This window comes from Eublepharis macularius, chromosome 5 (assembly GCF_028583425.1).
Source record: "Eublepharis macularius isolate TG4126 chromosome 5, MPM_Emac_v1.0, whole genome shotgun sequence".
Taxonomy (NCBI): domain Eukaryota; kingdom Metazoa; phylum Chordata; class Lepidosauria; order Squamata; family Eublepharidae; genus Eublepharis; species Eublepharis macularius.
In genome coordinates this window covers 163,200,225-163,344,403 of record NC_072794.1, presented here as the reverse complement: position 1 = coordinate 163,344,403, position 144,179 = coordinate 163,200,225, and the positions used below count along the sequence as shown (strand labels likewise).

At 41.6% G+C, this 144,179-nt stretch overlaps 3 protein-coding genes across 6 annotated transcripts; 2 read left to right on the top strand and 1 right to left on the bottom strand.

The window, feature by feature from the left end:
- The first annotated feature begins 23,605 nt into the window (after positions 1-23,605).
- Positions 23,606-98,905, top strand: DIDO1 (death inducer-obliterator 1). Of its 4 annotated transcripts, none has more exons than XM_054979360.1 (18): positions 23,606-23,820; positions 39,416-39,598; positions 40,720-40,924; positions 42,017-42,097; positions 43,792-44,671; positions 47,848-48,166; positions 52,868-53,074; positions 54,465-54,690; positions 71,337-71,820; positions 74,628-74,787; positions 75,281-75,397; positions 75,731-75,838; positions 77,115-77,250; positions 78,251-78,800; positions 79,219-79,372; positions 82,760-82,849; positions 84,143-84,338; positions 93,458-98,905. In XM_054979360.1, the coding sequence occupies exons 2-18, from the start codon at positions 39,431-39,433 to the stop codon at positions 96,790-96,792; spliced, it is 7,416 nt and encodes a 2,471-aa protein (XP_054835335.1). In that variant the 5' UTR covers positions 23,606-23,820; positions 39,416-39,430; the 3' UTR covers positions 96,793-98,905. The 4 variants fall into 4 exon arrangements, with proteins under 4 accessions (XP_054835335.1, XP_054835334.1, XP_054835337.1 ...); XM_054979359.1 differs by having other exon boundaries at positions 43,789-44,671; XM_054979362.1 differs by lacking the exon at positions 39,416-39,598 and having other exon boundaries at positions 43,789-44,671.
- A 6,717-nt stretch (positions 98,906-105,622) lies between these two features.
- On the top strand, positions 105,623-121,200 carry TCFL5 (transcription factor like 5). Its single transcript, XM_054981862.1, has 6 exons — positions 105,623-106,353; positions 109,581-109,773; positions 112,937-113,093; positions 115,836-116,079; positions 116,790-116,931; positions 121,078-121,200. The coding sequence occupies exons 1-6, from the start codon at positions 105,623-105,625 to the stop codon at positions 121,198-121,200; spliced, it is 1,590 nt and encodes a 529-aa protein (XP_054837837.1).
- Positions 121,201-122,891: 1,691 nt separating this feature from the next.
- Positions 122,892-141,995, bottom strand: COL9A3 (collagen type IX alpha 3 chain). The gene is made up of 8 exons (XM_054981059.1): positions 141,968-141,995; positions 138,064-138,108; positions 135,925-135,957; positions 132,267-132,413; positions 131,236-131,290; positions 129,810-129,992; positions 126,808-126,885; positions 122,892-124,092 (listed from the first exon to the last, which is right to left on the bottom strand). Exons 4-8 carry the CDS (start codon positions 132,393-132,395, stop codon positions 123,914-123,916), a joined length of 624 nt encoding a protein of 207 aa, XP_054837034.1. The 5' UTR covers positions 132,396-132,413; positions 135,925-135,957; positions 138,064-138,108; positions 141,968-141,995; the 3' UTR covers positions 122,892-123,913.
- Positions 141,996-144,179: the final 2,184 nt, after the last annotated feature.

Sequence of the window (144,179 nt, the reverse complement as noted above, 5' to 3'; positions counted from 1 at the left end):
CATAGAGTTGGAAGGGGCCATACAGACCATCTAGTCCAACCCCCTGCCCAGTGCAGGATCAGCCTAAAGCATCTCTGACAAGTATTCATCCAGCCTCTTCTTGAAAACTGCCAGTGAAGGGGAGCTCACCACCTCCCTAGGCAGCTGGTTCCACTTTTGAACTACTCTGACCGTGAAAAAGTTTTTCCTAATATCCAGCCGGTACCTTTGTGCATGTAGTTTTAGCCCATTGCTTCGCGTCCTACCCTCTGCTGCCAACTGGAACACCTCTTTGCCCTCCTCCAAATGACAGCCTTTCAAATATTTAAAGAGAGCAATCATGTCCCCCCTCAACCTCCTCTTCTCCAGGCCCCGGATCATCCCCGTCGCTCTCCTCTGCACCCTCTCAATTTTGTCCACATCCTTTTTGAAGTGAGGCCTCCAGAACTGCACACAGTACTCCAGGTGTGGCCTGACCAAGGCAGTATAGAGAGGGGCTATGACCTCCTGCGATTTCGATGCTATGGCCCTTTTGATACAACTCAAAGCCCACTGTTCTACTGCTACCCACCCAAAAACATACTGATCTTGATGGACCAACAGTGGACAGTCTTCTTAGGTTCCCTGGAGACTTGACCAGAGGCAGGAGAACAGCAGCCCAATCCTAGTTCATTCTTACTCAGGTGTAATCTCCACATTGCACTTGGCAGAGAGTTGAATGTGATATATTCATTGCTAAGTTCAGGGCTAGAGAGACCTGAGATTGAATTCTGTTCATGAAGGTCATTTGGACCAATCAGGCTCTTTAAGCCTAACCTACCACATAGGATGTAAGGATAAAATGGAGATGAAGAGGACCTTGTAATGCCATGCCACGCCACCTTGAGCTCCTTGGATGCAGAGAAAGATGACAATGTCATAGATCCAGGGATGGCAATCTCCAACACACATCTTGAATAGTAGCACACACCAGCCCAAGTTGCTGAGCTCACAAAGCCAGTTCTGCGTCCAGGCAACTGGGGTGAGCCTCTAAAGGCGATTCTAGCACCCAAAGCCAAACAACATGCCCTTTCAGATCAGTGTCAGCCCTGTATGTATCTGGCCAAGTGTTTGTTTATTTATTTACATTATTTATAATCCACCTTTCTCAGTGAGACTCAAGGCAGATTACACAGTGTGTGTCAGTACAGTCAACATCAAAGACATTTCAATAATTACAGTGTCAAAGAGTATATACATGCAAATTTGCAAAGATTAAAAAACCAGCAGGAATCCAATATCAAGGCAAATGTTGGGTGCTCTTGCAGCAACCTTTAGGATCTCAGGCAGAGGTTTTTCACATCACTGACAATCTGATCCTTTTTTTTGAATTCAAGATACCAGGGTTTGATCCTGGGACCTTCTCCATACAAAGACAAGGCTCTTTATCATTGCCCCCTCCCCCCAGAGCAAGCTTATTCCCTATTAAATACAAACAAGATTGCAGCCTTGCAGACAGGTCTTACACATGTTGATGTCCAATCAACAGTGTCCATTACATTTCAAACTTTCACGAACTTGCCTTGGTTTGTGAACCAGTTCGTTCGGTTTGTGAAAACGTCACTTCTGGGTCAGCAGAAGGACTGCGGAGAGCCCACCCCCCACACTCCCCACCCCCCCATTGCCTAGAAAACTGATTGATCAGTGCCAGGCTATCTGCAGTGACAAACTTAAATATGAACCAAATGAACCGGGCTAAAATTCACCACGGTTCGTGAGAAATGAGCTCCAACGAACCACCGGATCGTGAACCACGAACCGGCCCGGTTCGTAACAAACTTCAGTTCGTATTTCAGTTCATGCCTGCCTCTTAATAGGTAATCATTCATAGCCCTGAGTCGAGGCCCATAGAGAAATACCTGGGAATTGAACTGTCATCAGCAGGTAGCCTCCTTACAGACTGCATAATATTGTTCCCCCAGCATCTCCCCCTTCTCTCTGTCCATTTGTTTAGTACACAGAAATGGGACTATGCTTTATAGGGAATAGGGTAGGCTGTATCTAGAAATCTTTACTTCCTCCCTTGGGGTGATGTCTCTGGCAATAGAGTGGTAGAGAGATGGAGGAATTAATGCTGTATTGGACCTCAACTTTGAGAGCATGGGGCCAAACTCTATATTATGTTGGCTATCTCTAATAAGATTCCTCTTATAATTTAGCTGTAGAAATAGGGGTGGGAATGAGATATAGATCAAAACTGTGATGCCAGGGAAAGCAGAGCTTTAACTCTTCCCTCCTGTACCATTTTCCTAACTAAGAATCCCACCCCATTCAGACAGCTTTAAGTTCTGCTAGTAGGGTTACTGTTAATGAATTTTTAGGCCAATTTCATGAAATCTTGCTCTGAGCATACATTCAAGCTACCAGTACACAATATATGTAAACAAGTAAGATAGACCTTTTTCCAATGTCAAGATCCTGCCTCTGGGTGAGACAGGTGTCTGAGCAAAATATAAACATGTTTCTTGTTTTGGTTATTCTAATTAGATAAGTAAGGTTTCAACTTTGTATGCATTGCACCCCCAAGAGAATATCAGATATATGGCTCCAACTTCTCAAATGTTTGTATAATTCATTTGTCATTTAAGCTTGTCACGTCATGTTTTCTGGGAAAATGCATCATTCTGCATCATTTTGACAAGGTGTATGTGTCATTATGTCAGAGCCTTATTCTAACCTTTGATCTTTTATTCTGTAAGCAAATAACATTTATCCTGTAAACAACCATTATTAAGAATATATAAGATTCTCTGATCTGACAGCTCTTTACACATTTCTACCAATGTGTCATGGGCTTATCAATATAATGCAATAAACCCATCTTTCTTTGAAGATCCTGCTTGATGATTTGTGTTAAGTCATTGGCTGAAGGGAGAACAAATTAAAATGCAGAGTACTATAAATTAAATCCTCTTTCAGTTACCAACATGAAGGTAGGGCCTAGAGTTCTTGCAGAATTACAGCTGACCTCTAGACTACAGAGATCCATTCCCTTGGAGAAAATGGCAGCTTCCGAGGGTGGACTTCACAGAATACCATAGATTCTAGGTGAAATCCCTCCCTAGATTCCTGCCTCCAAAGGAACCACTTACAAATCTCCAAGAATTTCCCAGACCAGAGTTGGCAATCCTACCTGCTATGCTAAAAGAAAAAGACAGATAATTCTATTGTGTCTCTTCCTAACAGGGCTCAAAGCATCCAGTGAGGGTCATTTTCCATTTGAGACACGAGTGGAGAAGAATAATCTCTCCTTTATTCAGCGTCATAACTCTTATCCATGATATAGATTGTATGGATTCGTTTTGCAAATGTATTGCCCATTGAGGGATCTGCTTGCTGAACACATTGTCAAGGAGCTTGGATGAATCCACAGTGCCATGTTTGTGTTCTCATAGTTTGGAAATTGTTACTGCAGTTTAAAAATGTTGTCTGCAGCTAATAGCTAACATCTTCTGAACTTTTGTTGCGTATGAAAAAATCCTTTGAGTGCCCGTGTCATATATGCCTCCTGGATATCTGCCAGGAATGTATATGGGCTCTGCCTCAGGTCTCTGGGAGTATGGGAAGTCTCAGAGAGTATGGGAAGTTCTTTATTGCTGCAATGCCAGTAGGTTATCTCGTAAATGTTTACTTTCTCTTTCACACTCCACTGAGCCAGTGTCCTTGACTCCCAGCTGAAACTGGCTCGAAATGTATCCTTCTTGAGAACCAAAGATAAGTTCATCTTTCTCACTGTCTACTCTAAAACAATGTCTCACTCTACCCCCACCCCCACCCATGGGAAGATTCCCTATAACTAACATTGCTAGCCCCACATGCAGTCACTTCTGCCAATTTCCATTGTCTGAGCACCTTGAACTGAATGGATCTCTAATAAAGTTACTTCAACTGGAACACCTGTGTGCTAACTGTGGAGAACTTGGGGGTCTAACTGCCAGGGACTGACAGTACATGTCAGTATTACGCATTACGTTTTTTATTTCTTTAAAAAAGCGTGTGCTGCTTTTCCGAGCGCTCAAAGCGTCTCACAACTTTAAAATTGAAAATTCCAGCAATCATACAGAATAAAACTCAACAATTCTTTTAAAAATCCATCAGTTCAACCAACTGAAATCATCCAGACACAACTTGAAATAAAAGTCTGGCAACCATTTCAAAAAACAGGCAAAGAAGAGCGCTTCCTTATGTCTACTAAGAGGTCGTTTCAAAGCCTTGAGGCCATAGCAGTAAAGGCCCCGCTCATAGCTGAATCACAGAAGTATGGAGCAGAGCCCATTATACTTAGTGATACACATATATTTTAGTGAACTCTGTATGAACTTTAATGTAATTTTTTTCTAGCGTGTTGTATCTTTCACTTATGACATTCAATTAAAAATAGTGGACAGTAGCAGATAAATAAATGTTCTCTAGCTGTTAGAATGGACCAGTGATCTGCTCAACTTTCCCTGTCATCTTTAATGATTTATATATCTTGTCTTGCAACTGAACCTAGTGTCCCTTCTTGGCTAGGTAGAATATCACATGATTAAAAATAGGAATAATTAATTAAATCTCAAACCAATAATAGTTTTATCTAGGGTTGCCAGTTACAGGTTGTATAATTTCTGGAGATTTGGGGAGGGGGGATTTGTAGAGAGTGGGGTTTGGGAATGGACCTCAGCTGGGTATAATGCCACAGAGTCCATCTTACAAAGCAGCCATTTTCTCCAGGGTAATCTCCAGGGCTTTTTTTCAGCTGGAACGCGGTGGAACAGAGTTCCGGCACCTCTTGAAAATGGTCACATGGCTGGTGGCCCCACCCCCTGATCTCCAGACAGAGGGGAGTTTAGATTGCCCTCCACACCGCTCCAGCAGCTTGGAGGGCAATCTAAGCTCCCCTCTGTCTGGAGATCAGGGGGTGGGGCCACCAGCCATGTGACCATTTTCACCAAGGGCAATTTAAACTTTTTAAAAACTCCCCCCTTGTTCCACTGACCCAAAGTGATGACATTGTGCGGTCCTGGGAGCGTACGCGTACTTTGTACGTGTGCATGTGGTACCAGGGGCACCACCTCCCACCAAGAGTTGTCCCCTGTGCTGGCAACCCACTGAGTTCCATCACCATTTTTCCCAGAAAAAAAGCCCTGGTAATCTCTATTGCCTGGGGATCAGTTGAAATTCCAGGAGATCTCTAGCTTCCAGAAAAAATATTTATTATAGATTATTTGTGTATTTCCTCCAGAGGGGAGTTACCCCTTTGGTTAGGAACTGTATTAGCTCCTGGGGAGCCCTTTTGTTGGCTGGTATGGCCACCTGGAAGCTGGCAACCCTGGTCTTATCTATGCTACCACATGTAAGAAAGCATAGATTTCTGCATAAACTATCATATAAAAGTGCTAACCAAGATAACAAATCAGGAGTTTGCTGGTAGAAATCTCATGAAGATCTAGGTGAGAAATTCATTCTTGCAATGTGTGTTTATTGAAACTTCCATGCATTTCATAGCAAACCTGATTGATTTAAACTTAGATTTAATTAAGAAATGTTAGGAGACTTTCAGTGCAATCCTGAACAGATTTACTGCAGTCTAATCCCACTGAAATCAAGGGGCTTAGACTGGAGTAACTCTGTTTAGGATTACACTGTTAATTCTTGTTGCCTTCATCTGTTCCATCTTTATAGATTTTATCTTAACAATCATTTAGATTTTGATATCTTGCTTTATTAAAAGGACGAGAAATTATTTTAATAAGAATAAACATTAAACTCTAAAGAGGAATCTTTGTGTCTTGGTGGGTAGAATGCAGCAAGAAGAACCGTATAAATTGTTTTACACTGACAAACAGATTCTCTTAAAGGAGGGATAGCTGTTTTCACTTCAAGGACTGAAGCTGCTCAGAGTTGAAAGATAAAATCTTTACATTGAACAATGAGAGACCTTAATGAGACGCTGTATCAAGGACTCTCATCCCCCATCCCTGACGGCTTTCTTAGCCACTCAGGAGTCCCCTAGGAGCCTCTATGAGCTCTGGATGTTTGTTTTGAAGCACCCCAGCTTCCTGGGTTCTTTTGAGTGTGTGTACCTCCTTAACAAGAAACACTGGACCTAGGCAGGTAAAATATATTATTGCAGTTTGTTAAAGAAAGAACATAGGAGCGTGTGCAAGGCAGAAACCGCTCTTGAAAAGCGTTTAGGCAAGGCGGAAAACAAACAACAGCGTGCTGATCTAAATATGTTCTCGCTAGCTAAAATACTATTTGCTAACTGACTAAGCATTCTCTGAGTTGGTTCCAAAGCTAGTTGATCTTACCAAAGTCCATCCATGCCAGCTTACTCGAGGCGTCCTGGAGGCATGGAGCTGAAAAGCCCCCTCACACACATAGCAGGTGGTTGGCAGTGGTTACAAGGTAGCAAGGTCTGCTATGATAAACTGCCTAGCGACAGAGAGGCTTCGTGAAATCTAGGGGGCATCAGCCCGCTCGAAGAACCAAGCAGGGCTCGACTTCTTAACTGGATGTCGCAGCCCTGTGAAAGTTTAGGGAGTACTGCAAGAGTTGAGATCAGTACGGAGCACTGGCCTTCCCAAGGTCGCTCTCTCATGAGACGAAAGCTGTCCAGGTGCAGCTAATTAACAGAGCCTGTGCCTTTCTCAGCAAACAGGCCTAGCGAAAGCCACACAAGTTGTGAATCCTGAGCCAAAGTTTTAGTCTGTATTAGGTAGTACAAGGCCTGCTTAGTCTGTATTAGGTGGTACAAGGATAAACTTTCCGTTACAGTTGTTAATGTTCAAACCTCTCAAAGAGGGCGATACGGTTTGGTTTGCTAGCCACAATTGTCTAAGCTGCATGCTTTCATTCTCCCTTGCTTTGAGTGACACCAGAATAGCGGAACTGAAACCAGTTTAGGTCCTCTAATTTCACCAACATACGTACCTTAATCTTATATACAGGGCTTTTTTTCTGGGAAAAGATGTGGTGGAACTGTGCCGTGGCACGGAGGGCAATCTAAACTGCCCTCTGTCTGGAGATCAGGGGGCGGGGCCACTGGCCATGTGACCATTTTCAAGAGGTGCCGGAACTCCGTTCTACTGCGTTCCTGCTGAAAAAAAGCCCTGCTTATATATGTACCTCCACCAACTATGTTGGAATCATCAGCTGAATTCCAAATTCCCTAACTGAAATACATTGCCAACTCCTATCCTTACAAAACAAATGTATTGTTATGCTTGGGGAAGATTAATTACCGCCACATAGGATGGGTGCTTGATAATCCAGTGCTGCTAAGCCTGTACTTTACTCTTCAAACGACTCCACCCTAAAAGGCGGAGTATGTTGGGAGACTCTTTACGTAAGTGGAAATGCCAGGACACTCCAGCCCTTACAAGCTTGGCCTGGCTTCAGTTGTATGGAAAGCCACATCTTAAAGAAAAAAGCAGAAGCAACATTAAAATGGAGAAGTAACTGATACCTTCTGTTTTAACTATAAACAGATACAAGATGCAAAAGTTACAAAAGTCGCTCCTAATCTGCAGAAACGTGCTCTTCAGAGAATATACAACAGGATGTTGAGTAGAGATGCGTAAGATAGTTGCCAGGGAGTGTTGAATTTCCAGGAGAACAAACGCTACTGCTCAGCAGTACTTTCAAAGTCGTAGTTCAGAACGGAAGCAAAGAACAATGGGAATAATAATAATAACAACAATAACATTTGATTTATTTACTGCCCTTCAGGATGACTTAACACCCACTCAGAGTGGTCTACAAAGTATGTTATTATTATCTCCACAACAACAAACACCCTGTGGGGTGGGTGGGGCTGAGAGAGCTCTGAGAGAGCAGTGACTGGCCCGACGTCACCCCGCTGGCTTCAAGCTTCAAGTGGACGAGTGAGGAATCAAACCGGTTCTCCAGATTAGAGTCCCACTACACCAAACTGGCTCCAGAGGCTCCATGATGCTAGCGATCAGTGATCTGAGATCAGTTCAAATAGCTGCAAAGTAGAAATACCCTTAGAGGCAGTCTAGGGTAGTGGTTAGAATGTTGGACTAGCATCTGAGAAACCCAGGTTCAAATCTCCACTCTGCCATGGAAGCTTGCTGGGTGACCTTCAGCCAGTCACACCCGCTCAGCCTAACCTACCTCACAGGGCTGTTGTGGAGGAGAGGAGAATGATGCAAATCACTTTGTATCCCCATTTGGAAGAAAGGCACAGTATAAATGAAGTATAATAAAGAAAACAAAGTAAAGAAAACATCCTTCAGAAGTACATTTTTGGATGTGGTGTTAAATGCTCCCTTCTCCTGAATTCAAATATCCTAAATTTCTCAGCCTCTATCTCTCTTTTACAACCATAGAAATAATAATGCAAGTTGGTCCAAGAATCACTGAGAGCTAAACTACAAGAGATGAATTATAGGAGGATGCTCAAGTGACAGGGGTCGCAATGTTAGCCGGGAAGCCAAGTTTTAAAAGAGATCGGAAGGCTTTGTCAATTTCCCCTCTCTTCAGAGCCAGCAAAGATCACTCCTCAGACGGTTTGTTTATTTCCTCTTCGCCTCCCAAAGGCTCTGTCAGTTTCACCTCCCCTTCTAGGAGGCAAAGAGGAAATAAAAAACCCTTTGAGGAGTGATCTTTGCAGCTCTGTAGAGAGGGGAAATTGACAGAGCCTTCCAATCTGTCTTTGAAAACTCGGCTTCCTGGTCAACATTCAGGGCTGGATCTAAGGGAGGCAGGGGGGGTCATCTGCCCCCAGCAGCAACAAAGAGGGGGCACTGGGTGCAGCTTCCGGCTGGGAGCACGGGCCACGGAGCTGGTGGTGGCAGTGCAAGTGGCTGAGCAGGAGGGCTGGGAGGCTGCCCACGTACTGCCCCAGCCGCCTGCTGCGCTGATGGCTGTGCCTGGCCCGCAGCTGTTGCTCCCGGCCGGGAGTGTGCGCTTGTGGCAGCAGCGTGGGGCAACTGAGCGGGAGCACTGGGAGGCCACTCGTGTGCCACTCTGGCTGCCTGCTGCGCTGGTGGGGCAGCCGGCTCGCAGCTGCTGACCAGGGAGCACATGGAATTAGGGGTGCACACCTGGGGGCGGCGTTCCCTGCATGATGATGTCACGCACAGTGTCATCATCATGCAGTCCAGGTGCGCGCACACACAAGTAATCTTTATGGGGTCAGTTTATTTCAAGAATGGAAATTTTTTTAAACAACCTGGATCTGTTTCTTAAAAACTACAAATTGAGCAGACCTACAAGGGAAAAAGAAAGTAACATGCTCCTTGGAGGAAGGGCAGGATAAATACGGATGTGGCTTCCAACCTCTCAGATCTCCCAGAATCACAGCTCATCTCCACACTACAGAGATCAATTGACCTGGGGGAAACAGATGCTTTGGTAGGCAGCCTCTGTGGCATTATGCCCCCACTGAAGATTCTATAATAAAATCATTCGATTTATATACCACCCTTCAGGACAACTTAACACCCACTCAAAGCGGTTTACAAAGTATGTTGTTATTATCCCCACAACAAACACCCTGTAAGGTGGGTGGGGCTGAGAGAGCTCTGAGAGAGCTGTGACTGACCCAAGGTCACCCAGCTGGCTTCAAATGGAAGAGAGGGGAATCAAACTCAGTTCTCCAGATTAGAGTCCTGTGTTCTTAACCACTACACCAAACTGGCTCTCCCCCTTCCCCAAACCCTGTCCTCCCTAGGTTTCACTCTCAAAATCTCCAGGAATTTCCCAACCCAGAGTTGGTGACCCGAAATACGAACCAATATAAAAACCAGCACACAAGATGAGACAATGCTAGTTCCTGAGGTGCATCAAACCAAATCCTGAAGACAGTGTCGGGTCTGTTACCCACAGCTCTTCCATATTGCTTACCTGATGTGTTTTTCCAGTACTGTTTATGTTCACAGGAGCAGCCTGGTTCCCGAGACAGCCTTATCTAGGATGGCTCACCACAGAGAGACCTTGAGAGCCAAGCTACAAGTGACGCCTGACACAGGTTGGACACTTGTCAGCTTCCCTCAAGTTTTGATGGGAAATGTAGGCGTCCTGGTTTTACAGCTTGGCTCTCCGTTACAGTTGCAAGACCAGGATGCCTACATTTCCCATCAAAACTTGAGGGAAGCTGACAAGTGTCCAACCTGTGTCAGGCGTCACTTGTAGCTTGGCTCTGAGACAACTCCTTTCGCTTTCCCACCTTCTGTACTAGTTGGGTAGACACTGAGGGTGGGGGCTAGATGAAATGGGTGATATACTGTAGCAAGCACTGAACACGTCATTCTCAACAAGAGATCTGTGTACAGCCAAAGCTTCTCTTAGCCTTTGGAGTACCTATGGACACTTGTACGTTCTGAATATATATTCTCTCAATAAATAACCTTTGACTCAAGAGACCTTGGATTTCTTGCTGCAAGGGGTGGGAGATGAAATCAGAGTATCCTGCTTTCCATAGACAGACAGACAGACAGAAATCTCTTTGCAAATCTAGTAGCCCAAACCAAACATCCTGTCCCTTTCAAATCTCATTGTGCCTTCCACCTGTAGGAGGCAAACAAGTATCCAAATGTTTTCCTACTACTGATAATCCAGATTGCAAAAGAGAATGTGATATACTAATTGCTCATTAATTAGCAACCAAACCTAAAGAGAGGGCTTGGGTAATGCAGGATGAAGACGTTCTTAGCAATAATGTGGCTGTCCACTTGTTCAGTTTTGTTTAATGTGTAACATCCGTTAATGTATTCCTGTTTTGCGGTGTAAAGATGTAAAGGTAACAACGGTTCTAAATCCATAGGAAACACTTTTTGTCAAACCAACTTACTTTGATGTAGGAGTTTCAGAAAGTTCAAAGGATAAGGTACTACCTGATGTTCTTATTTAGAAGAGTTTTGGCTCAGGAGTATAAAGGAGGCAAATTGCTACGTGAAAATGTAGACATTGTAAATGTATTGAGCAGCCATTTACTTAATTCTTTGGTGGTCAGCAGGGCTTTTTTTCTGGGAAAAGAGTTGGTGGAAGTCAGTGGTGGAACTCAGGACCGCACAATGATGTCACTTTAGGTCAGCTGGAACAAGGGGGGAGTTTTTTAAAGTTTATCGCCCTCTTGAAAATGGTCACATGGCCAGTGGCCCCGCCCCTTGATCTCCAGACAGAGGGGAGTTTAGATTGCCCTCCGCACTTGGCGCGGAGGGCAATCTAAACTCCCCTCTGTCCGGAGATCAGGGGGCGGGGCCACCAGCCATGTGACCATTTTCAAGAGGTGCCGGAACTCCGTTCCACCGCGTTCCTGCTGAAAAAAAGCCCTGGTGGTCAGTATTGTTTGAGAGCAGAACTACAAGTGACGAAAGGCACAGGTTGGACACTTGTCAGCTTCCCTCAAGTTTTGATGGGAAATGTAGGCGGCTTGGCGGAATGTTGGACAAGTGACAGTTGAAAAGTCCATTGGACGGCAGTCAGAGTGCCAAGCTGCGAGACCAGGATGCCTACATTTCCCATCAAAACTTGAGGGAAGCTGACAAGTGTCCAACCCGTGCCTTTTGTCACTTGTAGTTCCGCTCTCAGTTTGAAGATTGACACCTGAGTGAGAGTTCTTTGTAAAATTAAACACCAGCATATTACATATCTTATTGAACCATGAACAGATCCTTGGTCTAGCAAGGCCCTCTTGAGAGTCTCAGATAGAGATTATCTCACATCAACTGCTGGGTTGCTTGCTCTGTGGGGAGGGACCTCAGCTGGGTATAATGCCATAAAGTCCACCCTCCAAAGCAGGCATTTTCTCCAGGGGATCTGATCTCTGTGGTCTGGAGATCAGTTGTAATTCCTGGAGATCTCCAGGCCCACAGAAGTTGGCAACATTACCTGTGAACATAAAACAGAAGAGGAGAATGGAGTAAACTGATTTGTATTCCCCCTTAGGGAGAGGTATACGCATATGTGTATGTATTTGTATAGATGTATGTGCCTGGATAGCCCAGGGGAGCTTGATCTCATCAAATCTCAGAAGCTAAGCAGAGCAGGCCTTGATTAGTAATTGGATGGGAGACCTCCAACAAAGACCAGGGTTGCAGAAGCAACTTCTGTTTGTCTTTTGCCTAGTAAGAACCAAGCAACAAGTGATGCCTGACACAGGTTGGACACTTGTCAGCTTCCCTCAAGTTTTGATGGGAAATGTAGGCATCCTGGTCTCGCAGCTTCGCTCTCTGACTGCTGTCCAATGGACTTTTCAACTGTCACTTGTCCAACATTCCGCCAAGCTGCCTACATTTCCCATCAAATCTTGAGGGAAGCTGACAAGTGTCCAACCTGTGTCAGGTGTCACTTGTAGTTTGGTTCTAAAACTCGACAGGGATCACCATAAGTCAGCTATGACTTGAGGGCACTCTCCACTACCATATGTATATGCATATATATATGCATATTTATGCATATTTTATTATGCATATATGCATAAATCACTAGAGATGCTGGGGTCTTTCTATCTAGGACTTTCTGCATGCCAAACAGATGGTCTGTCTCTGAACCACAGCCCCGTCTTTACAGTGTGTCAACGGCCTGAGGTTTTGCAACTAACTTGTATTGAATGGTGCAGCTGATCTGTCTCCCCAGCTGGCAAAATACTATCTGAACCAGACAGCCCAGATTCACTGATATGTATTGCATTCGGAAATCATGAACATAAAATTGTTGTAGAATAAGATGTTATAACTTGTTTGCATGTGTTCATGTCATTGCCATCTACCTGTGAAAATCTGAAAAAAAACCTTATTTTATAAATGCGAGGAATGTGCTTGGTTTTAGTTCTTCAGCGGGACATGGCATGCTGTGCAGAAATGACCTGCTCATGAGGTTTGGGATCCACCGTGCTATGAACACATGTAAAGTGTGTGGGCCGGGTCATCCTGAGATATTCTTGCCTCCCTTACATGGCTGCAGTGCAGTCATTGTACTCTTGCGATTCCCTGTGGCTCTGTAACGGATGCTGAGGTATGCCAAAATGGATTGTGAGGTCTGGTGTGTGTGCTGGTGTGTGATCTCGGAAGGAGGCCTCTCAGCATCCTCTGTGGTGCTATGGATCTTGGCCTGGATCCAGACTACATCTGCAGTTTCCACCAATTCTCCCTTCCCACTGCAGACCTCCCTCCTGCCATTCCTTAGGGTTCCCTATCCTCCCCCACCCCCCAAAGCAGCTCTTCGTGGAGATCAGCATGAAAGGAAGAAGGCAGGAAAGTTTCATTTTGCCATTGGAAACCGTAGTCTGAGAGTCTCTCTACATGAGATGCCTCAGCACGTGTTCGTCAAGTGTAGGGAGGCTCAACGTTAGCAGGGAAGCCTAGTTTAAAAAGACAGAGCCAGAGGAGATCACTCTTCAAAGGGGTTGTCAATGTCATCTTTGCCTCCCCTAAGGCTCTGTCAGTTTCACCTCTCCAGTCTAAAACTGTGTGGGATCACAACCAGAGGGCAGCAAGGAATGGAAAAGGGCTGAAGCTGCCTTTGAGAGTCAGGCTGAAGCTTCTCTTCTGGCCTTTCACAGCCCCTTCATACAGCTCCATTGTATAGCAACGCCTTTCCCCTGCCACCAGCTCTATTTTTTAAAACTACCCTTCCCAGCTAATATTGCATCTCCTGACGTGTTCTTCATATGACAGATGCCTCGTAAAGAGACTCTGAATCCAGATTGTCATTTGGGGCTCACGGATTGGATTGTATACAGCGATTGGTTGGGGTAACAACACATCTTGGGCCAGCACAGTAGTAGCATTGAATTAAGAACACAGTTGATTGATCCGCTAGTTCAGGCTATAGATATGCCTGTAGAAAAGAAGCTCCAATTTTTGCTTGGTGGTTTTGATCCAGCTATTACAGCCCCAGTAGTGAAATTTATTTTGTCAGTTTGAAAATGAGAGACAGGAGGAAAATCTAAAGAACTATTAAATAAACAAATGATGGAAAATAAAATATTCAAAGGGGGGGGGGAATTCTGCTTTGCCATTCAGTGAGGTTAGCTCACAGCCTATAGGCTAAGAGCTGTGCCGTCAGAGAGAGAGAGAGAGATTGAATTATAAGCACTTCTAAGGCAATTTTATATTTTCTAGTGTATTTTTAATAAGAACAGCAAATGTGTTTTTAAATAAGGACAGTGTTCTCTAGAATTAGTGAATGTAATAAACAGCTTGTGAAGATCCTTCAGATATACATATGAGGAGAGGGATTAGTGTGAGAGTAGGGGTGGTTATAAGATATATATGAGAAATATCAGAGAACACACAGAGCTTGGGGCTTCTGTGCCTTTGCTTGTGGCTTAGGAAAGTGTCTTTTTAACTTGTCCTGTGGCTGCAGGGGTGAGAACTGGCATCTGCTGAAATTCCCTCCTCTGTGCAACTCATTTTGCACGGTCACTTACGCAGGGGATGGCGCAGCCTTCCAGGTGATCTCATGACAATGCACCTAATGTGATTAATGTTTGACTTGTACGGCAAATTGCAGGACAAGAGTGGTTGTTCATAGAAACGTTCCAAGTAACTGGTGGGCGGGCGGGTAGAGGTATTTTTAGTTCGAGTTATTTGTAACCCACAAAGCTGTAATTATTCAGGCATCGTGAAGTCAAATTGTTCTAAAGCCAGTTTAAGTTTGGAGCAGGGAGAATACTTTCAGTGCACTTTCCTACAAGCGATGTCAAAAATGAGTCTCTGCTTACCTCAAGAGCAGAGGATTTAGGAGAAGTTACTTTAAATGTATTTCATCTAACGGCAGATATTTCATAATAAATTGCTTGGCATAAAATTCAGGTTAGAACATTAACTTTTCTCATCTAGAGACCCATAGCTCTGAGGATTTTCAGAATTTGTGACAAATAATGCTACCGAGGAACTGCTCAATTTTAAAGTTGACAAAGAGGAAATTGAAGTTGTTTGAGATTTTCTATTCCTTGGGTCAATCATCAACCAACAGGGAGACTGCAATGAAGAAATCAGAAGATTGAGACTTGGAAGAGTAGCTGTGAGGGAGCTAGATAAAATCCTTAAAGATTAAGATGTCTCTCTGGGAACCAAGATCAAGATAATCCAAACTATGGTATTCCCCATTGACATATATGGATATGAAAGTTGGACGGTAAAGAAAGGTGACAGGAAAAAAATTGATTCATTTGAAATGTGGTGCTGGAGGAGAGTTTTGTGGATACCATAGACAGCCAAAAAGACAAATAAGTGGGTACTAGATCAAATCAAGCCTGAATTCTCCCTAGAAGCTAAAATGACAAGACTAAAGCTATTGTACTTTGATCACATCATGAGAAGACAAGATTCTCTGGAAAAGTCAATAATGCTAGGAAAAGTGGAAGGCAGCAGGAAAAGAGGAAGACCTAAAACGAGGTGGCTTGACTCAATAAAAGAAGCCACATCCCCCAGTTTGCAGGATCTGAGTAGGTCTGTTAGAGATAGAACGTTTTGGAGGTCTTTCATTCATAGGGTCGCCATAGGTCGGAGGTGACTTGATGGCACATAACACACAACACACAATGCTGCATCCCAGAGAAGGACATCTGAGAAGCAATATATAAAATCACAGAGAAGTTAATTTTGTCATTGACGCATATTCATACAATTTATTCATCCAATCAGTCATGTCTGCGCAAGATTTTGCCTAATGTTTTCTTGCATGCACTATTCTCACTGATGTCACCATATATTTAAAAAGTTTGCTATGCTCTTTTATTATGTTGCTTGGTAAAATCTTTAATAACATACAGACCAAACCAAGAATTTCAGGGAAAATGGGAAGGTTTTTAAAAAATATATGTAGCTGTAAACTAAGGAGAATTAAATATAAGTAATATTAAAATAGATCAATCACTAAGCTAAATAGATATGTTCCATGCTAACATGCTAAACATAATAAGATTGAATATAATGCTGAATATAAAATAGAAAATGTAAAGTATCTTAAGGATGTATGGGGGCAGAGAAGGAAACATTATGTAATTTCATGATTCTGAATTTTTTTGCTTGTGTTTTACTCATTGTTTAAAAATAAAAATATTTTTAAAAATTAAAACCACAGAGAAAATAAAAGTAGACCATCTAATGTTCAGTGTTGTGTGCATTCCACAATAAAAGATTTCCTCCCACTTTCAAAAGACGATCCTTTTGATTTTGCTTGCTGTTGTATTGCCAATGAAAACAGCAAGTGAACTTTGCAATGCCCTTCATGTTGCAAATTGTGGCTCAGGGATAGAGAACATCTGTGTTGCACACAGAAAGTCCCAAGTCCAATAACTGGCATTGCTAGTTAAAGACCCTGGAGATCCATTGCCAGACCGAGTAGGCTTTACTGAGCTTGATAGACTAACAGTGCAATCCTAAGCAGAGTTACTCCAGTCTAAGCCCATTGGTTTCAATGGGCTTAGACTGGAGTAACTCTGTTAAGGATTGCATTCTAAGGGTCTGGCTCAATAGCCCATTCTCAAGTTACGGTGATTGCGAGTAGACTTTATTTTTCTTTATACCTGGGTGATTCTCATGTTACCCTCAATCTCTGTACATCTGAACATTTATCCAGGTACTGTTGATGGTGTCATTTGCAAAGTAAATTTGAAAATTGAATACACATTGGCTCTTTCTTACAGATGTCCACGCATGCTTGCAGAATGTACATGTAAGCACTGTAATGTGAATAGGCCTAGTATAAGGCAACTTAATGTGTGTGTGTACAAACCTTACTTAGAATTACTTGCAAACAGAGATACAGGTTCAGTTATTTTAAATTTGTGGGATTTTTTTATGTATTGTATTTAGGAACTCTCCTTACTGGCAAAAATTGTACACAAGCAGAGCTGTCCTAAGCAGAGTTACTCCAGTCTAAGCCTCTTGAAATAAATGAGCTTAGACTGGAGTAACTCTGCTTGGGATTGCACTGTAGCCACCTCAAACAGGGTTCTGTTGAAGCAGCATACACATTTTCTTTAAAAAACAAAATAAGATGCAGTTAAGACTCCTGTGTAAAGTGGGGTGTTTCTATTATAAAGGGGGAGAGTTATTTGTTATGTGACCTTCTTTGTGGAATAAGTTCATTTTGGACTGGTCTTTCTTTAATGTTTTTAAATATATGAAAAAGCAAGTGTTTCCTTTTGTGCTGGACTACTGCAGTTGGGACAGGGGAGGATCCTTACTCCCTTGGAAATGGGGAAGCTTCAGCGTTAAATTGCTGCATTCAGATTTTTCAAGATATTCCACTTTGTCCTATTCAGACTAACAGTGCGAGCTTAAGCAGGATTACACTCTTCTAAGTCCATAGAGAACGCTCAAGTTTAGGGAGATGGCAACGCTAGCTAGGAAGTGTAGTTTAAAAAGGCGGAGCAGGAGGCTCTGTCAATTTCACCTCTACAGAGCTGGCAAAGATAGCTCCTCAGAGGGTTTGTTAGTTTCCTCTTGGCCTCCCCCAAGGCTTTGTCAATTTCACCTCCCCTTAGGGAGGTGAAGAGGAAATTAACAAACCCTCTGAGGAGGATCTTTGCCAGCTCTGTAGAGAGGTGAAATTGACAGAGCCTTGGGCACTGGCTTTTAAAACTACGCTTCCCATCTAACATTGCATCTCTCTACACTTGAGCATTCCCGTGTAAGCTGCCTCATGTAGAGAGAGTGGAACTGTTAATTAGGACTCGCTTCTTTCTCACTATAGGTATGAAATCTGCATAACATATCTAAAAAGATAGTATTATCGTCAGTGGCGGCTGTTATGAATAGGTCGCTTGGTTCTTGCCATTGTTGGCTCTGTGTAGAAATGTCACAGACCTGCTGCTGCCATTCTTGCCTTTCATGGTCTTTTGGCCTTACTGATACAGGTCTTTGTTCTCTGTATCCGTATCTCATGCACAAAATGCCTTCGAACAAAGCTACATGTCATGCAAGCGTGAAGAAATGTCTCTGGTCCATGAAAGCTGCTGCACAAGGCATCGGCAAGTTTTGAAAGATGTTGCTTGTTTTTCTGCAGCAGATTAATATGACAACTGTTGACAATAACTATTCCCCTATCTCTCCCCCACCCGTTGCCCACAGATCAAATATAACACACAAAGTAGGAGTGGAAGAACTACTCAGTATTCACACCTGACTGACTTTCCCAGGACGTTGAATGGTGCCAGTGTTTCCCGCAGGAACCTTGCAAAAGCCAGTTTGGTGCAGCGGTTCTCTATGACTCTGGAGAGCCGGGTTTGATTCCCCCCTCCTCCATTTGAAGCCAGCTGGGTGACCTTGGGTCAGTCACAGCTCTCTCAGAGCTCTCTCAGCCCCACCCACCTCACAGGGTGATTGTTGTGGGGATAATAATAACATATTTTGTAAACCACTCTGAGTGGGCGTTAAGTTGTCCTGAAGGGCGGTATATAAATCAAATGTTATTATTATTATTAAAAATTGAAATGTACAAGAAGGGGACCCTCAAGGACTTGTGGGGGGCATCTCACCCCCCCACACTATTTCCTCTTTTCCTTCCCTGGCAGCCCCCATAATTCCCCTGTTTCCCTGCTTCCTTCTCTCCTTCATACCCTCCAGCCAATCTACCTTTATCGGTTCCCCTTTTCAGCTTTCCCGCCTTTCCTCCCCCTGAAAACCTCCCTTTTGGGCTTCTGCACTGACCTCATTCTGCAGCTGCTCACCTTCCCTGATTGCCTCTGCCCTGCTTTTCAGTTTCCCAAACCTTCTTTCCTGTAATGATCATAGCCAGTGTAGTTTGGAGGACAGCATAGACAGAAAGATGCAGATTTCTACACTTCCTTACCTATACCTAGCCCCATTCCTCATTGCATCACCTGCAGACATTTGGGCATTTCCCCCCTTATCACTGTAGTATCTTTACCACCATAGGAATCTTCCTACAACTAATTTTATTGATTAATTATTCCTACAACTGACATAACTGATTTTAAAAGGGAGGGAGGGAGAGCCTGCTGGAGATGAGAAGGGGAGGAAATGGCAGGTACAAACGGAGAAAATCTTCATGCAGTGTCTCCATTGCTGCTATGGAATTCCTTTGCATTTGTGGCAGCAATGAGAGCAAAATGGGGAATCACCCTCCTGTGTAAGGAACTGGACACTGAAGAGCTGCTGCCAGTCAGAGCACACAATCCCAATCTTTATGGACCAATGGTCTGATTCAATGTAAAGCAACTTCATAAGGTGAAAAGAGGAAAAAGTGCAGGATTATTTGTCTGCTTCCTCCAGATGTGCTTGCTTGCATTGCCTTAGCATTATACTTTCATCAGGTAAATGAAAATGTATGTATGGCATGTACGACTTTACTGTAAGAAATTGCTACTAATGGAATTTTGTCTATGTATTCTTTGATAAAGATATGAATTGGAACGGGATCAATAACGATCTAGACGACCCGTCAGAACAGAACCAGAACCAGGGGTCATTTCGTAGAAAAAGAGCTGGAGGAACTCATTAGCATAGCATAACTCATTAGCATATGCCACGCCCCTTGACATCACCAGAAGTGTGTCATTAGCATTCAGGGCTGAAATTGGGCCCAAAATGGCAAAAAGGAGCCGAAAATGGCTGAAAAGGGGCCCAAAGTGGTCAGGATCGGGCCACTGATGAGCAGGAGAGTGATCCACCACCCGTTAGAGGCCCGATCCAGGCCGTTTTGGCCCCAATCCTGGCTGAAACAGGCCCAAAATGGCTGAGAGTCAGGTGGGCGGGGCTACCTGACATGTGACCTCTTTGGGGAACTGCCGGAACTGTGTTCCTGTGCGTTCCCCCTCAAAATGAGCCCTTACCAGAACTAAGAAGATTATTTTTCATTTAGGACTTTTCACAGTCACTCGAAATTGCCTCTACTTAAGAGAACATTTGAACTCTCTCACACTGTGTGGATATTGACCCTTGTTTGTTGGATGTTATGTATACTGTTGTGTGCTTCCCTTATTGGTGCTAATTGTTGCACTTGCACTTTAACATGAATGTGCAATATTGAATATATTAATGTTTACAATAGCACTTTGACAGAACCAAACGTATGTGAAGGAAAATAATGAAATAACCAATCAAATATATGACACTACTAAGCTGTAGTGTATTTAAATACAGCGTAAGTGGTAAGTCAAAAACACAATCAAAACATGATCAAAGCATACATTCACTCAAAATAAGCCATTCCAAAACACTGAGTTCAGACATATAGTTAAAGTCCACCAAATCAATGAATTCTGATGGAGACAAGTCCAAAGGTAAAACAGCAAGGTAAGTGAAGATCTCATTTAACATGGTCAAGCCAAAATTAATCCTTCTGTTTCCTTGAACAGATGTGAGGAGTATTGCACAAAGCAAAACATCCCGAAGATGTGTCTTTATCGCACAACACAAGGCCGGCAGTATTGCCTGTTGTTTCATCGAGAAACCTCTTCAGGGGCGAGAACACATCTCAGCTATGCTAACACAATGAATAATCACAAGAAAATGCAATCTGTTGTCAATAAATGTACAAACTAGTCAATTACAAAATCTCCTTCAGTAGCACTTTATGTATACTTGAGTACAGTGTCCTTTAAATATAGCATCTATATGAATGACTGCTCCAACTGTGTTCTGAGAGTCATATAATTTTGCTAGTCTACATTGTCTCTGTAATAAATGTACAAATATTCACTTATTGCATTGATAAGGTTTACTTTGTACTAAAATGTTGGTTAGTGAGTTTGAGTGGGTATCTTTGTTTGCTTGTTAGCACTTTACCTGGCAGATTGCTTTGCGGACTGCAGGAATTTAATTTGCAGTTCAATCCAGCCAAGACCAGGGGAAAGAAACCCATGTGAACAAGCCCAAACACCAGCTATCTGTATGTGTTTGTGAGCATGGAATGCCATGCCGCTCTTGCACAAAATGTGTGTGATCGGTGGCCAAGGTTTGTAATCTCTCCAACCGCCATGACGGATGTCAGCATTCAATTAAAAAGCTTATTCTGTACTTTCAGGTACGTAGGAGGAAGCTTTGAAATGTGGCTGCAGTGTTCTCAAACGGGATCAGAAGAGAGACTGCTAATTGCTGAAATTAACTCCTACGTAACCTTTATTTTGCTCTCCTGCTTCTTAAATATGTAACCCAAGTGTGGGCACTGCAGTAAAAAGTTGTTTAATAAGTCCCTTTGCTTGCAGTTTTCTGATTCCTATGGGGTAATCGTGTTAGTCTACTGCAGAAAAAAACGCTTGAAGAAAAAGCTCTTGAAGAAGAGGACATTAAAGGCCAACACATTCATTGTATCGTAAGCTTTTATGTGCTTGAGCCAGCAAAGGTGCCATTTTATGATTCTCTGATGGGAATGTAGGTCCATTCACAGTTTTTAGAGGGAAGCCATGGGTAGGAAAAAAATACCTGGAGGAATGTATGTATGTTGTGGTGACCTCAAGTCATAGTTGACTTATGGCAACCCCTGGTGGGGTTTTCGTGGCAAGAGATGAACAGAGGTGGTTTATCAGTGCTTGCCTCTGCAACCCTAGTCTTCATTAGAGGTCTCCCATCCAATTACTAACCAGGGCTGACCCTGCTTAGCTTCTAAGATCTGACGAGATGAGACTCGCAATAGAATATTGTTGGGGTATGTGTAAAGTATGTGAAGAGACAGTAGCATTTGTGAAGAGTTTGTGCTGTGGGGGCTGAAATATAATTTAGTTTTCTTTCCTTTGGAATAATTAGAAGGTGATACACCAATGAATTGTTTTAAAAAGAGGATCTCAAGCCAGCAGATGGGAATCAGGGAAGTGAGAAATATATTATAATAAACATCATTTTAACTTGGTTAGCCAGTTTGGATTTTTTTCATCATTTGTTGGAAACAAGGCTCTTTTGTGAAATGATGGCACTTGCCAGTACTGAGTTCTGGCATTTTTATTTCAGGGCTCCGCCAAGTCCTGAGGGGCAAAATTGGGGAAAATCAGAGCTATATGAGTACTGGCACTTCTTTTTAAAAAATAAAACAAAGAAAGCAGTTTTATATCTTAAGGTTGTGAAATTCCAGGTGGGGCCAGGTGTTCTGGAATTACAGTTGATTTCCGGACTATAGACTTCAGTTTCTCTGGAGGAAATGGAAGCTTTACAGGTGGACTCTATGGCGTCACAGCCCCAGGAGCTCCCTCCCTCCCCAAACTCTGCCCCCAAACTTCCAGAGCTCTCTAAAGACCTCTGACCATTGAAAGCTCATACCCTGGAAATCAAGTTGGTCTTTAAGGGGCTCCTGAACTGAAATCTTGCTCTTGATTTTTCTAATTTCAAGTGGGTAGCCATGTTGGTCTAGAAGAAGAGCAGGATTTGGGTCCAGTAGCACCTTAGAGACTGAGAAGATTTTCATGGTCCTGTTTCAAGAGTCAAAGCTCCCTTCTTCAGATACAAAGAGTAGAGATCCTTGAGCCTTTATATCCCAGTGTGGAAGTGGGAGAGGTGAAGCAAAGAAGGAGTCAACCCATGAAGGTACAATGCAGCCCGATTACAGATGCTAGCTTCTGCTGTAATCTTTTGCTCATCTCTCCCACCGCTTCATTGGATATAAAGATAGCTTCAGGTGGGTAGCTGTGTTGGTCTGTAGTAGCAGGATTCGGGCCCAGTAGCACCTAAAAGACCAAGCAGGTTTCCAGGTTTATAAGGTGCTACTGGACCTGAATCCTGCTCTTTAATTTTTGTAGGGATACGTCTTACTTTGCATATATATACATGCCTAAACTTGATAATCAACAGGTTTTTTGGACCGCCTTTGGTCCACTAAGGCCAAGGTGTAGTTTGAGGTTGAGATCTCTTTGCATGCACTATTTATATGCGGTGTTCATTTTTTTGTTTGGGGGGTTATTTTGGGGAGAGGGAGGGAGGGAGGCTTGTCTGCAAGAATCTCAGTTTGTGTGTTGTGTGTGTGTGTTATGTGCCATCAAGTCATCTCCGACCTACAGCGACCCTATGAATGAAAGGCCTCCAAAACATCTTATCATTAACAGACTTGCTCAGATCCTGCCAACTGGAGGACGTGGCTTCTTTTATTGAGTCCAGCCACCTCGTTTTAGGTCTTCCTCTTTTCCTGCTGCCTTCCACTTTTCCTAGCATTATTGATTTCTCTTTTCCTACTGCCTTCTCCTTTTCCCAGCATTATCTGGTCTTCTCATGATGTGATCAAAGAACAATAGCTTGAGTTTTGTCTTTTTAGCTTCTTGGGGAAATTCAGGCTTCGTTTGATCTCTTGTCTTTTTGGCTGTCCATGGTATCTGCAAAACTCCTCCAGCACCACATTTCAAATTAATCCGTTTTCTTCCTGTCAGCTTTCTTCGCAGTCTTCAAGTCTGAAGGAGGGCGCTTCCTCCTCCCGGCCAGAGAGGGCGCAGTTGGGCAGAGGCCCGCTCCCTTCTCTTCGTTTCTTCTCCCTCTCTCTGAGGCGCCACTTTGCATAGCAACACCGCCTCTCTCTTTCAATCCCCCCTCCCCGCCCGCCGTAATCTCGCGAGATATCTGGAGTGGTGGTGGGGAAACAGCCAGCGCGCGCGCCCGCCCGCCCGCGAGAACGAGAGCCGGGGCGGCCTCCCCCCCCTTTTAATCCCAGTCTCGTTCTCGCGCGCGCGCGCTGCTCCCCGCCGCCATTTTGAGGACGGGTTTTCTGTCGGGTCGAGTCGGGCGGAGGCGAGCGAGGGCCCCCGCCCGTCCAGCCAGTGTTGCCGTGCGGAAAAGCGGAGGAAATGGCGGCGGCGACGGAGGAGGCGGCCCGGCTCGGCTGAGGCGACGACAACGACTCTGAGGCGGTTCCCCCCTCCCTCAGCCCTTCCCCGCGCTCGCAGCCGCCCTGCCTCTCGTGGTGAGTGAGGGGGGACGATTGGGGCGCGGCGGGTCAGGCAGCGAAAGAAGGGCGGGCGGGGAAGAACGGATCCCCTCTGGACCGGACCCCCCTACGCCGGTGGTGAGCCCATAATCGGGTGACGTCGGAAGGCTTCGTGGCTTCAGTCTGGTAGCCGTTTCCCGGCCCCGCCAGGTTAGGCCCCGAGGGGTCCCGAAAAGGCTTGCGGGTATTATTGTCAGTAGCCGGCTTCCCTAATGGCCCCAGGCCTCCCCTTGCCCCTTGGGTCGGTTCGGCGCCCGTTTGGATATTGGCGACCTCGTTGCCATCCGCCAAATGGATTGGTTGCCAACCTCCAGGCAGAGCCTGGAGATCTCCCAGAATTCCTGCTGATTTCAGTTCCCCCGGAGAAAATGGCTGCTTTGGAAGCGGGGAATCTCTGGCATCACAGTCCCTCCGGCCTCCTTCCCTTTCTCAAAGGCTGCCCTCCCTAGGCTCCACCCACTGAATCTCCAAGAATTTCACGACCTGAGCCTGGCAACTGTTCATGGATGGGAATTCTTTCTCAGGGGTTATCAGTGCAATTCGGATTGTTAGCCTCAGATGATGGGAGGGACAATACGGGAGTAGCTGGTCCTTCAAGGCCCCACCACATCTCTTCTTGCAATGCCAGCGAAAGTGAGGGAGAGCTTAGGGTTTCCCACGACAGGTGGGGTTTGGAGATCTCCCTGAGCGACAGTTGACCTCCACCCCCCATGCTACAGAGATCAGTTCCCCTTCAGCAAAAGGCTGTTTTGGAGGGTGGGCTGTGTGGCAGTAGACCCCACTGAGGTGCCCTCTCCATGATCCATCCCCACTTCTCCAGAAATTTCCCAAGCTGGAGTTGGTAACCCTGCCAGAGAGGCATTGGCAGGGATTGGGAAGGTGATTGCATTTTAACTGGCATTTACGCAAAATTGATGATTTTTTTTGTCACAGCTTGCAATCTCTCCTGTCACTCTAATTTGGGACTGTGCAGTGGGTGATCTGTTGGTTGTTTGCCACCCTAATTTTTCTTATCACTAGCTCCACAGAGTGACCCGTTCCTCTTTGCCCTCCCTGGCAGTATTAAAAAGTATATTGGGAGGGCCTATTAACCTTTTTTATATATATAATGGTGTACAAATGTGTTTTCCCTTCAGTGTGTTGTGTAAGGTTGCCTCTTTTTTTAAAAAAAAACTTGTTAAGATTTGTTCTCCTTATTAGATTCTTATTGCCATCGCTCAAGCTTGTCTAGGGGTTTTTGTCTCTTGTTTTTAGTAGTTAAATTTGACAAGTCTAGAGTAATTGGCACTTCAGTTAATTCTTGAAAATTTGATGCTCATGGGAAAATCACAAATGGATTGCTTGTTTGTTCCACCGTTTTGTATTCATGGGAGGCTGAAGGTCTTTTGGCACAGAATGAATAATTAAATAACGTGTTGTTATGAAAGGTACAGGACACTTCTGAAAAGCTTATGTAAGGCAAGGTCTGTTGCATGCATTAACGTTTTGAAGTGGAGTAGGCTTCACAGAACATTTGTTTTTGGAGAAAAAATACTCTATTAAATGTATTTGGGCACTTATACAAAATTCTTTAACTAAAAATTCCTGGTTAAGTCTTCACCTCCTTGTATTTACTCCTAGATTTCTGTAAGCTTCCCCACAATAAATCTGTTTCCTTACCAATAAAATAAAATGATAATTTGTATAGTGCCTTCAGTACTCTGCAAAATTTCATATGCCAAGCAGAAAGACAACTTTCACAGTTGTAATGAGCTTGAAACCTTGCTATGTTCACTTCAGACTTTTAAATACGTGGTCCACATTTTGTGCATAACATGGTAGTACCCAGATTGTTGCAGTGGGGTGGGTCGCTTCTGAACTTTTTTCCTTTGGGTAATTTCATAGGATTTGCCCCGTTTTGTAAGTAACTTGGGTGTCATTCTTTTCTTACCCTATATTTGACCATTACATACATATGGTATTTAAAGCAGTATCATAAATTGCAAGCTGATTTTAAAGCAATGGTTTGTGCTTGGCTGGCCTTTTTTCAGGAGTTTGACTTTACATAATAATACTAGAAAGTGAAACTAAAAATCTTGTGCTATGATTTTCCTTTCTTTGAAATACTGGCTATTTTTTAAGCTGATAAATTTAGCCAAAAGTCATATTGAAAGTAATAATTGCATGATGAAAAATAAGTGTAGTTGGACAGGTCTTATAGTAAATTGGGCATTATCTTATGGTAAAATTGAACAGCTATGAATTTACAGAATTAGAGGTCAGTATGTAGAATGAACGTGATATTGGTGTCATTTTAAATTTAAGACTGTAGTGGACAGTGTCATGTTGCAGCATTACTTGTTTTGGTTTAAACTGTTAGGTAATCTCAGAAATGTATCATTGGTAAAATTACTTCAGTTTGAAAGAGAAGAGAGCTGTTATCTTAATAGATTTTATTTTGTGATTTTAATATAAGAACAGCTCTACGTTTATCTGTGTAGCAGACTGAATAGTTCAAAAATATAAATTGTATAGTAACACAAAAAAGCATTTTTTAAAAAAATGGTTTTATTAATAGTAGTAAACATGAGATTTTATCTGAGAAAATTCAAGATGAAGATATATAGGCTTTTCAGGCAAAATTCTTTTTGAAGCTCTATATGTAATTGAGAGAAATCAAAATTTCTTTCTTGGTTATAGAAATAATAGAATTTGCTTTCTTTTGTTATGTGGCATTTCTCCTTGAAATTGACAATAATTACTCAATACTGTTATATAGAGACTAATGCAACATTAGTTCAGAGGACTCTGAAGCATAACACATGAGTAAAATTGTGTGTGAGAGAGCCGTTTTCCAGAAATAGAAACTAATACCATGTTATGACCATTGTTTGTGAGCCATCTTTACAAATCTAAAAGGCAAAAATATTAAAATCTGATTTTATTGCCATAGTCAGTTAATACTGAATTGTATATGATTCACTACAGTTTTTGTTGTAATCCTTGAAATCCACATGTCTTTTGCCCTTTATGGTTTCTGCTGCAGTTGATGGTAGTGTTCTATTTATCACTCTTACTGAAATCATAGTAGATAATGTGATAGGTTAAGAATGTGGCAGCATAAAACTTGAATATCACAACAGTGAAGCTGTAAGGCTTTTAATTATTTCCATGGGAAAGTCTCAGAATGCTCTTGAAGAGAGATTTGCTGACAGTAGGGAACTGAAGTATCTTGGCAGTTGGGCAATTTATTAGTTATCCTTCTTTTCAGAAACTTGTTGCTGCTTCTTTGGCATGTAGTACTTTTAGATGTATCCTTACAGTTGTAGTTTCTATAAGCCCCCCCCCCCAAAGAAAATTGCACAACAAGCCAAAGCAATTCTGTTAGTGAATGTTTACTAACTTTTTAAGGCTGTGGTCTGTGATCTCCAAAATATGGTTTAAGCAGAGAGATTTCCAGAAATTTTAATTTTTTTCTGGATATAGTAGTAGTTTAGTAGAGGTCTCAAACTATTTAAAATTGACATTTTATTAACTCTTTGACATGTTTAAGAGATACATAAAATCTTCAAAAAGTGTTTCAGGCACCTGGATATTTATTAGTGCATAGGAGGGTAGAACGTCAAGTGCAGAATTATTCTGATGCTTATGGTTAGGGCTTTAAAATATTTTTCTAGCTGTGGCTAGTGATGCTGTTGTGTAAAATTGAAGACTTGAATGTATATGCTCTTCATACCTAGCTGTTTTTTAAGTTGCACTTCTCCAGATTTTACAATAAATGTAGTCTTCAAAGAGTGGCTGGCTACCCCTACAAAAATTACTTGCACCTTCTGTACCCGATTGCTTGCTGATGATCAGTTGATGTTTCTTAAATGGCTTACTGAGGTTGGGGGCTATGACCTCAGGGGAAACACCGGTCAGCCAAGGTGGAACTGATTGTTCTTCAGTGTGTGCGACAGAGAGATGTATCTGTTTGGTAGTTGTAAGGTTGCCAGGAGGGGAGAGGGTGGAGTTTTGTAGCGGGGTTTGAAAGTAAGGTTTAAGGCAGAGATGTCATATGTTAATGGTGGTGTAGGCATATCATGGAGAGTGTACTTTTCTGTCATTTAATGAGGCTGTATGCCACAATCACAAATTCCTCACTTTCCTGCTGTTTCAAGTAAAACACAAGGCACAAATTCTACTGGGGAGGTAGTCTCTTTTCCTACTTCATTTTCCTATATTCTCCACATTCCTTAACACTTGTGCCACTAAATAAATGGAATGGCAGTGGAGAAGTCTGATGCTGTGGTATGCAAATGAGCCACTGCTGAGTCAGCATCCTTATCATTCTTAGCTCTTGTAAAGCCCCAAATCTTATGTTTGGCACCTGTGAGTCATATTTACTTTATAGGTAGACAGACGGACAGTCTTAGTCTATTTCTTCCTCCAAGGTCAGTCTGTAGAAGTAGATTCTGTAACTCCCAAAGCACGAGCACTGTGGCATTTTATATAGCTGTCTAGTGCAGTGGTTCTCAAACTGAATACAAGATCTGAGTCCAGTAGCACCTTAAAAACCAATTAGATTTCAGGGGTGTGAGCCTTTGAGAGTCAAAGCTTCCTTCTTCAGATACATTTAGAATTGGAACTATGTAGGGTTTTTAATCCACCTAGGAAGTGGGAGAAAGGAGCTTTGACTCCTGAAAGCTCATGCCCAGGAAATCTAATTGGTCTTACTGGATTCAAATCTTGCTCTTCTATTGCAGACTAACCCTGAAACTGAATACAGGTGAAAGCATAGAACATGCATGTTGGTTACATATGTCAACCGTGTCTTAGGCCAGGGGAGAAAAGCAGTGCTTTGATGACCACATCAAACTTCCATAGTGGGCATATGCAGCCTCTGAAAATTTTACATCTCCTAGTTTATTAAGGAGATTTTCTGAAGTGCCACTACTAGCAACAGTTAATTGGGTAACTTCTGAATCCTATACCCTATTGTATTGTTCATTGAAAGCCCTAGCTGTTGATCCTATAGAATTACACTGTGTATTCAGCCTTGAGTCCCAATGAGAAAGGAGCCCTATAAATAAATAAAACTGCAGTCTTTGGTGGGGTTTATTTTAAGTAAATTCGGTCAGCTTCAATAACACTAGTAATTGGTTTATTGTTACATTAAAGTAGTCAATAGGAAATATACGTTAGCATTAGTTAAGTTGGAAATAGAAATATTGCTTTAGAGAGATGGAATAAAATTACAAGATGAGTAAATATTTTAATAACTGAGGCTCAAGGTATTTCATCGGCTTAAGCTCCCATTGCCTTACTAAGTTTTATGCTGACAGAAAAATCCCACAATAAAGTAGGCAGAGGGGAAAAAAGTGCAAAAGGAGGATCCAGACACGTGTCTCATTAGGTTGCTTCCACTTAAGTTGCTTAATTTGCCAATTAGATTTTATTTTTTAAAACTGAATTCCACTATGAGTTTTGTTCTTAAATGTGTTGAATTACAAGCAGTAAACTAATTTTGTTTATATTGATGGGAATCAAGTTTGAAAATAACATTTACATATGGCTATAAGCATCGTTGAGAAGGAGACTTTCTACTTTTCTATTCATAGAACATTTTCCATTTCTAAAAATCCATTGCTTTATAAAATTAAGCAATGAATAGATACAGTACCTGTCAAAATTTTGTGATTGAACCCTGAACTCTGGTGAAGCGCGTCAGTAGGAAACAATGGCACATCATGTATGGTTCTTTGAGTTGGTGCAGATCAGCAATTCTCAGTGCCATAATGTTTTAAAAACTTAAAATAATTTAAGATGTGTACACTGTTGAGTTATGTCTTTAAAATATTTAGATTACTCCAATAATGTAATTTCTAACTGACTGTGTATTATTTAAAGCATATTAAGGGTGATTTATTGATTTTTTTTCTTAATGAAATATTTCAGCTCAATTGCATCTCTCTGTTGAAAAGAAAAACCTTTGGAAATATTCTTTATTTATTTACTTCGTTTACTTTCTTCCCAGTGGGAACCCTTTCCATCGCAAGCAGCATGATGTTGAGAAGTTGGAATTCTCTTACCCTCTTTATTTAATTCAAGCGATTTTTAGTATCTGCCTAAAATATGTACTCTGTTGGCAACTTGGTTGTTGGCAGCCATTGTGCTGACGAGGCATCGAAGGAACATGCTTTATATTTAGGTTAGGGTAATGCAATATGCTACACATAGAGCTGTCTCTGACGACTGTTAGGACACTTCTGATTAGTTTAAAATTTAACCACAAAGTTTGTTTGTTTGTTTATTATTTGTCATTTATAGTCCGCCTTTCTCACTGAGACTCAAAGCAGATTACACAGGGTGAGATTAGTACAATCAGTATCAAGTACAGTTCCATACAGTTTCAAGGACATTGCCATAAACAATGCCATAGGGTAAATAGATAGAAGTTTAAAAAGACATAACATTTGCAAGAATCCAATACAGAGTAGAAGAAATACTGAAAACATAATCAGTTCTAGGACTGACATTAGATAACATGAAGCACAGGTAGTACATAGGAGTACATATTTAAAGCAGTGGATAATATGTACGGCAACATAGTGGTGAAGTCTATGGTCCTTAAGTTGCTAGTTGCTATAGATTATAGGAAACTTACCTTGCCAGTGCTAGCTGCGAATTCATTTCTGGACATAATTCAAAGTGCTTTAAATCCTAGCCCAGTCTTGGATTTGACCTCTATTTTCCATGTGAATCTGCCCAAATGTTCTTGAGAGGCACCTCACTTTCAGTAGTAAGATAGAGGCAGAGGGTTTTTTCTGCATGGCAATTTGTCTTTTGAACATTCTCACATCAGAAAATTTTCTTGGAATCACGCTTGATGGGTTTTGTATACCCAGGTGAAAATACTTTTATTTCCAATTTGTTAATGGTTGGAACTCTGCATTTCATGTTTGCTTCTGGTTTTAGTCTGCTACAGGTTTGGTAATTTTGCTTTCTCTATTTTGTTTGGATTTTATAGTATAATTGTTTTATACTATGGCTTTCTATTCTTATACTGGTATTATCCTGCAAGCTTTCACTCTGGTAATATTGTGTTACTGCTTTAATATTTGTAAATGGCCTCCTGAGCTTTAAGCTGAGAATAACTAAAAATAATTGAGTAAAGTTTTGACTTTGCTACTTTGTTCTGGACCAGTTCATTTGCAATGGTTGGTTATGTATCCATTATTCAGAGCAAGCATGCCAATGATGAAAAGCTGAACCAGTTCCATCATGAGACAACATGAACAGAGACACTGAGAGCCTCGCTACAAGTGACATCTTCCACGCGAAGGGCACTTGATCATTTTCGCAAGTCTTTCTGGGTACTGAAGTCCCTCTCCCACACCCCTTTTCCTTCTGTTCCTTCCCGTCTCCGTTAGCACGGCTGCCTGAAGAGACGGAGAAAGCCTAGGAGAGCAGCTTTTGCAAATCATCTTGCTGGGGGGTGGGGAATGCTCTAGAGAAAGCTGACATGTGAAGTCCTCCCCTCTCTGTTAGAACTGTTAGGATCGCTGCCTTAAAAGTCAGAGAAAGCTGCAACTTTCTAAGCTTTCTCTAGAGTATTCCCCCCCTCCCCGAGCTGCCCGCTGCAACTTTGCTAATCGTCTTGCTCGGGGAGGGGGGGAAATACTCTAGAGAAAGCTTAGAAAGTTGCAGCTGCCCGCCCCCAAAGATCATTGAGAGCAGGCTTGCGACTAGAGAAACGATTTGCAAACGCAGGCTTTCTCTGACTTTTAAGGCAGCGATCCTAACAGTTCTAACAGAGAGGGGAGGACTTCACATGTCAGCTTTCTCTAGAGCATTCCCCACCCCCCAGCAAGACGATTTGCAAAAGCTGCTCTCGTAGGCTTTCTCCGTCTCTTCAGGCAGCCGTGCTAACGGAGACGGGAAGGAACAGAAAGAAAAGGGGTGTGGGAGAGGGACTTCAGTACCCAGAAAGACTTGCGAAAATGATCAAGTGCCCTTCGCGTGGAAGATGTCACTTGTAGCGAGGCTCTGAGTTGCCACAGTGAATACTATTTAAATTGTAAAATTGCAGACTGTAGAAAGGATTGTAGACTGAGCAGAAAGAATCTATTGTAAATATCGGCCGCAGTCAGCCTTGTGTATGTGTTTATGGAATACCTCTCATTCATTTTAACTTGCAAAGTAGACCTTCCTAGTTAATTGTGTCTCTTCTTGATTTACTAGCAAAGCAGGTTTTCTGGAAAACTTTCGCTATTAAAATGACTAGGTCTCAATTTAGCATGTCTACCTCATTTCATGAAGAAAATATTAAATGCCTAATGTTAAATATAACCTGATGTACTTTATTTATATTGAGACCCAGTGTGGTGAGAACTGGGAAACCCAGGTTTGAATCTCCACTTGGGCCCCAGCCTCTGCCTAACATACTTCACAGAACTGAGGAAGTACTTAAGCAGTATTGGATTTAATTAAGGAAGGAGCGTACATGGTGATAAGCACTTGTATTCATTCTTGCTGCACTTCACTTTGGGAGGAATGCTGTGGCTCGGAATGCATTGTTTGGATGAATGGTTCTGTGTTAAATGGCTTTTTGGTCTTTTCTACCTCTGATACTGTTAGTCCACGGTTTGATGCCTGTTATTTAAGAAATCTCATAGCAGCATTGGGCAGGCTTCTGTCCTGCAAAGAAGAGAAGGGGGCGGCTTTCTGCTGATCATGCCTAATAGTAGGAAGGTGCTTGAACAGTGATTTGTGCTGTAGTGGAAGCTTATTGGGTGGCCTTGGGCCATTCAGCCCAACCTACCTCACAGGGTTGTTGTGAGAATAGAATGAAGGAGAGGAGAACCACTTTGGGTTCCCCCTAGGGAGAAAGGCAGTGTGCAAATAAAGTAAATAAATAACCTGAAAATGAAAATTTGATTCTAGCCTAAACTGATGGTCTCATTTATTTAAAACAAGGACCCTCAGGGTGTCAAACATTGAAACATTTGAATCTGCTAAAAAACTGTACATACATATAAGCAGCAACTAAGCCAAATAGGAAGATCAATAAGGGAAAGCCAAACAAAACTGTCTCTTACTGTTGTAAACATCAGATTGAACTACAAGCTATTATAATAGCTGTTTTGAGTATTTTTTTCATTGTGAATAAAAGAAAAGTGAATGGGATTCATTGTTATTTCTTGCTGTACTCAGCTGTCGTGACCAAAAGACATCCCTCATTGCCTCTCATGGTCTTGGCTCATTTGCTCTAGGGTTGTCTGTTTTCCTTTAGAAGCTTGGGGGGGGGGGCACGTGCTGCCAAAGCAAGTGTGTGGTTATTTTGGGGGAAGAGATGTGGCCCAGAGGTTACTTCTGAAAACTTCTAGAAGTTGAGCCTGTGGTTGATGGTAGAGACTTCTTGACCAGGGCTGCAGGCTTTGCAAGGAGATGGACTAGTGTCATAAGTGCACCCAAGCAATAATGAATGGTTTCCTTTGGTAAATGAAAAGGACCCACCTTCTGGAGGCCTGTTCGGAGAGCGGGTTTCATGTATGCGAAATCTCATTAAAAGCTCAACATGAAGCTGGCACAGCATCTTTTTGGAAGACTTTATTTATTTATTTATTTATTGGCTCCAGGTGTACTTTCCAATGGAATGTTAGAGTTCAAATCATTTAATTGAGTACGGTGAGCGTGACAGCTCTTGCAAAGATTGAGGTTGCCTTAGTAAGCAACTGTAAGAAGGTTTATTAATGAGGTAAAATTCTTGAGTTTTCTGGTTTTGATACAGTTTAGGTCAACATGTAAAAACTAAAGCTCATCTCTCTGGAACTTCATTTCCTTCTTCATAGTGGCTTATCATACAGACAGAGAAAACCAGGGTGGTCATAATTTCTGATAATCATTTTCTGGTTAATGCAGTTATAAAGCCAAACTCTAGATAGCTGGTTTTAAGAGTATGTGCTTCAGATTTTTGTTTGCTGTTTTCATTATGCTGTCCTTTAAAATTGATGTTGCCATTTCCATGTATCTAAAGCACTGTCAGGTTGTTCTGAATGTCCCAGTTAGTGTCTGCTTAAGCCCATAAATATAAAAAGAACTGCTTGTGCCAAACGAGGTTCATTTAGAAAAAAACAAGATGTCATTTTTTGTATAGAGGAAAGGCCATGAGGCTGTGGCATAAATAGTCTGCGTTTCCGGTTGAAAGGACCAGGCAGTAGGTAATGTGAAAGACCTCACCTGAGATTCTGCAGAGCCACTGTCAGTAAACAGTACTGAACTTGATGGACCAAAGGTCTGATTCAGAATAAGGCAGCATCATGTCTCCAGTATTGTTGGCTTGAGCATAGGCTGCTGTTAAGCCATTTTGGTGTATTGGTTATGAGCGCAGGACTCTAATCTGGAGAGCCGGGTTTGCTTCCCCACTCCTCCACTTGAAGCCAGCTGGGGGACCTTGGGCTAGTCACAGCCCTCTCTGAGCTCTCTCAGCCCCACCCACCTCACAGGGTGTTTTGTTGTGGGAGTAATAATAGTGACATACTTTGTAAACCGCTCTGAGTGGGCATTAAGTTGTCCTGAAGGGCGGTATGTAAATTAAATGTTGTTGTTGTTGTTGTTAAGAGAATCAAATATAATCATGCATGCATGTGTGTATAATTGTTGACTGAGTTGTCTCCACTCATTCTCTTCTTGGCCTGTTCAAAATGCAGAAGCAGCAGTGATACCCCTTATTCTTTGACTGTACTGCTATAGCTACAAGTGGAGACAATATATTTCCTATACTGTAAGTTTTACGCTGCTAGCAAGCTAGAGAGAAGGCTAGGCTAAAACCTTTGTCTTCGTTATGCTTGTTTTCTGTGTGCAGATACTTTTTTCCTGGAATAAGAATCCTAAATTCTGGCCATCTTGTAATTCTTTAAATGAATCTGCAATGGAAGATCATTGAAAATTCAGTGCACTTTTGGAAGTAAGGGGCTCTTGTCCTACCTTTCTCTATGAAACAAGGGGTGTTAATCCTTTGGGGATAGTTTTGTAGGGGAAAAAAAGTTGTGACACATCGCTCACGTTAATAAGAAAGTATTACTGAACATTTGTGAGCATCCTATCTTGGGTGAACTGTTGGCTGTTGCTTCATATCTTGGAAGTTTGAGCTTTAAAATTAAATTCTTAGGTCTTAGTATAGATGTATACTAATACCTTTCTTGACTAAAAGTGCTAATGTGTAGCATCTGTCAAAATACGAATGTGCATTTTGGAAACATCAAGAATCACTATATTTGTCTTACCAGAACTTGCCAGAAATGTTAGGCACTGACTAATTATCAGAAAAATAAATATACTTTAATTTATGTCCAGCAATTAATATGTGGCCTGTATTGAATGTATAGAAGAGGTAAAGTAATATCCCAGTAATCATGTCATAAAAGCTGGCCTGAATCTTCAGAGTGGGTTTGTGTGTATGTTAGATGATTCAGATTTTGGACCTAAACTGAGATTCCATTTGGTTAAATCCTTTTATTACATAAAAAGTTTGTGTATTTGATTACTTTGGGTTCCAAATGGACTCAGGGACAGTCATCACAGGTGCTAGGATCTAGTAGGGTACATTAATTAATCTACCAGCCATACAGCAAGAACATTTACTTTTCATATAACGGAAAAAGCGTTTTGCCCAGTAAACCTTTGCTTCTGGAAAGTTCTAAGTGTCTAGTATTGAAGCAAATGATATCCAGATGCTATGGTTATATTGACAAGTTCTGTTCTGCTAATGCAGGAGCCTTCCACTGATGAAACAAACATGCCTTTTCCATCAGAGAGAGGTCCCACTGTTAGTGGAATGGAGCTCACAGAGGAAACAAACCAATTAATTCCATAATTCTTCCCTTCCTCCTCAGTCTTTAACCAGATATAATCCTTTAATGTAAAAAACAAGTGGGCTCCATTCTCAAAGGTTTTGAAATATATGTATGGAACAGGAAAAATGAAAACCATTTAAAATAATGATGTAAATTGTTCTCTCTTTAGTTGGTGATTTGAATCATGCCACCTCCCCTTGTACTAGTATTTATTTAACTTTTAGAAAACACTTCTTTGTTTTGTGAAGCTAGCAATTTATAGAATATTTTCGCTCCATAAATGTAAGTCTAGATCCAAAGTGCCACATGCAAGATTTCCACACTTCAGCGAGACATCAAGGCATGGACCGTGTAATGCTGGCAAAGCAATTTGTGGAATTCAGAGTATTTTCAGAGCTCTACAGGAGTAGCCTCTGTGGTTGCAAAATTAAATAAGGAATCAGTGGCAGAGTCAGCTGTAGTCAGAAAAGGAAATTGAACTAATGTGTTGACGCATGTGTGTGATACACACCTGCTCCATGCGCAGGTTACTGCTGCTAATAAATATATCCATGGCCTGTCTATATAAGGAATATATTTTTTTTCTGTTAGCAGAAAAAATAATTTTCAGGTTTAATGTTTGTTAGAGTTATTTGTTGGCATAACTGAAAAGTGAAGGATCAACAGCATTAAGCTTGCAGTTTATCAGAAAGAGGCATAATGATCTGTTTTGGCTTTTTAAAGTAAGCATTCTGTGGATAGATCAGATAGTGCTGGAATTTGGAGGTTTCAATATCTGCCTTCTATGTAGAATTCTACAAACAAACCTGAATGGGACCCAGGAAGTGTTGTTAGCCTGACTGGGGAAATCTGCATATACTCATCTGTGTTAAATTTATGCAGTGAGGCCAAGAGTGGTTCCCCTGGGGCTCCTTCAAGTTAGAGAAGGTGTGACTCTGTGTATCTTGGCTCTGTTCTGGGTTTGGTCCACATGCACCTGGGTGCACAGAACTCCTATGCACATCTGAATGACAGGCCATGTGGCAAATAGGAGTACTTTGTAACACATGGATTGGCCCTTAGACTTTCAGGCCAATGAGTTAGAAGGCCTAGTTGATTTGTATGTATCTGTATGCTTTTCTCTGTTGTCCAGTGATTATTCACAACATTTGTAATGGATAATAAGAATTATATTAAGCAATTTGGTTCCTAAAGAGACTGGGAAAGTCAGCAGACCAAGTAAACTCATGTCGAATACTATCAAATATATCCATTTGAATCCAGCAATTTCCTGTTGTTGATCTCCCCTTGAAATTTCTTTGTAGGTTGGCAACAGAGTGTCCAGGCACATTGAAGTGTTCTTTCTCATTTTATTTCTGTTGCCACAGTGCATATCAAATTTGTGTTTCAGCTTGTCAACAGATGATTTATATATCATGCTGATGAACAGGTGAATGAACCCCCTGGTGATATCGCTGATCTTAGATCCTGTAATAGTGTTGCCTGAATGGCTATGGAGTAGAGTTGGCCTCTGTGCTTGTTTCAGGGTCTGATCCCTGCACTGATGTCCCCATTAAGTGTTTCAGTGATGCTGGTGAGTAACTGAGATTAAGAGTCTGTCTCTGTGCAAAAAAAAAGGCCTGCCATCCAAGGCCTGTGAGAAAACTATCCTTGTCCAAAGTGGGTTGTGATCATTAATTGTAAGTTGTTGTGACAGGCTAACAGGCATCCCCACTAGAAAGAGACTATGCAGTTTAATATTGATTCCTGTGAGGACCTGGCTACAAGAGGTTATAACGGCTACCAGCTGGGAAAGAAGATTTATCCGAGGCCAACAGAATTGAATAATCTAAAAATAATTAATGTAAATAATTTTCTAAAACAAAAAGTTGCATGTTTGAGAAACTTCATGTAGCCTCTGAGTTTGCATAAAGGCTTCAGTTTTAAATAATTTGTTTTTCTGTTTATAACAACTAATTAATATGCACTTTGATTTAGGAAGTATGTAATAATGAATGTGGGGATGCGCGAGAAGTTTAAATTGGGAAAATAAAAAATGTTTTCACCTAGAGATCTAAAGGTCAATAAACTTGGTATCGTGAAAGTTTCTCTAGGAAGGGACAGTACGACAGAAAAAGCCCTTCCTCTGGTGTTGACCCACCTAACACAGAGAGCAGCTCCTCTGATGCTGATGGGCCAAATCACATGGGATTTAGATTTTCTTTAAGTATCCAGGACCCTGAGAGTGTAGGGCTTTATAGGTATTCATTTATAGCACACTTGTCTTGCTGAGACTTGAAGTGGGTTGCACAATTTAAACCAATGCAGTAAGATCAATGGAAAGCATACTGTGAATAAAACTGGGATTTACAAGATTGCAGAACAGTGAGGCATATTACACACAAATAATGCAACAGCTGAACTTCAAAACTGATGAACAATGCAATAAGCAGTGTAATATATAAAAGTAACAAAGCAATGGGACTAAATTTCACAGATGTTTAAAACAACTTTATTCCCTGTTGCAAGGATGTCCTTCTGAAAAGGTCTGTTTACCAATTCTGTGGAATAAGAGCATGGGCGATTCCCCAGTCTCCACAGGCAGTCCACTTCACAAAGTGGGAGCCACAAAAGAATGCTTGGGCAAGTCTACCCTACCTATTTGCTAAGTGGCATCTTTAGAAGGCTTTGCCCAGGTAAGCGAAGCTGTTACAGTGGAGCATATTGAGAGAAATGACCCTGTTTTGGTTCCTACACCATGAAGGGCCTTGTAAGTAATAATCAGCAGCTTCAGTTGAACCTAACTAATCGATAGCCAATGGAGTGACTGTAGGATAGTGCTTTATGAGCTGCAGCGTTCTGTAGTAGCTGGAGTTTCCAATTCCTCCTCAAGGACAGACCCATGAAGAGTGCATTATTATTACAATAATCAACACTTTGAATTGTAGACAGAAGCAAGTAGGTGCATGAGTGTAGATCCTTTACAATGTGTATAGTAAGTCCTTGATCACTCATGTCTGCCAGAAGTTTCACAGGTGCATTTTGAATCTGGCCAAGCTTCTGAACAATCTTCAGTGATAGCCCCCCTCCTCTCCTGAGTGCCTTAAAGGTGGAACACTGATTGGTCAGGTCCTGTTTCTCAAGGGCCACAACTGGCACATCAGCTGAAGTTGGCTAAAGATGCTCTGTGCCATAAATGTGATTTGCACCTCTGTCTGCAAGTAGGGTCTGATGGTCTCTTCAAGTTGCAAGCTTGTTTGTTCAGGCAGAGTCTGCCCAGAATAGGTGAGAACTGCAGCCCCTGAGTAACTGTATTTATTATCAGTATTTCAGTCTGATCTGGACTGAGCTCTCAGTTTGGGTCCTCATCCAAACCATTCAGCGTTCATTTAGTACATAACTGACTTACCTGACGAGAAGTGGGATGCATATTGTATGTATTTGTACAAGTGCCTTGCAGGACTCCTACACAGAAGCTCATGGAAAAACTGGAGAACAAACTGCTCTCTTGTGGGACTCTTCCAACTGTGCTGTGGCTTTGCCCAACAGGATTGAATCCATTGCATTTAAAGTATAATATATTACATTAGAAGTTTGTGTGTTCCTCACATAAATGGTCCAGTTTTCCAACACCTGGTTTTGATCATGTGAATATAATATTACCTGTATTTTATATTTGCTGATTGGCTTAGTTTTGGTTTAGAATTCAGTAGAATATTCTTTTAGACTCAAACTAGTAGTGATTAGCCAATGTTTTTCCCTCTTCCTTCTGGCAGATCTTTTAAAATTGCATGATGTGTGATGAGCTGGAGATTCTTAACAGGGAGATTGAGAGGTTATTACAAAGCAGCACCGTGGAAGAAAGCTCTTTAAACTCAGAATCTCTTCGCCCATCAACCTCTGATTCCTGGAATGTAGTCACTGCTTCAGGCAATGAATCACAAAGCAGTTTAGTGAAGGTATTCACATACCTTAATGTTGTTGTAGGGTTCTCAAGATCACCCTGTATTTTCATTGTTTGACTTCATCTGGGTAACATTTATTTAGAAAGCCTTCCTGGATAAATGTTGGCGGGCACTTACCCATATGCAGAATTATGATATAAAGACTGGTACAGTTAATAGAGGATTGGGTTTTGTTTAATTTGTTTTTGCATTTTAGCTGAAGAGTTTGCTGCTTAAATTACTTTAATAATATGCTTTCCCCTTAAGTCACCAAATAAGTCCTGTCCCAACAGCCCTGAAACCAGTTAGAGAGTAACAGTGTTTTCTGTGTGCCAGAACATTTGGAAACTGAAATACAGAAGAGCCAAGGTTATATGCAAAACCTTTTGTTTTTGTAGTCATTTAAAGAGACTTTTAGATATCTTCTGTGGTATGTGATTTGCCATTCAGCAATTGTTTAATGAGTAGCTTAGTTTCAGATAATGTGATCAGTTTTCAGTGGCAAATAACACACACAGCATTCCGGTTGCTGGCCTTGCAAATGAAAGATGGTCTTAGAATCTTCAGGCTTTTGATTTGTGGCGGTTGGGATTTGTCAGTTAAGGAACTGACAGGCAGGTGGGTTAGTGATGAATGGAGAAGAAACCAACAGGAAGAGTAGGCCATGGAAAGCTTGCAGCGTAAGTCATCTAAGCAAATCCAAGAACAAATGCTGTTCTTAAAATTTTAAAAAATGTCAACTAAACATGTTTTTTATGGTATGGTGTAATTGTATATATTTTCTAAATGGTGGTTCTGCAACTTGTATAAAGACACAAAGAAATCCAAGCAAGGCTTTGAAATACGGTAACTTGATTCTGCTTGATCTTTACAGAGGCACCTATTCCATTCATCTTTTCACAGAAAACTGATGAAAGAATAAATACAGAAATTGTTGTCAAGTATATTATTTAGAAATAGTGAATGTGTTACAACTCTTCTGAGTCTATGATGTAATGAAATTATCCCTTCAACAATATTTATCTGGGAATTTTAATGCTCTAAAATTTCCATTAGTTTGGCAATAGCATTTTACCTGAAACTGGTTATTTGATAATGCACATGTAGAAAACTGTAAACCCATTTTCCTGTAACAGGCAGCCGCATCCAGTGGAGCATTGATGGTTTTGGAGTCTTCCGAATGGTGCCGAGAAGATCATTTCGCTTCCGACTTCCCCAGATCAGCTAGTGCTGTAGGGATTATGTTGAGTGACTGTGATGCTCTGCGGCTCTCCGGTGATTCTTCCTCTGACTTGAGTCGAATCACTGAAAAAATCCCAACAATCTCTAATGCTGTGTCAGGTAAAAGCATTTAGAGGGTATTGGAGACTCCTCTGTCTCTCTCACTGTTTCCTGGAGTTTGGGATTCCACAGCTGTTCTCTTAATCTTTCTTCACCTGCCAAGGTAAACAGCTATGCTGACATATTCATTACTTTTTCTACTATATTAAGATCTCTTTCACTTTCATTTCCTTTTTCAACAAAAATTCTGTGGTAATTTTTAAAGCAGCCGATCTATAGCTTCACCCACATTACCTGAAGAAGTGAGCTGTGGCTCACGAAAGCTCATATCCTACCACTGATTTTGTTAATCTTATAGGTGCTACTGGACTCTTGCTCTTTTTCACCCACATTGCTTTTTAACATTATGCCATGTAACCTATGGAGCTTGCTCAAAGGTTGTGGGTGTGTGGTCCGAGGCAGGAATGGCTGCTTATAGAAACTCAGACTGAGTTTTGAGAAAGTAGAGAGCAGAACAAATTATAAAAAGGTTATATCAGGGCATCATTTTATGCAGTTTCTGGTGCTTTGGTAAGACATCTTGCACCTGGCATCTTTTCAGTGAGGTTTGTAGGGCTTAGAAGCTGTAGCATCTTTCCATTGTTTTGTTACCTGACTTTTCTGAGCTGAAAATGCATGTGGTTAAAAAATGTCAAAAATCCTGACCATGCAAACCTACTCAAGCAGTTGTCTCTATTGTCTTGATTTCATAGTATCATAGGGTTGAGAGGTACCTCCAGGGTCATCTAGTCCAACCCCCTGCATAATGCAGGAAATTCACAACTACCTTGGTTTAGAAAGCCAGACTTGCTGATAAATTCATCTTCAAGGTTTGTAGCAGATACTGGCACAAACCTAGGGTTACATTCCAAGAAGTCTTTGTTAACTTGTATATGTTGTCTCCTCTCAAGCTATATTTACAATAGTATTTATCTGTTTCTAGATAGGCAGAACTAAGCATGAAAACTCATTCATAACATAAAGGAACTTCCTTTTTTTAACATTCACAATTATGCATCAGATACCTAAATGTTTGTACAACAATTAGAAGCAAATTAGTTAATTCTGAAAGTAGAGCCAAATTTATAAATTTGTGTTTTCTGTGTTTTTCAGAAGTAAAATCTGGAGCAGAAGAAGGGAGTTTGAAATCTGTGGCCCTGGACACTGCATCTAATATGGAAAACGCTTCTTTTGGTACAGTACTTTTTTTCCTTTTAAAGGAAGTGGTAACTTACTGAAATCTTATAGCCTATAGTAGACTGTTTTCATTAGTAATTTTGTTTTTAAGAATTCAAACGAATATGCTACTTTTCTAGGAAATAATGATGCTTTTCTTTTGGGATAACCCTTACTCAGTTCATGTAAACAGGTAAGCCTGCAGCCCCTTAAGAGCCTTGTACCTGGGCAGCAGTCACGTACCGTCTGCTTTGGCCATCTTGACCATTGATGCCTGCTACCCACCACAAGAGCTGGCACTTGCCATAACGCTGTTGTAAGACACTTGTTCTGCTCCATTTTAATGTAAGAGCCGTTGTGGCCTACATGTAAGTGATAAACACAACACCATAAAGTCAAATGAAGTTACTTGGATGTAGCCAAAACCTAGAGTATATTTAGAAACCATAACTAGAAAATACAACTTTTATTCCTATAACCAACATAAATTTTCCTTAGTAAACGCCTTTTGCCTTTCTTCCCGCTTGACCTGGCTTGGAAAGTGAAACTAACTTTTAGAATGCAATTGCTTTGTTAATTGCCTGGCAAATTCCAATTGATAAGATAATAAGCAGACACCAGGGCCTCAGAGCAGTAACTAGCAGGACATGATAACAGGCTTGACTTCAAGGCCTGGGAAATAGCCCATGCATATTCTGTCAAGAATGGGGTACCTTTGATTACAGAAGAGGCGATCCCTCACACCCCCATGCCAGAGATGTTCAGGGAATGCCACCATGAGCATATAGACAGATTTACAGTGGGATCTTGTCTTGGTTACCCTGTGCAAAAGGATGGGAATAGATAAATACTGGCCTTGATGAGGGTGCATATCTGCTGGATGGTTACTTTTATTGCAGTAGAAGGTGCCAAAGGAAGAAAAATGTGTTTTTTGATATTATAAACAACTGTTAATTGGTAAAACGGACAACCCCAAATTGTAATTAACCAATGGGATTCTGCCAGATCATATGCACGCTACCTGTTTGACCAATCATGCTTCTTCTTGTATACTTCTTGCCTAGGTCATGAAAAGTATAAGACCCTGGGTCAAAAGCCTGAGCCCCCAAAGGGCTGCTTGGCTTTGAGGAGCGCTACTCGCTATACTCAACTCTCTTCCTGTTTATTAATAAACATTCTTTAGTTATTCTCTTCACAGGACTTCTCCATGTGCTCTTTGATAGGGCATGGGGCACATTGGTCAACTGTTTGCGTGTTTGGCACAATACTGTTGTGACTGCATTACTAGTTCCCTCTTGGCTTTATAGCTTAAAGCCAGAAAGAGACATGGCAGCTGACATTCTGCTGGCCTGTAGGAAGCACGGTGTGATATTATAGGGCTGTATGTGAACTCCTCCTGCCCCAAAGGGTTATTAGCCATTCAGTTCAGAAGAACATTGGAGAAGAGATTATCACCATGATCAAATCCCCAAAATAAACTTGGGCTTTCAAGAAAGGGTTCTAGACAGTTTTGTGATGCTGAGGAAAAAGGCATAGCATCAGATAGGACAAGTGAATACAAGAGTTGCAATTTGGGGTGGATATTGCTGTAATCAGGATAATACTTTAAAATCTTGCATACCACATTCTGCATTCCTTTCAAGTACTGCTCACAGGAACCAAATAGTAAAAAATACTTTAAACATGGGAATAATACAGTTTCTCTTCAGCAGTTTTGGATGACAAAGGGGAGCAAAGCAATGAAGATGAACAAAAGACAGTTAAACCCACGAGTAAGGAGTTCAGGAAGACATGGGGTTTTCGGAGAACTACGATTGCAAAGCGTGAAGGCTTAGGGGACGCAGACATGGACATTGCTGAACAGCAGCCATCTCCCCAGCAACAAAGCCTGGCTCTTAGGCGCAGTGGGCGACAGCCCAAACGCACTGAACGGGTAGAAGAATTTCTTACAACAGTGAGGCGCAGAGGGAGGAAGAACCTTCCCACAGCTCTTGAGGACCTGAGCGAGCCAACCTCCTGCCATGTTACTGACATTGAAACTGCTTCTGAAGGTAGTGTAGAAAGTTTGACAGAGATAAAAACTACCTCTCAAAAGTGCCGCTCCAAGGACAGCAAGGGCCAGTCAGCTCAGAAAGGCAGAAGCACAAAAGAACAGGAGGAGGAAGAGGAGGAGGAGGAGGAGGATACATCTGATAGCGATAGTGATGGATTAACATTGAAAGAACTGCAGAACCGTCTGAGAAAGAAACGTGTTGAGCAGAAACCTACAGAGCTGACTTTAAAAGATTTACAGAATCGCCTCAGGAAAAAGCAGCCGCCACCAAATCCTACTGATCAGGTGGATGTCCCAGTTGGCAATCAGATTAAGGCTGAACTGGCTGTAAAGCAGGAGGAGCCTGAGAAAACAGATGACGTTCAGACTGGAGATCAAGTAGCTGCTTCTGAGGAAGTGACTGAAGTGGTTCAGGTTAAGAAAGAGCCTCCTGTACAGTCAGGTGATGAAGGTCAAACATCCATAAAGAGCAAGACAGACTCTGAGATTTATGATCCTAGTACTCTGTACTGTATCTGTCAACAGCCTCATAACAACAGGTATTCTTTACAGACAATAATTTCAAAATGTTTTTTGGGGAAAATCTTTTTTTAAAAAAGGCTGAGTACAAATCAGACAAAACCTTTATTTTTCAACAGAATCTTGAATGCTAAAGTGTAAACATGTTAATTGCTATGAAGCATGAGAGTAATTCTTTAGCACCAGTTGGCTAAGAGTATTTATATGTGCTGCCAGAAAGTGTTCTAGAGATATTGGAGACTTTGTTTTCATTTTGAAGACAGATGGGAGATAATTTTGAAATGTGTGCTTTAGAATAGAAGATTATAGACTCTTAAAATTGTGAAGACAAGGACCACATAGAGGGGAAAGGAGGATATTAGATAATGAGAATGGAGAAGACAAGCATATGAAACTGTGAAACTTGTTTCAAACTGTATTTTGATTATTTATATGTTTGCATTAAAATTAATGTTTTTAAGTGCTCCTGCTTTGCTATAAGGGGGCACTTCTGCAAGTGTTCCATATCTCCCTCTCAACTGTCATCCCCCGCCCCCATATGGGAGGCACAGAAGGTTTAGAGTGCAAGATACATTAAAACTGTTGAGGGGGCAGAAGTCATGAGAAGGTTAGTTTCCATGGCATTGTGGAATAGAGATGGGCATGAACCAAATTATGAACCAAAGTTTGGCATGAACCAGGTGGATTCATGGCTTGCAAACTGGTGGTTCATCAGAGCCCATTTCTGATGAACACCATGAAATTTAGGCCGGTTTGTTTGGTTTGTTTCTCAGTTTGTCACTGCAGACAGCTTGGCGCTGATCAGTCAGTTTCCTAGGCAATGGGATGGGCTTTCTGCTGACCCAGAATTGCCGATTTTCTGTCCTGGAAGTGATGTTTTCACGAACCAAACGAGGGACAGGTTCGTGAAAGTTTGTGGTTCATGAAACATGACGACACGAACTGCATGGTTCATTTTTTTTCTGGTTCGTGCCCATCTCTACTGTGGAATAAATGGATGATCCAGGAAAGCAACAAAGGAGAGGCAGATTCCATGGTCGGATATGAATGATTTAGCAGAGGAGCAGGGCTCAAACAGAGGGGTGAAAGTTTGAGTCAGTATAGTTATGGGAAACAGTGGTAGAAGAGAGTGATAAAACTAATCTACTGGCAGTGTTTGTTTACAACTATACAAGCAAAACAGGCCTGGAAGCCAGTGAGACTCCAAAAAGTAGGCAGTCAAGCTCCTTCCTTGGACTGCTATGAGCCCCTCAATATTATTATTATTAATAATAATAATCAAAAAGAGTCCAGTAGCACCCCCAAGACCAACCAACCCCACTGTAGCACAAGCTCTCGAGAACCACAGCTCTCCTCGTCAGATGCATCTGACGAAGAGAACTGTGATTCTCGAAAGCCCACGCTACAATAAAGTTGGTTAGTCTTAAAGGTGCTACTGGACTCCTTTTGATTTTGCTACTACAGACTAATACAGCTACTCTTCTGCATCTATTAATAATGATGATAGATTTATATACCACCTTACAGGATAACTTAACACCCACTCAGAGCGGTTTACAAGCATGTTATTATTCTCCCCGCAATAATCACCCCGTGAGGTGGATGGGGCTGAGAGAGTTCTTTTTTTAAAAAAAACCCAATTTTTATTGAATGGGTTAACATACATTCCCATAATACAACTACATTTACCATTTAAATCAGTATATATGCCCCCATCCCTTCCCCCTCCCCCTTTCCCTTTTTGACTCCCAACAGCACTATAACCCCTTTATTTCTGATTATTATCTCTATTCAAATACTTGTCCCTATTATAAAAGGTAAAGCTTTTACATATTCTCTATACATCTTAATAATTGTCCCGAGACCACAGCTGTCCTTTCACATCCCGCTTACTTTCAAGATACTCCTTAAATTTCCCACAGTCATTTAAAAATTCACTTGGGTTTTGTTCTTTCAGTTTTCTTGTCATTTTATCCATCTCCGCCATGTACAACAGTTTTTGAATCCAATCTTCAACTTCTGGTATTTCTTCTTGCTTCCAGTACTGTGCATATAGTAATCTTGCTGCCACCGTCATATAAAATATCAATGTCCTATCCTTCACATTAACTTTTTGCATATTCAGTCCTAACAATAACATTTCAGGGCTCTTCAACAAATTACATTTCATAATTAATAACATTTCCGTATATATCTTTGACCAAAAAAGCTTGGCCTATGATAAAAAGAACCCTCATGTTTTTTACATTTCCAGCATTTGTCTGACATATTACTATTTACATTTGCTAATTTTTTCAGTGTTAGATACCACCTATACATCATCTTGTATCCATTCTCTTTCAGATTGTTACATGTAGATGTCTTCAATGTGTTCTTCCATAAAAATTCCCATGTCTCCATTGTAATTTCTTTATTAAAATTTATTGCCTACTTCATCATTTGAGTTTTAACCATCTCGTTTTCCGTATACCATTTCAATAAAAGTTTATACACTTTAGAAATCAATTTTCCCCTCTTCAAATAATAACTCCTCTAATTCTGTATTTTTTGTTCTAAAACCCACTTTTCTTTTATCAAATTCAAATAAGTCTTTAATCTGTCAATATTGCAGCCAACCATATTCAAATGGTAAATCCTCTTTGTTCTTTATTTTAAAAGAATCTCTGTCCGACCATAATAATTCTTTGTAGGTTATCCAATCTTCTAACTTGTATTCCATATTTGGGTTTACAACTTCTGCTGGAACAATCCACATAGGTCTTTTTTTCCCAATAAACTTCTTGTACTTTTGCCAAATCATGAAGACATTCCTTCTCACAAAATGATGCTGAAACATCCCATCCTTTATGTTTGTCATACCATAAATACGCATGCCAACCAAACAGATTATTATGCTCCTCCAGAGCTAACAATTTAAGGTTAGATAGTTTTGCCCATTCCTTTAACCATATTAGACATACCGCCTCATGGTACAGTCTCAAATTTGGTAATCGCAAACCACCCCTCTCTTTTGCGTCACACAGCACCTTCATCTTGATTCTTGGTTTTTTCCCTGCCCGCACAAATTCTGATATTTTCCTTTGCCATTTATCAAAAATCTACTGGCAGTGTTTGGTAGCGTTCATGCATCATTTTATATATGCATTGTTGTTCAGTTAGGATTCTTGGTTAACATTACTTCAATGTTTTACTTTAGGTTTATGATTTGCTGTGATAGATGTGAGGAATGGTTTCATGGGGACTGCGTAGGAATTTCAGAGGCTCGTGGGCGACTGCTGGAAAGGAATGGGGAGGACTATATCTGCCCAAATTGCACCATTTTGCAGGTGCAAGATGAGCCAGTCTCCGAAACACAACGACGAGAAACTGTATCAGGGCAGTTGACAGGTGATGGCACAGAACTCACAAGCATAGGAACCGTTGAGCAAAAGTCAAGTGAGGACCAAGGCATCAAGGGTCGGATTGAAAAGGCTGCAAATCCAAGTGGGAAGAAAAAACTCAAAATATTTCAACCAGTGAGTATTTTCTCAATTTGAATGTACAGCAGTGTTTGATTTCCTGTGGATATGTAAAGATTCTGTTCCAGAATTGAATTAACATTGTGGCTATAACTTTGTATTTTGGGGGATGTCTGGCATTACATTTAACAAGGCTCAGATCATGCCATTTTAGAAAGGAAATGAGTTTTCCACTTTCCAGTTTTTTTATTTATTTTATTTATGTCATTTATAGCCCGCCTTTCCTCACTGAAACTCAAGGCGGATTACCCAGTATGAGATTAGTACAATCCGTATCAAGGACATTTCCATACAGTATCAAGGACATTTCCATAAAGAATGCCATAGGGTAAATAAATACAAGTTCAATAGATACATGTTTAAAAAGACATAGCATTAGCAAGAATCCAATACAAAGTAGAAGAAAATACTGAAACAGAACATAATCACTTCGAGGATTGACATTAGACAACTTAAAGCACAGGTAGTACATAGAAGTACATATTTAAAGCAACAGCTATGTAAGGCAACATAATGGTGAAGTCTATGGTCCCTAACTCATTAGCAAAGCATCTGAGACCCCATCTCTACAATACAGCCCTCTTATTTGAGTAAAAAGTCTTTTTGAATCATTCAGTTTTGCATCGTTTGTGGAAAGCCAGGAGAGTGGGGGTTCTCCTGACCTTCTCAGGCAGGTCATTCCAAGGGTAGGGGTCACCACAGAGAAAACCCATGTATGGGCTGCTGTTGATTTTGCTCATGTGCAGCCCGGCACCTGCAGGAGACCCTGTTCAGATGAACAAAGATGCTGTAGAGGAGTACAGGGAGGGAGGCAGTCCCGCAGGTATGCTGGACCAAGGCCATGAAGAGCTTTGTATGTAATAACCAGTACCTTCAACTGAGCATGGTAACTGATAGGTAGCCAGTGGAGTGACTGTAGGATGGGAATGATGCTCATACTCTTGCTCGCTCCTGATAACAGTCGAGCTGCAGCATTTTGCACTAATTGGAGCCTCCTAGTTAGCTTAGATGGGAGACCTATGTATAATGCATTACAATAGTCAAGCCTTGATGTTACCATAGCATGGATCCAAGCGGCCAGGATAGCTGTGTCGAGATAAGAAGCCATTTTCCAGGCTAGAGTGAGATTGTAGTAAGCATTTTTTGCTGCTGCCTTAACTTTTCTAGTAGTAGCACTGGATCCAGTATAACTCCTAGGCTCTTAACCAAGTCAGTGAGGGTCAAACAAACTCCATCGAAAGTGGGGAGTACAATAACTTTCATGATCTCTGCCTTCCCAACAAGCATCACATCAGTCTTACAAAAGATTTTCCTTTCACATTTCCCGCTTGCATTCTACTGTCATTCTTAGTCCCTTGTCTCCCCCCCCCCCCATTTCTCTTTTAGTGACAGTGATTGAGGATACACTTCGAAATTTTAGTTTTGTCTCCTTTCTCTGTAATTGCTTCTCTGTAAAATAAGACTGTGAAGGCGCGAAGGCGCAAAATGTTGGATTGAACCATGCGAATTGTCAGTGAAAGGCATTTGCAGAGGCAGATTTTCCTCTCCCTTTTCCCAGCATCCCACAGTGAGAAGAGTGAATTTGCTGCCACCACACCAGCGTTAGAAATCATGGCGCAAGCTCTCTCTAAATGCTGCAAGAGCAATTTTGCCTGATCTGCCGTTTTCAGGTCAGCCCCCTCTCCCTAGAATGGCATTTTCTCCATAAGGGCATTCAGCCTTTGGCTCTTCACAGGTCATGGAGGTGTTGCTTAGTGAAGTCCATGCATTGGCAGTTCATAATGTGCACAACCGTCTACATAATTTTGCAACAGCTTAAACACAATATATCCACCATATAGTCTTTACTTATTAGAGTTAAAAATAAGACAAACAACTTTAACACTTCTCTAATGACTCCTCTCTGGTGGAAACACACACTAATTATTAATCTCTACCCAGGTTTCTATATGTACAGAGTTTCTGTGCTCTGTGCTTATTTCTTACAGAGCCCATTCGATATTAACGGAGTTCTGGCATTTATAATAAAGGACCTAATAATGTGTCAAAATCTAAACCCCAATGTTGCATCTTATAACATAAGTGAAAACTGACCAGTAGAAAAACTGGATATAGGCAGGGTCCCCCCCCCATATTGGCTGGGTAAATAGATGTAGTTCCATATTGGAAAACTTTCAAAATAGGTAAATAACACTTGTCTCAGTAACAGTACATTCTCTCAGCATCCTGTTGTATCACGCTTTTATCTCTTCTATTGGTGAGCATAGTTCATCTTTCCTCATTTTATAGTCACAACCCTTTAGGGCAGGTTAGACTGAGGGTGAATTACCAGCCTAAGGTTTCCCAGTTAGCATCTTGGCAGAGGAGGGATTTGTACCTGAATCTCCCAGATCAACACTATCTGTTTCTCCACATTATAGCTTGAATCCTATGAATGAGTATCACGTGTTCTAGTTACACTTGCTCATCCTCTACAGTAAGTTTCCATAAGGTCAGTGGTTTTCAGTGGGTCCTTATCGAACTATCTAGCACGAACAGAACTTGTTCATAGGACCCAGCCTTGTATTTCTATGAATCATAAACTAATTTGAAGTTTGCTAACTCCAGCAAGAAGGAACCTTGTGGCGCAGAGTGGTAAGCGGCAGTACTGCAGCCCAAGCTCTGCTCACGACCTGAGTTCAGTCCTGGCAGAAGCCGGGTTCAAGTAGCCGGCTCAAGGTTGACTCAGCTTTTCATCCTTCTAAGGTCAATAAAACGAGTACCCAGTTTCCTGGGGGTAAAGTGTTGATCAGTGGGGAAGGCAGTGGCAAACCACCCTGTAACAAAAGTCTGCCAAGAAAACGTTGTGATGTGATGTCCCCCCATGGGTCAGTAATGACTCGGTGCTTGCACAGTGGACTACCTTTACCTTTTTCTTTAACCACAGCAAACATTTCAGTTACTAATAAATGACATAATTCAAAAGCTTCGTCGATTCTGAAATGATTATCTGGTGAATGTAAGATAACAAGTGACTGGTCCACATAGCGGAGTGTTTTGAAAAAGCCTGGTCACCCTTCCATTAACTTGAAAGCAGGAGGTGAATACTTCTGGTTGCTTTAGTTTTATGTACTAAGATTTCCGTATTTCTTAATGTACTAATATGAATACTTCAATATATATATATATTCTATTTTTGATTCAATATTTTATCCATTGAAACATTTGGGCACAAAGTCTTAACTTTTATTTAAGGGCTACAACCCTTTTTATTCTATTTAAAACATTTGTACCCTGCCTTTCCACCCAGTTTGAACTCTCAGAAATTTAAAAGTAATTAAAAATGAACTCTAAAAATAGTACATGTATGTAAACTATTAATTAAAGACAAGGGAGGGTCAGTAAGGGAATGCCAGATGAAACAGGGAAGTTGTCACCTACTGGCAAAAGGCAGTGATCAAGGGGAATAGACGGAACTCCCTGGGAAAGGTATTGCATAATTTTTGTGCCATAATAGACGGCCTTTTTTTGAGTTGCTACCAATCTAGCCTCAGATGGCAGGAACAATCAAAACAGGGTGTCTGAAGATGATTATAATAGTTGGGAAGGTTCAAATGGGAGAAGGCAGTTCTTAAAGTATGCAAGGCCATATAGGACTTTGAAGGCCAATCCTTGAACTGGGCCTGGAAGCCAGTGCAGATGGAACAAGACTGGAGTGAAATGGTCTATATGATCCTCTCTAAGCAGTTTTGACTTGTTGCCTGAAGTAGGTGGTTTTGTCTAACTGAATTATTATTTGCAAGGCATAGCTCTTGTAATTTTCAGGACAGCTCTTTTCCTGTCTACACTGGAAATTATCTTAAAGCTAATCCATGTATGCTGATTCCATGCTGATTTGTGGAATAACATTTCATGTGAGGGTCATTTCATATAAAGTTTTTGAAATGTGCGAAATCATCATAGATATTGCATGACATCCTCATGATGATTCTTCCTTATGATAAGTGCCACTGTGTTTCCCATGAGGACTTGTGTCCTATTTCACATTGACTGCTTGGCTCAATTTATAACAACACATGAATTCTTAGAGGCATCCTTCCAGAGACTCATTTGTGTTTGGTTTCTCTGTCACATCTGCAGCAAGAGCTTATGAATCTCTGGAAAACATGCTGGCTTTTTAGTTTCCTTACAGGTTTTTTGTAATTGAAGAAACATTTGGGTTTCCCTTATGCCATTGGTGGTAATTTGGGTTATCCCTTATGCCATTGGTGGTAATTTTCTCTAGCACAAGGATCCTTGGGGACAGCTTCATGGTCCTGAAGGTATCCAGCTATTGCGTGTGTGTACATCCTTAAAAAAAACTTGTTACTCAGCTGCAGACTGAAATCTGTGATATCACAGTTCTTGGAAATTTAAGCGTGTGAAATCTGCTGGGTTTTAAACACTTAGATTCTGCATGTGCTGTGACTCTCCCTTCCCACCTTAATATACTTCCTAAAATGTACTAAAGCATTTGAGCGCAGCCACTTAAAAAAACAAAGTGCTAAAGTTATAGCAAGCTGTTAAGAGACAAACTTTTACGGAACATGACTGAACTTTGTCATGTGGCCAAGTAACTAAGCTGGGTGCTGAGTACAGTTGTTCTATTTCCCCCCCACCAGTGTTCTAGAATCTCAACAGTTTTCAAAATCTATGTCAACTTCTTGTGCTATCCTTCAGGTACTTGAAGAGCCTGAAGCAGCCAGTTGCATTGGACCTGGCTGTTCTAATGTAGCTCAGCCAGGTTCTGTGTATTGTGGACATGAGTGCATTATCAAGCATGCTACAGCCACCATGAAATTAATCAGTGAAGGCAAAGAACAAAAACCAAAAGAGAAGACAAGGCTAAAAGTTGAACGATCTGTTGGCCTGAAACCTCCGCCTCTGGTGAGTCTAAATGGATTTGGAAGGAAAGAGTTCTCTTCCTGCCTAAGAGTTTTGGCTAGAAGGTATTTTGTAAGTTAAAATGTACACAATATGCTGGTATGTTGAAGGTTTCAGATTATTTTTCAAACTGTTCTGCAAACATTCTTGACGAGTATCTCATATATGTGCACTCAACTGATCAATAGTAAGTAGCCAGTCTTCTCTGTTAATATCTTTAACTTTAATGTAAGCTAAATTCAGAAATGTCATATAGATGTCTGCCTTTCTTTAAAGAATGACAGAGCGTACAATATTCCCAGTTAAGTCTACTTCTCTAAGTAATGAACACTGTCCCTTCCACTAAGGGACAGTTTTTTGCACCACTAAAAACCTCTCCCTCTGAACTTTAAAGTAACCGTATTCAGAGAACAGTTTGTCCAGAAACAATAACATTATTTTGGAAAGTAGAGCAAGTGCATCATTAACACACAGAGATTCATTATACTCCATATGTTACCATGTAGGTGCACAATGTTGATTCTTCCAAAGTACCGTGTCTTGCCAGCTGTATTATTGCCATGACCATGAATAATACAAATAATTGAATTTCAGGTGTCCTGCAGAGAGCATCCAGTTCGTAAGAACTGAAGCCATTTCAGTAGTCTTTCTAAAGTAGAAAAGTGTTATTCCCATATTGCTATGGGTGGTGACTTACCCAAGGCTACCTGGTGGATTCATGGCAAAAGAGAGGTTTGAACCAAGGACCTCTGGTTTACAGCTCATTCTCAACTGCTGTTGAGTAGTCTCTGCCCTAGGTATTTTCTCTCACATTTATGGGAAGTACATTTCTCTCCCTGTTGCACTGTAAATGTCAGACATGCACACACCTAAATGGGAAAGTCCTTAAAACTGTGGCTGAATTATGGCCCAAGATTTCAGCTTAAAATAGCTTTCTCTGATGGTGGCTCTTAAAAAAAAAAACAGTAGGAAGAACAGTTCCCGTGTTTTAGGTGGTGTAATGATAATATATTGTCATGGGCAGCTACCCGATAACGTTGCTGTGCTGTTTTACTTGGGGATATTGAATATAGACTAGCCCAGTAATGGGCATAATGAAGCTGCTGGTTTTGCTCAGAGTCTAGAGATCTTGCTGTTGGTTCCCATTTTCAGAAATACAGATCAGTAGTAGCATCATATCTAAACTGCTTTTAATGCTAAAGGTGTCTTTTGGTCCCCAATTTTCTCTTTCCCTTTTATACGTAATTGTTAATTTTAGAGTGTTCAGCTCTGTACTTCGTGTCCAGAGCAGTGAAACTTGATTTTGTTGCATGAGATGTTCTCAGAACATCATAATACTTGATCGGCTTTATAACTGCCATGCTTAGTGATTCAAGTTCTGCTGATTACACAGGCAGGTACCAAACCTCTCCCTGCGCAGAAGAGACCGGCTCCTGAGAAAAGAGAGATTGCTGTGAAGAAAGCTGTGGGGGCAGCCTTTAAGACCGAAGCAAATGTTCAGACAGTTGCTAAAGAGCCAGCCTCAGAAAGCAGCACTCCATCCTGGGCAAGCGATCATAATTATAATGCAGTAAAGCCAGAAAGGACTCCTGCCATTTCATCATCACTGTTGTTCAAATGTATGTATCTCACAGGGATATTCCTTTGCAGTCATTTACCTTTTCCTTGGTCACCTTTTCCACTTTTTGACTCTGCAAAGTTAGAAGGGGCTTTTAATTACTCCTCCCTTTCCCCATCTTCAAAGATTTGCACACATACCTCTCGAGTCTCAAGGCTCATACATATTATGGGCAACTTGGGATTTATTCACAAGTTGTGTATTCAAATGGCTTTTATAGGTATATAATAGCAAATTAACTTACATAATACTCTCCATAGATTTTATCGGTAGGTAAGTACTGTAGGTAATGTTAAATATCTGCTCATTTCCTAAGGTTATGTAATGTACAAAGTTACTGTTACTCTCACTTTTATTTTGGTCCCTGTCCACTGTTGCATTCTGGATTGGGAATGACTACACACAAAGGTTTCTAAATGATCCTGAATAATTTGCGCACACACAAAATACATAGGTTTTAACTCTCAATTTTGGGGAGAAATCCTCCTTCCAAGCAGCTTAGTTAAGTATAGGGATGCGTATTTCTTTCAAAAAACATTCTGTAAGTCATATGGCAGGCAGGCTGTCATCGAAGCATATCACCTTATATATTATAATTTTGCAGTATTTGAAGAACATCCTTGGGATCTTGTTAGCTTATAGAGGTAAGTAAATGCTTTGCAGTGTAAAAAGTCTTTATTCTTTTAGGACCTTTTTTACTGTCTCTACTTAAACAGCACTGCAGTATAGGGTTTATTTTTCCATGTGTTGCACACTGAAAGTTAATTGATTTCTTGATGACCTAATTTTAATTTTATATTTGCATAGCCTGATATAAGGCCCTGGGCAGGTATCATTTGGAAAAGAAAAGACTGTTGTATCTGCAACTAAAATAACTTCACCATTGTCCACAAAACTGTAAATGCTTATGCGATGGATATGTCTTACATGACCACCTGAAGATGGCTTTGGTGAACCTCTGAAGGAATGGCGCTCCAAGGTTGATGAGAAGCTACTGAGAACCCTTTTCTGCCTGCCTTCATTTGTTGGGTGTGGCATGCACACAGATGGTTCTTGCCTGGGTGGGGGATGAGTGGTCTACGGGTGGGGGTCATTACCTCCTTTCTTAAGCATATTAGGATTCAAAGGCTTTGCTTTAAAACCAGTGGTAGTTTTCCCTTTTCAGCTTTGTCATCCATGCAGACAAGTTCAAAAGTTGATGCTTACCTACTCCTACATTAATGTTATTTAGATAGTTATATCCTGCTTTTGTCCCCAGCGGGGACCGAAAGCAGCTTACAACATTGTTTTCTCCCTCATTTTATCCTCACAACCATCCTGTGAGGTTTTAAAAATTATATCCCACTTATGGCCAACATATACAATTAAGAAAATACATTAATAAAGTAAGTGAACGCCCCTTTCTTGATAAAAATGTTGGTAACACTTGTGTAAAAAATGATACAGCAAGAAAAACTACAACTGAATTCATTCAAGAACGGGGAAAACAACACAATAACTTGCAAAACACATCAGTCATATGGTGCATCAGCAACTTGAAAGAAAGGACCACTTCCAGTTTACTTGGCAGGAAAAGTGACTGTCAAGGAAGCTGACCTCAACAATTTAATTTTCATGTGAGCTGTACATTAACAGGTTTAACCAAAACCAAGTGAGCATTTTTCTAAAATGCCATAATCGGATAGGAGAGTGTTGGAATTATTTTTGTTGCTGCTGTGTTTAAAAATGGACAATATTCAATTCAGTTTATATTTAGTGAAGAGCGTTCAGCATCTCAAGAGGGCACTACTGTTAAGGTAAGTGTTATGGATGTCTTGAAGTTCCATGTATCGCTGCTAAACCACTAAATATAAATTCTTACAACTTCTATGCGAGTACAGATGTGAATTACTAAATTAATGGCTTAGTCCTGGTGCTCTGTGGACCATTGTGAGTGATCATCATCTGAAGGCATGGATCTGACAGATACGTCCATGGAATTATTTTGTTCACACCCATATGTGAAAGACCCAACAATCTTGTAGAGAGGGGTAAGCTCTATAGTCAAGGCAGCGTTTTGTATTAGACACATGGTGCTACCCTGAGCTCCAACTGATTTTGCATCTCTTTCATTTCTTCACAAACATCTAAAATAACATGCCTCCTTTCTCTACTCTGTACCTAGGGTGGGTACTGCTGGCTCAGTGCTGATGTGGTAGTCTTTACCCATTAGTGCTCATTTTCCTGAGGAACAACCAAGATTTACTGTAGTATTACCTGGATGTTAGGCATAAGGAACTTCTTAATAATTGCACCAAGTCTCCATTTCAAAGTAGGACTTTGTTATTCTTGAACGGTGTACATTCTGATCCACTCAGTTTGCTGAGTTACTACAGACTACATCTGGTGGGATATTTTGCACTGGAAGCCAACACAGAGGATAATGCTGCCCTGGGAGAATTGGCATTGAAAGAATAGGGAAAACCTTGGTGTGATTTGTAGTGCTCTGGGCAGAACAAGAGCATGGGAGGAGGATAAACATAAACACTGTTGTCCACAGAAGCTCCCTTAAGTATTGCATGGGAGGCTGATCTGCCAACTTACAAGGAAGTGAAGCAGTAGCTAAGCACTGTATCCATTTACCTTGCTGTCCACTTCCCAATGTTGTTTAATCGTGAGCTTAATTTTTAAAGAAAAGACTTTAAGACAACTTGGGCAATTGACAGATCAGGATCTGTGTCACCAGTTCACGGGGGCAACATTTGTGTCCCTAAGAAAGACACGCAGGCTCTGGTTTCTCCACCACTGCCCATGCTCCTATCACTTCTTGTTAATTGCCCATGACTATTCAGCCATTAGAGCTAAAGTTCCTTTTAAGATTGTGTCTTCTTCCAACCATTTCCGAGCAATATTTACGCACTTCATTTATAGCCTGTCCTTTCTTGCTGAGACGAGGCAGATTACAAAATATAATTCCCCCCCCCCCCCAATCAGCATAAGGACTCGGATTACAGAATTGGGAACAATACAAGCAAACCTGTTTAAGGCATGACATACCATAATGCAGGGTCGGTTACAGCGCAGTCCGAAGTGAGGTGATACATACAATAAACATTGCCAGAGACTAAAATCCTACTCCCTTATAAAGGCGACTTCTAGAACTGTTCCATTATAGTATTCTAATCCCTTTATTAAAATGCCCTCCTGAACATTTCTGTTCTACACATCTTGCAAAATGATCCTGACTTCCCCATGCAAGTTATTCTACAAAATCAGAGCCACTACAGAAAATAAAAGTTTTTCTCATTTTTCTGCATAACAAGCCTGTATGTCGAGTTAGGTTAGAAATGGCTTTCCCAGAGCTGGTCAGCCAATTTTCTACTTGAGCTGGAATTTAAACTAGAGTTCCCTAGTCCCAACAGTTTAGCTTTTCCACCACATTGTTTGTGTTGATTTACTTCTTGGCCTATAGTAAAAAAATTTATAAAGTTACACTTTACAGAGCTAGTGGAATGTAAAGTGCAGAATTTACAAATCATAAAGGATACTCGGATACACAGTTTTAAACACTTAACCAAAGCTGATAAACAGCTGTTGCTGTAATTATGTGTTAGCATTTCCATTGCAACCTTTTAAGGTGGATCATTATTGAACTGGGTAGGGTTTTGTTTTGTTTAGTTACTGTATTATTCTGAAGGTACAGTGATGTTCTCCCAGTCCTGAGAGGGCTTCAGGATGCACATAGTCAAAACAGAGGGTGACGCTGAAAATCCAAATAATGCCACAGCAATTAAAGTGGGCGCAAGAATCATAGCACAGAACCAACCAGTTGTTCCTGAAAGCAGACATAGTGCCACCAGCTGGGCAGAGATAAAACTTGGTAATTTCTCTTGTCGTCCTGATACTTTCTAGAATTAAAACAACTATAAGACCAAAAACTGATGTTTAATTTAAACATTTTCCCCTACACAACAGGAAAAAGAGGAATTCGTAAGAGGTAACAATAGAAGCGTTTGTTGTGCTTCTTGCTGTAAAATGCTTTTACAGTAAAATGTTTACTTGTGGCATTTCTCCCTCTTTGGGAAACTTGTATTGGGTAGTTAGGGACTGAAGTGGATTGGGTTGTAGAAAAATTAGCAAAGATTTGTCTTTAAAAAAAGCAATAACAAAATTTAAGGATGTTAGATAAAAGGAGTTCTCCAAAAGCAACTCAATTCTTTTTTCAGCAGGAGTGAAAAAGATCTATATAATGGCCTGTGGTGGTGGTGGAGAGTGCCCTCAAGTCATAGCTGACTTATGGTGACCCATGGTGGGGCTTTCATGGCAAGACACTAACAGGTGGTTTGCCATTGCTTGCCAGTGCAAACCTGGTCTTCACTGGAGGTCTCCCATCCAATTAACAACCAAGATATAATGGCCTATGGCACTGTTTAATTTCTCTTTATTTATCTTTATAAGGGCCAGTCCTTTAGTAGAGGATGAGAAAAGACAAATAGGCTCTGAAATGGATATTCAAGATACTCTTGCATCACTAAGTTGGCTCCAAAATTGACCATAGCAGCTTTCTGGGCTGATTTTGTGATGTTTATAGTGTGTATTGGGTAGGTTGCCAGGTTTGCTTTGGGAATAAATCAGGACTAGCAAAGCATAATCATGCCCAGTCAAGCATTATTTTGAATCTTAGTAGGCTTAAACAAATGTTAGGCCCCCTACAGGAGTACCATAATGTTTAAATGAGTACTATGTCAGGCACAGATGAGGCTGGTTATGAAAAGTACCTTTAATAAAACACATACGTAACCAAGGCCTAAGATTACAGGAGAGTGGGCTTTCCCCCCTAAGACATGCCGCCTACCATAACATTAGAGTACTATCAGGCTGGTTATGAAAAAAATCCTAATAGCATTCAGAAATCATTTTAGAGTATAGCATTTTTTTTCTAAAGGCAGTTTTCCCCCCAAAGGCACACTGTATGCTCAGATAGGAATTCGTGAGGCAGGAGGATTAGTGCTGAAAGGGAAATGGATAATTTCTTTGATGGCAGTCTTTGATCAGTCAGTCTTTTGTCCTTATCTAGAAAGCTCATGGGAGATAGGATCATGGGATAGATAGAAGAAGAAAAACGGGGGAGTAGCATGGCAGGCAGAATCTGGGTTGGAAAGATGGTATGTTCAGATGTTATTAAAAGATACTACATAATGTTCACTGTCACAGAGGTCAGTTCTTAGTGTGCCCCCTGTGTGAAGAACGTGATTGTGTGACCCAGTACAGTTAGCCAGTAAGTCCAATTTCAACATTCAACCTCTTCCTTTTACTGATCAAATTCTGAATGTGATCACTACTTGGTATAGTACCGTTCCATGTTTTTATGAATATTTCCTTAAACTGGCCGAGTATCCGATTAGAACTCTCCTTCCCCCCTCCCCTGATAAAAAGGGGTTCTCTGTGCTGGTATTGCACATTTCCAGTACTAGAGACGATGGTGCACATCCTGACTGCTGGTGGCTTCTTGCTGTGCCTGATAGCAGTGAACGGGAGCTGAAGATGCAGTCCATGGAACGACATTTTCAAGAAGTATCCTCGAAGACTTAAGCAGTGGGCGCACCATGTATTGCAGGGGAATGGGTATAAACTGCAGTCACCCGCTAATCTGCTGAGGGGCGAGAGTGTGTGAAGACCATTCTTATCCCACAGACTAACTGCCGAGAGTCGGAATGTCTTAAAGACTTGCTAGTAAAATGTCCCCAAGATAAAATGTTGGCTAGGCCTTCAGTGCCGAATTCACCTATTGGATGCTCCATTTGCAATTGGATGACTTGGGGGAAGAAAAACAATTGGTGGGTGGGTGGGATAATTCTCTCCACTTACAGATATGTCTTGATAAAAGTTCCTCACACAGCACCTTACACTTGTCCAGGATAATTACTCTGAACATTATGGGGAAGGCTTGTAGCAAACGTCAAAAAAAAACTATCTACTCTCAACCTCTTTTGAGACTTAAAAGAAAAAAGTGGATTGCAGAATGCAAACAGGAACTTTTACTTCAACCAGACACGCACACGCAGTAATTAGGGTGGATTGAATGACATTTTTATGAACTAAATGCTCAGGGCCACAAGAGGGTGCTTGAGTGTGTGTTTCAAGCATATGCCTCTTCCAGGAGCCCCTGACGCTCTGTAGTGTTGCGTGCGTCTCCCAGCAGTGTGACCATGCAGCAGCAACACTTGGAAGAGTCACGGTTTATGGTAAGTAATCTTGTGAAATGTCTGGAGCACCTGCATTCCCCCCCTGCTACTTTTCAGCTATATGCAGTGACCTGAAGTGGGCTTGCTTCTGTAGATTTGAAACGTCCTTGCAAGAATTCAAGCCCAGGTTTTATATTATGAAGACGCAATTTTAATTTTTTTTCTTTTTGTCCTGGGGATTAGTCTTTCCTGCGGGAATATTGTCGTGTTCCAGGTCAGAGTCAGTTAATTCGCTCTCTTTTGGGGAAGGGGTGTTGAAAGTGTTTGCTAGACAAAGCATATCAAGGTGCAAAGAAGTTGTGGAGCTGAGTTCGGTGCCCGCTCCATCTGATCCAACTAATGTTTTGTTCAATTAGGCAGGCTTGTGGTCCTGAATGTTAAAATAGGTGGGGATACTTTTAATTTAAGTGAGAGGCCGGGAAATGTTACTGAGCTCTGCTTCCCAAATGGGCTGTACCTTTGCTGCTGAACGGTTTAGTCTTGCATTTCAGTTTCTCTGTATAGCAAAGAGTGAAAATGAGCTCAGGATAGTGAGTTTTGAGATGAGGGATGGCGGAGAACAACACTGCCGTTGTTAGGAGCTAGTTTCTCCCTTGAGATCAGCAAAAATGGAAATTAGGCCTATGGAGGTTTTGCGTCTGCTGCATGATCTTTTGCTCCAAGCTCCTCAGACAGTGAACGTACTTACAAGACTTCCGTAATTCACCTGCTGTTTGTTAATTGCTGCAAATCATGTCTGAGACCTTGCAGAAATGGTTTCCCTAGAAATCTGCCAAATACTGTGAAAACTCTGCCCCTTTAAGATAGGACAAATTAGAAAAGCAGGAATTACTGATTCTCCACTTGTATTCTTAGCTTGTTTCTGCTATTCACAAACACCTGCCCTGTTATCCTTCCATCCACAAGATGTCTGCATTTACTTGGTGATTTGCTTTTACTGCATCAGATAATGAATTACGCATATTATCTGTGAGCAGTATTCAAGTGCATGAGCTAAAGTAAAACCCAGTTAGGCACATAAAAGCGAGCTATTGGAATGTATACTTTTAACTACAGTGTGCATTGAAGTAAAGTGGGAAGTGGCAGTAGATATCTAGGTTTGTAGGAGGGAAGAGATTTGTAATAAGTGACGAAGTTTTGAAGAATCCCTGTACATTACTTGCCCTGGGCATGTCTAGACTACGAGCTTGTAGCAGGCCCTACCATCACTTCTAAAATCTTTGTTTTTAAACGTAAGTGCTTGAACTGCTAAACCAATTTTTAGGAATCTCTAGTTTTGGAATGCAGCCATACAATATGCTAGAATCTGTGTGTACGCACCAATCTTTTCCTCAGTAGTTTCCACTGCAGGGATTGGAGCATTATCTCTTAAGAATAGATACGGCATTCTCTAGAAACGAGGAAGGTGTAGTGGTCTCCTTGTGAAGGCCTCTCCAAAATGCCAAAACCATCTCAGTCCTCCACAGGCTGGACATAATGGTCTAAAGCTCTGGTGATGTATGCTGGTTCTTACTACATAACTTTGCTAGGTTGCATTTGTCTGCAGGCAGTAACTCAAGGCCTTTAAGTTTGTATTTAGCCCTCCAGAGATAAAACACTGATGTTTCCCATTCAATAGCATTGAAAGTGCTGCCCACAACTGTGGGGGCGGGGGTGAGGAGAACTTACACCTAAAAGAAGATTCCTATCACCATGGAATGTTTGACCAGTCAACATTGGATGATACGATACTGTTGGTGTCAATCGTAGCAAAGGTTCTCATGGCAGGATTATTGGGTTGCGGGAGGGGAAAGGAATGGTTTCAACTGTAGTCCCATTTCTTGTTTGTGATCAAAAGCTAAATTTCAACTCAAATTTGGGCCCTGAGCAAGTTTCTGAGGAATGAATCTGCTGATGGCCAACTCCAACACAGTAATGGTCCTGCAGACTTTAGGCTGTACAATTTGGCTCGATTTCATGATGCCACAAAATAGAAATGACAGATGAGCGCTCCGGTTCCAGAAAATGCTAGTGGAGAGATCTTGGAAAGGGGGTTCTCCTTGGACTCTTGCCAATAGATTGTAAGGAACAACTTCCCGTTGAAAACCCATTAGCCAATTAGAGGTTATGCTATCACTGGAAATTTACTGCGGATCCATCCCTTAGTTTTATATAACTGTAGTCCTAGCATGCTGTAATCTTTGCATGCTTAATCTAGTTAATGTGATGTAATAAATTAATCCGTGTTGATTCAAAATAGGATAAGGGCTGTGCATATCGCATATTTCTGTCTATAACTGGGCTACTTGTATACCACCTTAAGCACTGCAGAGCGTACAAATTCATTTAAGGATGTGTTCATGTTGCTCAACTGCTTTAATCAATTCCTTGCACTATGCAGGAATTCATTAGGCACTTTATTCCACCTGATTTCAGATTTCAGCAATCCTAATCCTATTGCTTATTGCATGTCCATTGTGTTGATGCATTGATTATCGCTACGTAATCTACCTTGAATCTCAGTCAGAAAGGTGGACTATACATTTAAAAAAGAAATAAAATAGACATTATAAAACTTGGGGAAACTGCCTGTATCCAACCACAGATTCTGAAGATTTAAAGTCAAGTTTCCCTAAGAAGAGCAGCAATTTTGCTTATTTTCCTTAACACCATGTGCTATTTTGGAGTCTGCTGATCAGGGGCTCAGTGGAATTGGCAGAAATCCCTGTCCCTTCTTTACGTACCCTTAAATCTTTGGAATTGTGTGGCTGGGTACAAGCCACTTTAAAATCCTGATTTCTCCACATGTAAATTAAGCCCAAAGAAGCATTCTGTAGAAATAATGAGGAATGTGCTACCTGTGTACAAGGAATAAATCCTATCGCTTCTACTTGCCACTTAAGGAACCTGGCAATTCCTGACGCTTGGAGTATTTAAAATCCTAGAATTTCTTCATGCATCTCTCAACCGCATAGCCAAATAGCATAATAAATGCATGAGCTGTTACTGCTTATGAAGCTGAATGAGAGCACAATGGATATTCTTTCTATGGAAAAAATGAACAAGGGACAGCAGCAAAGAGTTAGTTTTCCAAATAGTATAAAGTATCTTTAATTTCACCCTCTTACAGAGTTCTGTGGTGGGAGACCTTGCTGTATAGCTTTATCCCTCCCCACTACCCCAAAGAGGGTTGCTAGCATTGTCCAAACAACCCCATTTTAGAATTCCAGTGCATAAACTGAGTGTACGATGGAAACTGTTCTGCTTGTAAAGGAGTAAGGACAATGACTGCCTGCCTAAGGTCCGTTAACTCTTCACCAACTTCCAGTCAAGTGCATTCAATGGCCTCTCCCCCCAGCACACGGGTCTGTCTTTGAAAAGAATTCTCTGAAGTAGCGGCACATTAAAATGTGAGATGAATCTGCAGCTGCATCAGCACTATGGAGAGAGAGTGTCCAGATCAGGGTGAACAAACTAGTAGACAAACCTTCATTTACAGCTTGTTTTTTTAATACAGTTACAACTTGACCATAGCCAACTGGAATGTGGGTCTTTGGGACTGGTTGCCTACGAGACTGGCAAATCTAAGGTGTACAGGCGGGACTTCACATCCACTTGAACCTTGTGAAAGATCCTAAGCGCAAAGAATGTAGCACTTTTGGGGAAGTTATGGATGCCTTCTCTTCCTCATAGAGGCAAATGGAAGCTCCCACAACTTTGATGCATTGTAATTTAAGATAATTCTTAGTGCAAGGGGAGTGGGAATTATGTATAGAATATACAGGTGTCCCTGAGGTACCAGTACAGTAGTGCCCTTGGACTACTTTATTGTAATTTTTGCCTAATTTTTTAATTGATCTTGCTGCTTGGAGAGTCCTGCTCCAGCATGTTCTTACTTGCATTGTAGATCCTAGAGCAAAATGTCCCAACTGGCAAGTCAGAGGCTCAAGTAGAAGCTTGTAGGACTCCTGGGAGCAGGAAGATCTGCAGAGCTGGCTACATTAACGATCAGGCCTGCACCCCATGCTCAACTTCTCTTGTGGTGTTGCCTGCTGCTCTGATCAGTCACAATCACACCATGAACAGTGAACTGAAAATAAGTTATGTGGTGCGCTAGTGGGACTCTTCCATGTTTTAGACTTGAGTTGTGGCACCTTTGCAAAAGGGACTGGCCACCACTAAATAAAAATGCCAGCATGTCTTGTAAACTTGCATTTATTTACCCTGTGGCATTGTTTATTGATGGTACTAATCTCACATTGTTACCTGCCTTGAGTCTCAGTGAGAAAGGCAGACTATAAATGACATAAAGTTCCAAAAATGCTGGTGTCAGTGGAAGAGAGTAAACAATTGGAAGGCCTTGAGCTGCTATTTTATGAGGGTGTATTCAACAGAAAGTTGTTCAGCCTTGATGCAGTGTGACTTTGCATAATCGTAGATCCAGAGGAGTTAGCCATGTTCATCTGTAGTCACAAATTAGTAAAGAGTCCAGTCAGATGCATCTGACGACGACAACTGTGGTTCTCGAAAACTTATGCTGCCATGAAGTTGGTTAGTCTTAAAGGTGCTACTGGACTCTTTACTATTTCTGCATTATGTGGCTTTTGAAGGAGAGAGTAGCTTCTTTGGAAGACGTCAGGTTTACTATAACTTACCTTGAAACGCTTTGGTTTGTTTCCAAAGAAAAACACTGGCTAATGAACGCTAAGGGAGTCCTCTGCAAGAAATCCAGAAACAAAAGAATCTTCAAAATAATACAACAGCATGCAAGCCTTTGAGTTCTCCATTAAGTTTTTATCTCTGTGGCTCCAAGCTCTTACTGATTTAACGTAGGGTTTGAGGAGCTTACCCTGGAGCGGCAGAGCTGTTTTGAAAGACAATACTCTGCTGTGTTCAGGGTTAATTAGCAGTGAGCAATCCTTTGTGATTCTCCTACCTAGTGGGAGGGTGGCTGCTGTGCATCAATCAGACCATTTGCAGCATAATTAGAGTTGTTTAGCCCTTGCATTTTTCAGGACCTTTCTAAGTTATTGTGTGACTGGACCTCATAATTGTTTTATAAATACAAGTAAAAAGTGTGAATATAGACAGGTAAACACTTTTTTTCATTGACCAGAAATGGAGTAGTTTAGTTTGTGTGCAGAGGCTGTGTTGTGGAGTTACCCGTTTTATTTTGGCTCGCCTATTCTGTGCTGCAGCTCTGCCAAATGCCTGCATTCCATCCCCGCCCCTTCTCCCCAATTCTACTTTCTGAATGGGAGTGTAACAATCTGAGAAGCAATCTGAGACCCCGGCTGTTCTCCCCTCCCCGCCCAAGTTTTTTACATATGCATGGTGACTGGAGATACAACCCACTTATTTTCCTCTGTTCTGTTACTGTCTAAGCCACAGGTTTGTGTGTGTCAGCACCAGTACACTCATATCTTTTGCTGCAGTGACTCACAGGGAAGGAGAGGAATGTGTTGAAAAACCAAGCTGAACACAAGAACTGCTGTAATCTCTTCCTCCTCTACGGCTCATTTCTCCTCTTGGACTTAATGCTCCACTGTTAACAGCCTATTTTAACATGTTATGCTGTAGTGGACTGCTTGGCGGTGCTGGTGCTATTTCTTTGGAAGTGTTTCCCCAGCTGTTTACTCTCAAGTTTTTTTTAAAAAATCTGTTTCCTGAAAAGATGGAACGGGCTGCTGATGCATTTTTAGAACTTGACAAATTTATGCTCAAGAAACTATCGTAGATGTGGAGGGAAGGCTCTTTCTGCAAAACAACAAGATGCCTATTTTACAAAAACTCCACTGAAACTTTACTTGCATCCACATGGCTACCTTGAAGCTCCCCATGAATATATGTGGTGGAGACTGCTGTATGGTCAGGATCTGCTTTTGATTAATGGAAGAGACGCAGTTAGGAATTCTGACAACCGAGTGCAGAACCACACTTTGTTTGCATGAGCGGGCGAGCAACTCCACGCTATGCTGCCACTGAGTGTTAGCTTCAAATCTATTCATGACAGGTTGTTTGCATGTAATGTGGCCTCAAGCTACCTCCGACCTATGGCGACCCTATTACATAGGCCGTTATCAAGAGATTAGAACATAAGAGGAGCCTTTGATCCCCAAATGCTCATTCTTCAGTGTTTCCACCTTTGGCTTACTATTTCACAGAGTAAACAAACAAAAAAACCTGACCTAACTTATAGGAAAGGGGCTGGTTTTGTCCATGATTGTTTTTTTATGGTTTCCATCAGAGCTGCAGGTAGTTCTGAAGCTTTTGAACTACTTAAATGCAAAAGCAGTGGTCAGTGTATAAATAAGCAACCAGCTTCCCTAAAAGAAAATTTAATTAAAGATTTACCCAGCCACATGGAATGCATTACTCGTTTTGGGTGTTGAAAAGAGAGCATTGCAGCTCTTCTAGGATTCTCTTCCTCTGCTCTGGAAAATCCAGTTTGAGAGGAAGGGATGTCTTAGGATATGTTTTTATGTACACTTGATATTTCTGTAGGAAGGCAAGTAGAAAGCGATTTCTGAAAACAACCTATTTCCCATCCATACAATAATTTCTGATGCACTCCATGTTTATAACTAACTTGGACAACCTATTCAATCAGCTTGTGCTAACGCTGAGTTGTGCCTTTATTGAGATCCAGTGTGAGAATATGCACACACTCACCGATGTTCCTATATTGGTCATCCAGTTTCACATCTATCCTTGCAACAATAAGAACAAGAAACTTGTGATCAGGACAATCCATTCCATTTCAGAAAGTAGGTTACGTGGTGGTGGAGGAAACAAAGAATTAGGGAGCAGTTGCAGCGGATGAAGAAAAGCTATCACTTGGGGTTCCAGTGGGGCAACTATGGTAAGCTATAAATCTGAAGAAGACTGGGAAAGAACAACACCTGTGTCGAAAAGACTTTAGTACAGTGGTACTCAATCCATTCACCATCAACCAAGAGCCAGATCTTCTTTCACCCCTAGGATAAAGCAAGGGCCCTGCCCCCTTTTCTGAAACATGGAGCAGGTGCCACATTGCACAAGTGTTCAGAAGAGCCTCTGGTGCCATGTCAAAGAGCCACATGCGGCTCCTGAGCCACTGAGTATTAGTATATCCTGAGTAGCCTTGCATTGAATACATTGTATGCTGAGGTTATATTTCTCAAAGCTAAAGGTGCTAAAGGACCCTGTGCAAGCACAGAATCATTACTGACCCATGGGGGGACGTCTCATCACGACATTCTCTTGGCAGACTTTTTATGGGATGGTTTGCCATTGCCTTCCCCAGTCATCTACACTTTACCTCCAGGAAACTGGGCAGTTAGGATTGTTGAGAGTGGCAAGTTAAAATCTTTGCCTAAATCTATCGATGGCCTCCATGCTGCAATGGGGTTAAGCAAAAATCTAAATATTAAGGATTATGATAACTTGAAAATGACTATCTTGAACTACTTTCGTGCCCATAACATTACAATCTATTATATCTATATAAAACATCAATAATTATTCCTATGAATTTAGAGGTTGTAGATTATCCCTAAAATGATAATGCACTTTCAAGGTTTAATTATGTGTCTTAGGCACTTGCAGTTCTAGTAACCTGATTATAATGAATTACTGTGTCAGCATATCGGTGTTTAGAATGGGCTGCAATGACCACTGTGCTAACTCCGTATCAAGAATGAGTTGTGCTGACCTTTGGCACTGTTACTGCAGCAGAGCTGGCATGATGCCAATTACTGCCATCACATGGCCAGGTGTTGTTGAACAGTTCTGTTGTGTGGCACAGAAGTGGGTTAAGAGGTGGCATTGGCAGAGGTGGGAGTGGAAATAAGCTTAGTGCAACCCAGCTGATCGTGGGCAGAGACTGGTGGTGTCAGTGAATGGAGGGGGGGGGTCTGCATTGCAACAGTGATAACGGCCAACACCACCTAATGGTAGATGTGGCATCGGCAGTTGTTGTTCGGTGAGGAATGTGACATGGATATAATGGGAGGCTGCTGGTTTCAGATTGATGCTAAAAATATTTATTTACCACAGGCAGTTCTCTAAATAAAAGAAGACATGCCAAATACTTGCTGGCAACTTTTTATAATGAGCTTGCAGGATGGAGTTGCCACCAGACACAAGACAATGCTTAAATGAGGGCAAAACACTATGGCCCTGCCTCAGATACAGTTTAAAGGGAAAACGCATTTGACATAATATTTGACATTTTGAGAGAGGCAGAACATGAATAAGAAGTGAATAAGCAGGAGCTTGTGGGTTTAAAGAGTCAAAAGGAATACTGGTCAGGACAGAATTGTCTTGCTCTGGATCGTGGCTACTTGCATTTTGACATTGCCTGGGGGGGGGGGGCTGTGCACATGAAACTTTGCTATGGCATTTGGATTTCCAAGTTTGCATCACATGCTTTTCATTACCTATCAAGAGCTACATACAGATTAAGACACGAGTAAATAGATGTACATACATAAATGATGGTAGAATGTCATCAACATACAGAATTACAACAGTAAAAATCCTAAGAGGCTACAAAGTAATGACATGCATTTTGAGAGCCAGTTTGGTGTAGTGGTTAAGAGCGCGGGACTCTAATCTGGAGAGCCGGGTTTGATTCCCCACTCCTCCACTTGAAGCCAGCTGGGTGACCTTGGGCTAGTCACTGCTCTCTGGAGCTCTCTTAGCCCCACCCACCTCACAGGGTGATTGTTGTGGGGTAATAATAACACTTTGTAAACCGCTCTGAGTGGGCATTAAGTTGTCCTGAAGGGCGGTATATAAATCGAATGTTGTTGTTATTATTTTTGAGGAAAATAAGGAAAATGGATTGCATAGATACTTGGATCCAAAAATATTTCAATATATATTTGCATAAATTTATGGAGAAGTGCTACTGAGGTAAATTTTGTAAGAAATATATGTGGCATAAAACAGTAACTACTAGTTATATAGAGTTCAGATCAGGCCTGTTGTCACAAAGGTAGTAAACCTGTGTGTATAGTGTAACAGTCTAGGTGGAGGCTGATGTGACTTAATGCTGTTCCGTATTTTAAAAAGTTATTCCAAGATGTTGGGAATTGTCAGAAAGCAAGGTTAGAAATCCAATCCCTGTGACACCTAATTCTCTAGATGGAGGGCATGTTTTGATAGGAAAAAGCACTAAATCATGTGAACACCCCACCCCCAGACATGTAGTCTACAGTTGTTTCTAGTATACTAATACCTATGGTAAATAGATTGCAGGTATGTGTTAGAAATACTTGGCAAGTAAAACATATAGCCTATAATTTAGGATGCGGCTTAAAATACTAATGAAAAGTGCATAAAGGAAAGGAACACTACACAGCACACAGTTACTTGTGGTGTTTTGCACTTACTGGGCGCTCTGCTTCCAGGCCCTCTTCCCTAGGAAGCACTGTGCCTCATTACTTGCAACATTTCCACTATTGATCTGATCAGAATTCTTACACTGTCTTCCTAGCCAGTTTTCCCTGCTGTGTTCTATTGTTGAGTCTTACTCTTCCCTTCTCTTTGCTCAGCATGTGCCCCTGGAGATCCTGTTCATTTCTTTTTTAAGTAGAAATTAAACACAGCAGCTTCATGCATCTCAAGGTTTTCTCCTGTGACGGTGTGTAAAACAGGCCATGTAGAAGAAATTGCACATTTCTGGTTAAATGATACTGGAAAATGCATAATAGAGTTACTTTCTATTACTGATCTGAGGCATTCCAGTTAATCTTTAACTGTTTCATGATTGTTGTACAATACTGATAATTCAGTATATTAGACACAAGAAGTGTAAATATTGGAGTTTGTTTAGATTAGAAGGAAAGTGTTTCTTCTCCCTATAATTTTGCTGTAATGTGCTCGTGTGGCTGTAGGATGGGACTAAATGGAATAAATGAAAAATCTGTTTCCAGCTAGAGAAAGGGCCTGGGAGTAAGGAATGATATCACTGAATTTTAACCAAGTGTGTCTATATTCTCACCGGTTTATATTTCATCATGTGTAATTCTTGACGATGGATCTAGTTTTATTTTGAAAAAAAATATGAAAGATTTGCACATGAAATTATTCTCTTTCGCACCTCCTCTTTCCTATAAATAAACATTGGGCACAATGATATGAAAAGATGCAGCAACCCAATAGCCTCAATGGAGCCTCTTTGCACCCCCCCCCCACCCACTGCCAACCCAAGCAAAAAGAATGCATCTTTTTATATTTTCATAAGAATAATGCATATATTTCATAAATGAATGCAGATCCTGGCACTCTGCTACAATGTTTATTATTGGGGAACTGATCCCATCAACATTGAGCTAATTGAGTTAAGTATGTACCCAGCCTTCACTGAATCCCTCCCATTATGGTCAACTCTAATATTTTTGTCTTAGTTGTTACCAAAAGGTAGTAATTTTTATGTACATCTTGTGTTTTTTAACAGCACAAAAAGAAGAACGGAAGAATGAGGATAAACCAGTAGAGTCTTCAACACCATCAAAGAAAATTATTGTTTCAGCTTCTTCAGTTGAGAAACAGATGTCTTCCCAAACCAGAAATCCGCCTCTGAAGAAACCCCCTGCATTTATTAGTACTTCACTAACTAAGCACCCAATTAAATATTCTGCTGCAGGCTTCAAAGGGGTAATACCAAAGAAGTCCCCTTTGTCAGCCGGTTCACCTGCATCAAGCAGCATCTCATCATCAAAGCTGTCACCTCTCTCCTATGGTACATCCTCAGTTCCTAAAAAAACATTTGCAACCACTAGCATGAGTGGAGGATCTCGAAAGCCGATGGTATCTTCCATTTCTCCTTCTATAACGTCTGTAGCACAAGCTAAATCTGCAGCAAGTGCTGGTCAGTCACAACCGAACTCCCAAATTCGACAAAATATACGGCGATCCCTTAAGGAAATTTTGTGGAAAAGGTAGGAACAAAGTGGTCTCATAAACATATTTTGAGGATTCTCGTTAGTTTTCACTGCTACCTGACGAGTGATACAGTCATAAACATTGGCAACTTTTCAGTAAAGTATATGGAGAGATATTTGAAGTAAAAAAATATGAATATGATGAGAGCAGTCCCATGCAGTGTTACTCCATTTTAAGCATTTTGATTTTAATGGGCTTAAATTGGAGTAAATCTGCACAGGATTGCACATGAATGCTGAAACTTGCGTTATAAAAATTAAATGTCAGGACAAGGCCCCAGATGCAGAAAGGTCATTTTAAATTTCCCTGAAATTGTTAGTCTGCAGGTATTGAGGTAATTTTTATAGTTCCATAAAATAAGTGTTAGTTTGCTGACAGGTAATTGGTGTTCACAACTTGAGACACTACCGATTATCAGTAGAGATGGGCACGAACAGAAAAAACCCCCGAACATGATGTTCGTTGTTCATTGCCATCCATGAACAGGGACTCATGAACAACCACGAACATGGTCCTGTTCATGAACATGTTTGTTGTTTGTGGGGGCCAGCAGGATCTCCAGCCATCATCCAAGTTTGGTCAAGATCCCTACTGCACCACTCCCAGAAACCTGACCTGAGCAGGCACCAGGAAAGGTACCAATAATAAATAATAGCTTGGACCAGAGCCTGGCAGCAGCCCTGGAACTTGAAAGGGTAGATCCCTACTGCACCACTCCCGGAAACCTGACCTGAGCAGGCAGCAGGAAAGGTACCAATAATAAATAATAGCTTGGACCAGAGCCTGGCAGCAGCCCTGGAACTTGAAAGGGTAGATCCCTACTGCACCACTCCCGGAAACCTGACCTGAGCAGGCATTAGGAAAGGTACCAATAATAAATAATAGCTTGGACCAGAGCCTGGCAGCAGCCCTGGAACTTGAAGGAGTAGATCCCTATCCCACCACACACAAAGAAAATTCAAGCTCCAATGCACTCTATCAGAATGCCATTAGCAACTGTCTCTCTCCACTGTCTGCAAAGTCAGAGCTGGGAGCCCCCCTCCCCCTGATCTTTGCTCCCTTGTAACAAATTTGGAGCTCCACACTTGAAAGGAAGACCTACTATCAAGATAAATTGGGCTTAGATTGGGGTTTCCAGGGCAACAGCAGGAGTTTGGACAGAGTTCAGACAATCCCTGCCTAAGTTGCCAAGGGAATTGATTGCAGACTGTCTGGCATGACGAACAGCAACGAACGAGGCTTGCAATTGTTTAGAACGGGGCCGCATAAACAGCTTGTTCGTGAACAGCAGATAGGGTTGTTCGTGGCTTTTTTTTGTTCGTATTGCTGTTTGTGCCATCTCTAATCGGTTCAAGCAGGAGGGATGGGAAGTTTCATTTAGTACCCTGATTTCCTAAACAAATGATTGTGCTAACGAGCTTGTCTCTAATAGAAGCTCTGATAGTTACTGCTATTGCATATTGAAATTTAAACAAATCCTAAAGTGGTTGCTATACAAGCAAGTGTAATTTCATTGTAGTTAGTGTGCTACTCATTTCTGCATCTTTTTACATAGACAGACAGATAGATAGATTCTGCCAGTTAACTTTTGTAGACGCCTAGAGAAGTTGGACGGGCATGAAAGAGAGTTGCCAGTGCTGACATGAGACTTTTGTATCCTGAGTATACTTGTTTCACTAAAATCAATGAAAGCACTTAATTACCATATTTCAGTGTGACTTCAGCATATTTAAAATATGTGCTTTGACAAATTATCTTTGCCTTGAGAAGCCAGCCCAAAACATTAGGATCCAGATTTTTTTAGCCTTCAGGATTTAGTATTTTAATAACCATCTTTTCTAATTACTGCTACCACAAAACCAAATCCTAAACTCATTACAGTTTCTTGAATTTTTTTCTTGTAAGCTATAATAAACTTGCAGTAGTGTATAAATAAATATGGGTTAACCCTGGTTGTTATCATCACAACAAAAAGCTAATCTCTAACACTAATCTCACCAATTTCTCAGAATTTCATTGTTGCTTCAGAAGGCTGGTATAAATGAATATTGGCGCAAGTATAGAAAATAACAGGTTGACACATGGTCTACTACCATTAAAATGCTGTAAAGTTAACATATAAACATGCAATAAGAACTTCATGCACATGCATTTTGTCATACAACAAAACATTCTAATGTGAAATGATCGATAAGATTGGCACTCTCATTGAGGACTGCTGAGAGGCTATAATGAAATCATTGCTCAAAATATGAAGCACCGCAAAGAAATTTCAGAGCCCCTGAGATTTGTTGAGCCCTGACTTAATGTTCTCTGATTTGTTCCTTATATCTTCCACACTGCCACTCTAGGAGTTTGGTAGTCCTGCAGAAGGATTTTAAAGTGCCAGAAACAAATGAGACACGTGGCCAAAGCTAAAGGTACATCCAGATTGGCAACTTGCTGATTTAGTAAGGCAACAGCCACGTGTCACAAGACAAATTCTTTCCCAAACTTTGTCAGCTGTGGTTGAAACATGAATATTCTTCCTATTGCGGGTGGGGGGGGGGCGGTTCTAGCTCCTCAAAGAACTTCAACTGCGCTGCTACTTAATATGATTTTATGGACAGAACTGATGAGTTGTAATATCATGGAGAATATGGCTGCTGTGGGAAGTGGGAATTGAAATTCTAAGGAAAACTCTTCCTTGAAATCAGTATATTGTTTATGAGATAGCATTCACAAAAGTCTCCATGTCCCCTTCTTGCATTTATATTATTTACTAGTGCTGTCATTTTTTAATATTTTTTTCTCCTTTTGGCAGAGTAAATGATAGTGATGATCTGGTCATGACAGAGAGTGAAGTGGGAAAGATAGCACTAAATATTGAAAAGGAAATGTTTAACTTGTTCCAAGCTACAGACACTCGATACAAGAGCAAATATCGTAGCATTATGTTTAACCTCAAAGATCCCAAAAATCAGGTTTGTATGCATGAATGTTGGTGGGAAAAATTTATTGCCAGTTTTCTTAAATTTCAAGCAGTCTCTGATTTGACTGCACTGTTAATATGACTGCACGTAGCTTTGAAATCTTTGGTAGAAGAGAAATGTTAACCAGAGTTCTTGTTTATTTAGAGTTGCTAGTGTTATTCAACATCATCGTCTCTTCATCATACATACAGTATCATAAATGGATCAAGTATAAATGGATATACAGTATCATAAATGGATCAATTTTAGATCAAAACACACGTTTTCTCTAAAATTGTCAGCTTAATAAAATATTAAACTGACAATTTTAGAGAAAATGTGTGTGTCTTTTAATCTTTCACCTGAGTTGGGATCAAGATCCTTTAGAAGGAATTCATAAATGGAATGTCACCATTCACTTACCTATTAGAAGACATCCACTAGTTTGGCCCATGATATGATGATGATGATGATGATGATGAAGGTCCACCCTCTCTCTCTCCAGGGCCTTTTCCACCGTGTTCTTCGTGAAGAAATTGCTTTGTCAAAGCTAGTAAGAATGAAGCCAGAAGAACTTGCATCCAAAGAGCTGTCTGTTTGGAAAGAAAAACCAGCCAGATCAGTAAGTAATAAAATTCTGTGGGGCATGCCAAGTAAGGATTATTGCGATTGCGAATTAACCAATTTTTAGGAATATCTTTTGTAGTGCTGTATACAGATCTTTTTTGCCAATGTATACAATATAACTTAAAAAGTCTGAAATGGCTTTCAGCATTTCAGTAACAAAAAATTAAATCTAATAAAGCTTTAAAATAAATCAAAATAAATATTTCAACAGTGCTATTCTGTGATTTGACTAATATTTTAGTGGTAATTGTTTTGATAATTGGCTACAGAGTAGTGAGTAAAAACTGATACATTTATTGCTGTATGAATAATTTTCTGATTTTCATAGATAATGACATCCAGACGTAAATCTAATGAAAATAAGAAATCAACAGTAAAACAGGAACCCATTCCAGATGTTAACCTGGAGGATTCCCCACCAGTGTCTGACTCTGATGTAAGTTCTGGTCTCAATCTGTACACTAGTTATCTGTGTCATTCACCAAACATTAATTTGATACTTGCTAGTAATGGGGGAAAGTACTATATACTCTTAAAGGTCATGCTTTAAGTTCCATTTCTTGAAATCTAAAGAGGAAAATAATCTGTTAAAAAAGAAGACAGCAGAAAAGCTATACCTACAGAAAAACCCCACTGGTACTTCGAATTTTTATGTTGTGGGAGCCTTTCCTCAAATTTCTTTCTAAAAATGATCTACTTTTGACAAAGCTACCTTACCAAGAAGTCATTGATATGGAAATGTGGGGTTTGTGGTGACCTTTTGTGCAGATTGTTATATTACTATTAATATCTCTACTGTTAAGATTGTTCTGTTTAGTCGAAGGCTTTCACGGCCGGAGAACGATGGTTGTTGGGGGTTTTCCGGGCTGTATTGCCGTGGTCTTGGCATTGTAGTTCCTGACGTTTCGCCAGCAGCTGTGGCTGGCATCTTCAGAGGTGTAGCACCAAAAGACAGAGATCTCTCAGTCAGACTGAGAGATCTCTGTCTTTTGGTGCTACACCTCTGAAGATGCCAGCCACAGCTGCTGGCGAAACGTCAGGAACTACAATGCCAAGACCACGGCAATACAGCCCGGAAAACCCCCAACAACCATTGTTCTGTTTGTTACATATTTAAAATAAGTATTAATGGTTTCTTGTATTGATACTGACAAACTTGTATCCATCTTTGGTTTTAATTTGAGTATATTGTTGTTTAGTTTGATGATAGCTGTTAATATTATTAAAATTATTAAAATTTATTAAAAAAAGAAAAAAGAAGACAGAATCTATCAGTGAGCAACTGCGTGTGCACAGTGAGATTCCCACAAGGTCCAGCCTAGTTTTAGAATATGGTGCATCACACTTGCTGTTACTTGGAATGTCACTTTGAACGTGGTTGCTATGGAACAGTGTCTCATTAATGATACACAAGAATCAATGTCTCTAGAACAGGATTACGTGCTCTTCCAGCCCTTCCTCTCCAATCTGCAGTTCTGTTGGGAATGTTTGCAATCTGGAAGTTCTGTGACTGTAGGATTGTACTTGCTCATGGATGACTGCATCTGTTTTGCAGTCGTGTAAATTATATTTGGATTTTTCTCTAGTTATTTAATTTTAAATTGATGTAAACTGTGTAATAAATAGATGTTGGAATTGGTTAATCTGGATACATTAAACAAATTGAAAAAACCACATCATATCATTGTCTGGGTCTATGCATTCATTTTTAGGAGCAGCAAGAGTCAGATAGAGCAGCCCCTGAGAAAAGCACTGTGCCTCTTCTGGATGTTTTCAGCAGTATGTTAAAGGATACAACGAGTCAACATCGAGCCCATCTTTTTGATCTGAACTGCAAAATTTGTACAGGTATGTGCACTTAATAATACCATTGCTTGAATAATCATATGGCAGGAAAGAGGGAAGAAATATAACCTAAATAAAATGTAGTTAATTGGCAGATAAGTCAGCTTTCCTCTGAGTACAAGCCCAAGTCTGTTCAGGGTTTTGAAATATAAGGGGTCAGTTCAATGACACTGGAAAGAACTTTAGACAACTTATTGCATTTGTAGTGGCATCTCCACAATTCAAACTGTGCACTGATCAGTAAATAATTTGGTGACATTATTTGGATGCATTTGTAAAAATGAAACACTTTGCAGCAAAATAAAGGTTTTTTAATGATCATTCAGAGAACATTTTTGAAGATGTTTAGCTTGGTTTTCTCACAACAAGTCCATAAGCTATGTCACTGTCCTTCTAATTTTACACAGAGTGGGCCAAGTACAACACTCTGTCCATCAGCCCCCACTGGCTCACAGTGATGTGCATCCAATATTACTTAAGTAGCAACAAAGCCCATTCTGGGGAAAAATACAACCGGATCTAGAAACAGGTGGGCAGGCAGGCGGGTATTCCCTCCTCCTCTGTCACTGATCCCAGCCGGATGAAGGTGGCCGGGAGGGGGGTGGGATGCCCATCTCCTCTGCGCCTGATCCCGGCCGAGTAAAGGGGACGGGCACTGCCACCTGCTCTGCACCTGATTCCAGCTGGTTGAAGTGGAGGGCATTGCTGCCTACTCTGTTCCTGATCCCAGCTGGATGAAGGCAGGGGATGGGCATTGCCACGTGCTCCACTCCTGATACCGGCTGGATGAAGGTGTGTGTGTGGGGGGGGTGGGCATTGCCACCTGCTCCACGCCTGATTTCAGCCTGGGCTTCCTGCTGCGGCACACTCTCTGGAGGTCTGGCTGCCTCATCTGGGCTTCCCTCCACAGCAGCGCTCTATGGAGGCGCACCAGGGTAGGAAGTAAGTTGTCTTGAATACACTTAGCCTTTTATATAGTACGATTGTGTTGTCTAATACACAGGTCAGGTTTCAGCATCAGATGAAGAATCAGCTTCAAAGAAATCAAAATTTCCATCTTCATCGGCTAAGAAGGTGGAACCAAAGCCAGAATCAAAGACAAAATCTGAAAGCTTAACACAAGCAGAGGATATGGAGATCGAAAAAGAAGAATCGGACAATGCTCCAGAACCCCTTACTGGATCTGCTACTGAAGCAATCCCTCAACCAAGCTTAGAGAAAACTTATGTCCCATTAACTCAAGGGCAAAATAGTTTGGAATCTCCTCTGCCCAATGAGAGCTCTCTCTATCCTGCATCTTATGCTGGTGGAGTCATCACTACTGTAACCGTCTCTGGCAAGGATCCCAGAACAGCAATGAGCACTTCATTAGCCTCTGTTTCTGCTGGGACTTCTGCACTGCATCCCATCCCTGCCCCCGAGAAAGTTTCTCTAGGTGAAAGTAAAGCAGAAATTTCACGATCAGTTTTGCCGCCTCCAAAATCAATACTAACAAAGCCATCCTCCTCCTCTGATCCAAGATACTTAGCAGTTTCACCATCACAAAATGTTGGGTATGTATGTGTTATGGTAAGAAAACATATTTAAAAGCTTGACTTCCCTTGTGTAGTCGTGGCACATTTCTCTGTGGTGCAGTTGCCACCCTCAGTGGCAATTCACACACAGGAGCCAGTGTGAAGAAGGCACCACCCGGACACAGCTTGCACCCAAAGCAGGATCCTGCTTAGCCTTCTTCCTTAAACAAGACAAGCAGCCACAACTCTTAGTAAATGAATTCTTAATAGTAATGGAAAGTATATATCTGGGCCAATGAATTCTATATTGTTGTGACTGCTAAACCTAAGTTGACTATACATAAATGCATATGAAACTGTAGTTCTGAGACATTAATTTTTTCACTAAAACCTACCTTCCTGATAGCTGTAGGACAATTTCTGACCAGTTTTTTCCCCTTGATTTTCTGCTTTTCAGTATTTCAGAGACACGGTCCCCTCAGGAAGGAGACACTTCCCAGTTTCTCTCGCGTATCAGCACCATTTGGAAAGGCTTTATCAACATGCAGAGTGTGGCCAAGTTTGTCACCAAAGCATACCCTGTTTCGGGGTCCTTTGACTACCTCAGTGAGGTTAGACTTTGATGTGCTTATGTGTTTGTTTGTGAACTACATCTGAAGTTATCACTCTTATTAAATATACTTTAAGGAATGGTGTAAAAATACTTTTTAAAGAAGTCCACTTTGCTCAGTTGGATAGCATGAGAGCTAAACTAATCAATCAAATAAGCTATTCATAATTAATTCTGGCATTTGAATTATAATGAACCAGTGTCCTTGACAAGTATATTATAATTAAGTAGTATAGGCAACTGCAACTAAATTAATAAAGGGGAAATTCAAAGTTTCTACTGAACGTAGCTTATCTTGCTTAAAGCAACATAGCCATTCATTCAAAAGAGAGAGAGAATCTCCCGTTATTTGGTAGCAGAAGTTGGCAAGAATTTGCTGTTCACGAGAATTTATGCTAATTGTGTCATAGTGGAGCACTGAAGATGAGATGAGAGTTTGTGGAATATTTTCCTTTATGTTATTTATAGTCCACCTTTCTCTCTGAGACTCAAAGTGGATTACATAATGTAAATGAGCACAATCGATAGGATGAAGAGGCATCTAATAAAGTAATAGGACTAGGACTGCAGAAATCTGAAACAAGGCATATATTAAACATGACACGTTAAAGTATTGGGTATGTTACCTTGACTATTTTATAGAAAAAGTATTTCTTACATTCTGAAACCAATTAAATATTATTGGCAATAAGTACGGTAATGCTAATACTCCCAATGATACTAGTTTACATTACAATCCCATGCAATATTTTTTCATTTTTAGGGTTTCATAGTTACCACACGCTAAATCATTATGGAATGTTACCTTTTCCTCTTTTTGTTTCAATGTGAAGTATTTCCATAGACATGACATAAGCAATGATCTGTAGAAACACACTTCATGTAATTATTACTTGTGATCATTTCAACTACCATAGTACATCTGTAATATCCAACACATTCTTGGTTTGTAGTATTGGATTAAAACTAGGGAGGACTGTCTGTATTGCTAATTGTTTTCACAGTTAATCACTATTTTTTAAAATTGCATTGATAAGGAAAAGTTCCCTTTGTGAGAGGGAATGAGGGATAGAAGTACTGCTAAATTCTTTCTTGCCTTAGTTGAGGAGGGCAATTCAACAAAATTTCAGTTGGCAGCCAGGATCTGTATAGAGTACACAGAACTTTAAATATTCTAGATTCATATTGCTTAGTTTTAAGTTAGAACTGGCATTTTGAATTGTGTCTGGAAATTAATTGGCAGCCATGAAACTTTCAAAACTGGCAAGTTATATACTTGGCTAACAGTATGCATTTTATACCTGTTGAAGCTTGCAAGATGGCCTTCAGAGGCAGTAGAGCACACTTCAGTAATCTAACTTGGTATGGATAACTCTGGCCAGTTAATATTTTACAAGGAAAGGTTTTAGCTAGCATAACAACCAGAGTTGGTTCAGGTTGCGGCATGCTGCAATAAAGACCTGAGCCTGTTCCTGTAGACACCTTGGTTACTCATATCCCTGACCAGGAGTGCCTCAGTTTAATCGGGCTGAGCTCCAGTTTATTGGGCCTAATTCAGACCACTGCTGTCTTCAGATACTTGTTCAGAGTCTCCCCTGACTCAGTTGAAATGGTGTCATTCACATACTGATGACACTTCATTCCTAATCTTCAGGCAACCTTTCTGAGCAGTTTCTTGTAGATACTGAAATGCATAGAGTACAAGATAGATTCCCGAAGGACCCAGTATTGCAAATATCAGAGGGGCTAAACTAGGGATCCCATTCTCCTCTGGGGGTGAGGGATCCCCTGCTCCCAGCCTCCACCCCCCCCCACCACTTACCTGGCCTGCAGGGAGGGAAAGGTGTGGGAGGCGGGTCTAGGAGCTCCGGAGCACGTTCCTGTACGCCCCAGAGGGCTTCCTTCTTGCACAGGGAATGATGTCATTTCCAGCATTCAAGGAAGCCCTCCAGCACATGTGTGTGAGGTAAGTTCCTCCTGCACACGCCCTATAAAACTCCCCCATCCCCCCGATTTGGGTCAAGGGGGACTTGGCAACCCCAGGCAACCCCAGTTGTCCTCCAACACCATCCTCTGGTACCTGGTCAGCCAGATAAGATTAGGAACACAGTACAGTCAATATCCATTTTAAGCCAGCTGGTCTGGAAGGATGAGAATGACAGGCATGGAGAGATCCTGGAGAATCAACAGGATTGCACTCCCCCTTCTCTCTCCTGGCAAACATTGTCAGGTTGGCCAAAACCATTTTAGCTTGAAAGGAGGAGGAAATTAGTTTGAAATGTATCAAAGAGCTTTCATCAAGAAAGTGTGTGGTTGCATAGCCTCCACTGGCTTGCGTACATTGCCAAAGAAGAGGATAATTACCACAGGCTAATAATCAGTTTCAAGGACAACTTCTTTAGGAAGGGTTTCACAACTACTTCCTGCAAGCTGGTTGGGAGTATTCTTTCCTTCATTACTCCTTGAACCCAATCAAGCCATTTCCTTCAGCTCAATGTAACTTCAAGCCAGGGATTGAGAGACTCTGAATCTGTGCAAAAGTGTTTTAGAGGAAAACTTACAGAGGGCATACATAACATTTTGATAATCTGCTCAATAGAAGACGAGCTTGACACTGTGGCTATTACAATATAGTGGATTCTGAGAGCTGTGATTAATGAAATGTATTTTTCCTGCTATAACAGCCAATTTACCTTTCTGATCATCTGTTCTGTATCCAAGAATAGATATTCTGTTTTGTGAATCTAAGCAAGATGTAACCACAGGTTTTAATGGTTTTTTTCCATGTAAAAGTAGAATGCTTTATGATGGTTTCAGAAGGTTACATATTTAAGGAATAATTTTTTACACTATAATTCACAAACATTTGTTTACATAAAACGTGCATGTTTCTCTGGTCAGATGTTGCTTTTCGAGTCTAGAATGAGAAGAAGGGAGCCTCAAGTGCTCAATATAATATTGTGTTCATCTGTACCCAGGGTCTTCTGCCAACTCTTCTCCATAAGAGGAACAAAAAGTGGGTTCAGAATGATTCTATGTTAGATGTTACTTTCTACATTAGTAGAAGGGAGAACAGCTGTTTCCAAGATTGAGACTTACTTCCTTTTAATAATGGCTTCAGAAATTAATATTTTACTAAACCCAGAGTCTGAGCATCCATGGGTTGAAGGATCAGGGAAGGGGATATTTTTCTGCTTGATGCTAATATTTGAAGGGAGAAAATGGAAAGAAGTATGAACACTGGCTGTGATAAAATAACTCTATAGTTTGTACTTTCATTGTGGTAGTCTTGATTCTATTTACTTGGGAGTGGGAGGAGGGATAGTATATTTGCCTCAAATTATGTTTTTTTTTTATCTCACATTGCCATATAATGCTTCTCACTTAGGATTTACCAGATACAATTCACATTGGAGGGAGGATTTCACCGAAAACAGTGTGGGATTACATTGGCAAACTTAAATCCTCTGTATCAAAGGTACTCATTTAAAACTCATGTCTGGTAATTATGAATGAATTTCTGCTTTATTTGAAACAATTATGGGCTCCAAACAGCCACAGAACCAGTGTGGTGTAGTAGTTAGAATGTTGTACTAGGATCTGGGAGATTTGGGTTCAAATCCTTGCTTTGCCATAGAAACTTGTTGGGTGCCCTGGGCCAGCTATGTACTCTTAGCCTAAGCTACCTCACAGGGTTGTTGTGAGGATGGAATGGAGGCAAGGCGAATGATGTAAGCTGCTTTGTGTTCCCATTGGGGAGAAACGCAGGATATAAATGAATAAATAAACAACTGCCTCTGCTATGTGTGTTGGGGGCTGAGGCTAAAATGTAATAGAACAAGACGAGGGGAGTGTCTGTTGTTAATAAAATGAAAATGTTTACCTTGCTACTCACTTCCCCCGAGCTCCTTTGATCCCACCTAATCATTTGAATGTAAATCCAGCAAGGCAAGCGACAGAACCAAAATGGCTGCCTCTCTATACTTACTCCCATACTCTTCCAGGCCTGTTCTACTGGCTTTACACAGAATAAATAATTCCTGGTTGAAAATAGAACAACTCACTAAGAAATCTGTCTGAGCCTGACTGATGATAGGGCTTCTGTTGGTAGGAGCCTTAAAACATTGCATTGCATATATCTGAAAACAACTTGACTGTAATAAAATTTTGCTAATGATATCATTTCATATTAATTTGACTGCTTTGGTAAGGCAATTGCTATCAAAATGCTTGAATTGTTCTTGCCTAAAATATGAAGTGCACTGGCACCATTGTAACTAGCGATGTTGACAAAGTACACCTTGGGGGAGCTTGAAATGCAAATCTCCCCGTTTTGAAATTGCTTGTGCAATGCAACATGCGCAGCTTTCATGCTGGGGCAGCCACCCCTTCTTGCCATTCCTTCCCTTGCCTCCTCACCACCTGTTTCCTTTCTCTTAAGTGGCAGTGGTAACAAAAGAGTCCTCATAGCCTACACTGCTGTGGGATCCTCCCAGGCACAGACAGCCTGAGAAACACGGTTCTGTAGGGATCCTAATTCTCTGTTGGACATGAGAGCTCTGGAGAACAGTATTTTCCAGGGGCTCCTTGTACCTTGGCAACTGCATGTTGTAGCACTTGTGGTTCTTGGTTGCTTTTTGTGAGCATTAGCAGGGAAAGCTCTTTGAGATGAGCTAGGGGGGCAGATGCCACCCACTATAACAAAATTTCTTCCTGCCATTCTTTTATTAGCAATTGGTCAGCATTTTTCCTTTATCTTTTTATATTGTAGGAACTGTGTTTGATTCGTTTCCATCCTGCAACAGAAGAGGAAGAGGTGGCCTACATTTCTCTGTACTCCTATTTTAGCAGTCGTGGTCGGTTTGGTGTTGTAGCTAATAACAACAGACATGTCAAGGACCTCTATCTGATTCCTCTCAGTGCTAAGGATCCAATTCCACCCAAACTTTTGCCCTTTGAGGGACCAGGTAAGCAATGAATTATAGGAAACTCAGACTACATCCAACCTGCTACATTACAACTGCAAGTGTTATACCAGTCACCAGTGGCATTTAGTCATACATAACACATACCTTAGTTGCACATGGAAACATATTGCATATAAACAAGTTTTTGAAACATAACTGCAATAATTTAAGTCTCTCCAAAAGCTGGTGGGGATGTGAATGGGGAAGCACTTTTCTTCTATAGAATTGCAAGGCATTTTTGCTTTCAGTACATCATAGGGAGGCTTAAAATCTTGCAGCACAACACACCATGCTTTGGAGGAGCAAAGGTGGGCATCATCCTCAAAGATTGGCCAGTATGACAACCCACAAAATACCACTTGGGCTGAAAGGAACGGTCTGGATGTAGGTTTCCAAACACTGTCACATATACCTAATCTCATTCAAATATGGACAAGATTTCCAGCTTTAGTCGCTTTCATCTCACCATGGTATGGGAGCCAGGAAAGGGGAAGTATCCAAGTCCAAAGTCTACTTTCCGTTTTTCCCCAGGAAGAATTCGGGTAGGAAAATAATATCCAAGCAGACCTCTAGATACAGCAGGTTTATGAACACCACAGCCATTTTGTATGGTTGCTGTCATATAAAACTGCTGCTTAAATACATATTTGTGTTGAGTGTGAGTGTGAGAAGAGAGAAGAGGATTAACCAATGCATTCATCCCCTTAATCATATTTTTTCTTAATGGCTCAAGTGCTGAATGACAAATGGAAATGCCTAACTCTCAAATAACACACAATTCCTTTGTTATCCAAATATAACACACTGTACCATATTAATGCCAGGCACATCTGTATGACTACTTTTCCCCTTTATAATAAGTGACTGTTATAAGCAAAAGCCTCAGTTTAAATACTTTTGTCTGGAACATGGGAAGGTAAGTGTGATACCATTACAGCTTTTAAGCAGCGAATAGGTTGAGGATTCCTGGAGCTGAGCCAAGCAACACGTCAATATTACTCTCTAAATGCTGAAACATAATCTTCCCTAAATGATTGTTGCAAGGAAAACACAATAAAACATTCTAAGGCTTCATTTAATACCATAGATGTGTTGTGTTCTGTTGAATTCTTACAGAGGTACTTTTCTTTTTCAGTTCCCACATATCTCTCTCAGAGCAATTTGAAAGTAGTAATGCCTGCTTGTTACACCATCCTTATCATTGTTCTCTATTGTTTGGGACATGAAGACTGCCTACATTTCTATGGCAGCATCCAAAGCAACCAGGAGTTTCCATAGCCCCGTTAGGTCTTCTGGTGCCCCACTCCCTTTGCCTTGTGTCCCCATGTCTCCAGCAGAAAGCTACTTCACAAAGTAGGGAGGCCCTTCTGGGCAGCCTCTAGGGTACTTCAAGGAGTTGCAGATTTACTATATTTATATAGTATATTGTTTCCTCATTCCCCAAAAGTAGGAAATGTCTTAATAGTAAAACAAAGTAAATTAAAATCAGTCAGAAAACTAACACATTAAAACCAAGTCAGAGAGAAATCTGTCTAGCCAATACAGCCATAAACTACAGCCTAAACTGGATGAGAGAAGAGGCAGCCCTTACTTCATCTAGTAAACCCTAGTGTAAATGCAAAAGAGCATAACAATGTGCATGGGACTGAAAGTTTTTATAGCCTGTTTGCCTAGTAGTAATTGATCAGGCAAATGGCTGTTGACAGATATGACAGCCTAACTGAATCTGAGCTGTCAGCCTGTGCAAGGTATAAAACAAATGTGTGCCCTGTGTATGCATTTGATGTTCCACTATGTGATGTCCTGTATTGATAAAGGCCTTATGGAGACATGGGATTCCAGAGCCAGAATAAAATCAGTCTCAAGAGAGTACAGTCCCAGAAAACATGAGAACACAAAGCTTTTGCCTTATTTCATACGGAGGATCTTGTAATCAAACATGAGTTATGTATTATTAAATTGTGTGATTTTTTTTTGGTAGTTTGTGAGTTGGACCTGAATGGCTACTTATGCAAACAGAAGGCACATCTGTTCATGCTAGGGCAGTTCCAACTTTGAGATTCCTTGCTGAAGTCATATTACTTGCCCATCCTGCAGGGGTCTCCTAACATTCGGGTGGAGACACTACAGGTAGTAGGAAGAAATGGGTTCTTAAGGTCCAACTTTAGGTTAATTTTATATTCTACTTTTGAATTTCTGCTCTACATATTTCCTCTTGGAAGAGACAGCCTTAGTATCAGTGGTACCAGATCAGTAGTATGATCTTTCAAGGAGATTTTTCTGCCATTACTGGTCTTGTGAGAGCTTCTGAACAGCATGAATGTCCCTATTATAGAGTATGAAAAGAGCCTGACATCAAAATACTGGTCTAAAGATTTGATTGCTGTTTGGTGTACACCAGTTTGGTGTAGTGATTAAGAGCGCGGGACTCTATTCTGGAGAACGGGTTTGATTCCCTGCTCCTCCACTTGAAGCCAGCTGGGTGACCTTGGGTCAGTCACAGCTTCTAGGAGCTCTCTCAGCCTCACCCACCTCACGTGGTTATTATTGTCCTGAAGGGCAGTATATAAATCAAATATTATTAATATATGTTTTTCTGATCTGCTGCCCTTTCTTAGCTAATATGCTTTCCTGTCCTTTATCTTGAAAAGTATAAACGAGCAACTCCAAATGTTTAATCACCTCAAGCCTTCTAAAAAAAAAAAACAGGCTTCTTTTAGATGGCTCTGAATTGGGAGAGGCAGCAGGTGATTTCTGATGTACATTCTGAAGTTAGTCCCATAAGAGGACTGTGTAAAAAACCTCACAGGATGTTTGAATTTGTTTTCCATTATATGAAAGGAGAGGCGATGCCTTAGTAACAGGTCTTCTGTGGTTCATAAAAAGTTGTTCCAGTGATTCTCCCACTCTGAAATTTAGTTCTTACCAGAGAAGATGAAATGATAGCATAGTTTTATGAAAAATATGTGGATTTACAGCATAGACCTTAAAAATACTAAATTTCTAATCGTAAACTCAATGTTTACTACTCACTTATTTTAGTATACTATACAGACAATGAATAGAAACTTTTAGATAGACAACTGTCTCAGTTATTTCTGTATGTATACGTGTGTGAGAAAAGACATAAAATACACAATTCACATTTTTCAAGTGGTGCTAAATGGAATTCACTGTTTTTATAACATAATGACAATAAAAGTATTTGATACAAAGTGGTTATTGTGTCTTTCAATTTAAATGTTTTTGTGAGTTTATACCTTTGATTACTAGTAGTCTGTGAAATAAACTTCTGGTTTTTTGTCTTGTGAAATAAAACTTCTGGTTTTTAGAAAAGACTTGATAAGTTACTAGAAACATTATTTCACAGACTGCTCCACTTCACAGAGTCCATTCTGGATTTCAAGTTATTAGTAAGCTTAAAAGCTGGGAAAGTATTTTTTTTAAAAGTCAGTTCCTATATATTAGGAGAGATCAAACGTAAAAAGTAGCGTTTATCACAATACATTTAGAATTGGGTCCAGGAAGTACTCTAGAAAGCAAAAGAAAGGAAATTATTTGCCGTTTATGAGACGTGATTGTGGGCTAAATGGCTGAGACATAACTCATGGTGACAATAGATATCTGAGCTGGAATACATCTCCTGAAGCCTCCATCTATACTTAGATCACTGGGTGATTCTGCCATATAGCTGAGGTCCTTTTTGCAAGAGTTTACTTCAACATGTCAAAATCAAGAAAGAGAGAAGGAAACATCATTTGTAATATCACTGAAACATTTTAATAAACCTTGGGAGTAGGGCTGTGCATGGGTGGGGAGATTCAGTATTCCCGAAGCGGGAAAATGATTTGGAATACCCCCAAATCTGAAGCGGCAAGCCGCTTTGGATTCAGAGTTTGGGAATCACTTCAGTATGCTCTCTGAAGATTCAGAGCATACTGAAGCGAGGGGGGGGACTCCCTACCACCATCACCCACCCTTCCTGGGGCAACCCCTCTACCCCCCACCCCCGGGGAGACCCCTCCACCCCCTACCCAATCCTGGGGAGACCCCTCCACCCCCACCCAACCCTGGAGAGACCCCTCCAACCCCCACCCACTTATCTGGCGGCGGGAGGGTATCAGCTGGGTGGCGGGCTGCCATCGCCGCTGCTGTGGCAGCGGCAGCACGGCCTGGAGCCAGCCGGCTCCTCTGCCGCTGCCACGCCACCGCCCAAGCCCGCAGGGTGGTGGGGAAGGCCGGAGCCTCCTCCTCCAGCCCATCCTGCCCCTCAAATGGCTGTGGCACGCCGGGCATTTGAGGGCCAGAAAGGGCCAGAGGTGGCGGCTCCAGCCTTCCCCACCACCCCACAGACTTGGGTGGTGGCACGTCGGCGGCAGAGGAGCCAGCCCAGAGCCACCACAAAGTAGGTGGGGGTATTGATATTTAAAGGTCCCCGCCGCTGGGACCTTTAAACAAGTCCCGAAGCTTTGCAAGGCATTTCCGAATGCTTTGGAAAGCTTTGCTTCGGTATGCTTCGGGAATACTGAAGCTTGCCAAATCGGGTCCGCTTCAGGTATCTTTGCCCGAAGTGAAACCCGAATAGCACTGCCCTACTTGGAAGCTAAAGTTGTGAATTAATTATTCGACTTCTGATGAAAGCAGTCTTTGTTAGGGTCAGTTACATAGCAGTCAGAAATGGAAATTAGGAAAATGGACCAAAATTACTGTTTACAGCTCCTTCGGGCAGATTCTCCATACCTACATAAATGAAAAATCACAGTTCCTTCATTCACATGTGTATATTTACATAACTGACCACTCCCCACAGCAACATTTGGCCTTGTATATATCTTCTGGCTGTTTCTACTCAATTCATCTCTCCCCTCCTTTTTTCTCCAATGTGGAGGAGTGCTGGGAGAAGATAACTTGGAATCTTCCACTAACCACCACTTTAATAAAAAGCTTAATATTTATTCACTTTCATAACTTCCATTTACCCGAGATATGATGACGAGTGTTTTTCCTATTGTCCATCTTCATCCACAGATCTTGGCTGGTTTTCTTTTTCAGGATTTTAGTGTGTTTTCAAATTCAGTGATAATGAAATCACAGGTGATGTTATCAGAGTGGATATCTTCAAAGTTTATATACTTCATTTATACCCTGCCTTTCTCCCCAATGGAGATCGGATGCAGCCTACATTGTTCTCCATTTCATCTTCACAACAACCCTGTAACAGGCTAGGCTGAGAATGAGTGACTGGCCTATGGTCATTCAGTAACCTGTGGCTGAGTAGCAATTTGAACCCAAGTCTCCTAGATCTTAGACACTCTAGTCACTATACCTTACTGGCTCTCCAGAACTCTCCATACATATATCAAGTTAGACAATGTTTGGCAGCACAGACTCAGTATTTTTAGATAACACGCATCACCTGTTTTAAAAACAATGATAAAAACATTTTCCCCCATCTGTTTATAACAGGGAAAGGGTTTTTTCTCAAAAAAGCATCACCTGCCACTCTGGAAATCACACATTTCAGTGCATTTATATGCATCGTGGCATACCCTTTCCCAACGGCATAGACCCTCACCCAAACTGCTTCTTCCCTTTTCTCAAAAACAAGCATGCTAATATTGTCAACTAAATAGCCAGCAGTCAGTGGCCTGGCTATGAGCAGCTTGACTTTCAAGGCTGAGGAGAACCATTCCCCTACGCTGCTGCCAACATCTTACCAAAAATAAATCAACGGAAGTGGTTTAAGGAGTTAGAAAGTTGTAAGGAAAACCACCCAAACAGTATTTCTATGTAACGAATATCACTGTTTTATTCCCCCCCCCTATGAAATCTATATCTAGATCTAACACTAAAATCTTTGAATAGCTACAACCTTTCAAAAGTTTATAGAAGAGACAACTTGAAAGTATCATCATGGGTCCTGCTTGGAAGTCTACACCATTTGGATACACAGAACGCCATATCCCACATTTTGATTTTGAGAGCGGCAATTTATATAAATCTATGGGCCTTCAAAGTGAAATATATCCTTAGATGTGACAATTTCTTTAAGCTAAAATAAATCTCAGATGTCTTAAAAATACAAGCTGGAAAAAAAATTAACATTAAACTGAACATAACAGGAAATTCTCATCTCCAATCCTTCTTTATCAACCTTTTTATACTAAAATTTATTTCTGGACCAAGATTACAAGTTAATTTAGTTTTCTTAACTTGTCCTCCAGTGGGAATTGTTAGAGATGAAACAAATTACTCAATCCCTTTTTGTGTTGCAGTAGACAGTATACAGTTCATAAAACTGACATAGTCCATGCTAAGGACTGCAATCCAGAAGTTGCATGCAGTAACATTTAAAACTAAAAACAAAATCTGATCTATGAGAAATAACATGAAATAACAATGTATTAGATGACTCAGCACATAAATTCTTCAGAACAGTACAAAGGAGGCAAGTTGCAGCTTTGTGTGATATCTCAGTAGGTTTGTTTATATAAACATTGGGTTGGGTAGCATGGATCCATTCTGCTAAAGGTGCTTTCCTTGAGGGTAAGGAGACTGTCCCAACTTGAGGATCTTGAGTCATATCTGGTGAAGAGCAAGATTCAGGTTCAGTAGAACAAAGACCAGCTAGATTTCCAGGGTATGAGCTATTAAGAGTCAAAGTTCCCTTTGATGAGCTTTGACTGTTGTAAGCTCATAACCTGAAAATCAAGTTGGTCTTTAAGGTGCTACTGGACCTGAATCTTGCTATTCTACTACAGACCAACAGGACTACCTATCTGGAAACATCTGGTGAAGACCCCTTGTTCCAGAGGAAAGTACCACTGATAACAGAATGGATCCATAAGATCCGAGCAATTAAGCTTATAACTACATTGATTCATTATACTGCAGTTCTAAAGCATTTTGTCTAAACAACTCTCTCTTTTCCTTCAGCAATTGTTTCTAGGCCCTTACTCAGCAGATTCTCTAACATGTTAACTTACACATATGTCATTAAACTTTCAACTGAAATACAAACATACTTTATTATAGGAGAAGTGACTATATATAAAAAAAATCAAAGCAATACATTAATGAATTATTGAAATGTAATATAGTTCCAGTGTATTGGGGAAGGATGTTAGATCATTTTGCTGATAGATGAAAATGTTAGAAATAATGGGATCGACAAATAGTTTTCAAAAGCAAAATTCTGTTTACAGATTTGGAGGTGTGACCTGTAGAATGTTGCATTGTCCCTGATTGTCCATCAACATTAGAATAAACATTATTTTAACTAGAAAATTTATTAGAATAAAACCCTGCGCTTCAGAATTAGAATATCTTTTGTACTCATTACTTACCTTTAGCCCTCTTATGGTAAATTCAAATATTAATATGTTGATTTGGAAAGAAATAATATATGCTTACTGAAATATAATTGAAGTTAATACAGCATAGTGAAAATTATCTGTGAATCAGGATGTCAACAGTTAAATATGTCACCCACAAACTTAATATGTAACTTTAAACAGGCTACTTTTCTCCTTGATCTCAGATAATCTTGATCTACTTTACAGGGCTATCAGAATAACTTTGAAATCTGAAAGTGCTTTACAAATACTAAGTATTTATTCAGTCCATAACATTTGCAAAGTCTTTTGCTAACTGTCTGGGAAAGCTCTGTGGACAACATGGACTGCAAAGCTGTGGTTGAAACTGAAAATGTGTGACAAAAGTATAAATTCTTCCCCCGCTCTATATACATACATAATACTTAGAGCTTGGGCTTGTATTATGTACAGAAAATTAAAACTTAAACAGAACATTTATGAAACAGAGTCACAAATGTTTTCATATGGTATCTCTAATACAGTTATCTTTCCATGTGTATGTTAGTATTTATTTAGAAAATGTATACGCAACCTGTTCAGAACCCTATTTTCCATGGGATTTCTGGTATATTTTTATAGAACAAACTGTAAAGGCCCAGTTTTGTATTTGTATTGTACGTTTGCCAAATACTCACCTAAATAAGGTCAAACTTCATTTGTTCACCACTGAAATCTTTAACATTATAAATGGAATGATTAAAGTCCTCTGCACTGTCAGGTCTCATCTGTAACTGCATCTGGCTCATTCTTTCAAGAAACAGAAAAAAACAATATATTCATTTCCCTTCATAAAGCTACTATACAATGTTCTATTAATTATCAACAGGTTGGCATAGTGGTGTACTTAGACATAAGGAGCTTCCTGCTGATGGAAAGGCCTCTTGCCTTGACGGAGGGCTCCTTGTTCCAGAAGTGTTCATCACTCCCAGTGGAACAAAGTAGTAGAAGTCAGTTGAATGTTTCTTCCAGAAAGATTGTGCTGCTACAACCTTCAAGCATTTACACTTTCAGTATTTTCTGTAGTTAATTGTTTAAAAGACTACTCCTGGTGATTATAATTTTGTCCATATTAAACCTAATTGAATTAAAGATGTAATGATTACTTCCCATTACATCTACCAGTTCTGCAATGTAAATGTATATATAGGTAAAGGTAGTCCCCTGTGCAAGCACTGAGTCATTACTTATTGCAGCTTAAGCTCTGCTCACGACCTGAGTTCGATCCTGGCGGAAACTGGGTTCAGGTAGCTGGGTCAAGGTTGACTCAGCCTTCCATCCTTCCGAGGTTGGTAAAATGAGTACCCAGTTTCCTGGGGGTAAAGTGTAGATGATTGGGGAAGGCAATGACAAACCACCCTGTAAAAAGTCTGCCAAGAAAAAGTCATGATGCGACGTCCCCCCATGGGTCAGTAATGACTCGGTGCTCGCACAGGGGACTACCTTTACCGAAATATATATATAGCTTTCACAGTGTTTAAGGAAATAACATTAATGTGTATATTACCTTGCACACTGAGATATTTGTATTGTATTAAAATACCTACATTTGTTGGGCTTTCAGTAGCAAACCTTTTTTGCTATAAACTGTAAGGGATTTAATGAATTTCAAATACAGACTGTTTCATATCAGTTGATAAAGTATTTGCAATCTGCAGCTCTACCTATTGCTAAAATTACTAAAAAGTATCACTACTTTAAGCTTAAATTTAAAATTCTTACACGGAATGTTCTTTTGTCTTGCAGGACTTGAATTGACACGTCCAAACTTAATTCTTGGATTAGTTATTTGTCAAAAAGCTAAGCGTCCAGCAGCTGTATTAGAATCTGAAAAGACAGAAGAAAAGCGAAGCAGAATTCAATTACAGGATGAAACAGAAGTACCTACGTATTCTAAAGGCACTTCACTTTCTCAGCAAGACAAGAAATCTCCAAAATTCTCCCTGTATTCTGGAGATACAGTTGCCAGTACACCACCTGGTTCTCCACCACCTCCACCACCAATTCCCTCTTTGGAACAATCTTCAGTTGTAACTCCTTCTGTGCTAAAAATATTGTCATCAATTAAAACAGGAAACTCAACCACTGCCACTTCATCAAATGTTTCATTGCCAGGAAGTAACACAAGTACCCCATCCTCTACAGCTCCCTCATCTTCAAAATCATCCACACCTCTCGATCACATTCTGCAAACACTGTTTGGGAAAAAAAAATCTTTTGACTCTGTTAACAAGGACTCTGAAATTACTCAGATTTCTAAGACTGAAGCTCAAACCATTTCTGAAGAAGGACTACCAACTGTTCCATTACTGGATCCCATTGTGCAGCAGTTTGGGCAGATGTCAAAAGATAAAGCTATAGAAGAGGAGGAAGATGACAGACCTTATGATCCTGAGGAAGAGTATGCCCCAGAGAGAGCTTTTGAAATGCAGAGTGGTGAAAGCGGACTTGAAAAACGATGTGAAGCTTCAGAGCATGAAGATGAAGCCTATGATCCAGAAGATGAAACTATTTTAGAAGAGGCAAAAGTTACTGTTGATGACTTACCTAATAAAATGTTTTCAGAGTCTAAAAACAACTCTTTGGCAACATCTGCTCCATTTGTGCCGGATATACCAGCTTCAACATCTTTGGTAGAGCAGCAGAAAATGTTAGAAGAATTAAACAAACAAATAGAAGAACAGAAAAGGCAACTGGAAGAACAGGAAGAAGCTCTTAGGCAGCAAAGAGCAGCTGTGGGTGTATCAATGGCTTGTTTTTCAGTGTCTGATGCTTTACTGTCACCTCCTCCAAAGTCAGCCATAGCGAAAATTGAATTATTTCAAAATGAAAAACAACCTGCTGAAAAATCTGAACTGATCACATCCTTAAGTCAGACTCAACTGTTAAGTCAGGGAATTGATCCTAGACAAAGCAGGGATCCCCGACAAGCTCGAAGGATCATAGCTGAAAGTAACGAAAATGCTGACTCTAATTTGAAGACACAAACAATACAGACAGAATCCTCTACAGGGGAAATTCTTTTACCTAGCTATTCAGGTCCACCACAAACGTTACTTAACAAAGATGATAAAACATTGATGTCTATTACTCAGCCTGGTCATAATGAAACATGGGTAACAGGTGAAAAGAGTTCTGCATTGCCTGAACAAGACGTACCTACTATCAAGTTTGAAAATTCTCCACAAGTTCACCAGGAAACCATAAATAAATCTGCTGGTGAAGCATCCATAACTGCACCTGTTCGTAAAGTACTGCTTCCCACACCTCCCAATCCATGTTTCCTGTCTAGTTTCTCTGCACCTAACGATGCTCAGAATATAAGTTGGTCAAATGTGTCTCAGGGCAATAATACAGCAGGTGTAGGAAGAGATTCTTTTTCAGGCACTGTATTCCCACCCCATGAAAAAGTTCCTGGTCACTTTGAAGCAGAAAGAGGGCCCTCTTCATTGCAATATGACGGCCAAAAAAATCCTCAGTCTTGCCACTTTTTTGAAAAAGTGGAAAATCCAGCAATTCAAAGTGAAGAAGAAAGAGGTGGACCCCCTTTTTCTTCTGTTGGCCAAAAGGGTGTTCCCAGTCCACTAATTTGTGGTGCTCCTGATTTTCATGGACCGAGGGGCCCACCACCACAGTTTACTGAAGGACATAATCCTCCTCCAAATAACGATGGACAAAGGGGGCCTCCGCCAAACAGGTTTGGAGCTCCAAGAACACCTATTCCTTCATTATTCTCTGCACAACATGGACCACCTCCTCTCTTTGGTGATAACAGGGGCCCTTCACCATCATTTCCTGGAGGTCCACAAGAAATGGCACCTTCTCAGTTTGAAGAACATAGGGAACCTCACAAGGAACACAAGGATTTTCCAGATTCCCAGTATCACGAGATGCCTGGACCTCCTGGAAAGTTCGAAGGTCCTGAGCCTCCCCAGTTTATGGGAAATAGAGGACCTTCACCTTTTCCTTTTGGGGGTCAAAGAAGGCCTCCTCCAACTCAATTTAAAAGTCAAAGAGGAGGCCCACCACCACAGTTTGGAGGACCAAGAGGTCCCCCTCCTAATCATTTTGGAGGTTCAAGAGGTCCTCCTCCAAATCAGTTCGAAGGACAAAGAGGACCTGCTCCAGGTCACATGCCAGGATCAAGAGGACTCTTACCACCACCATTTGAGGAACGAAGAGGGAGCCCGCCACCCAGATTTCCAAGCCAGAGAGGCCCAGCACCACATCAGTTTGGTGGGCCAAGGGGACCTGCACCTGGTCTATTTCCAGACCAAAATGAACCTTCCTCAAATAGACATAATTTTCAAGGGCAGGCTCAGCAAGGTATGAAACCAGCCCCCAGACCACTTCTGGATCTTCCAAGTCATCCACCACAACACAGAAAAGAGATGTGGGATGAAACTGGGCCCCCAGCTTCTCATTCTAATACTTCAGGACAGGGGTCCGACTCAGAAGGACAATGGTCAGCATCTGATTTTCGAGATGGCCGAAGTAATGAATATAGAGCTCAAAATTTTGAAGGGAGACAAAGAGAGAGATTTGAGGGTGTTAATAAGGAGAAAATATTAGAGCAGCCTGATGTCCAACAATCTGATAATCGACCAAATAGAGGACCTGATGATAGACGAAGAGATCGGGATCATAATCGGCCATGGGAAAGAGACCGTGGCAGAAACTGGAATAGAGGCAGGGAAAGGGATTGGGAGAGACATAGAGAAAGAGACTGGGATAAAAACAGAGATAGAAACTATAACAAAGACCGGGAAAGAGAGTCAGACCGAGGTAAAGACTGGGAACGAAACAGAGAGAGAGGCAGAACCAGAGAAGGTGATTTTTACCGAAGACGGGACCGATCAAGAAGCAGGGACCGGGATCATGATAGATACAGGGAGAGAGAACAATTTCGAAACAGAGAAAAAGATCGAGAAAGGGATAGGGACCGTGACAAAGAAAGAATCAGAGATCGCAAGGACCGCAGTAAAAGTAAGGAATGTGACAAAGACTCAAAGCCAGAAATACAAACAGGTGGCCAAAGGCCATCACATCCTGAAGATGTTCCTTCTTCCAGTAAGACATAGAAAGGGAATGACCACTCAATAACGAGTCACTCAGAAAAAAGGCAACTGTATGAACTGACTCTGAACTCTTTGTATATATTGTATATTCTGGCAGAAAAATACTTTGGTAAAGCCTGTTTCACAAAAATGGAACATTTTTGAACAACTGTACAATGCATCAGATATTCATATATTAGGCAGGTATTTGCTGGACTTGCTATACTATGTTCGTAATGTTTTATTACAAAATACAATGAGCAAACTCCTTGTCTGTGTTGGTGTAATGCCAGTCTGCTGAGGGATTCTGATAAGGCTTAAATGGAGCCCTGACTTTCCCATTTAGCCCATGTGCACAAGTGTGCATGCAGGCAACTGGGACTTTTCATTGCTCACAATGTTGCACTGCTTCTCAAGAAGAAAAAGCAAGTATCGAGCCTTATGGGGATCCCTCCATGTGCAGATTCTGTGCCCATGCAGGGAAGGATCATGCCTGTAGCATTATACTTGTGAAATGTTGCTTTCTCCTACTTCCTTTATCTTAAAATTTCCATTGACAGATAATAAAAATGGAAATGTCTTCAAAGAGCACATTGCTTTTTAAGGATATAAAGTTATGTTTTCTAATAACTTGAACTGTAATTTTATGAGAACTTAAGCAAGATCTTAGAAGCCATATCTTTGCATCGCCAATACGTAATATTTGTTTTCGTTTCAAGTTGTTCCTACGCTCGAGAGCCCAATATTTCTGTCCTATCTAATTATGGATGGATTTTCTGTATTTAAGTAGCTAATGCTGAGGAGCAGTGTTATTTCTCATTTGTAACTGGCAGAATATTTGAATAGGAAATGTTAAGTTTCTAAGTTCACTATTTTCCTTTTTATATAAGGGCATTTTGACTTAAAGACAATTTAGAGTACAGACAAGAAATGAATATTTCTAAATAACTACTTTTCATCTGAGTAAAATGTTTTAAATGTTGCATTTTTACAAAAAAGGTATAATTAATGAAAATTAATGACATCTACATATAATGCAACTAAGCTTTTAAAACATGCTTATTGGAAATTATTTTATAAATTATTGAATTGCTTCCATTGATGTAGAGCTGAATGTTACACTTCAGAATTCAAGCAATTTGGCTTTCCCTATAAATATTAGTCATTAGGGATCAATTAATATTAAGAAGATTCTTAGTCATAAATTAAAATATCGATACACATTCCAGCCAAAGATAAGCACTTTTAAGTCCCATTGATTTAAGTGGGAGTGAAATTTAAGCATATGTTTAAAAGTCCTGTTCGCATTAATATAATCTAAAGGGGCTTAACTTTGGAGTTGTCAAAAAATTCGTGATTATTTTGATGATATTGAAAGTAAATATATTTGAGCAAAGGTTGGAATAGTAGAGCCACTGTGAATAGTTCAGTACTTTAAAAGGGACAGCTTTTCACATGAAATGCAGTATACTCTTACTTTTCTTGTTTTGTTCAAGTTCATAATTCTGAAGTGTGCATAGAAAAAGAATACTGCCAGTTAAATTGGGTTTGTACATTTACAGTTGGATAGTTTCTTTGATATTTTTATTAAAAATTCAAATGCAAAATTAGATTCTTAACATTTGCATTTTGAAGTCTGCATTACAATTAGCACTACTCCATAAATCACTACGGATTTACACTTTATATTGGTACATAGTATTTAAACATCAAGTACATATTGGATTTAAAAAATGGGCTGTGTACAAAAACTTTTGCAAAATGTTAAAGATGATATAGAGTGCAAATATCTAATATGATGTAACTTTTATTCAAGGCGTTTCTAATTTAGACATACATTTAAGTATGCAAAATCAAGTGTTTGTTTAGGTTTACTTGACAGGATTCTGTAAATTGTATTTTATATTTCAGAATATCACTGTACATTAAATGTGGGACTTCATAGGTTTTGTTACTGAACGTCAAATAAAAATCTACAGAAATTCTTTGTATGAAAATTATACGAATTAGCTGTAACATCTGACAGATAAACTAGTAGTCTAATTTGTCACTCTTTTTGGAAGACAGAAAAGACCAGAAGATGACTTGTAAAACAAGAATTCCATTCAAAGGTTTTCATTAAAGCAGATATTATTGACTATGTTGTTTAATATTAGCCAAACAGTCATATAGCTTGCAAACAAATCACAAACCCAATATGTGTAAGGTCACAACACAGTCATCTGAGCTTTACACCCTGGGCCCTGATCTGGATTTAGCTTGAAGTTCTAGAAAGTAATGCCTATATGTACTTGTGAATCAAGCACTCTTACAGCTTGAATAGGCAAACCAACTTAACGAAAAGTGTTTTTCGACCTTGCAGCTGTCTGAGCTACTTAAATAGAAAAGTTGGTGCCCCTGGCTTTATGTAAGCAGCTTTCTATAAAGTGGGCCTTGGCCTAATATGTAAATAGTTAAAAGATACCATTTTTGATGGAAAAAGTTGACAAAGTCACTGCAGACTAAGTCCCACATTGTACAACTGTATTAGATTACAGTACTAATTATGGTAATAGATCCTGAGGAGTTAGCCATGTTAGTCTGTAGTAGCAAAATAGTAAAGAGTCCAGTAGCACCTTTAAGACTAACCAACTTTACTGTAGCATAAGCTTTCGAGAACCACAGTTCTGACGAAGAGAACTGTGGTTCTCGAAAGCTTATGCTACAGTAAAGTTGGTTAGTCTTAAAGGTGCTACTGGACTCAGTACTAATTATGGTAAACATTCAAGCTGCAATTAATCTTTGCATGCGCATATAACCTCTTTGGCTACACCCCATCATAGTCCCTGAAACGCAGGCCCAAGGATTGGGAAACACTGGCTTTAGTCCTGCAGGGCCACAGGTAGGAGAAATTGGCAGCAAAATGGTCAAGGAAATTCTTCGCTGCTTGTAACGCTGAAGTTTAGCACATAGTTTAGAGATCTCTCTTGCTATAAAAGCTTAAAAAGGAGACATACATCTTACACTAACCCCCCAAACATACAAAATGGCTTGGTTTAGATCTCGCAGGTGAGCCTGATCTCGTCAGATCTCAGAAGCTAAGCAGGTTCAGCCTTGGTTAGTAATTGGATGGGAGACCTCCAATGAAGACCAGGGTTGCAGAGGTAGGTAATGGCAAACCACCTCTGTTAGTCTCCTGCCATGAAACCCCCACCAAATCAATTAGGATTTGACGACAGTATTTCATTTCAGCTTGTTAAGTAAATATGCAATTCTCAATAAACATGCAGCTGATCTCAAAATGTAACCCGAGCATCCCTCTACCGGTTTTTAAAATTTCATGGCTCCCTAAGCCCTCTCCCCCCCTTACTAGCACACACTGGGCACAGCCAACTTCTTTTTAAAGCATGCAAATATTCTATTTCCTTCCATCCTCAAAATAACACAGTAAGATCATTATCTTTCGTACTTGAAAAGAGCAAGACATTTCCTTATTAGTAGTTAATAACTTCTAGATAGAGGCCTACTAAACAAGGGTAAGGAAAGAGTGGAAACAGCTTCTTGCATAAGTAGAAAAAGACCACCAATGCACAAAATCAGAACTGGTACTTGAACACTGCCAATGGCTATTGTATAGATACAGAATGCCATATGTATGCTGAAATCCTTTGCACTAGAAAATAGAGTGAAAACCAGTTCAATTTTACACCTGAAGTATCTTTGACGACTGCATAAAAATTGTACCTCCTTGGTGCCACTCAACCAATTAGGATTTCTTGGGCTCAGCTGTTGATTACCAATAACCAGTCAGCTTATTTTCTGGCTAGTATGCTGAGGTGATCAGGGAGTTGAGGCGACTACAGACAATAGCAACTCTGTATAAGATCCCATCCTTCAAAAGCTGGGGACCCTAATACTGCCCTCTTCCTTGAGGTTGAGAGTCCTCGATCTCATTCATAGAAATGGAGAAGATTTTCATGTTTGCCAGAGAGCTCACCCTCTGTCCTTACAAAGGGCTTGTGCTCCTGCAGGAGTAACCTCAGGATGTCTACAGACCCCAGTTTGGGAATCTGTTCTCTGTTATCCAGAAACGTAACATTTGGTACTTGTAGGCCAAGATGCATTGATTACCTGCCCCCAAGATAAGGCTATTTTATATTTCTCAGTCGCAAGATGGAGTGCAATGCTTACAACAGCCAGCATTCCAACACACAGTAAACCAAACTACCTGAGATGCAATATTGGCTGTGCCTGTGACAATTCTGTTGGCAATTTGCATGTCTGAATTTGGGATTAGGGCACTTCCACTAGCAGCTAATAATGTGAATCTATGATTGCAGAAGGTAAATTGAAGTTACTAGAGAAAAGGAGGAGTCCTCCAATTCTATGGATTGGCATCAAGTTTAAAAGGACAAAGCGGTTAACTCTACATGTGTATTGAGAAACAGAATAGACCACAAAAGGTAAAAAAAAACCACATTGTTTTCGTACAAAAGAATGAAATCAATGAGTCCGGCCAAGACTTCAGAAATTCATGACTTTATAGAAATCGGCTCTGTATTTGGCAGAATTAGGGTGTAAGAAGAACAAGGTTGCAGGGTTTATTCACACGTGCATGTTTTTTTATTATTATTTTATTTTATTTATCCAAATTTAATTTCACACGTGCATGTTAATCACTCAGTCACTATAACGGAGGATGATGTCACTTGTACAATAGAAAAGAGTAACAGTTCCAGTAGCACCTATAAGACTAACAAGATTAGTGGTAAGGTATGAGTTTTCATGAGCCATAGCTCACTTCTTCAGATACACAGCTCACTTCTTTGATATTAAGAAGTGAGCTGTGGCTCAAACCTCATACCCTACCACTAATTTTGTTAGTCTTATAGGCGCTATTGGACTCTTGCTCTTTTCCACTGCTACAGGCAAGCACGGCTACCCATCTTGACTTGTACAATAGTTATCACAGGCCAAATGCTATAAATAGAGTTTTCATAGCACCCGATATTTAAGCATACACAATACTTTTTTGAAGGAGGCAGTTCCCTTGGTCAGCTACAAGTCATTAAGATTTTAATGAAGCAATGAGTGGTGTACATACATTTCAGAACCTATCTTCATCATCACCAGCTGTATGCTACAGGTTAACCAACACAAGGTTTGGGGGTAGATAAAGCATTCAAAGGGAAGTGAACAGCACTGGAAACCAAGAATGAAATGTATTGAAATATTCTAATGGAGAAAATATTTAATAGAGGAAGGACCTTTTTATAATTAACATATTTGTGGATTGTGGTTGTCAGTGCATGTTGTCATACATAACAAAATTATCTTTGGTATAAAAAGATTGCATTGTCTACACTGATACATTTTTACAGAGTTGATAAGGTTTTGTTGTGATAGTTCCTGCAAAAGTAGTTTATTATGCTGCAACACTTAAAAACAATTTAAAAGTAGTTTTTTTGTTTTAAAAACATTTTGTTTCAACTTTTATCCTCCTGTTTCTGACAATGTTAGTCCCATGTAGAGTTACTCCAGTGTAAGCACACTGAAATCAATGGACTTAGACTAGAGTAATTCTGCATAGGATTGTACTATGAGTCTTTTAAAACACACACATTTTCATCAGAATTTCTAACAAAGGATAAAATAAAAACTAAAAATCTGACATATTCACCGTGCTCCAGCAACTGATTTAAAGGCAAATCCAAAGTACTGAAGAAAGTTGCTGTGAAAAGTGGTGCTGAAAATGATGCAAAGGAGAAAGGGTTCGGGTGGAAGATATATGAGATGCAAACTATTGCCAGCAAAATAAAATTTGACAAAATATGAGAAACAAATGTAGGGTACAAAAGGCTTTCTCCCATGAAATGATTACCTCTTTCAGAAGAAAAAAAATGGCTACTTGTTATGATGTTATTTATGGTTGGCATTAAAAACTAAATTCTAAACATTGGCAATGAATTATTTAAAACTAATGTAAATGTAAATGTATGATGAAAGTGCAGTAAGGAATTTTAATAGTTACTTGCTTTTATTTCAGAACACCAGGGATAAAGCAACTACAAAATACACAGAGTAAACTATATATGAAAGTAACTTTTAAAAATTCTGTTAATGGTTATAGAGCAGGGTTATGCAGGTGCCCTAATTCTTGCATGGCTGGGAAGATTACTTTTTCTATAGAAAACCACAACTGCAATCTGAGAATATATACATGCATTATCAGATGAATTAATTTTTTAAAATAAATTATGCCCTGTCTGCTTCTACGTAGCCCCAAGGAGGTTTACAACAATCAAAATCTGTGAAAATAAGTCACAAATTAACATCAACAAATAAACTGAAACACCACACACACCCCTCTCTAAGAACCTAAGCACCTGGATTAAAAGCCCTTAAAAATTCAGCCTATACAGTTTTCAGAACTGTGACAAAGTGAAGGCCTTCCTCACGTGTTAAAGAAGCCTACTCCACAAAGAAGGAGCAACTATACAGCAAGGCCGTGAATGGGCTGAGGAGGCAGATCTCACCCTACATGAGAGATCCACCAACAAGCCCTGACTGGAAGTTGCTGCACAGTTCGTATGAGGAAAGGCAACTCTTCCAAGGTCAAGAAGGGCTTTAAAGTTAAGGACCAGAATCCTGAACTGAACCTGGAAATGATCTGGCAACCTGGTGCGATGCTGAATAATGTGAAGTGGGCTCTTTAAAAAGCTTATGGCACAATAAGCCTATTTTTTAAGGTGCTAGAAGGCGCAGATTGTGCTGCAATAGATTAATACTGTGGTTTCAAATGGGTTCCCTGTTGGTCTGCAATTGAAGAGCAAGAGCTGGGTCCAATATTGGACCCAGCTCTTGCTCTTCGACTGTGGAATTCATCACCTACACAAGGGCATTTTTGTGTCATTAATCAGCCAGTGTCCCAGTGTAGGAGTTAAAAAAAAAAAAACACAGCCAGTTTGAACATATTGCCCTTTGTGCTGCTGTATTCACGATTAAGATTATGGTAATCAAAGAGCACTGGTGTCTCTCTAATTTCCAACACATGGTTATGCCTGAAATGGGGAGTTCTAAAATGGGTAGTTTCCTCTGGTTTAATGTGGAATAAAATGGTGCGTGTTCTAGCTTTTGAGACATGTGGAGGAAGATAGGTTTGAGAAGGGCAGGCTAAAGAGCTAGTTGTAATTGGGGGGGGGGGGGAGGAATTACTGGGGTAGAGAGATGACTTCTTTAGGCTAACTGGGATAGTGGTAATGGTTGCTTTAGAATATTGGTGGAAATTATTATAACATCCATAGGTAACATTAGCAGAGAATAAATTCTACTGGAGAAAAAGATTTTGGTGATGTAGGGAAATACAGTCGTAGTTAGCCTTTATGCATTGTATTTCTCAATCCCACAGTCAGTACTAGAGCCACAATTGTACTTTACATGATAGCTTTTGAGCAGCTGGGCTAAGTTGTGTTAAAAAAAATGAGTACCTATTTTGTATAAATTTGCAGCAAGGAAAAGAATTATATAAATGCAAATAGAGGAAACTTAGTAGGCTTTGAGGGGGTAAGAAAGGAGGAATAGTGTGATACAGTGGTTAGGACTGAGGAGATGGGCTAAAATCCTAACCCTGCCATGCAACGCAGTGAGCCAGTCTGTCTGCCTGACTGCCTATCTACCTCACAGGGCTGTTGTGAGGAGAACATGGGGCGGGGCGGGGCAGGTCAGGGCAGGGCAGGGCGGACTTGAACTACTTTGTAGCGCGATAAAAATTGGAGTAGCTACTACGGGACAGAGCTAAAGACTGGCGAGGGGCAAAAGAAAAACGTTCACGTGAGCCATATTTTACAGGCAAGTTTGCGTCTTCTACGGGGAAAAAACAGAGAGAGGGAAGATAATTTCCTCTGAGGAGAAAAAGCTTAGACTAAAAAAAAGGCGAGAGACAGACTGGGGGAGGGGTGGGGACCGTTGACGCTGTCGTGGGCGGAGCCTCCCCACGCAGGCGCGCGCCTGCTCTCTTGCTCTTGCTCCCCACTTTCCCCGCGGTTTTGTCCGTTGGGGAGCTGGTAGGGGGGCGTGGCCCTGGCGCGCGCCTGAGACCTCGAGGCCGTTTGGAGAGGAGGGGATCGCGAGCGGCGACGGGGGCGGGGCTTCCCTCCTCGGCCGGGCTAATGTCATTTGGTTGCTAAGCAGCCCCTAGTTACCTGCCTGGCCTGGTGGATGCTTTGGGGCCTAACCTGAGAAAGGGTTGGGTGGGTACCATTGGAGCTTTCCTGCTGGAGCCTGGGCTGGTGCTGAAGGGTGCTGGCTGGGTTCATGCCCCCATCTGGCAAGATGTGGGGCTCACTCCCCATCCTGCCTGGAAATGGTAGAGGAGGCTGTTTGACTGACCCCTCCATTTTTTAATGGGGCTGACCCACATTTGGTGGGATAGTGTGCAATCCTTTTATATCATTAGGTGGTTTTTCATTTTGGAGTTCTGGCATTTGAAGCACACTCATCTTCCTTTCCCAGTCCACATTTTTTTAGCTTTGAGCAAACTTTTAGATGGTTTTTCGCCCTTTAAACCAAGTGGCTTTCAGCTTGAGGCGTTTTTATTTTAAGAACTCCTGACCTCCGTTGAGTTATTTACTTTGGCTGGGCTAATGCTCTTGGGCCAACACTGTGCAGTTAGGAACTGGGAAGGTTCGTGCTGTTTCTTCTTGGGGTGCTTAGCTGAAGGATGAGAGGATCCAATTTTGTGGAGAATAATCAGTTCTTCTCCATTAGGGTTAATCCTTGATCACAGCTGTTATTGCACATTATCAAGCAGGTGACATTTTCTGCTTTTTCATTCACATTGTTAAAAAGCTCTGTGGCTCTAGTATTCTTCAGAATCATGTCAGACTCAACTTCCAAGGAGGCTGAAGCTTCAACCCCCCAGGGTGCCGTTACCAATCCAGTTCCTACTGCTCCTGTCGCTGAAGGCCCACCTGATTCCGCCTTTGGTGAGCAAAACCTTAGCTTCACCACCACAGACCTCAGCCTGGTGGAGATGACAGAAATAGAATATACACAACTTCAGCATATACTCTATTCCCATATGGAGGCACAAGCAAATGAAAATGAAGCAGAAAACAGGTTAAATTTGAACTGCTTCTCAGCCAACAACCCCATAAACAACCCACAATACCAGTCATCGTGTAATACCAATCAAGGTAGCGTTTCATCAAACACCTCTGGGAGTCAGTCACTGTATCCCATCATCTGCCAGTCCGGTTCGGCTTCTGATAGTAGTTACATGGGTCCCAATCAGTGCCTTGGACATATTGACTTTCAGGAGCTTAGAATGATGTTACTTAGTGAGACTAACCTTCCTCTCAACCAGTCTGAAAAAACACCTAATGGTAGCTCCATAGACACCACTGGGGAGAGTTTAGTGAAAGCTAAAAATGCTGAAAACTTGGGTGGAATAAACAAGGAAAACTTGCTTGTGGAAAACGCAGCACCAGGTCTGGAATCCAGAGCCAAATCTGCAGTTCGTGTTCGATTGGAAGATAGGTTCAACAGTACCCAGCCTGAAATTCCCAGGTGTCAAGAATCACAGGAAACTGGAGTAGCCATTAACAAGTGTGTTGCATTTATATTTCTTTCAAAGTAGATTTTGTAATCATTTCTATTGCCCACTGTGAACTGATCCTTAGAAAAACGGAACAAACCACAGGATTGTATGTAGGATTGCCATCTACAACTTGAGAAATTCCTGGAGATCTGGGGAGTGAAACCTGGAGAAAGTAGGGTTTGGGGAGGGAAAGGACCTTGGCATGGCATAATTCCATAAATTATTCATTTTTTCCAGGTGAACTAACCTCTGTGGCTGGGAGATCACTTGTAATTCCGGGAGATTTCCAGCCACTACCTGGAGGCTGGTAACCCTAATTGTATGGTTTTATTCTGGAAAAGTTCTGTATTCAAAATAATTTAAATTGAGTTAATTAGCTATTTGACATATATACAACCAGGGCTTTTTTTCAGCTGGAACGCAGCGGAACGGAGTTCTGGCACCTCTTGAAAATGGTCACATGGCTGGTGGCCCCGCCCCCTAAACTCCCCTCTATCTGGAGATGAGGGGGTGGGGCCACCGGCCATCTGACCAATTTTGCTGAGGGCGATTTAAACTTTTAAAAACTCCCTTGTTCCAGCTCACCCAAAGTGACATCATTGTGCGGTCCTGAGTTCCAACACCTCTTTTCCCAGAAAAAAAGCCCTGCATACAACAGGAAACAATCTCTCATTCTCATGCATACCTCTTACTGTGTTTGTTAAAGTGGGTTTCAATTGGGTTAAGTGTGAATTAATTGGTGGTAAATGATTTTTAACTGCCATACTTACATCAATTGTGTATCCTAGATTTAACTGGCTGTTAAGCTAATAGCAGCAATAAAATATGGGCCAAGAATGTAAAATATGGGCCATGAATGTTCCTCATGGCATTCGGCCCTGCCGGCTTCCTCTTCCTTCCTGAACTAGCACATCTGTATTAGTCTGATTGTGTAGCATATGTTTTATACACTTTGTCAGAATTGACTTGCAAAAACTTTTCATGTGTTAACAAGATTATTAAAACTCAAATATGGATAGAATCTGCAGCAACATGTTAACAGATCAGTTCTAATAAATCAAGATAAATGTTAGATCAATTTAGTTCAATTTATTCAAGGAAGTCTGTTCAGCACACTTGCTTTTAGACACATAATGGAATAAAATAATTAAAACATATAGAATATATGTTATGAAATCAAGACAGGAATATCTGTACACCAAGAATGTAGTTTCAGTTCTACAAAGACTAAAGTCTTGTCTGCATGTGGATCTATTGACAGACATTCCCCGTCAAATATAGCTGGCAATTTGTTCAGCAAAATAAAAAAAGACTTATTTGATTCTTCTGTTTACTTACAATCTGGGCTCATTTCGCAGGAGAATGTGCAGGAACGCAGTCTGGCAGTTCCCCAAAGAGGTCACATGACAGGTGGCCCCGGTCACCTGACTCTCAGCCATTTTGGGCCCGTTTTGGCCTGGATTGGGGCTGAAATGACCTGGATCAGGCCTCTGATGGGTGGTGGATCACTCCTGCTCAGCAGCAGCCCGATCCTGACCATTTTGGGCCCCTTTTCAGCCATTTTCAGCCCCTTTTTGACATTTTGGGCCCAATTTCGGCCCTGAATGGCCCGGATTGGGTCCAAAACAGCCAGGATAGGTGATGTCAGGGGGTGTGTCATATGCAAATTAGTTATGCTAATGACACACTTCCGGTGCTGGCAAGGGGCATGGCATATGCTAATGAGTTATGCTAATGAGTTCCTCCAGCTCTTTTTCTACAAAATGACCCCTGCTTACAATTGACATATATGTGTTACGTCATCCTCATATTCAATGTCAGATGTTGCCCTTTCCAGTCTAAAAATGTACTGTCCATCTTATGTGAGACAAGTCAATCAAACTGTGTACTCAGTTGCATGCTTGTTAACATTTTGTGGCTACTATGTAGCACAGCTCTGTAGATTTTAAAAGACTTTATCTGAAATTGCTCCTGTACACATCCCCAAGGGCCAATCACTATGTGGATTACTTGCCGGTTGTATGTGCAATAGGGAGCTACAGCTGACTCTTGGATGAGTGTTCTTATATGATACATGTTTTCAAACATAAGGTCAGATCCACCCAACTTTTTTACTCAATTTTGACCTGTTTGCTTCTTTTTTCCAGACTGTATCCAACATAGTTTAATTAAGTTCCACGATCTCCAGCACAGCCTTTTGGGTAGTCAAAGGAAACCCCTCCACTTTTTCTCACCAGTAGCAAAGTTGTTGGATTCAACATATATGATTGTTTCATTCATGTTATATTTTTGCACGGGCACTAATAGAAAAATTGTAATGTTACATCTAAAAACATACCATATTAATTCTGTTCACCTAGAATATTCCATTGGTGTGCAAGGCTGACAAATTAGTTGCAGTGTGCATAGGGTTAGCTAGGTCTGGTGTGGCTGAATTGATTCGTGGAAGGCACCAGTGAAATTTTACAGCCTTGCCCTATGTCATGACTTTGCACAAGGCCTTTTAGCCTCCTCTGCATAGTAATACTGTTTGATCGTATGCCTAACTGTAACATCAGGAGCTGGTTTACATTCCTACAAGTTGTGACATTATGTTAGGACAGTAGTGGCTGTGTACATTTGTGACCACTTTTTTATTAGTAGACATCCATAGAATTAAAAGCTTTATAATGATTTATGCTATGACATTAGTAAAAATCTTGCTCCAGTCCCTGCCCCCCAGGTTATTTGTCATAGAAAGTAATTGATTATAAACATAGAAGTAATCAAATATAAACACAACTGCCATGAGCCACAAGGAAAGGTAGGATATAAATATTTTAATAAATAAAGATATATATTTGCTTCCTTAGTTTTCAGTACATCTTGCAACATAATTTTAAGGTTAATTTTATAAAAATCTGGGAATAATGGAATTTACTGATATGTTCCATATGGGAATATGTAATACACCCATATGTTTAAAAATGTTATATATGTAAATATTAACATTTTGGGCCTGTGAAATTGTTACAACTGTTTATGATCATTCTTTTTTAGCAGCTAAGAAAATATATGATTAAGCTTGATGCTCTAGATAGAATCATCATTTTATTTCAATATGTAATCAGATGTGTGTTTGACATGAGCTAAATTCTGGATATAGTCTGGTATGATTGCTGGTATAAATACAATAAATATGGACTTTGATTGTTTCAAACAACTGTCCTTTCTTTATTGATTTCCCTTTCCACAGTTTAGTAACCCTCATTCGCCATCCTTCCGAAGTGATGGGTGTTCCTCTCCACCAGCAGCAGAATAAATGTACCACATTAGTGAAAAACAAGACTGCTGCTACAACTACAACAGCAGTACAGTTTACATGCCCACTGTTTAACCCAAATGCTGCTTCTCCTGCAACTGGAAATGCAAACCAGTTACAACAACAGGTTGGTAATGTAAAAGAAAACAGTACGCTGCTTGTTTTAAGGCTTTGTAATAACAAATCTTGTGAAGATTAACTTGGTACAGGAATTAATAAAGTCAGGGAGGAAATGTGTTTCAGTGTAATTTTAACCAGGGGTCATTTCGTAGCAAAAGAGCTGGAGTAACTCATTAGCATATCTCATTAGCATAACTTATTTGCATATGCCATGCCCCTTGACATCACCAGAAGTGTGTCATTAGCAAAACTGCTTTGCATGTGCCACACCCCCTGAGATCACCTATCCTGGCTGTTTTGGACCCAATTCAGGGCCGAAATTGGGCCCAAAATGGTCAGGATTGGACCACTGCTGAGTGGGAGAGTGATCCACCAACCGTCAGAGGCCTGATCCGGGCTGTTTCGGCCCCAATCCAGGCTGAAACAGGCCCAAAATGGGCGGGGCCACCTGACGTGACCTCTTTGGGGAACTGCCAGAAATGTGTTCCTGTGCGGTCCCCCTTGAAATGAGCCCTGATTCTAACCAACTTTATTGAGGCATAAGCTTTCGAGAACCACAGCTCTGTTCGTCAGATACATCAGATGCCGTGGTTCTCGAAAGCTTATGCCTCAATAAAGTTGGTTAGTCTTAAAGATGCTACTGGACTTTTTACTATTTTGCAACTACAGACTAACATGGCTAATTTCTCTGGAGCAGTGTAATTCTGTGATTGTATAGACATTTCTGTCTTTTACATAATGAAGCAGATAGAATTAAAATTTAAAGGGCAAGATCAGCAGGGAGAAAGACAAGCTTTTGTCTCTTTCCTCTCTTGCTGCTTTGCTATGGAAAACTGCCACCTTCAAGCTGCTTTGACCCCTTTATGACAAAAACTTGTACCTGTACATTTCCCCAGCTGTGAAAGCCACAACAGTTTTCAGCAGGAAAATGCAGTGAGTTGAAAGGGTTTTTTTTAAACAGTTTAAGGAGCTTTTGTTTTCTTGAGTGTCTTAAAATTTTTGAATCTGTCTATACTGAAGAAATAAGATCCTCAAACTAAAGGTTGCAGTCAAGGTGATATGCATAAACTTGGTTCTAGCAAGTGCATTTTAAAACCAATTTTTACAAAAAATTGAGGTGCACACTAAATTTAGGTCTAACATCCCAAATCCTTTAAAGTGTAATCCTATGAACACTTTCCAGAGAGTAAGCCTTACTGGATAAACCTGAGTAGGCTTCTGAGTAGACATGCTTAGGATTGCTCTCCTAGAATCCAAGATGGAAAAAAATTATAAAATTGTGACTGATTAAAATTTAATTCGGGTCACCACACAAAATCTACACACTGTATTACAAAATTAACAGAGTTACACATAGAATATTAAGTGATGCATAGCTAGCCTTGTGCAATATTGTGACATGGAGCATAGAAGTTTAGACGTCCAAAATGACAAGCGGATCAAAAAAATTTCAAGCAGATAAATTTTGCCCGAATGGGCTAAAAATCAGATACCGCTCTCTGATTTTTAAAGCTCAGTAATGTGTAATGTGTAGAGATTTTCAGGAAGACACACAAGTGGCCAAATCAAGGCCTGACTGTGTTTGACCATGGAAGGAGAAACTTAACGGAAACTATCTGATATAATTTCAGCTTGTTGCACTTCAGGGCAAGCGCTGATTCAGCCCTGGAGCCTGAACTCCAGCTGAGACCTGCTTCCATATTGTCCCTTCCCAGCCTCGTCCACTGGAAAGTCTTTTCACAAAGACACTGTCTGGATACAACTGGATGTTATAACTTCATGTTTTCCTGGTGCTGCTAATGTGGGAGCAGGAGGAGGCATTTGTAGAAGACAATTTCCGAATGAGTAACTGGGGGCTTAATCCTTCTCCCTACCTATTAATTTCTCCTTGCAAATATTTGAAACTGGAAGTATGCCTGACCATAGGGGATTTGCAGGAAAGAATCAGTGAGCATAGTGGGTAAGGGCAGCAGGACTCTAATCTGGAGAACCAGGTTTGATTCCCCACTCCTCCGCTTGAAGCCAGCTGGGTGACCTTGGGTCAGTCACAGCTTCTCAGAGCTCTCTCAGCCCCACCCGTCTCACAGGATAATAATAACACACTTTGTAAACAGCTCTGAGTGGGCATTGTCCTGAAGGGTGGTATATAAATCAAATGTTGTTGTTATTAAGCTGTCCTCCTATCCCCCAATTCCCATTATAAGCAAAATGAAATTGGTGAACAATGCTTAAGAGATGATTCTCACGTTACAAAGTCTTCATGTTCCCCATGTGGGCTTGGAGTTCCCTGATGGGAACTTAATTTGGACTGGGACTGTGGTATGCTCACTCAAGCCTTTCCCTCCATGTTTTTTCCTGACCTGAAATAGCCCTAGGCAGGGCTTTTTTTCAGCTGGAACGCGGTGGAACGGAGTTCCAGCACCTCTTGAAAATGGTCACATGGCTGGTGGCCCCGCCCCCTGATCTCCAGACAGAGGGGAGTTGAGATTGCCCTCTGCACTGCTGGAGTGGCGCGGAGCGCGATCTACACTCCCCTCTGTCTGGAGATCAGGGGGCGGGGCCACCAGCCATGTGGCCATTTTCGCCAAGGGTGATTTAAACTTTAAAAAACTCCCCTCTTGGAGCTGACCGAAAGTGACGTCATTGTGCGTTCCTGAGTTCCACCACTGAGTTCCACCACCTCTTTTCCCAGAAAAAAAGCCCTGGCCCTAGGGAACCTCTGTTTGCATGTTGGGGAAACGTACATGTAATGACAGGTACATCTAAATTTCCCCAATGAGGCAAAGAGTGGCTCCCCAGGGCCATTTCAGGTGGGAGAAATGGTGCAGAGGGAAAGGCTCAAGCCTCTTCTCCCTGTGTGCTGCGGTTCTGATCCAAACTGAGCCCACCCATGCCAAGATATTAAGTTCCCAGCGGGGAACTCCCAGCACATGTTCCATCGAAAGGCCTTGTGAGGGCCATATGGAGGACACAAGGACTTTGTAATGTGTGAGTTGGGCATTTAGGTAACGTTTAGTTCCACTGTAAAGCTCCTCTACTTGTTCTCTGCTCTAAAGGAAACTAACTCTGGAAAGGCTGCTTTGAGCTTTCCATTGTTCAAGAAAAGAGGGGCAATACCAACTTTAGTGCCAACATTGATTGTGCTAAAAACTGATAACGTTTCTTTTTAGAACTCTGGAACCTCAGTTTTGGAAGCAACTAAGCATCCAGACCTTGGATTGCCTCGAGCTTTTTCTATCTGTTACCAGCAAGAGATTGAAGCAACAAAACAGACTGTTGGGCCTAGAAATAAGTCTCTGCCGGAACATGTTTGGATTAAAGTAGGAGGCAAGTTGCTAAATTTTGGCTCACTTTCTTTCAGCAGCTATCTCTTTAATTAATTCTGATTCCTGATTCTGAAGTATTTGTAAAAGGAAGATAATCCCAATGTCATGCTTCTTTTTAAACACATATTTCATGAAATGTCATCCAGAAACCATTTGAGGCAATTTAGTTCCATTGGAAACTGTAAGGGAACCCATGGATGACTTGGGGAAACTTAGTATTTTTCAGACCATTCTTCGAGAAACACCAATAACAACCTGCTTCTGATGGTTATATAAGGTAAAAAGAGATGCACTCGTTAGGTGCTTTGCATATTCTTTCAGAAAGCAGCAGAAAGCACCACCTTATAGACACAGTAAAAGAAAACATCCTGAATAGCCTCGTGCTGTATTTCTTTGTATCATGCTCTAGAAGTGTGCGCTCCCAGTTACTTGGCAGTGTGTTTGGGGCAGGGGGGGCGGAGAGCCTGGATGCCTTCTCTTGGCACTTTCCATACTATTTTATGAGTATAAGTGAAAACTATGGTGAGGTTTATAGGGTACTGAAGTAATTCTGCATAGAATTTCACTGTTAGTCAATTAAAGCCTTTGGTTATTAATGAGGAGGGACCAGTTTAAATAGTGAGGGTAGTTTTTGACCAGTATTGGAATTGAGAGCTAAAGGCCCAGTTGTTCATTTTAAGGCCATTGTCAACTACGTTGGACTATCAAAGAAGATATTAAAGATAGCTTTCCCTTCCAACAGTGAGAGGCAGTTTTTGTTTATCAAATTCAAATTATTTCACTGCGCCTTTAAATCTTACCCGGATACCAAGGTTTGGGCAATATGTACATTTATTTAAATTTTATTTGCATTGAATTGAGTAATCAATTAAATAACAAGGGATTAATCACTTTAACATTTTTTTAGTTGATCAATCCCGTTACGTAATTTAGCATATTGCCCAAATCTTGGTTTCTCAGTGAGATTTAAAGGCAGAGTGAAATGATTTTGGTAAACAGAAGTTGCCTTTTATAGTTGGAAAGAAAAGCCTTAATGGACTTAATATTTTCTTTTTTGTTTTGTTTTATTTTTAGTTCCAGCTTATTCTGATAGCAGAGTTAATCAAAAATCTTACATTTTTTGGTTACATGATATATACCATGCATTTCATTTTGTCTCTACAAATTCCATCATAGTTATATTATTTTTCACTAAGCTATTATCACTGTAAGTCTACTTTCTTTAATTCTAGTACTTTTTACCTTTCCTCATTCATTTAATTGTGTTTTGCTAATGTAACTTCTCTTTTCATGGGTTCTATAGGGCTTAGAAAGCAACTTACACAAAATCTTAAGAAATAACTTTTTTTCCCTTTTAAACTTTTTAACAATTAATAAAATACAACTTTTTTAAAAAAAAACCAACTCTTAAGTGCAACCATAAAAAAAACTCCAAATCAACAATGTCCTTGAAAAGGCAAACAGTTCAACATTCAAGAAGTGATGAGTCCTCTCTCATCCATTTGAAGCAGCTGTACCCCAGGCTTCCATCTTCTTATTGGAAATTATAGCCCTGGAAAACACCAACCAAACACAACACACAAACACCACTTCAAATCATATTTTACATACAACATTTGATCACCTTATTCAAGGTGATAAGAGCTTATAATGTATTAAGCTCCCCAGCAAACAGCTTCCTCCTCAGCAGCCTGCCTCTAGCTTCTGACTCCACCCCATTGGGCTAAACCAATTAACCTCACAGGGGTTACACTAACATACAGTTATGTCCCTATGCTATACTTCCGTTCAACCCATCTATAGAGCAGGGTCCATTTTTGTTTCCCATCATGTTTGTTTTTTTTCTTTAATTATTTCTGTCAGTGTGTCCAGTTCTGTCATCTCTAAGATTTTCTCTATCAATTCTTCTTTTGTTGGTATATCTGTATTTTTCCAGTATCTGGCATATACTATTCTTGCTGCTGTTATTATATGAATTATCAAATATCTATTTTCCTTGATAGTACCACAAACTCAACAATGATCTTAAAGAACAGTCATGAAAACTTAACAGGATAAAATTACTTTGGCCTCCATTTTCACCGCTTTTCACAGCTCTTAGAATAGAAGAGTTATGGAGTTGCAGTTATGGAGAGTTCTCTTGTTGTTGATCTATCTGAATTTACATCCAGAGAGATCAACAGTCTAGTTTTTAAAATGTTGCACCATCAAATAATGCTTAGGAAGGGATATATTTTCGGCTGCGATTGTACAGAATTACGGCCATCATTCAGTGGTGTCACAGATATGACTGCACATTGATCTAGAATGAGACTGATTAATAACTTTATAATATACAAAAGCAAACCCAGTAGCACCTTAAAGACCAACAAGCTTTAAATGGGAGCAGCCACACAATTTTGTTCTCTTTTTGAGCTTGACTCATGGGTCTCCTGAGGACTTCCCCTGTAAAACTGGATCAGAGACAAATTCCTTTGATCTTGTTCAAAGGAGGAACTAGGGGGTGGCTTTGGGCAGACTCAAGCTCTCTTCATGAGATATAAGTGGAATGGAGCTCCCCGAGCCCTTACATCTTTTGAAAAGCTTGACTCTTGAAGGCTTATAGCCTGGAAATCTTGTTGGTCTTTAAGGTGCTACTGAACCCGAATCTTGCCCTTCTACTGCAGAGCAACATGACTACCCACCTGAAATTGGAACGTTTGATATAAAGTACTGTCCCCCCTCCCCTTCCTGTTTTTCAAAGGAGAGACTTTATGCAAGCAAACAATAAACAAAAGGAGCCGCAACAGAATACAAACATTAGACACAAGCGCACAGCGCAAACCCCTTGGTAACATTCAAAATGTGTGTGATAGCCAAAGTGCAGGCCCAGCCCAAGGTGCTTGGCAAGCATCACAGCCACCTCCAAGTGCCTCTGCGCAAAATGGAAGTCAAGGTGGTGTTACTCAGCGCCGGGAGAGGCATAACCGAATGGAACGAGACAGAAGGTAATTGCAGTGAGTGGCCTTTGAGGTCCCAGTCCCTTTCCTGTCTTCTCTATTTTGCATGCTTTAATGTTACGCTCTGTTTAAAGTTTCCACTTCCTCTGATCACATCAATTTATTTGCATGCTGTGTTTATGTACCACCTTTCTGCTAATACACTCAAGGTTGTATACAATATAAAATAATGCCTTATAGGCTGCTTCCACATGGGGATGGTGTGAAAACATGCAACAGCAGCAATAAGCAAGAAAGTGGGTGGGAACGGCATTCCCATGCTCAGTCTCCAGGCCACTCATTGCCACTACACCCTCTAGGGTTGTCAGGCTCCCCAGGAACCAAATCGGAGGATAGGGGGGCCAATGGGAACATTCATTTTACATTGTGTCGTTTTACATTGTGATGTGGAAGCTACGGGCTGTCTAAGCAGACAATACCAAGATAACAAATGGAGAGAGGGGAGGGTGAATAATGCAATGCATATTACTCAGGCTTTGTTGTGGTTCTGTATGAGGACCGAAGGGTCAAGTGGCTTTGAAGGAGAAGGCGGTTGAAGGAAGAGACAGAGCTGATCCCCTTTCGTAGATGTTTTGGATTCAGTCTTGCAGGAGGGAAGACTTAACACATTGTAAGGCCAGTGAGAATTACTAAAAACTTAAAAGTAGTAAGAACGGCAGTTTCAAGAGCTAATTTTAACATGTTGCTTGCGATTCTAGGCGCAGAATCCGGATCTGTTGTGATGAACTGAATCTTCTGGTTCCGTTTTGTACTTCAGACACTGACAAGGCAACAACTTTACAATGGACGACAGCATTTCTAAAATACATTCAAGAAAGGCATGGGGATTCCCTGAAAAAGGTGGTTGTTCCAAATAAATTCATATTTTTTTTAAAAAAAAAATACAGTATGAATGTTAAAAGTCATGAAGAAACTCCTCATTGAATCATGATACTTTTGTTGAACTTGTATATAATCTTGAATAGGAAAAAACTTGTTATGCACAGTGTAGTGGGCACTATACTGAAGTCATTGTTCATAAGATCTGCTGCCCGTATGCCCAATCCTAAGCCTAGCTCAGCAACAGCTGTGAGTGTTTTTGTATGTTAGTAATGCTCTCCTTCCCTAAGATGGCACCACTGTGCCCCAGTCTTTTTACCATCCCATAGTCTGGAGGTTCTCTGAAGAGGTGGCATAAGTTCTTTAGAAATGTTCAAAATGTGTAACTAGAGCTAATGTGTTAACTCTAGAGCTAACAACACCAAAACATCCTATGCTTCTGTATGGAGGAGTGCCTGTGACAGTTTGTTAAAACAGTAGCTACACAATGGATGTGCTTTATCCAGCGTAGCACAGACTTTTTAAAGTCCTCCCATATGCATACATAAGCCATGTCAAGAATCTCAAGTAAAAACAGAATTTCTATTGCATGCATTCTCTGCAGCACCAAAGTGTTTTTGCCTGTCATTGGAAAAAGAAATCTTCTCTGAATAGACAAGAATGGCTGGACAAATTTAAAGGTGTTTTTACTTACCTTTTGAAAGTGAAAAGTTTTATGGGCATAGATCAAGGCTTTTTGAGTCTGTGAGCACCTTTCGAATTCGGACACAGGGTAGTGGTGGGTGCAAACTCAAAATGGTTGCCCCGGAAAGCAGAGCCAACCTTAAAATGTCAGTCCTCTGTCTTTTGTAGTTTCTTCCTGATGTCCTTGTATGAATTTCCTACATACATAGCAATCAGGGTTTTTCTATTTGTGTCTTCCTCATCAGGAAGTGAGGTGCTCCAAAAATCTAATAGTACCTCTTAAACATTTCCAGAAGGAGCTCTGACTAACAGGAGACCTTTTAAAATTAACATATTGATTAAAAATGATTTCTCCCATACACACAGCTTACCTTCAGTCACACATCAAAGAGCCTTGTGTTGTGGTGGTAGCTGCTGCCAAAGCAATTTTTGAAAGTCTGCGCAGCCAATCAGATCTCCAGTGGCCAGTCAGAAGCCCTGCGGGGCCAAAGCCCCCCCCATCTACTTTCTTAAAACACTTAGTGGGCACCAAGAAAGGTGTTGGCGGGTGCTATGATGCCCACGGGCACCATGTTGGGGAGCCCTAGCATAGATGACTGGAATCAAGCTAGGGCATGTATGAACAGTATTGGTTCATACATGGTGCTATGATGCCCACGGGCACCATGTTGGGGAGCCCTAGCATAGATGACTGGAATCAAGCTAGGGCATGTATGAACAGTATTGGTTCTGTATTACATACTGTTTGATTAGGATTTAACATTATATGTTATATCTGGGACTGAGCTTTTTTCCTACACATTTCATGGAAATAGATTTTTTTTTTTAAAAAAAAGCACTAATAACTTCAAAAAAGAAAAAAAATTCTGAAAATATTGAGAGAGAGGGAATTAAGAAGATTGGAGCCTGCTGATTCTGGGCTGGGCTTTTGTCCCCCCGGTGTTAGCAGGTAACGCCTTGGCTTGGCCAGAGGCTTTTGCCAGCAGAGACGCGTCACCTTTTAAATGTGATAGGATGCTAGTTGGCTTCGATATTTGTGTTTAATTTTGTAGCCATGTAATGTTACTTGGTAAGACACTTCGAGCTCCTAATGTGGGAAAAGTGGGATGATATATTTTTAAAACTATTAAATAAAGTGGAACAGTTTTCAGAAATAGGCCATGTCTAGCAACTATGACAGATTATGATAATATTATAAATTGCAGTTGTTCTGAACAGATGGGGTTTTCCTAAACGAATGTGCTTATTTTGATAGTCAACAGTTAGGAAAGTAAGTGAATAGTAAGGAGTGGGGGGCAGCAATAATTCAAGAATACAAAGAAATAAGGTGGTTTTAGCAAGCAGGGTGCTCCATTCTTAGTTCTGCCTAACACATTAGCATCCTACCATAGAGTCATGTGCACAGAAACAATTGTTTGAATGGACTTGTTACTTGAATGTAAAGAACTTGATTTGGCCTAGTAAACTTCTGCAGCAGAGAGGCCATTCTCACACTGCTTACTGGCCACGGAACATCGTGACAAGCTCCTGGAATGACAGCGTCTTCCTGGTGCGATTTTGTGCGAGAACGGTAGGTCTCGCACAAAATTGCGCCAGCAAGACACTGTTGTTCTGGGAGCTCGGCGCAATGTTCCATGGCCGATAAGCAGTGTAAAAACAGCCAGAGTCTGTAGATGTTTCTAAGCTCTAGGAGGGAGTGACTAACAGGATGAAGCCTTTGCATTTCTTAGTCGTGAATAGAGATGGGCACAAACAGCAATATGAACTAAAAAAAGCCACAAACAGCCCAATCAGCTGTTCCCAAACAAGCTGTTTGTGAGGCCCCATTCTAAACCAACAGGTGGTCGTTGCAAGCCTTGTTCGTTGCTGTTCGTCAAGCCAGACAATATGGCACCTGCAATCAATTCCCTTGGCAACTGGAGGCAGGGACTGCCTGAACTCTGTCTGAACTCCTGCTGTTGCCCTGGAAACCCTAATGTAAGCCCAATTTAGCTTGATAGGCAGGTCTTCCTTTCAAGTGTGGAGCTCCAAATTTGTTACAAGGAAGCAAAGAGCAGGGGGAAGGGGGGCTCCCAGCTCTGGTTTTGCAGACACTGAGGGAAGAGACAGTTGCTGTTGGCATTTTGATAAGAGTGCATTGGAGCTTGAATTTTCTTTGTGTGTGGTGGGATAGGGATCTACCCCTTCAAGTTCCAGGGCTGCTGGCAGGCTCTGGGCCAAGCTATTATTGGTACCTTTCCTGCTGCCTGCTCAGGTAAGGTTTCTGGGAGTGGTGCGGTAGGGATCTACCCCTTCAGGTTCCAGGGCTGCTGCTAGGCTCTGGGGCCAAGCTGTTATTTATTATTGGTACATTTCCTGCTGCCTGCGCAGGTAGAGTTTCTGGGAGTGGTGTGGAAGGGATCTTGATGGCTGGAGGAGAGCCTGCTGGCCCCCACGAACAACGAACATGTTCGTGAACAGGTCATGTTTGTCAGTGTTTGTTGTTCATTGTTCGTGGATGGCAACGAACAACATGTTCGGGGTTTTTTTTCTGTTCGTGCCCATATCTACTCATGAATGCAGTTGATGGTCTAAAATTAATCACTAATTCTCAGTCTTATCTCAAGACTGAAAAAGGAAAGGGAGGCTAACAGGTAGGTTGCTGCAACTCTATTCTGTTGCTGATGTGCTTTCAATGCAAAGAGCCATTCCCTGACACTAGGGGCTTGAGAGAGGAAAGGTTGCTTACACTAGAGGAAACAGCCATGGCTAACAGAATCCAACCTCAATGATGTACCTGACCTCATGATACAAAGATAATTCTTGTGAATATATAGATATATTCTAAAAAAAATTGAGGAGCCCTGTGGTGCAGAGTGGTAAGGTGCAGTACTGCAGCCCAAGCTCTACTCACGACCTGAGTTCAATCCTGGCGGAAGCTGGGTTCAGGTAATCAGCTCAAGGTTCACTCAGCCTTCCATCCTTACAAGGCGGGTAAAATGAGTACCCAGTTTTCTGGGGGTAAAGTGTAGCTGACTGGGAAAGGCAATGGCAAACCACCCCATAACAAAAGTCTGCCAAGAAAACGTCATGATGTGATGTCCCCCCATGGGTCAGTAATGACTCGGTGTTTGCACAGGGGACTACCTTTACCTTTATATAGATATTATTTGTATATTTGTTTGTAAAATTTATTTTCAACACTTGGGAAACACTGGCTTCTATCCTATCACTCTGCTCAGCAAAGCCTTCTACAAAAAGAGCCTGCATCCCATTTAAGTGACTCTTCCGTTCTGTGTGTTCGACACTTGCCTCTTTATTGTGGGAGAGCTGCCCCGGGCTCACTGAAATAAAAAAGACAGCCCAACTTCTGTACGTTTATCAAAGTGCTCTACCTGTAGACGATTGCTGGGACAATCTGGTGGGTAACTTCGTACACAGTTTTCTTAAAGTTTTCTCTTTCATAATACGATATTGTAATTATCCTATATGTTTTATTTTTAGGAATTTGAGACTGTGTTCTGTGGTAAAACAGGGAGACGGCTAAAATTAACAAGATCAGATTCAATAGGAACAGGCCCAGCACAGGAGATTACACAGAATCGTATGTCCATGGAGAGTAAATAATTTGAGCTCCATATTCAGAAGCTGTGAGTGTGAAAACACAAGGATGTACAGGAGCTTCTACGTCCAAAATTAATTTGTTGGATTTCTCAGAATACAACTTGAAAAATACATCAACATTAAAGAAAGACACACAGAAGTTATTCAAAACAGAAAGGGGGAAAATTACCAATATTTATTATCAGTGCTGTCCCCTCAGATGGGCTTTGCGGGAGAAATAAGGCACAAGGAAATAAATCTCCCCCCCTCCAAGTTTTTGATTTTTTTGGATTTGTTTCCCAAACATAAAAGAATTAGAGGCATTAGAGAACAGCAACTTGTTCTTTTTAGTCTTAAGCACACTTACATTAATGCAAGTAAATATTAGAATGTGTTACAACACCCAATTTGCTGTTGGAAGGAGACATTTAAATGATAGGAAAAAATTGTAACTTGTATATAGTAGCTCAGATTTGACTTCCATTTTTAAATGTTCATCTCTGTGAAAGTAAAACATATAGAAAAGGCTGCTGACTGTGTCTTAGAAATACAAGTACTATTTAAAATATGTTTTGCACTATAACTATTTGCTGTACAGGAATATCACCTGTCCAAACAGCCATTGAAACGAATGGGAGAAATACAGCTGTAAGCTCTCTGGTGCCAATCCCATTCTTTTCAGTGGGACTTTCCTAGAAAGAAGTTCTTGAAGGATTAGATTTATAATCTTTGTAGTGCAAAGTGGCATTTCGTAAAGAGTACATGATTTTTAAATGCACAGGATATTTTTATAGACTAGTATTAGCTATGCATGTTAAGAAAACTGAAGTATTTGAGAAATAGTATATTTATTGAATTGAAAGTAGCTTAATTGATGTATCAAAACAGATGATGCTAGTAGGTATATCTTGTACAGATCTCTTCCCGAAATAAATATTGTTTAAATCACGGATATTCACACTTGTATAGCACCTTTATTTCCAGTCAGCAGGGAAAAATAAGAACTGGGAAAACAAACCTCGATGCCTATTATAATAGACAGGTGCAACGTCAAAAAACGTTTATTTTTACACCAATTCATATAGAAATTCTGGATAGTGATAGTCTCCTATGACATGGTCTTTTACAAATACTGTGCAAAGATTGTGTACAGTAATTACTGAATATTTTTATTATAATATGCAAATGTACAAAATTGTCCCCTGCAAAGTAGATATGTACACACAGTATACCTGCAATTAAGTCAGTTGGGGGAGGAAATGACTAAGGGGCCACATGGCAAGCATGATGTGCACATGAGGGCATCAGAGCCCATGTCTTGTGCAGCTGGGACAAGCCACCGTGACTACCTCACTTCAGAAGTGGCCTCTGCCACGGTAGGAGCTGCTGCTAGAACAAAATGCTGTGAAAAAGCATAGTATTTGGCAGGGCTTTTTTTCTGGGGAAAAAGGTGGTGGAACTCAGTGGTGGAACTCAGGACCGCACAATGACATCACTTTGGGTCAGCTGGAACAAGGGGGGAGTTTTTTAAAGTTTAAATCGCCCTCGGCAAAAAGGGTCACATGGCCGGTGGCCCCGCCCCCTGATCTCCAGACAGAGGGGAGTTTAGATTGCCCTCCGCGCCACTCCAGCGGCACGGGGGGGCAACCTAACTCCCCTCTGTCTGGAGATCAGTGGGCGGGGCCACCAGCCATGTGACCATTTTCAAGAGGTGCCAGAACTCCGTTCCACCGCATTCCAGCTGAAAAAAAGCCCTGGTATTTGGTGTCAAAGAATATACCTTTGGATTGTGCCCAGAGTATAAACATTCAGGGGAAACAGTTATACTCACATGACTTTTATTTAATTCATGACTTTTACATTTGTTTACTCTGATCCAGCTGGTTGCACTGATTTCCACCAATTTCCCCCTCAGGATTTGTGAAAGCCACCAAAGGTGTTGGTACTCAGTCCTGGTGAGTACCACCACAAAACAAGCCTTGGTTGTTCTTGACCAGATGTGCTTGCTGCAAATCAAGACCCAGTTGTGCTGTGAGCATTTTGGGGATTTGATTTGTGCTCAGCAGATGGCTATGCAGGTCTGTAAGGCAAGGATGGGCATCAGCCATGCCTGTTGCCTTCTCTGGCACCACTGGCTCCAGCACCACTGCCAGGGCCTCAGTTACTTGGGTGGAGACCTGGTCCTGGGTGCCAAGGAAAATGATGTGGTGTGCCACTGTCAGCACGCATACCGGGGGTTGCCTGCTCATGCCTGGACCAAACAATCAGTGACATTACTGGTCACTTGTCGGGGATTATGCACATAGTGCTTGACTTGGGCTATATTTGCACAGCACCAGGGGCACTAGTGGACCATTAGATCAGAGTTTTCCATTAACATCTATTAGTGCAGGATCAAAGGGTAACAAATATCACCATAAAATGTAGCCTAGATAAGGAGATGATGTTAAAGGGAAAGGAACAAGATGGCATAGTTGAGGAACAACAAGGTGACTCTTCATGGGGCAACTGAGACTGTAGGGAAAACTGGGCAGGAAGAGGACATACTACAGGTAAGTTTCCATCTGATGTTTTCCTGTTTCACAAGATTAAATTATAGCATCAAAGACTCCATTGTATTCATTTGTGCTGGAGAACCATCTTGCCATTTTCACAAGGAGGAGATTGCTGTCTTCGTGTTATCAATTATTCACTTAAATATTCAGTTCGCTTTTCCCACTTTTTAAAAAATGCAGCTTTATGACTTTTTGGATTTTCCTCCACTACCAACAGCTCCCATGCAGGCAGATGTATCACAGACTCCTGGAGTTCCCTGAACCCCAATTGCACCTGGCCTTCCAGGGTCACCTGGCAATCCAGGTTCACCTGGAGCACCATCCCGACCGTCTTTACTCGTTCCGGGCACACCTGGTGGTCCTTGAAAAAACAGGGTTTTAAAAGATTCAGCATAAAATACCACACTGATTTTTTAAAAATAAAATATGAAAAAGGCCATTGCGCATTTTTTAAATGTGTTTGTTTTTTAACCTGCCAATCGTTTTTTCTCTGGAGTTTAACAGCATTGTTATTTTCCCCAAAAGGTTGCCAAACATTGCCCTAGGTACCATAGGAAGACACTCGCAGTGTTTAAAAATTAAGGTGTGTCACATGGATATTCAGAATCAGAATGTTTGTTTCATGCAGCTAAAAGCTATAACACGGATATAGTGCCCTAGAGTCTCTACACAAGACGTCTTACACAGGGACGCTCAAGTGAAAGATCTTACACTTGTTCTCCCATTGTGGATACGCATGCACTGCTTGCGAGACAGGATACACTTGAATATAGGAGCACACAGAAAGTAAGTCACTCGAGTGTCCCTGCATAAGATGTCTTGTGTAGAGAGATTCTTTAAGTTGTAACACAATGCTAGCCCCCTTTCATCATTATAGTTTTGGCTATCCAACTGCATATAAGAGCAGATTGCACCATGTGTGATCCTCTCAATATGTACAGTCGGCATTTTGTGCAAAGAGGGCAATATGTGTATTTTCTAGCTTAGATATAAATTCATGAATGCCCTCAAACTCTGCTTTTCTGGTTGCATGTATGGAAGCTGGAAAATACACACATTGATTGCCCTGGTTACACAAACTGGTGACTACATGTATCAAGAGGTTCATGTCTCTTGACACCAACATGGTAATGAATGAACATTAATAATTGCCTAATAATTGCATTGTTCTATAATCCCTGGTTTTGACTAATCTGTAAAATTGCTTCTTTGGAAAGGATTTATCGCCAAACTAGATACCTTAATGAAAATGCTTCCTTTTTATTATTGTGAAAGTTTCTCCCTCCCAAACCTTCTGCCTTTCCACATTGAATCTTGGCGTGTTTCAGAGGAGTTTCAGCCATGTTCGCAGTTCATGAAACCAGTACTGGCCAGACACGTTTGTTCTACTGTCAGGCTTGTTAGGAGGATTTAACGCTTCCCTTTCCTCAGATTTTAAAGGGGGACAAACCAGAAAGTTAGAAAGATAGAGAGGTTAGGGCATCTGTTTACTCCTTACTGCCCTGAACTATTCTTTGATGTGTAGATTGCTAATCTCAGGACTTCCTCCTCATGACATCATTCTCTTCCTCCCTTTGTCACACACTATCTCTTCTCTCCATCTTGCACCATGGATAAAGGGCCTGTCCTGCAATCCATGCCATCTTTAGACTAGATAATAACAGGAATCTAGCTTTCCTTTTTCCTACCAGAGCATGGAGTTCCTATCATAAAGAACTCTCATTTCTTTTCTAAACCTAAGTTAAGTGTAAGAGGTGGTGATTTTCTCTCTCGCTCTCACACCAGCCAGTACACTCCAAAACACCAATCAGGTTTTCTCTGCAACTGATGCTACTCTGCTACCCTCCTACTACTAGTTTGTGGAGGCCCCGTTTATATATCTCTTTAATACTTGTGAACTGATAGCACATCCTAGTGCATGTCCAGCAGTTTGCTTTCGTTAGAAAAGATTGGTCGGTGGTGAATAAGTTGCCTTTCAAGGAAATGTCTTCTCATTGAGGAACCTTCATGAGCTTCCACCGAACCTCAGAACACTCTGGATCACAACTTAAAACCAGTGCTTCACAGTAATAATGTGGGAGACCCACAAGGGCTTGCATGCAGCCCTCCTCATACTATTTCCTCTTTCCTTCCCCCTGGCAGCCCACATGGCCTCTCCTCTTTTCCTGCTTGCTTTCATCTACCCATCAACCTACCTTCATTTGATCCCCAGCTTTCCCTCCTTTCTTCCCCCAACAGACTCTTCCCTTCTCCCTTACCATTCACCCACTTCTTCCGTTTGTTCTCTTAAGTTTCTACATCTTTCGTCCCTTATCCCTGCCTCCTTCTACCTTTCATCTTTTTCAGTTTCCCCTTCCCCTGATGTTGATAGAAACCAAAGTTTGACAGGCTCAGGAATATTATTTCAACCCGCTCCCAAAATGGGCAGCAAAATCTCCTAACAGAGTCTCTGTACACAAGGCTTCTGACACGTGTTCTTCACGTGTCGGGAGATGCAATGTTAGCTGGGAAGCATAGTTTTAAATGACAGAGCTGGCGGAGATCACTCTGGAGGGGACAGATTCTCTTACAGCCCTCCAACTCTGGTGTGCCAGACTGCCTTCCCTTCTGGAGCCTTTGCCCTGCTGCCCTTGCTGCCTAAAACTTTGAAGTAACCAAGGCTTGACAGGGCAAAGGCTCCAGAAAAGGAGATAGTCCAGCATGCCAGAAGCGACGGAGAGCTGTGAGAGAACCCGTCCCCTCTGGAGCTATCTCCGCGGGCTCTGTCTTTTAAAACTATGCTTCCCGGCTAACATTGTATCTGCCGGCACTTGACAAACACGCACCCAAGAGTCTCATGTTGAGAGACTCGTCACACAACATTTCAGCGTGGATTTGTATCTTAAAGCTATAGACATGACTTCTATTATTTGGGGGTTTTTTTAAACAGCCAATGTATTTTTGTTAGTTTTTTCCTGTAAACCTGGGGCTTTCTCCAGTTTGTAGGAAAATCCTGTTTGTCCCTTTATGTGGACTTTTTGATTCACATTCTGCAGTCATGTTTAGAATTAGATACAAAGATATCCTGTCAACTTACCTTGAGGTCCTTGATCCCCATCGGGTCCATCTATACCTTTACCGATGGCACCTTTATCTCCTCTCTCACCAAGATCACCTACAGTGCCATAAAAAAATTAATCTCAGCAAGAAACTATGGGTAGGTCAGTCGGCCAGCAAGGAACAGGAGTTTGTTGAAGAGAAAAACAGCTATGTGGTTTAAGCAGGTTACTCAATTTGAGCCTTAGCTGTAGGACACGCATCCATGCAATGACTCGATCCTTTTATATTACCTCAAAAATGGTTATTCCCACTTTCTAGTTAATGAAGCATTAAGACCCACTGCGTGTTCTGGTGGGAGAGTTATCCATCCACCTGGAGGAAATTTCACTTATTTCTAACTGCACGTTAATGAGATTAATAACACAATGGATTTGCTATTAACAGTGGAACATTCCAAATCTCATTACTGAGGTTAAAATCCCCCCCCCCTAATAATGTCAAGGCTTCGTGGTGACCAGGACAGCCTAGGGAACCTTTATAATGTACTAGCTACTCAGCCCAGTATCTGCGGATCCAGGGGAAAGAGGGGAGGTGGCTATCTTGCAACTTGATGGGTAACAAAGGGGCTAGATGAGTATTAGATGGAGACTTCCTTTAGGCAGTAACTCTTAAGTGTGAGTATAGGGGCATTTATTTATTTATATACATTATTATATTCATATAAATGTATTATATTTATGTGCCCTGACCTGGATAGCCCATGTGAGCCTGATCTCGTCAGAAGCTAAGCAGGGTCAGCCTTGGTTAGTAACTGGATGGGAGACCCCCAAGGAAGACCAGGGTTGCAGAGGCAGGCAAATGGCAAACCACCTCCGCTCGTCTTGTAGGGTTGCCAGTCTCCAGGTGGTGGTTGGAGATATCCTGGAATTACAACTGATCTCCAAGCCGCAGAGATCAGTCCCCCTGGAGAAAATGGCTGCTTTGGAGGGCGGACTTTATGGCATTATACCCCGTTGAGGCCCCTCCCCAAACTCTACCCTTTCCAGGCTCCACCCCCAAAATCTCCAGGGGTTGCCATAAGTCAGTTATGACTTAAGGGCACTCTCCACCACCATTATATTTACATAAAACATTTTACCCCGCTTTAACTCATGGTTCAAGACAGTTTACAGTTATAGATTAAAAACATTTACAGTTAAAATCAAAGTAATACAACCCATAAATCACTCTTCCACCCTTTAAAGGATGCCTGGTCATTCAAACCCCCTCAAAAGCTCTGGCAAAAAGACTGGCCTTGCAACGTCTCCTAAATCTCTCCAAAGTGGGAGCTCCTCTCACCTTTTCAAGGACCCCATTCCACAGAGCAAGGGCCACAATGGAAAAGGGGATCACCAGCCGATGGCTGCTTGAATACCATAACGTGCACAAGGACATATAGAAGGAGACTGAAGCTATGTGGTTTTGGACCAATGTAGGAAATCCATAGAGTTGCTAGGTTCCTATACCCTCCAATTACCTTGTGCCTCTTCCATGTCTCTCTTCACTCCCGGTGCATGCATGATAACATCACTTCCCAGGAAGTGACATCACAGGCTGACCACAGGCGTGGTCATGCGCTAATTCTGGCCCGGTGAAGTGCAGGAGCATGCTTGCAGCTGACGCAACAGTGTCACTACAGGAAGTGATGTTGTTGCACTTTGCTGGGAGTGCACCTGGTGCATGCTTTCTCTGAATTGTCTGTCAGTAGTGGACAATCTCTGGGGCTTGCCACCTCCCACCCATTTCCAGCAAGCATCAGGCAAGGGGCCAAATCCTTGGGAGATCACTCGCCACTGGAAGGTACCTGGGAAGTCTTGAAATCCAAGACAATTTTTACAAAATACTGGAAGAGTGGCAACATGACAGTGTAGTTGTGGAAAATGACGAAACAGAACTGGGGTGGTGGTGAATTTTAAGTTGAGATCACCTTTGCGGCAGAAAAACATTTCCAGTTTTTCAGAGGTCCCTCCTGACAGCAAAAGATCTGACTTCCAAGAAAACAACTTCTTTACCGTGGTTTCCAGAAATACTCAAGGGGCTTCTGAAAGAAACCTTTTTGAACTTTCTGCATCTTTGCAATAAAGGTCACGCCACTTTCCTAGAAGTGCCACCACTGTCTTCTGCAGAAGAGGTCAAAAGGCCAAAAAAGAGCTCACAGGCTATTACGACCAATGTTGAATCAGTCTTTTAATTCAGCACCTGTTCAAACGAATAGGAAAACCCACCTGCCTCATATTTCTACCAATGTTGTTAACTCAGATTAAATATGACTGCTTCTTTTATCGGCATGCCTCATTAATCATGTTCAGAAGTAAAAAAGAAATAGCACACAGACTGGAGACAAAACATTTGTAGGATTACTTCCTCTTCAAAGTTCTGCTTTTTAAAGACGTCCATCAGTTTTTGTTCATCACTGAGTACTGCTGGAATGACATTTCCAAATTACTCCTGAAATATATATCGTTGCCCTCATAAATGGGAAGGTCCCAGCAAAGTGACATAATAATACCCATAATAAAGACCATGTAGTGTAGTGGTTAAAGTGGCAGAGTGGGATATGGGAAAGCCAGCGTTCAAATCCCCATTTTGCCTTGTAGCTTGCTCGGGACCTTGGGACAGTTTTGCTCTCTCAGCTTCCGCTACCTTTCACGGGTGTTGTGAGGCTAAAACAGGAAATCTTATTGTGAGCTCCTTGGAGGAAGATGGGATTTTAAAAAATGTATCTCACCTGGATAGCCCAGAAGAGCCTGATCTTGTCAGATCTCAGAAGCTAAGCAGGGTCGGCCTTGGTTAGTAATTGGATGGGAGACTTCCAACAAAGACCAGGTTGTAGAGCCAGGCAGTAGCAAACCGCCTCTGTTGGTCTCTTGCCATGAAAACCCCACTAGAGGTCGCCATAAGTCAACTCTGACCTGAAGGCACTCTCTACTACCCTACTAGCAGGCTAAACAGGAACCTAGATGTAGCTTTGAGTCTACTTCACATTGAAATTGGACTCACCTCGAGGACCGGGGTCTCCCAAATCACCTGGTGGCCCTCTGTACCCAGGTGGACCACGAGCCCCAGGATGCCCAACACTTCCTGTTGCCCCGGGGGGTCCCGGGGGACCAGCAGGCCCTGGCCGCCCTGTGAGTCCAGGAGCCAAGGGCTTTCTCAAATTAGCAGCTAACTGGGCAATTTGCTCTGGAGCGAAAACAAAAAAGACAAGTTAGTTTCCCTCCTGTGTGAATCTATAAATGATCAATCTAGCGAGGTAAGAGGTCATTTCACACATTAGAGGCATCCAGTGTATACTCAAGCGGGTGCTGCGGCCCGTCCTGGCCCTCTGATGAGCACCCCTGCACCGTACCACCTTTCTCTTACCTGCATCTTACATTCTTAGAGTTACATCTAAAAAGTCATCTATGGAACAGCCACCAATGTCTGTGATCTGGGATCCCTTTCCTACAATATCACCCTCTTAGCTGAGAAAAAAGTCCTTTTTGAATAATTCAGTTTTGCATTGTTCACAGAAAGCCAGGAGGGTGGGGGCTTTCTTGACCTCCTCAGGCAGGCTGTTCCATAGGGTAGGGGCCACCCACAGAGAAAGCCTGTGTATGGGCTGCTGTTGATGGGTTTGACTCCCACTCTTGCCATGAGCTCAGCAGGTGGTCTTGGGTAAGCCATTCCTCTTAGCCCCAGCTCCTCAGCTTTATTGTGAGAATAATAACAACACTGACTTTGTTCACTGCTCTGAGTGGGGCACTAATCTGTCAAGAAGAGCTGCTGTAGCATAGTGGTTAAGTGGTTGGGTTGTGAATCAGCACTCTGCTGGTTTGACTCCCACTCCTGCCATGAGCTCAGCAGGTGGCCTTGGGTAAGCCCCTCCTCTCAGCCCCAGCTCCCCAGCTGCATTGTGGGGATAATAACAACACTGACTTTGTCCACCACTCTGAGTGGAGTACTAATCTGTCTAGAAGAGTGCTATATAAGCACAGTTGTTATTATTGTTATTATTTGTCGGGGCTTTTTTTCTGGGAAAAGAGGTGGTGGAACTCAGTGGGTTGCCCTCGGAGAAAATGGTCACATGGCTGGTGGCCCCGCCCCCTGATCTCCAGACAGAGGGGAGTTTAGATCGCCCTCCGCGCCGTTTGGCGGCATGGAGGGAAATCTAAACTCCCCTCTGTCTGGAGATCAGGGGGCGGGGCCACCAGCCATGTGACCATTTTCAAGAGGTTCCGGAACTCCGTTCCACCGTGTTCCAGCTGAAAAAAAGCCCTGATTATTGTTATTATTATTATTCAATTAAGAGAAATCCTGCTTTAAAAAAAGTATTTAACCATATTGGCTGTGGAGAAGATCGTGAAATGTACAGATGGGTTCTATTTCAGATCCCGAAAGCAGAGATGTCACAGAGAAGACAGCATACCACCCCACCTGTACTCACCGCTGATCATTCCACCACAGAGTTCCCTTATGTGCTGTTCGCTAGCTTCTTTTCCCTGAAATTAAGCAAAGAAATCTTGACACTCACTATTGCAGTATCTTCTTGTTATTTTTCCAGGTAGCAAGCATCATCTTAGGACAAGCATTCCCCATTCTTTCTCACGCACAGAGAGAAGAGAATATGTCTTTTAAGAGAAAGTTTGGAACTCATCAATAAAATCTAGATGGGTAGCCGTGTTAGTCTGTAGCAGTGGAAAAGAGCAAGAGTCCAGTAGCACCTATAAGACTAACAAAATTAGTGGTAGGGTATGAGCTTTTGTGAGCCACAGCTCACTTCTTCAGATACAGCTAGAATGTGGGTCCATCTGTCCTTTTCTCTTGGAGAGTAGAGTGATTACAGAAGCCGAATGATAATAGCCGGTGAGTGACAAAGGCAGGCTATTATCATTCGGTTTCTATAATCACTCCATTCTCCTAGATATAAGGACAGATGGACTCACATTCTAACTGTATCTGAAGAAGTGAGCTGTGGCTCACGAAAGCTCATACCCTACCACTAATTTTGTTAGTCTTATAGGCGCTACTGGACTCTTGCTCTTTTCCACTTCATCAATAAAAGAATTTTAAAGGAAGAATCTGGCATAAAACTGCTGAACTGGAATTTAGTCAGGAAGCTTGGCACTACTGAAGTAGGGCTCAACAGGGATTTGGAGCTCCTCACACACTACAGGAATTAAATTAGCTCAGTAAGATTGTGTTATCTGTCACCACTGTTGTGAAAGTGTGCTCTATTTAACTATTTGAGCTTCGCATGGAAACATCACAGAACGAACCTCTTGCATTTCATCACCTTTCCACCCATTTACCTTTCCCCCCTGCTGTGTTTTTGTGTGACTGCATGCATGCACATCACCGTGTAAAAAGGCCTAACACGACTGCTTCTTTAGAATGTGCTGTACAGGAAGTAACTTAAACTTGAGTGGGAAAATCTGACCAGTCTGGGATTGCATCAGATAGGAGCAGGATACTTACTGGAGGACCAGGTTTTCCGGTGATCCCAGGCACCCCTTGTTCTCCTTGCAAACCCATCTTGCCTGGATGTCCTGGAATTCCTGGCACACCAGAGGTCCCGTTGGGGCCTTGAACTCCTTTGGGACCCATCTCTCCCCTTATTCCAGACTACAGAAAAAGAAAAAGAGAGACAGATTTACAGCCAAGAAGATCCATTCTCTCCCCTTTCATTGTGAGGAGCTCTTCTTGCCGCTTTCTCTTTCTTCCAACAGCTTTGTTCCCATGGGGTGTTAGTGTCCTTTGAGTTATCGCTGTGATAAGGCACACATTTGAGTCTCTTCAGAAGGCCTGTTAAGTCTTATTTTGTCACAAGCCTTCATGTCTTCAGCTTCTGGGATAAATTTGGCAGTTGGTCCCCTTCTCAAGATGTATTTCACGGGGGGTTTCATTACATTTATATAAAAAATGTAAGGGTTAAAGCCCTCTAGAGATATTTTGGTGGAAGGGCAGGGGAAACATTTTGAAAACTCAGAATCCCTCTACACAAGATGCCTCAGTGCGTGTTCGTCAAGTGTAGGGAGACACAATGTTAGCCGGGAAGCGTAGTTTTAAAAGACAGAGCTGGCAGAGGTCGCTTCTCACAATGTTTGTCAATTTCATCTTTGTCTCCCTGAAGGCTATGTCAATTTCACCTCTCCAGTCTAAAACCATGTGGGATGGCAACCAGAGGGCAGGGAGGAATGGAAATGGGCTGGAGCTGTCTTCCAGAGCTGGGCTTGGACCTGGAGAGGTTATAGCAGGCTGAAGTTTCCCTTCTGGGATTTCACAAGCCCCTTCACACAGCTCTAGTGTCTAGCAAAGCTTTTGCTCTGCCGTCAGCTCTGTCTTTTTAAACTACCCTTCCTGGCTAACATTGTATTTCCTGACATGTGTTCTTCATGTGTCAGGTGTAGAGAGAATGGGTTTCCACTTGCACATGGGGGGGGGCTTCTCTTCCAGTGGTGGCTATTGTGCCCCCCCCCACCTGAATCATCCCAAGATCAAAGAACCTTCCAGAGCACAAGAACCTGGAAGAAAACATCATCCTGCGTGCATACAGAATTTCTATTTGTGTGCTCAGGCAGCGAATGGGTTGGTTTTTTCCTCAGTGTTGTTTAGATTCTACTGTGCCACAAAGAGGAGCCAGAGGGTTGGATTCCAATTCAAACTCAGTTTTGATTCACACTTTAAAACAACCTTGTAGTTGCCCCCTGAAAGGACAACTGTGTGAAGGTCACTGCACCGGGCAAACTGTCCACATAAAGCCACTTCCCCTCCAATGATTTTCACAATGCTGCACCCCCCTTTTCTATTTTTGGCTAGTCCAAGAGAGAGAAGTAAGGTCAATTCAACCATATGGAGGTCCATTTCCCCTTTAATAAACTCATATGTTTGTGAGAAGAGATCGTGCCCCAGTTTGTGAGTGTGAGCCGGGCCTTAGTTTACCTAAGGGTCAGAATTGACCAATATAACAAGTCACCTCTGTTCCTGCCATCCACAGTAAGTAAGGGGGGGGGAGAAGGGGGGGAAGCAGTGTAAAAAGAGACAAAAACAAAAGAAACACTGCACTAAAATCAAGAATAATGAACAGAACAATCGTATATCAAATAATGTATTTAGATCTGTGAAAGAATCCACTAAGTATTAATTATACGCTAATACAGATACAGAATCCACAACGAGAAGCAACATGCTTTTATCTGGTCTTGAGCACCTTTCTGTAGTACATACAGCTCTGTTCACAAAACCATGAATTCAGAGCTGCATCCAACATGAATGTTGGGGAGACTACTTAAGTGGGTGCTGCACCATAGGGCTTTCTGTTGCATTGTGACTCAAAACTACGTAAACAAGATCAACCATAATAATAGCATTTGATTTATATACCACCCTTCAGGACATCTTAACACCCACTCAGAGCGGTTTACAAAGTATTCCCACAACAATCACTCTGAGCAAAAACTAAAAAAACCTCACGGAACATATAAACGCCTTAGGAGGAGGTGCCAGCAACCATGTTACTGACTTGGCTTCCACCAAGAAGAAGCAGCTTTGAGGTTCGGGGCAGGGTTTGGAAACAATCATAGAGTTAGAAATACTAGGGCCGTTTTCACATGCGCCCAGGGAGATCACGCAAACTCACAGCATGAAGCGTCTTCCTAGCATGATCTCCCAGCACGATCCCCTTTAATGACCCAATGATGTCAGGGAAAGCGCCATTAAATCTCGGTAGGAAGACGCTTTTATGCTGTGAGTTTTGTGCGATCTTCCCAGCGCGGGGCCGTGTAAAAAAGGCCTAGGATAACACACTCAAAAGGGCTCAAATTCACTTTGAATGTCAGACTTAAAGAACATTTTTATAGAATGATGTATCAGTGGTATATATCTCCTGACAAATTAGCTAAAATGAGTAAAGGTATGTCAAACAAACGTTGGAAATGTGAGAAACAAAAAGGGACATTTTATCATCTTTGGTGGACTTGCCGTAAAGCTAAAAATTTTTAGACTCAAATTCATATGATAATACAAAAAAATGTTGAAGACTGCTATACAGTTTAAACTTTAAACCAGAAGCCTTTTTGTTGGGATTAATGGATAAACATTTGGAAAATCAGCACGGTATTTTATTTTTATATATGATTACAGCTGCTAGGTATTTGTATGCACAAAAATGGAAAAGTACAGAACTACTTTCAATTGACGACTGGATTATGAAAATGACGGCGTTAGCAGAGACGGCTAAACTTACAACTTTGATCAGAGATAAACCATTGTCTACTTTTTGGGCTAACTGGAAACCCCTTATTGACTTTCTGCGTGAAACGAGGAAAAAATGATTTGATGATTTGTGGGTTTGATTTTTAAGAAGATAAATCTGGGGGAAAAAATAAATAGAAGGGAGGCAGTAGTGGAAAAGGAAATTTTGGAGAGATTAAAATTTAAAGTATGATGTCTGCTATAATAAGTGTTGTAGAGAAAAATGGAAAATGAAACATGTATGATTGTTTTATTTCTAATGTCTGTCTTTTCTTTTTGTATGTTTCTTTTACTATCTTTTATTTCTTTGCCCTTTATACTGGGCTTTTAACTCTATTAATAAAATTTTTAAAAATCTACCTGAAAAAAAAATACTAGGATAACACACTCCAATTGGTTCCCATTTTGAGTCAGGAAATCCCTCCATTTCTGCCGAATCCAGGTGGAATCACTGCTCCAAGCAGCAAAATGAAATATGGGCCGATTCCGCACGGCTTACCTGATCTTCTGCATTTTCTCCGGCATATTCCGCAACGTCCCGGCTTCAGGTAAGCCATGCGGAATCAGCCACGGTGGCCAGCCAAGATTAGTGGTCCATGGTGTAAACTTGCTAGAACAAGGAAACTGCTGCACACTATTGATGCTATGCCGTGTGGCTTTTGAAGGCGTCTTCAAGCACGTGAGAGTCTTACGGTACCTTTGTGAAAATTGGTTGAAGTGTGAACAGGCTGATGAGGAATGGATAATGACGAAAAAAGAGCCCATTGCGAGGAAAGGAGAGCACTGCCCACATTTTAAACAAACTCAACAGGATATTAAGAACACTGGGGTGATAAATGACAAATTAGGGGAGAGGACATAGTATTTAATATGTGGAACTTACCTCTCCCTTTTGCCCAGGGGGGCCGAAAGGACCCTGCAGGTGAAAAAGAGAATGAAAAGACAAATTAAATCTCACTGGCGATAAGAGGCTACTGCTAGAGTTTTCATCTCTTTGGGATCCTTCTATTTATAGCTATTAGACTGACCACCTATTTGTCTTTGCACATGTCCACAAACTTCTCTTCATCAACTGATCATTGGAATAGGGATTCATTCTTCGTTCATCATAGATCCAGAGGAGTTAGCCTGTGAGTCTGTAGTTGCAAAATAGTAAAAAGTCCAGCGGCACCTTTAAGACTAGCCCACTTTATTGAGGCATAAGCTTTCAGAGAAGCACAGTTCTCTGACTATTCTTCCTTCAGGATTCTTTTATGGTTTTTTTAATACGTGGAGATTAAAGTGCATGTTGGAAATGCAATCTATATTATCACATGATGTGAGTCCAGCGGCACCTTAGGGACCAACGAGATTTTCAGGGACATAGAGGCTTGGAATTCAGAGGCTTATCAAGAAAGGTGGGATGAAACAAGGGCCGGTTCCGCACGGCTTACCTGAAGCCGGGACGTTGCGGAACATGCCGGCAAAAATGTGGAAGATTGCGTTTTCTCGTGCGAAGTTTGCGCAACATTGCACAAAACTCGTGCGAGAAAACGCGATCTTTCGCGGTTTTGCCAGCATGTTCCACAACGTCCCGCAATGTTCCAGCTTCAGGTAAGCTGTGCGGAATCAACCCAGGTCAAAGCCTTAGATTTATTCATGCACTTGACAAAATTGTAGACAGTCGCATGGCTGCTGGAATGATGAAAATGACTGGGACAGCAGAGGTGGAACACTGGATTGTTGGGTGGGAGTGCAGGGCTATTGCAGCTCTTCAGAACATAAGAATGAAAGAGGCTCGGACCGATGGTCCACCTAGGGCAGCATTATGTTTCCAACAGTGGCTTACCAGAGGCCACCGGAAGCCCACAAGCAGCACCCACTGACAACAGCCTTCCACTGCTGGCTCCCCTCCAGCATCAGAGACCGTCTTCCTCTGAATCAGGGATGTCCCATTCAGCTATCATGGTTAACAGCCAGCGATAAAACTTATTCTCCGTAAATGTCTCTGATCCTAAACCAGTGGCCAGCACCACATCTTGTGGCAAAGAGTTCCACAAGAAAACTACTCATTAGGAGACTCAGGGTAGGCTTGCCAACTTCAGCTTGAAATATTCCTGAAGATTTGTGTGTGTGTGTGGGGGGGGGAGGCATCTGGGGAGGGACCTCAATGGGATATAATGCCGAAGAATCCACCTTCTGATGATGCCATGTCCTCCAGCGGAACTGATTTCTGTAGTCTGGTGATCAGTTGTCATTTGGGGAGAACTCCAATTCGGGGAAGTTGGTAGCCCTAGCTCAGGGGCATGGCCGGGGAGCTTGCAGGGATGAGGTGTGGGTCTTGGGATGGGGGAGAACGTTTGGGGAATTTAGCTGGGCTGATGAAATGGGCAGGAGAAAAGGGAGCCTCAAAACCTGACTTGAGCTGAATGATGAATGATGCTGAGTCTGTAGGGCTCAAAACGTATCTTGTGGATAACCCTCACCTAGGGTTCCTTTATGTCAAGGGTTGGGGTACCCCCAACTCCCACTAGGGGCAAAGCTCAGCCACTTTGACCAGTGGTCTCCCCACTAAGTGATGGTGTTCCCAACCATGGTAGTATCTCAATTGGCTTCTTGGCCCATGGTCAACAACATAGACCTGGCACAGCAGAGAGACAGCGGTCAGGAAGGCAATGACAAGGTTAAATCCAGGAAAGAAGGGGTTAACGTGGGGATATATGAGGCTGGAGCTACTGTCCAATCAGCATTGCAGCACTAGGCCCGCCCTCCTGTGACAGCCAGGAAGCTGTGGGGAACCCACTTCCTCTTTAGGCTGGCCTTTAAAAGTCAGGGAGAGGCCAATGAGGAATGACTGGGCTGGGTTCTATGCAGTGGGGAAGACTTAAATTCGCTCCCCTTTCCACAGTGGACACCTTAAAAAGTGGTTTGCTGTACAAGGCATTGCTCTGGCAGAAGGGAGCCTGAATGCAGAAGCTAATGTCTTACAAAAGTAACATTCCTTTAAAATATATATATATATATATATTTTGAAGCCACATACCAGTTCTCCTTTGTCTCCCGGCAGGCCATCAGCTCCTGCTATGCCCTGAAAGCGATAAACAAGATCTCAAGTTGCGTTTTCATTTTCCACGCTATCCAGTATGCAGCTCTTATTTCGGGAGAACTCCAGGGGATCTGGCAACCCTACCGGGCAATGAACTTGGATGCAATAAAGAGTATTGAAGGACTATTGGGCGATCGGTTAATTATTGATGCAAGTTTGCTCCACAGTTAGTCTGGAGACTTTGTACTGGGCTGTTGAACAGTTTTTCATCAGAGAAGCCTTCGACCCTATCCATGAATCAGGGTCCCCGAGCTACAAACCATACACTGCCTTCCTTCCTTCTAAGCCCAAGGCCGATTGGTGGTGTGGCCTGGAGGCCTCAGGGCAGTCTCTCTGTCCTACTCACAGGCTGGGATCCCTGCTAGGGATCCCATTTCCCCGATGGAGGCAGGGGATTCCATGCTCCCAGCCTCCCCCCGCCTCACCTGGCTCGCAAAGAAAAGGCATGGGAATGGGTTGAACTGCCCCCCCCCCCCGAGCACCCTCCTGCACACTTTGGATTGTTTCTGCATTGCACCGCGGGCTGACTGGGTAAGAATGAGCCCCCAATGCTAGACTGGGAGCTGATCTTTACCCAGTTGGCCTCTGGAGAGAACCTGCACTTCCATGTTGCGCCTAAGGTTGCCAGGTCTGGGTGGGGGGTGGGCTTGGAACAGGCACTTACTGTGAGGGCAATACGCACGCATGCTCCTGGCACTAGCGTGGAAGATGTCAATTCTGGAAGTGACATCATCTGGTCAGCACCAGGCACGCTTCCGCATTTTGCACTGGATTCATTCAGTCCATTTGGGGCCAAACATGGCCCCTGTGAAGTGCGGGAGCATGCCCACCGCTAGCACTATGACATTACTTCTGGAAGTGACATCATCACACCCTGCCAGAAGCATGCCTGCTTCATGCTTGCTTGGGTTCCCTGCCAGTGGTGAGCAATTGCCAGGTGGCTTGCCACCTCCTGCCGATGGCCAGCAATGGGCAGGCAACGATGGGCAAACCCCTGGGAGATTGTCCACCACCAGGAGACAACTTGGAATCCTAGTCACGCCAGGAATGAAGTCATTCCTGGTGCAACGCAGAAGAGATGTGGAGCGCATGCATAATGTATACGCGATGTAGCTTCTCCCAAGCCCCCTCCAGTGACCCTCCCTGTCCCCCAGTGAGGGCTGGCCTGCCCATTGAGGCCAGGCCTGGTGTGTAAGAAAGGGCAAGCCCACGGGGAATACAAAGAAACAATGCTTCACAAAGTGTTAAATTTTAAAGTGCCAGTGCTATATAATTCATACATTCATACATATTTGTGCAACTCTTTCAGGAACAAGAATAAATCCATCATACAAAAAGTGCATTCATTAATATTGCAACATGTCCGGGTGTAATAAAGTCAGTACAAATTCAAATCTTTGCATTGGTCTCTTTCCTTCTTTCTTGTGACCTTTCCATGCACAGAGCAAACGCAGAGGTGGGATGGATGTAGAAATCTTCCTCAGGCCCAATCCGGTTGATGTAACGTGAGAATCTCCAAGCACATGGAATCAGAGGCAGTGCTCCCGTAGAAGAGGACACGAAATCTGTGGCTTCCAAGCTGGCCCCAGATTGGGCCTGAGGAGGATTTCTACATCCATCCCACCTCTGCGTTTGCTCTGTGCATGGAAAGGTCACAAGAAAGAAGGAAAGAGACCAATGCAAAGATTTGAATTTGTACTGACTTTATTACACCCGGACATGTTGCAATATTCATGAATGCACTTTTTGTATGATGGATTTATTCTTGTTCCTGAAAGAGTTGCACAAATATATATGAATGTATGAATTATATAGCACTGGCACTTTAAAATTTAACACTTTGTGAAGCATTGTTTCTTTGTATTCCCCATGGGCTTGCCCTTTCTTACACACCAGATTATAACGGGGTTTGCCATCCCTCCCCTTTTCAGTCTTCATTGAGGCCAGGCTGGCAGCCACCTCGGGCACTAAGGTGCCAGAGTGGGCACCGGCCCGGGGGTGGGGGTGCGCGCCATGGAGCTCAATTGCCCCGTGCTGCTGCGCCCAGCCAGGAGCACGTGCTGGTGGCGGCAGCGCGGGGCCACTGAGCTGGCAGCCTCCCAGCCCTTCCACCCAGTTGCTCTGTGCTGCTGCCACCGCCGACACACAGCTGTGGGCCAGGCACGGCAGGCGGCCGGGGCATCCGAGCTGGAGGGCTGGGAGGATGCATACTGCTATGCACCGCCCCGACCGCCTGCTGTGCCTGGCCCACAGCTGCTGTGCCCAACCAGGAGTGCGTGCTGGTGGTGGCAGCGTGGGGCAGCTGAGCGGGAAGCCTCCCATTCAGTTGCTCTGCGGGCCAGGCGTAGCTGGCGGCCAGGGCAACTGAACGGGAGGGCTGAAGGCCCCCCGCGCACACGCCAACCCCGCGTGATGACGTCACATGCAGTGACATCATCACGCAGTCTGGTGCACACAGCAGCAGCCTTAATCTCTCTCTGACGCCAGTGACGCTGGAGCCGGCCCTGCCCCCAGTTTGAACCAAGGCAACCCTAGGCCTTGTTTAGAGTTTCTCTCTGGGCCTACATTTCCCAGCTGCCCTCCAAGCCTGGGACGGAACCTGGTGAAACTGTAGGATAAAGGAAAACCAGTCAGCACCAAGGAGGTTGGGCCATGGGAGAAATAATATAAGCCCCCCGTGAAGGGGGTAGGTCTTTGTCTCTCAGGAGCTGAGTGGCAGAAATGTCACTACCAGCTGGATAGCTTCCCTCACCCAAGGAGGGTGAGTTTGACCTAGGGGTGCCAGGTCCAGGTTGGGAAATTCCTGGAGATTTTGTGGGTGGAGCCTGGAGAGGGTGGGGTTTGTGGAGGGGAGGGGCCTCAGTGGTGTATAATACCATAGAGTTCACCCTTCAAAGCAGCCATTTTCTCCAAGGGAATTCATCTCTGTTGCCTGGAGATCAGCTGTAATTCCGGGGGGCCTCCAGCTATCACCTGGAGGATGGTAACCCTAGTTTGACCCTGGAAGGGGCCAGGGACAGTAGGAACCAGTCAGGTAGCATTATGAGGCTTTATTGTTTACTTGCTGGCTCCTTTTGCCCTGCTTGTTATAATGTATACCCTGTTAAACTGTTGCTCACAAGCATTTCTTTTCCCACCTGTCTGGTGAGAGCCCTTGTTTAATAAAGCATTTTGTTTTACTTTTTCTGGGCTCTCACAACTCAAGCTCGACTGGTCACCTGACATTGCCCTCAGCAGTAGAAGGGCTCTGTTAGGAAGGGTGAATGGAAAGGAGGGGGTGCTCTGAGCCCTCTCGAAGTTGAACTCCCAGACCAGACTGGTGGCAGCTAGTAAGGCCCTTGCCTGCTCCAGGGCCGAAGGGAGCAGGAGTGGGGGGCTAAAAGACCCCTAGGAAGGGACAGCCATAGTAGAAAAGCCCTCATATGGTTCTTATTTAGGACACCCTTTTGAACCAAAAGAGGACATTTATTGATCAAGTATGACCAAAGACTTTGCAGTAAGATGGAAATACTTCCCACCAAGACAAGTATCTCCTAACGCCAGCATATGATGGATTTTCTGGTGGGCAAAAAAGATTCCGGTTGCTACAGGCCGAGCGCCATAAAAGTAAGAGGTAATAAAATAATTCCACTTCATAGCAACGATTCCCCCAAGGAGCTTTAACCCCACCTGCCATTAAAGCAAATCTTACCAGAATTATACCCCACTGCACCTGCGTCTCTCTTGCAGGTATCCGCCCTATCAGCTGAAATTCCCATTCTTAAAGGCTTTTTAGGTTAGCTGTCATAAAGAAGCTATGGGTGTATTAGGAAGGACACAATTAACCGAAAGCTTAACTTACCTGGTTACCTTTGGTACCAGAAACTCCGCCAGGGCCCTGGGGACAAGAAGAGAAAGGGCATCAAATCACCCCAGCAAAAAAGGTTTATGGTGAACAAATAGGTGATATAGATTTACACTGAAGCAGACACATGAATCTGCCAGATCACTGGCTTGTTTAGTCTGGCTGACAGTGGATCTCCAGTGACTCTGACGGAACTCTTTCACATCACCTACCATCTGACCCTTTTAACTGGAGGTGCCGGAGATTGAACTTAGGACCTTCCGCATGCCAAGCGGATCCTCTGCCACTGAGCCATGACACCTTCCTATTGAACCTCCTAGCCCAGTATTTTATACTTGACTCTCTAGGGATTCTTCCCAGTTTTGCTACCCCAGATCCTTTAAACAGAATACAAAGAGAGACAGAAGTCGAGATATTCTGTATACCGGCTATGACAGATTTATCGTATGTTGCCACAGGCCTTTACAAGTTAAACTTATAGGAAAAAAATCCCCCACACTATATATATCAAATTTTTAAAAAATGTTGAAGGGCAGAAGCATCCGTCTGATGAAAGGGCAAGTACATCCGGTGTATGAATGAAAGTACATTAATATTACTGCCCCCGAAGAAGCTCATTAGAGAGAAACAAACATGGCTAGCAGTTTGTTGGGCAACTTCTGTCCCGGGGGCATTCCATGGCTGGATACTAACCTTGAACATCTAAGATTGCAAGAAAGAAGAACACAGTCAGTGTTTTTGAAGGACTACCAGTCACATAAGGACTTTATAGATCCAGAGGACTTAGCCGTGTTAGTCTGTAGCAGCAAAATCAAAAAGAGTCCAGTAGCACCTTTAAGACTAACCAATTTTATTGTAGCATAAGCTTTCGAGAATCAAGTTCTCTTCGTCAGATGCCTGATCAGGCATCTGACGAAGAGAACTTGATTCTCGAAAGCTTATGCTTCAATAAAATTGGTTAGTCTTAAAGGTGCTACTGGACTCTTTTTGATAAGGACTTTATAGTTTGAATGAAGCTGTGGAGCCACAGAGAGAAGTACCAGGAGTGACTATTTAAATTTACACAGATTGTACTGGTTTATATTTGGCTAGCATGCAATTGATTTATTGTGGTTTGATGGTTGTAGATATTTATTGCACAGATATTGTTTATTACCTGTATTTTGTACTATTTATTCAAAGCACGCAGTACTTTCTACACTGTTTATAAAAATGTTCTAAACATTTCTTCAAAATTTTTAGAAAATTTGATATAGATATAGATATAGATATAGATATAGATATAGATATAGATATAGATATAGATATAGATATAGATATAGATATAGATATAGATAGTGGGGGATTTTTTCTATAAGTATAGGAGCACCTTTTCCCACAGAGAGCCTCTTTTGTTTGATACTTTACAATTTAAAAACATATTTACAGCTCTAAAATTTTAAAATTTCTAAAATTACATCTATCTCTAAAAATTCACATCCAGACACAAAATCACCTTTCATTTCAACAGACTGCTTTCTTAAGAACCACATTTGCTCTAATTTTTCTGGTGGCTAAAGCAAAAAGTGCCATCGTGTTGGAAAAAATGGGATCCACGTCTGACAGCATAAATTCTACTTTGTCAGAATCAGAAAATGAATATAAGCTCTCAAATATCTTTGCCCAAAATTTATTTCTGGGCTCCAAGTATAAAGACAAACCGAAATATAGTGGGGAAGATTTTCCACTGTACTTCCACATATACAAATGTGCTATTCCTGGGGTATTTTTAAATATCATCCAGTGAGTAGCTCCATTGGCATAGTTTGGAATACCAGCTATGTGTTTTACCACAAAGCAATGGAAATGACCAGTTGGTATAGCCACTGCTGGTGCCAGAGTTTCTGGCACCCTCAGCCACCCCCATGTGCGCATGCACGCAGTGCTCATGCACACCTCAGACTGCGTGATGACGTCACCACGTGATGACATCATCATGCAGCAAAGCTGGGCCCATTGGCCAATGGGTGGCTGGGGCGGCGTGCAGAGGCTGCCTGTGCTCCGCACGCCGCCCCGGCTGCCTGCCGTGCCTGGCCTGCAGCTGCTGCACCCAGCTGGGGGCGTGTGGCAGCGGCGGTGGTGCAGGGTGATGGTGTGCATGGATCATTTGTTCATTACAGAAGAAATAGATAAATACTTGGATTTATTTCTGTTCTGTACTTTTTAAATG

What these genes read in the sequence shown, in the direction of transcription:
- TCFL5 (XM_054981862.1), top strand. Translation starts at nt 105,623, where the DNA reads ATGTCAGACTCAACTTCCAAGGAGGCTGAAGCTTCAACCCCCCAGGGT. An exon ending in TGTTTGGATTAAAGTAGGAG is followed by an intron (nt 113,094 to 115,835) that starts GCAAGTTGCTAA and finishes TGTTTTTCAAAG; the next exon opens with GAGAGACTTTATGCAAGCAA. An exon ending in ATGGGGATTCCCTGAAAAAG is followed by an intron (nt 116,932 to 121,077) that starts GTGGTTGTTCCA and finishes TTTTATTTTTAG; the next exon opens with GAATTTGAGACTGTGTTCTG.
- DIDO1 (XM_054979359.1), top strand. Translation starts at nt 39,431, where the DNA reads ATGATGTGTGATGAGCTGGAGATTCTTAACAGGGAGATTGAGAGGTTA. An exon ending in CACCAGTGTCTGACTCTGAT is followed by an intron (nt 75,839 to 77,114) that starts GTAAGTTCTGGT and finishes ATTCATTTTTAG; the next exon opens with GAGCAGCAAGAGTCAGATAG. An exon ending in TTTGCCCTTTGAGGGACCAG is followed by an intron (nt 84,339 to 93,457) that starts GTAAGCAATGAA and finishes TTTGTCTTGCAG; the next exon opens with GACTTGAATTGACACGTCCA.
- COL9A3 (XM_054981059.1), bottom strand. Translation starts at nt 132,395, where the DNA reads ATGGGTCCCAAAGGAGTTCAAGGCCCCAACGGGACCTCTGGTGTGCCA. An exon ending in CCGGAAAACCTGGTCCTCCA is followed by an intron (nt 131,291 to 132,266) that starts GTAAGTATCCTG and finishes GCTTAATTTCAG; the next exon opens with GGAAAAGAAGCTAGCGAACA. An exon ending in TGGGGATCAAGGACCTCAAG is followed by an intron (nt 124,093 to 126,807) that starts GTAAGTTGACAG and finishes TGTTTTTTCAAG; the next exon opens with GACCACCAGGTGTGCCCGGA.